At 45.0% G+C, this 129,306-nt stretch overlaps 2 protein-coding genes across 11 annotated transcripts; one reads left to right on the forward strand and one right to left on the reverse strand.

The window, feature by feature from the left end:
• The first annotated feature begins 926 nt into the window (after nt 1-926).
• On the forward strand, nt 927-99,237 carry TNRC6C (trinucleotide repeat containing adaptor 6C). Of its 10 annotated transcripts, XM_032706417.1 has the most exons (23): nt 927-1,854; nt 21,137-21,236; nt 21,827-21,848; nt 44,235-44,549; nt 61,877-64,468; nt 71,654-71,860; nt 73,075-73,241; nt 74,447-74,527; nt 75,156-75,213; nt 75,429-75,574; nt 80,759-80,932; nt 82,195-82,341; nt 82,746-82,868; nt 84,035-84,118; nt 84,408-84,639; nt 86,328-86,495; nt 87,618-87,809; nt 87,951-88,094; nt 90,887-91,003; nt 93,360-93,554; nt 94,930-95,000; nt 95,726-95,865; nt 97,209-99,200. In XM_032706417.1, exons 2-23 carry the CDS (start codon nt 21,174-21,176, stop codon nt 97,567-97,569), a joined length of 5,799 nt encoding a protein of 1,932 aa, XP_032562308.1. In that variant the 5' UTR covers nt 927-1,854; nt 21,137-21,173; the 3' UTR covers nt 97,570-99,200. The 10 variants fall into 10 exon arrangements, with proteins under 10 accessions (XP_032562308.1, XP_032562317.1, XP_032562318.1 ...); XM_032706426.1 differs by lacking the exons at nt 927-1,854; nt 21,137-21,236; nt 21,827-21,848 and having other exon boundaries at nt 71,651-71,860; nt 97,209-99,237; XM_032706420.1 differs by lacking the exons at nt 927-1,854; nt 21,137-21,236; nt 21,827-21,848; nt 44,235-44,549 and adding an exon at nt 55,869-56,120 and having other exon boundaries at nt 71,651-71,860; nt 97,209-99,237.
• A 13,308-nt stretch (nt 99,238-112,545) lies between these two features.
• LOC116796276 (GTP-binding protein Rhes-like) lies at nt 112,546-113,435 on the reverse strand. Its single transcript, XM_032706769.1, has one exon. It carries the CDS (start codon nt 113,184-113,186, stop codon nt 112,560-112,562), a length of 627 nt encoding a protein of 208 aa, XP_032562660.1. The 5' UTR covers nt 113,187-113,435; the 3' UTR covers nt 112,546-112,559.
• Nucleotides 113,436-129,306: the final 15,871 nt, after the last annotated feature.

The raw sequence follows: 129,306 nt of genomic DNA on the forward strand, positions 1-129,306 counted from the left end.
GGTGTCACAGCTTCCCCCCTCCTCCCCCATTCCCCCCCCCAATCCTCCTGCGGGCGCGCGCGCGCGGGGCAGTGGCGGGAGGGCGCGCGCCCGCGGTAGGCGTGGCCTCGCCGCTGTTTGGCTGCGGCCGCCGCGCTCATTTGCATGTCGGGGAAGGGCGGGGCCTCCCCCGCTCCCCTCCGCGTCACGTGGCCCGCACGGCTGGGCGGGGAGGGAGGGGGGGGGCGGTGAGCGCGGCACTTCCTGTTCGCGGGCAGCGCGGGAGGGGGCGCGCGCGCGGAGCCGCCCCGCGGTCTCGCGCTGCCTGGCGGGGCTCTGTCAGTCAGCGACAAAATGGCCGCGGCGGCGGCGGCAGCGGCGGCAGCGGCTCCTCTGCTCCCCAGGGCGGCACCGGCACCGGCGGCGGCGGCGGCGGCGGCGCGGAGGAGCGGGGGACCGGCCCGCCAGCACTGAGCACCCCTACAACCCGCGTCCCCGGCACCGCCTTGCCCTGCGAGCCGACGGAGGCGAGAGCGAGCGCGGGAGGAGACGGCGAAGAGGCGCTGCGCCCCCCGCCCCCAACGCCCCGGCGGACCGACCGACCGACCCTGCCCGAGGCGCTGCTGCGGCTCCCCGGGGACGCGCCGCCGCCTCCCCGCCGACCCACCCCGCGGGTCCCAGCTGCTCCCGCCGCCCACCCGGATCCCCGCCGGATCCCTGCGGAGGACACGGAGAGAGCCGCGGGATCCCCCGCCCCGCGCCCGCCCGCGGATCCCGCTGCGAGCACAGACTGTCGGGTTTCCCCCGCTCCCTCCTCCCTCCGTGAAAGACTTTTTGCTGGATCCTCCTCCCCGGATCCCCCTCCCCGCGCTCGCTCCTTCCTGCGGGAGCGGCCGCCGGATCCTCCTCCCGGCCCGGATCGCCCGCGGGGTCCCTGCGGAGCCGCGGACCCTCCTCCCCCGGCAGAGACACCGCTGGATCCTCCGCCCCCCCGGAGCTCCCGGCGGGATCCTCCTCCCGCCCGCAGCCCCATGTGAGACTCCGCGTCCCCCCCGGTGGCTCCGCCGTGGTGTTTTATTTTTCTCTCTCCCCCTCCTCTCCCTCTTTTATTTTGAAGGGGGGATCCATCTTAAAACTCTCTCTCTGTCTCTCTCTTTTTTTTTTTTTTTTTTCCGCTGGATCCCGGTTTCTCTTTTTTGATTTGCACTTTTTGAAAAAGCCCTCAGATGCTCCTCCATGTGGACTGAGAACCCATCAAGGCACACACAACACGAGAACTCATCCCGATCAACTCCAGATCCTGGCTTTTCGTGGGTTTTGCTGCAACACATAAAAGCAAACTTGTATTTAAGACACACTCGTGCAAAAATTTAGCTGGGGACTTGAACGTGTATTTTGTCTTGGTTTCTTGGTCTTGGTTATATATATTTTTTTGTTTGTTTTGTTTTTATTTTTGCTTCACTGGAAGTCAAAAGCTTGTTTTGGAATTGGACCTGCTTTTGCTGCACTTCTCCTCTGGGCTGGATAACACTGAAGCTCTTTGCTTTTCTACTTGGATAGTGTTTTCCTGTTGATCTGTTGGTGTTTTTTTTTTTCATCTCCTGTGTGGCAGACTTTTTTTTTTTTTGTGAGGGGGGTAAACAAACGACAACAACAAAAAAAACTTAGTTTTTTTGGCCGTGTGAGATTTTTTTCGTATTCAGATTCGTGAAATTACGGGTACACTTACAAAAAAATTTAAAAAAGAAGCATTAAAAATAAGAAAGGAACACGTCAGAAAAGACCCCTACACGGTAGACAAAATACTCACTTGTTTCCTTACAGCAAGACTGAATCGAAAGCTGCCAAAGAGCCCCATAAAGAAAAGACTAAAAGGTAAGAAGGGGTAAGAGCCTCTCTGAATCCGGGCATGGTAGAAGTTAGCAGGGAAGAGACCTGCTAAACTACTGCATTCCTCCTTTTCTCAGAAGTGTAAACCAGATTATTATATTTTTGTAAACTGCTTATTAGTCAGTGAAGCAAGTAACACCCGGAAACACTTCACAATGCATTTGTTTTTATACTTTTTTTTTTTCCTGTGAACTACTTGCGGATTGTTAAAATAATGCTAGAATTAATTCTGTATCTTTTTCTCTGTCCCTTTTCCCAGTTGCAGTCGCTGTTTTTCACCAAACAGCGGTTTGAAAAATACCATTTGTAAGCGTGTTGTGCCACTCAGACACGACACGGTAGCAGGTTCTGCTGCAAGGCATGACCGTGTGCTCTTGGTTTAGAACTTACACGTGTGAAAATCATCGCAGAGCGTGTTGGAAACGATCCCAGGGCTGAAAAATTGAGGGCATGGCCAGCGGTGCTGCTCTGTGGGCGAGCAGATGAGCTCCAGCTTTGTCCTTCGTGGCAGCTTTCTCTTAAAAGTTAGAATATCTGGATTACGGTTTTTGTTTTTTTTTTCCTCTTTCCCCCCAAGGAATGAGGCTGTGGGGGTCCGCAGTAATTTTCTCCTGAGTATTCAGAGAGATGTTCCTCTAAACCTGAAACGTCCAGGGGCAGAGAGAATATGAAACAGAGTTTATTCCTTTAACTGCGACGCAGAATGGGAGGAAAACGGGGAGGGCTCAGTTGTTAACCTGAGAAATCTTGAAACACTGGAAGTTTATTAATTGTTTGAGGCTTCTTTGTTTGTATCACAAGTTTGTGTCAAAGGTTAATCTTCTTAATATGTAATTAGTTGAAGGTTCAATTATGGGATTTATTGAACTCAGTTGGGTTTTTTCTCCCTGTTTTTCCATTAAATGTAATGCTGCTGGTCTTTGTGGCTAGTTTATTTTCTGCTACAACTCCACCGTAAGTGCGAGAAGAGATTTATTCAATTATTCTAACAGCCAGTTTAATTTTAGAAATAATCTTCAATACGTCATACCCATGTCTGTTGCATATTTTCCCTCTCGTTTGCATATGGATGTATCTGGCGAATTATGCTAATTTATATACAGAAATTTGCTTTGGACATTAGGCCGGTTAAGGTAATTAAAATTCCAATAAATCCCGCTGTTAGTGGGCTGGTCGATGGTGCAGAGCTTTAAATCAGGTGGGTGTCGGTGGTGCCGTGGACCTGAGGACAATGCCAGAGTGGAGGAGCAGGAGAACATCTGCACTGCTGCTGGATGCACTGGGGGAGGAAGGCATGGCTTCCAAATCCTGCCCTAATCCCATGCGGTGGGTGGGTTTTTTTTTTCGGCTTCACCTACGGCTGAGAATTTAAACGCAGTTTCCTCTCGGATATTACATTTCTTTATAATAATTTTCAAGAAAGTGGTGGGAAGGTACACGCAGATTCTCCCTGCTTCCCCCCTGTGTTTTCCAAGGAAACAGTAGGTGACTTGCAGCGGGTGCAGCCTGTGCTTAAAGCACATCACACAGTTTTCCACCACCTCAAATTCAGAAATCCCTGGGATGTCGGTCTGGCCGCTCCAGTGTGTTATTTGTGAGCTCAAAATGGTGTGCTGAGGAACCAGCCCCCGGATGCTCTGGCGTTCCTGCTCTGGCTTCTGGAATCCTTTCCAGAACATGAAAGCATCAGTGTCAGCCCTGCGTACGCCAGTGAGAAAACTGCTCCAGCCTGTGGGAGGCTCGGTCTGTCATTGGTAACACTGATGCTGCTTTTTGGGTGAGATTGTTGCTTTTTGGGTGAGATACAGAAGCTGTGTTATCCTCGGGTGTTGGGTAACCTTTGCTGCTTCCGAGCCCGGTGACTCAGTCTGTGAAGAAAGCTGTAGTAAATCAGATTATTTTGAACTTTTTTTAGGGAAAATGAGTGCTGAAGGGCAGCAGCAGTACTGTAAAAATGCCTTGCGTCGCTTTGTCCTTATCTTCAAAGGAGGAACGGATCATTTCTGACTTAAAGGGATCCGCCTGGCACGGAGCTGGTGAGATGAGGAAGGTTCATTTCAGTCCAGCCCCTGGAGAGCAGGTGCTGGCATCGGGAAAACTGTGCTGGAGCCAGGACTTGCTCCAGGGCAGGAGGGGATGCGTGTTGGTAGGGGCTGTTATTTTAGGCAATATTTTGTAGTTGTGTCTAAAGGTTTTGTTTGTAGTAGTGAAAGAAACAGGGCAGGCAAACCTTTTTAGTGGGAGCTCGTCTGGATTGCGGTAGGATATATACAGGAAATATTTATGTTGTTGTTCTCTGGGTGGATTGCCTTGTTGACAAATTTAGGGATCGGTATCCACCAGACTAAGAGCTGACTGGACCCGAGCAGTGTGTTACATACGAGTGGTTTACGTGTGCTCGTACGTGTGTTTTACAGCACTGGGATTATTTGGTAACTCGGCTGTCGGTGGTGCAGGGCATGATTCCCAGTGCCCGGGAATGTCCCTGTGGGCAGCCTTGGGCCGTGCCGTTCCCGTGCTGGTACAGAGGACAGTGGAGTTTGCTCTGGGACACTGCCCTTGGCTGAAGAACCACTTGGGGACCTGGAGGTTCACCTTCAGACCTGGCATCTCCCAAAATCTGATCCCCTGCGAGTGGCTAAGGTTTGCCTTCCCTGCCATTGCAAAGCCTGATGGACCTTGCTGGGATCCATGAAAACCCCCCACCTGTCTGGCTTAATTTCTTTTTTGTTATTCCAGGGTTTGTCTTTCATGTTAAAATAACAAGCTGTGCTTTTTGGTAGAGTTGTGATCTTTCACTGATGTTTAAGGGAAGGAAGGTAATTCTATACTTTTTCCTTTCAATGAGCTTTTTAAGACTTTGAAAATCATAGAACAAAATTCCCTCAATATGAGAAATAACATACTACTTTTAACCTGAAGATTCTTTGTTGAAGATCTCAAAGCCCTCACATTCCATACCTCTGCTGAGCTGGAGCAACTATAAAACAAGATAAAGGCTTTGTCAAGCAGGGGCTTATAATCACCTTGTGTCTTGGAGCAAACTGTTGCTGAGTGGCAACCTTATAGAAAGCTTAGCTTTAAATTAGTCTAGTAATAAAACCTTCTGTTTTTCATTCAGAAAGGCCATGAAATTTATTTACAGATTAACTGCCTGCTGTTAATTCAAAATAACCTACACTTCTCCAGCCCGTTCAGGTGCTCCATGCCATGGAGACTCCTTTTCTCTTTCGTGTTCGGGTTATTAAAAGCCCAAGGGCAGCGTTTACTTTCAGTTTTAGCTGTGAAGACTTAACCAAGAGCAGTGTATGTGGGAACGGGTAATATGTTAACTTAGCAGCTGGCCTCGCCGAGATAAACATGCGCTTTTCCAAATGCTGTCATCTGGCCCCTTTCCAAAACAAGCTGAAGGAGGAGGTCAGGGGTGGAGCCATCCTTTGCTTCAGTAAAAAGAGGCTTTCATTTGGAAAGAATTGCCAGAGCGTATTGACTACACGAGAAGTGCAGATTTAGAATGAAATGGCCAAACCTCCCTTAAGTAAAGCAAATAGTCTCTGGTGATGACTTAAATCTCAGTGCCTTGTTACACTGCTGCTTCTCTTTGAAGGTTCAGCAGCTTAAATGCAGGGTGCATTTAAAAAAAAAAAAATCAGTGCTTTATGGAGGACTTTGAACATGAGAACTGATGGAAAATGTATCATCTTTGGTTACAGCAGAGACCTGCAACACAAAAGTGCTATTGTTTTAATTGTTTAAAATTCAGATTACAAGATAACGGTAATACCATTAGAAGGTTTCCCTTTGGCCTGGAAGCTGCAGGTAGGAGTGTGTCGATCCCTCAGTATTAAAGATGAATGATAAGGAAACCTCTTAAATGCCTGTGACGCTGCAGTCTAGCCAATTTAGGATCAGCTGATGCCTTCTAGTGATAATGGCTTGAGGTTTTCAGCTGTATTATGAAGATATCAGCCAGGGCAAATAGTGTTTAGAGGAGAAGTATACTTTATTGAATGGGGAGATGATCTAGGAGTGACAGTAAATTGCATTACTAAATGATCTATGTGCTCTGTGCAGTCTCTTCACTGGCAAATGCTATTGGTGAAATGAAAGATGGTTATTCTTAATGTATGAAAGCAGAGGAATCAAAGTATTATTTGATCTTCCTTTGGGAATCTGTGCTGTTTTTGAAAACTGTCTGCCAAAAGCATGGCTTAGTTGTACACCCTAAATTCCCAAAGTAGATGTACTTACAGTTATTTTATCATTCCTTAATGATAGTTAACTTCTAAAATTACTTAATCATGGTTAACTTCACTGTGGCTTCACTCACACAGTTACAACTGTGTTTTCTGAAACTTTATTTCTGCAGCTTCCTGCCCTGTCACTAATATGTTTTAAAATCTCCCGCAACAAGATAAAAATATCTGAATTTGATCATAACAAAACTGCCTGTTCTTGCACAGAATAGCCACAGTGCTCCTTGAGGTTGTATCAAAGATGGTATCACTCGCAGAAAACACAGCAGTACTTGAAAACATGCATCTGATTCCTTTGTCTTTTTTTTTAAAGTGTAACATATCTCCCTCTTCATCCCAATGAAAAGGCTTCTGTCACTGCAGACAGCTGTAAAATAACGGGCTGTTCTTCCATCTCATGGCTCGGGGTACCAAGCAAATCCGAGTGAGTTTTGGTCTCAGCCCTGGGTGTGAATCAGCGCTGTAATTTTTCAGCACTGAGGTCTTGAACGTGGTTGTAATTCAAGCTCATAAAATATTCGAAGCCCTGACGGTCCCGAGCTCTGCTTTCTGGAGCTCTTCCCCGTGGGTTTGCAGCCAAGGATGGCTGAGAGCGAGAGCAGTTATCTGTGCTGCAGCAGTGATGGTTTATGGCTGGGTGCCCAGATTGTCTGGCTTTGCACACAGCTTTATAGTTTGCCTTTGAGGGCTGTGGAGGAGGTGGAAGTCATTTGTAATAAACAGCTATCTGCAGCCTGCTTTTTCTGGGGTTTGAAATGTACAGCCATTTAAAAAAAATTGTAAGGTAGATATGCATTTACTTAGATTTCGGTCAGGAAATTCTATGTTTATAAGCTCAATTATGAGAAATGTTAACAATTGCTTATTGGTTTATATTAAAAAATAGGTAATATTTATGCCTTGGATGTTTGGGCTGCTTTTAAGCTCTGAATTGCTAGAGAATGAGGTTGGGTTTTTTGGGTATTTTTTTATTTGAGAGAAAAATTGACTTGTCAAATCGGTTGGCATCCTTTGTGGTAATTAAGCCCCAGAGAAAAATATGTTTATACGTCTCAAAATAGTTATCATGCAGCTACCAGCTATAGGCTCATTTAGGAAAAGATAACACCCACCCCCCTTCCACCCAAGGAAAACAGCCACCCTGGGCTGTGAAGTGTTCACTGGCTGCTCATGGGTGTTTTCCAGAGGCAGATCCAGTCTTCCCCCCCCACCTGCCTCTCCCCAGCTTCTTGTTCATGAGGTCTGTGCGTGTTTTCCTGTGGCTTCCCAAAGGGATGGTGGATGCTGCCTTTGTTATGGTCTTGGCCAAGAGGAATCTCCTAGATTGGCATTAGCTGGTTTTTTTGGGTTTTTTGGTTTTTTGTTTTTTTTTTAACTGTGCTGTTTTCTTTCCTACTCCTTTTTTCCCTTACTGTGTTCTGTCTGCATGAAGTTTACAGTTTTGTCTCTCATACTACATTTCCAAGACTTCCCGTTGGGAAATGGGAGAGGTTTTTGTTTTGGTTGAGGGATAAGGGAGCACTGGCAGTGGCTTGGATACGTTCTGGGTGGTCAGTACGTTCACAGATCGATTGTTAGTCCAGGATGATTTCTGCCAAGTCTATTTTAGGCTCAGCCAGATATCTGTGTTGTGTCACTCCAATTTCAGTGCTGCTCTAGCCCTGGACTCTCAGGTCTTTTAGCTCTTCAGAATTCCAAAGTGTTTTGATGGCTGATGCTCCCGTCATTCATTGGTGCTGACAATGGAGAGCCTTGTTTTTAAACAGTAGCTGGTTACTGGTAAACAAAAGAGCATCAGCCCAATGCTTTAACACAAACCATTCTAGGAAAAAAAAAAAAAAAAAGGCAGTTCAGGGAGAATGCCAAGGAAAAAAAAAATCAGCTGTCCAGATGCATAATGTGTGACTGCCATTTTCCTGTGTTCCTACAAGGTCACTGACAGACCACAGAAGGTGGTCTTTGACGTGTTTTGTGATGTTTTTGCTTGAACTCAGTGTATGTTCACAGTAGCCTTGAGGATGATATTGTATATGAAATGTGAAGTTAAAAACTGTAGGAGCACTTGCAGGCATAGCCTAATGGGGTGTGTGTAAATCAAGTAAGACTCTTTACACAAGTGTATTACCAAAGCCAGTCCAGAGCAGGATTCCTCGTTATCCCTCTGCTGTCTGTCTTTATGTTTCAATTTTCTTCTTCTCAATATTTTTAATCAGTTGCACTTAACAACTGCACAAGCTTACTTAACACAGCAGAATTGCTTCTAGTGTTTGAGTTGTCTTGAATTTTCTCCACGTTGTCAGCCTTGAAATGGATGCTACACTTGAAAGCGTGTCTCTTACAAAAGATACTCCATCTCTGCAAATCTAATCATCCTTATCTCCTTATGGGGTCACGGCTGGAATGCTGTAAGTGCCCAGTTCTGTACCTCCTTCCTGTTCTGTGATGCTGAAAAAAACCTGCAGTTAGTTAAAAATAACCTGTAGGCATAAGAGTGCTGATCACATCTGCTCGTAACGTACCTCTCCATCTTCCTGCCTGTGAAATTATTTGTTTTCTCTTTGCTGATGTGAACTATAATGAGGTGTATGTTTATCTTCAGCCTTTTGAAAATAAATTAATGTGGAAGATGCAGCATCTTCTGATAAGGAAGGAGGAGAGCATGGTGGTAGCAAACTAAATGCTATTTAATGTGTTCTAGTATGATCACAGTAAAATATAACTGTCTGATCTGGGTGTGGAACTCGAATTTGGTCTGTCACAATAATAGAATTGCTGCTGCTGAGGAGCAGAGTCTCTGTATAAAGAGGTGAAAGATTTATTGTATGGGACTTACTGGAGCTTGGTGAATGTGTAATTTTTACTATTTCTGTTCTTCTAATCAAACAGAAGTCCCTCACTTTAGAAGAGCATGGTCCAATTAAGTGTTATTACACACCAGCAGTACATTATCTAGAGATGTCAGTCTTTATACTCTGGTACCACACTTACGTGTAGTAATTGAATAAAGCAATAGTTGGGTTAGTGGAGGGATGTTTATGTAATGATTTGCTTGAAAAAAGACCCTCAACTTTAATTTTTTCTTACGTTTGTGAAAATGAAATGTTCTTCACAGATTTCTGGAGGAAATACTGCAGTGATAACAAACCCCATTACTTTTGAAGCAAATAACCCAGACTTGATAGATATAGTCTGTTTTATCTGGGTGATATTGGAACTCTCTGATAGTCAACTGCACTGAAACTGTGATTCCATCTTCCCCCCATCCCCAATCCCTCCATCAGCATCTAGACTGATGCTCTTCTAGCAAGAGCTGCTCTTTCTGGAATTCTGTCTGCATCTCCCGATCAGATAACATACTTGGAGACATACTGGATATATTTCTGAGAATATTTGCTCCCCTGGGCATTTCATGCACTAAATGAAGGCATAAAATAGTTATTACTAAGATCGTAATTGACCATAAATTGATTTCCAAAGTGGTATTTACTGCAACTAGTTTTCCTGTCCTGGAAGATCATTTACAGCTATTTCCTCTCCCCATCTCTTCCCTGACCCTGTCTCTCCTCCCCCGTGGAGCTGCTATTCATTTGCTAAGTTGAAAAATGGATGAGGGCCCATTCTGATGGTGGATCTGATATTCTAATTTATACTCTTACTATTGAAAGCCAAGTAGAGGAACAGAGAGGTTTATTTCCATCAAGTTTTAAGGGTTACCTTTTCAGCACTGCAGAGCTACTCTTTTAAACTCTGATAGGTTTGTGGAGGGGAAAGGTGCTGCCTTGGATCGTGCTGTTTCCTTAACTTTGGATGATAAATCCTTTTCTGAATTTTGTGGACCCGGTTTCCAGCCTAAAGATAGGTACAGAGTAATGTAAGGGTTTCTTATCTCTTGAGTTATGTTGCTTTAGTAATTTTCAAAACAGCATTGCAGCTGAAGAGACAGTGGAACAAAAACTAAATAGCTTCAGAATGTGTTGAGTTTAAGTTGAATGAAATGATCATGGTGAGCAGTGCATTGATTTTTGTGGTTAAACACTAAATGTGTAAAAAGTGCACAAACAAGTAGATTTTCTTCGTTTGTGTTTAAACTTTCACGTTTTTGCAGTGCACGACTTTTAGTACAGTTTATTAGTCTATGGTGTGTTTTGTCTTCCTTGACTCGGATCAAATTTGGTGTTAACCTCCTGCAGAGAATTCCAGGACCCCTGACATTTTATTGTGACTCTTGATTAGCTCACCAGGGTTCCTGCTAAGAATTCTTCTTTCATTCATTTGATAAATTGAATTCCCTATTCACAGTGCCTTTAAATAGAATGGTATTTGGAAAACTTGAAGACAACAGCTTGAATGTTCAATGAGCTCACTCAGCAAATTTAAAAATGCAGAAGAAGGAAATTATGGGTTTGTGTATAAAACTTTTAAAAGAATGAATGTTTTATAAAAACTAAAGATTTGCATCTTCATATTCACTTTAAATGTATTTCCCTTTTGGTTTCTAAGACAAGGGAGTTATATTAACATCAGTTTTCCCTTTTTCATCCTATTTTTCCTTGTTATGTCAGGAGCTGTGCATTTGCCCATCATGTCTTTGTGGGAGCAGGTACAATGAGGTGACACACCCATGTAGTGGAACTTCAGCTTCCCAAGGCAAGGATGGTTGTGGGGTGGAGAGAGAGCATCTATCTTGTTCTTCATCTGGATTATGCCACTCACCACTTTCACTGTGCTGCACTGTGCAGTGCTCCATTCTGGGCTCTACAGCATGGCCTCATTCTTTTCTAATTCTGTATCTTGAGACACCTTCCCTGTGAGGCTGCTGTCCTTTGTCCTTTGATACCCCCATCCAGGACTGCAGCAGTGTCCTGCCCCTCCCACCACTTGTGCTTTCTGAGGTGACACTTGGGAGATCTCAGTGGTGGGATAGCAGAGGCCCATTCCCTGTATGGGATTCAGTCTTCCTAGAGACTGGTTTCTGCAGGCTTCTGCCACACGTCCATGAAATGACTTTAATATCATGGTAAACTGGCTGGAGGGGACTCAGGAGGTCACCTCAGATGGGCAGATCAGTGTTTAAGTCGAGTGACACGTGTGTGTCTGGTATCTGCTGCTCCTCACTGTGGTGTTGGTGTGTGCTGGTGTTATTCTTAGACTTGCCTGGTGCAGCTTCCCTGCCTGTGGGTAGGAATCAGGGAAGTGTCGATGCATTTTTCTGCTGTGCCCGTGGCAGGAATTCTGCCTAAAGGAGAGGTTTTGCTTCCAGACCTCATCTTCCTGGGCTTGTTTAATGACACTGGAGCCACTCATGAATGTGGACACACAGTGGATGTGTGTGCCTTTAGCTGAAGGTGTGTCAGCACCACCTTATTCCCAGAACAAGCACAAGAGTAGCACCATAAACATACCTGTCAGCAGTGTAAATTCTGTTTCCTGCTTTTTGATGCTCTAGGTTGTGTTGTCCAGCCCCTACTTGTGTGAGAGCACCAACCTCATCTTTAGCTCTGGCACTGTGCTTTCACCTCCTGCTGCTACCAAGGTGATTGGGCTCAGAAATATATATACATCACATGTCACTGTGAGGGAAGGGGGAAAGGAGAACTAGGGCTGTTAAATCCTTACAGGCCAAAAAGTGCATGATTTTAGTTGTGCAGACTTGCCATTTTTTTAACGAAGAATGGTGAAGGTGTAGCTGTGTTTGCTGGAGGGCTGTGAAGGTTTGGTGCTCCTGCCCTGCTGGCCTGCAGCACATGTTGTCCCTCCTGAGCCCATTACTGCTGGACAGGGGATGGGACAGGGGATGCTCCAACCAGCTCCACCAGCCTCTGGCCCTGGGAGTGGTCAGCTCTCAGAGCCCAGTGGCTGTGCTGCTGTGGCAAAACACCCTGTGGAGCTGCTGCTCCTGTTCCTATTTCCCAGCCTCCTACATTGCAATATCCCCATGTAGCTGCCCCATGAAGCAGTGCTCCTCTGACATCTCCTTCGAGTTCATCCAAATAATTTGGGACAGAAACTTGTCCATAGGTTGCTTCTGGGTCAGTTAATGGGCGATAACTCAGTTGGGCAGTCGGTCAGGGTGTGTTTGCCTCTGTTGGCACAGGGCTCTCATCTACTGAAGTATTTGCAGAAACCAAAATAGCAAACAGTATCTGGAGAGACAAATGCTGTGCTCTTGCTGAGCTGCTGGATTCCAAAGCTGTTTTCCTTTGTGCATTATGTCCCAGGAAGATTGGGGACGAGCTCTGGAGCAGATGCCAGATCAACTGCTGGTAACTATCATCAGGCCAGGGAGGGAGGCAGTGCTAGGAAAGTAAATCTGGTTATCTGCACTCTTCACAATATGTAGCTTAATTTTCCAATTGGTCTGTGTTTGCTGGGGGAGTAGAGTTATTTTTCATAGCACGTTTTGTGTTGTTTGTAGCCTGCTTTGAGTGGTGAATTTAATGGAAGCTTTTTTTGGGGGGGTGTGGGTTTTTTTCTCTTGGATCTTGCATAGCCTGAGTGGTGCACACAATGGGATACTTAAAGTCTGCTGGGGTGTTGTCAGCAGGCTGAGGGAGCAAATTCTGACGTGGTTCATGTCTGACATGTATACAAGGGTGAGAGGGTGAGGTTTGGTGAAGAGTGTTTTAGCCCATGCCCAGATTTACCTACTAACTCCTTAAGTTGCCCTAGACTGGAGGTTGCATGGGCACTAATAGTCCTGCACTGTGGAGCAAAACCTTCCCAGGAGAGGGGATGTACCTGTGTGATGGCAGCTTTGCACCCTGTAGGATCATCTACTACCTGAACCTGTTGGTTTGGATGGGGAGTTCCATGTTTGATTGGCATCATGTGTCTTGGAGTGCAGCTATTAGATTCCTTTTAAGTGTAATGGCATTGGATGATGAGTTCCAAGGGTGCAGTTAATGCTTTCCTGCTGCAAGTGAGTGTGGTGAATGTGGGAGCAGGCTGGAGCTGTTCTCCACCTGAAACAGGGATAGTGTGGCAGTGAAATCCTCTGCACCGGTAGTTTTGCTCTGCAGATCCACTCCTGTGGTCTGCAGTACTTAGCCATGAAGATGTAACATACTTCATCTTAAACATTCCTGTTTGTACTCCAGTACTCTCATTAGTACACTGTCCCTCTGCTGCAGTCCAGGAGAAACTGGAGTGTTAAACAAAAGGAAACCTGTAGGTGAAAAACAAAAACTCCAAACCCAACAAACATTCACTGGGACTTGGGCAAGTGCTTAAACATGGACTCTTCAAACTCCTGACTCATAGTTCATCTGCATCCTTAGTTTATAAAGACTGTGTTTCTACTCTGGGATTTCCCCCAGCTCTAGTGACTGGTAGTCAACCAGCAGAAGCTGAAATACAGCCAGGTCAGTGTGCCTTGAATTGCATGATAATAACTACCCTAGTCTGCTTTATTTTTGTTCTAATCTAATCTACTGCAGTGGTTGTTTACCCTACATGTACATGAAGTAGGGTCACAATAAGTTAACAGTGGGTGAACTTCCAGGGGGAGCCCAGGTCCTGCAGGCAAACAGTGCCTGGCACTCTGCTCTGCTCGGAGCCCTGCCAGGATTTTACTGCTCTTCAACCAGCAATCCAAAATGGAATGTTAGAAACTCCATGTGCTGCTGCTGGAGATGCAGCCTGGAGACAGGGTGTGGAACACAGGTGCTCTTTTTTCTTCTGATCGTGGAATTTGTATTTTACAGGTTGTGAGAGCAGGATTATTAATTCAGTCTTTTGGGCAACCTAAAACCTGCCTGTAGTTTTAGTAAGATATTTTAATTGAATATGTTGGTTTTCACACCACGTTCTCAACTGATGCTGTGTTTATTGAGTGTTCTTTGAATGGCATCTACACTGTGCTCCTGCACAAATTCCACATTTGGTGGAATTTCTGAGTGACTACAGGAATCAGGCTGCTGTCCTTGTTTAGGAGATCAGTTTTATGTTACATTCTTCGAGATAAGTTGACAAGAAACTGGGGACACCAAAGTCCCAGGTCCACAGCTGTTGGCAGTGGGTGATATTCTGATGTTTCAGAGGAAGGAATCCCCTGTTAAAGCAAATCATGTATTAAGGAGGGACAAGTGCAGGACAGGGACATAATTCGACAGTGAAAGGCTCCAAAATGCGGGATTACTAAATCATAAATTGAGGTCAAACAAAAACCCTTGTCAAACTTCATTTAGGACTCCCCATAGGAACTAATTTTGCACCCAGACTTTGAAATTAGAGGGTTTAGTTTGAAGCTCTGTGATCACACCTGTACATGTAAGTCCTCCACAGACTTATCTTCTCCACAGTGGTGTGACTGAGGGCTTTCCCCCATTAATTCCCTTGAAGGGATATTGTAGGATTTTACCTTGTGAATGGGTAGAGGCCTCCAGTTTCCAGACTGATTGTCTTTGTGTCCAGGACACGGTGTGGCCTTGTATCAGTGTTACTTCATAAAAACAAATCTTCCTTTCTTTTTGTGGTTTTCCTCTTTTCTCCTCCAACTGTATATTTATAAAGATTTGGTATCTCTTATAATGTTGGGGGTTTTTAAATGCTTCAGTGAGGAGGATTTTTCTTTGTGCCTAATCCAAATCTTCTTTGTTGCAGTTTAAATTCGGTGCTACTTACCACAGCTAAAGTAGAAAGATTTTACTCTGTGCTCCTCTACCTCTGTCTTTAACACCTATTTGGATAACGGGGTTGCCATCTCTTTAGATTAATTGAATCCAAGTCTGAAGTCTTTTCCAAGAGCCTGTGCTTTTTTGATCTCTGATCCTTGGTGCTGTTTTATTGACTCTCCAGCTGACCTGTATTTCTGTTGCTGGAGATAGACCCAAACTGGACACAGCACAGCAGCTGATAAATTTCTGACCATCTGTGACATTGTTGCTTTGCCTTTGCAGTGAGATCCGCTCTAACACCTGCTTTTTTTCCTCCCCAAAACTGGTGTTCAGCCAGTTGTTCCCTGTGCTTTATTTATTTAAGATTATTCCTACCAAACATGGTACCCTGCACTTTTTCTCACTGAATTACTCTGCTTTTTTTCTGCATCTTGAGTTTATCAGGTTGTTCTCCATACTGTCCCTCCTTAATTGTTTGGCAGCCCCATGACTTGATATATTCTGGAAACTAAGTGCACACATTTTTCCAGCAGCAAAGTGGTTAGTAAAAATTTTGCTGCTGGCCATGTGTCATACTGCAACAAAAATCCATTGATTCCCTGCCTTGTTGGAGGGCTTTTGTGGGTGTTTTATTGTAAGTTTACGTACCTTGTTCTTAAAACTATTAAATTATAAAGGAACCATGTTCTTACTAACAAAACTTTGCACATTGGTTGAAAAGTCAGTAAATTAGTTTTATTGCCTCCCTTTCATCCTTTTCAAAAATACCTGTGATTGTGCCACAGGAAAAAAATCACCCTCCCCCCTTTCCCTAAAATTCTTGATGATGTTTTTCTCTCTTCCCCTGTAAATTATATGCTGTCTTTGTCTTTTGCTGCTCTTCCACAGTGTTACCCACCTTCTGCTCATGCTTTAATGACTTAGACACAGTTGTTCCTGTGGTAAATGACAGCAGGCCCAGCCAGTGGAGGAACATCCCATTTCTCTCGGGACTTTTTAAGCTGTTCTTATTTTTGCTGGTCTGATTTCCTATTTGGAGTGGTGGCAAAATGTTTAGCTCCATCTCCTTTTCTTCCCTGCTGGTTCATGAAGTTTTCCAGAGAAGCCAGATCATTCCTTCTTCCCGAATTTTAGGAGAAGGGACTTAAATACATCTTGAGCGCTTCTTGCTCGGAGCCGTGTTCACCAGCCCTTTTTGGGGAGGGAGCCAGAATGGAACGTGGCAGTGGTGGAGATGCTGGGGGCAGGAGCAGCTTGGTTGTTGGTGCTTTTTGCTGCCCCTGGAGCAAAGCTTCCCTCCTCAGGGAAGAGCCCCACGAAATCCCTGGGAGAGGAGAAGTGAGAGAAGTGCCATCATCTGGGGGCTCAGCACCAGCGCCGGCGGTTGTTGGCCATCTGTTCCCAGCTGACCTCTTTAGAGAGGGCTAAAGCAGAAAGAAAAGTACTGTCACTTTAGCCCTCGTAGGGTCATCTGTCACTAGTCCCCCTTTCCCACTGAGAATCAAAACTAATATTTCTTCTTGCTTATTAATGAAGCACTTAAAGGTTGATTTATTGTTGCTTTTTATATGCACGGTGCTAATATTTTGTTGGCCGTCCTCAATTTGTCCCCATGTGTTTGTGCTGGGGTTTTTTTTTTCATATTCCTTCTTATTTATTTGACCTAGTTTTGCATGCTGCTTTCTTTTTGAGGTGATTGGAGAGCTTGTAATTAGGGACCAGCTTGACTCTCCTTGATTAATGACTGAGCCTGGCTATCAAGGGAACAAAGCTGGCACTTCAACGTCACTCCAGCTCCTTGCCTTCACCAGTATTTACTCTAGAAAGGTCACAGAGCTGGGCTGTGTAAAGATGAGACAAAACCAGCAATAGGGAAATGTGGAGTTTTAGTTTATCCATTCTAGAAGTCATGAAAACAAGGAGTGCTGCTGCTGTCGTGACTTCTTGCTTTATGTAGTATTCCTCCTATACATGTGGAGATCTGCATTGTTTAGATTCTTGGTGATTTCCAGGAAACAGCACCTGCCTCTTCCTGTGGGACAGTATTTTTCAGTTGCCCTGAATGAATTGAAACCTGCCTTTCCAGAGTTTGCTGCTCTTTTTTTTTTTTTCCAATTTCACACCCCTTTTCATCACCACTCTTCAAGCTGTTTTCTCCCTTTGTTATCTCAGCCACTTCTTTCTTACCATTTAGAATCAGATCCTGAAGAACTTTCTAAATACTAATTTTCTTCGTCTCTGTTTGAAAAATGTGTGATACCAGATTTTGAGAACTTCTGATTGCTTTGTGTTTCTTGTCTGTGCTGTCCAGACCCTTTTGCATGGATCTATTAATTCCTTCCAAAAAGCCTCCACTGGTAGCTGCCTTTGGATGATTATTTGCCAGTTCCTTACAATTCTACTTTAAAGATCTTCTTTTTTTTTTTTTTTTCATTTCTTTTTTTCTCCCATCCTCACTGCTAGGAAAAACACCTTCACAGGAATGCAGGAGGGCCTGTTTTACGGTGAGGGAAGTCAAAATGAGAACACTACTTGAGCAGTTTGTAGGATTTCTGTCAGTAATAGCAAGTTTCACAACTGTCAAGAGACGTTATTCCAGCAGGATATGAATTTAAGGTACAAAAGGTATTCTGGAATTAAGATATGGGGGTTAAACCAGACAAAGGCATCTGTAGACCAAGATTAATAATTCTGTGCTGAAGAGGTAGCTTTTCTATGTTGTTAAATAAACCTTCAGCATCTTACAGATACAACCAAATTCATTAGGCTGTTGGGGTTTGGAGCAGTGTCACATGGAACAGGAGAGGCAGGTCTCTGTTTTGTCCTCAATTACTGCAGGAACTTTTGAACTCCAAAACACTGTATGGGTAATAATACAAATACACTCTACTTGAAGTTTGTTTAAGAACACAATATTCCCTACAGGTGTACTGCAAAATGCTGTCAGAACATCACATTAGCTCTAATTCAAAATAGCAGCTGTGGAAGCAATCCAATGCCTGATACCAACTAGAAAACTCAAGTTCTTACTTAATCTAAGAAATAAATCAGCTGAGAGTTGTTATTTTTTTAAAGGGGATTAATAAGCCTTTCTGCAACAGGCACTGACAGACCAGAGCCACAGTCCTCAGGTTGTTCTCACCCTGACCTGCAGTTCCTCCTGTTTTCCTGTTCTGAGAGCTCTTAAGCACGTGCACTTTAAAGATAACCTCGGTTTAGGCTTGGATTTAATAAGCTGTTTGCAACCTGTGAAAACAACACTTGATTCTGTAGTAAAACCCTTTGCTCGTGAAAATCCCCCACGCTTCTGATACATCCAATCCATATATATTAAAAAGGCAAACTCCTGCAAGGATATTCTGAGACACTCCTGGTTTAAAACACGAGCTTTGTGTTCATAAATGTTTTAGCGTATTTCCTGTAATAAAGATTAAACTGTCTCTCAGGAAGTAAAGCTGCAACACGTGCCTCTGACAACGTAATCCAACTTTATATAGCAATGTTTTTATTGTTTTCCTTTTTGTTTTGCTCTTAGATGACTAATTTCTGACTAGTGACAGCAAGAGTTGCCATCTGAGGGGCCGCTTGGAGCTTCATTTCTATTTTAAGCAGATTTAAAGCACATGTATTCAGAAGTGTCATTATGTAAATCAGTTTTGAAAATTGAACTCCATTAAAAATTATGGTATCATTTTCTGAGCTAATCTGAGGCTATTTTAATATCAGAAGTGACAAACCCCAACAACCAAAACCCAGGGTTTGGGGCAGAGTGGCACTTCTGCCTCAGATGTTGTAATTGATGTGATAATATGGTTATAAAATGTGTTGTATTTTTAAAGGAGCAAAATGTTTGCTCTTCTTTGATTTGGAAGATCCACTGAGGTGTTGTATTACCTGGAAACCAAAGTTCATAGTGGAGTCCAGTGTGAGGAATGAGACTTTGGCAGTGATGAAAGTTGATCCCCAGTGTTGGACACTTAAGGTTTGGCTGGACAAGGTGCTTGGGCTGAGAAAGGTGGGACCAGATGATCACTGAGATTCCTTCCAACCTGATGTTCTATGGAAGGAACTTGATATTAAAAAAAGAGGCCTAGCAAGAAAATAGATACTTTCATAGCTTAAAGAAGACTCTGCATATAAAGCAAAGTGGTGGTGGTTTGTTTTTGTGGGGGCTTTTTTGGTTTTGTTTTTAAATACTACCTTGAGTATTGAGGGGGCTTTAAGTGTAATTGGTGGTGTAGTGGAATTGCTGTAATGCTGTGGGTTTTCTCAAGTACTAACAAGAGGAAGCCAAAAAGTTTCTCATTTTGCACTGACTTGTCTCATTCACCTGCTTTAAAAAAAAAAACCAAAAAAGGCTTGAACTTCCCCTGGCAATAGTCTGACAGTTGGGGAGAGTTCACTGGAACACAGGCTTTGTAGAGTCTGGTGTGACTTGGGTAGGGAGCACTGAAAATGAAGGGACTGGATGTTGTTTCTTTGTAGTTCCTGGGATCCTGGGGACTTCAGTTCTCCTCTGGAGCTTAAAGGAATAAAGGCAAATCTATTACGGTTTCAACTCACTTTCTTTTGGCAATGTAAGTTATCACTTTTTGCAGAGCCCTAGAAGAAGCCATTTAAAAGTACAGTTTTAAGTACCTTTTTCTTAAGTGCAATTTAACATGAGTTGCAAACACCCACCTGCAGCTCCTGTGAGCAAACATTTCTCAAACCTTGATTTACAGTGTGAGCTCTGAAAGGTGGCCCTTTGGAACTGGAATAAAGCTGAGCAGTCATGCGGGTGATGAAATTTTGGCCCTGACAGGAAGTGATTCAATATTTGAAGTACAGATATCTAATGCCATTTCAGATGTCCTGACCTCCAGTGGTGCACCAGGCACTCCCAGGTGTGCCTGACCTCCAGCTGCTATTCCAGACCCTGGATCTTGCCCATTTATCTCACTTCTGCACATAATTTGGGTGCAGTGAAGTGTCTAAAAGGGCACTGTCATCTAAGTTTAGACCTGTGAAATGCTGAGTGTAGTGTTTACTGTTTTGGGTAACACAAGGAAAGGGGGGAATCTGCTTTGATTTAGTCTGGAGCTCCATGCAGGATCTGTGTAAGCATTGAAGCATCTTCAGTGGCCAAAATCAGTATTTTCAGGCAAACAAAAAAGCCAAAAACCAGAACACCTTTCAGCAGCTGAAATCTTAAATTTATTACAATGTTCCATTTTTATAAGAAGCCAAACTGTGTAGGAATAGGCAAATTTGTTAAAAGGGAAATGAAAGAAATAAATTCAAAACGTTTCAGGGGGAATGTTTGAAAACACGATGTGCGAAATGTCCTTCAGCCAAAGGGCTGAGACACACACAGACCTGTTGTGATTAAAAATTTAAGCAGAGAGTTTTGTTACTAAAAAAACCCTTTTTTAACAACAACAGAAAAAAATCTAAACAAAAAAAAGGGGGGGGGGCTGTAGGCTTTGGCAAGTTAAGTGTAGAGCAGTAGTGAATTAGGCTAAAGGTGGTCTTGGGGAGTAATTGGAAGACATTGAATCTAATAATAGTGATAGTAATGGCCTCAACCCATCAGAATCAGCCTTCTCAGAAGATCTGTAAGGCTGATAAATGACCAGGACCTGAAGAGCTGTCAAGGATGATAAAATAGTTATAGAGAAGTAAATGAATTATTTGCATTGGTATTTATTGGGAAGGATGTTAGGGAGGGTCACTGCTATAACCATTTATTACAGTGATGGACATAGCAGAGATAAGAAGCTTTCAAATAGGTTTTCTTCTCGATTTGGGACAGTTCAGGTTAAATTTTAATCAAGATGCTACTGGAACAGTCCTGTTTTGTATTAGTGCAAATGATTCAGCTACAGTTTATAGGATGAACACAAAATAGGATGATTGGATTTCTTCCGGATCTTAGTGTACAAGTCTAGAGAACAAAATTGATGTGTATGAGAAATTAATACAGCACGTGTTTGATCAAAAAAAGAAAAGTAATTCAAAAATAATGTACTCATTCATGATCTTTAAAGTATATTGTGAATCACAGCTGTTGAAAGCCAGCAAAACTTGCACTAATTACCTAGGGTTATTCCTTTTTTGCAGTTTTAAACTTTCTTTCCCTAGAATACGCTTAATATTAAATAGTACTTGTGAGTGATTGTGGAAAGAGGTTCCAAATACGATCTATCCTTTCTGAATTTTCATTACCTACTGGTTTATTTGTTGCTAGTTTCAATTTTGGAACAGCTCTTTTTTTTAGTACTATTATTGCAGCATTAGAAGCAGCCTTTATTAGACACGAGATGTAGAAAGTTGGCAATACAAGTATGGATTGTTTACTTTTCTAGATAAACTTGGTCTTATTGTAAATCTCTTCCCAACCTTTGTTCTTATCAGGGAGAAAGAACAAGAAACACAAGAAGAGGAACATTTGATGGAAGAAAAGAAAAAGAAAAAGCAGGAAGAAAAGAAAAAGAAGGAAGGTGCTCAGAAAAAGGTTTGTTCATGTTCCTGTTGTAAATGAGCCCTTTACTCCTAGGAGTAACATGCAAGTGTTGATGGATTACACTGTTTATTTTGGTTTTAAAAAGGAATCGATCACTGTCTTTTCCAGTATAAAAATTAGGCATCATAAAAAGAGTGAGTAGGTTCCAAACAGATAAAAACTTCACAGGTTTTGTGTCTAAGCCAACAGTGTGTGTGGATTCAAAGGGGTAGTGGACAAGTTCCCAGAAGTTACTTCTGCTGAGTGTTAAAAAGTTCACAAACATAATGTTTGGTTCAGAAAGCCTCTTGTTTCTCAAGAGAGAGAACACTAGATGGGTAGATGGGGTCAGTGCCATTTCCCTTGCCATACTTTATACTGCCTCTTTGGCATCTGCTTTTGGCATCAATCAGACAGAGGTAGCCATTCTTACATTTCTAATACGTGGAGTTGAATTAACATTCTCCAGTTCTTAACTGGAACTAATGCCTGATATGTGTAAGGACTTCCTGCACAAAGTTAGGCCTGCAGCCCTATAATTATTAGGTATAATTTTGAGTATTGACCACTAGTTGATTTGTTTTGTTCTTTTCTTCTTTCAGGCTGCTGAACAAAAAACCAAAGGTAAATTCATGTTTATTCTTTGTGAACCGTTTGATATTTTTATGGGCTTGTTTAAAAAAGAAGTGCTTCTGCTTTTCATCCTTTGTGTCTGTTTATTGGGGAGAGTATATCTTACTAGGATAGTTCTGTTCCTAAAGCTTTGTTGGAGGATCTGACTATATGTTGGGTTTCTCAGCTTTTGCTTATATTGCTGTGTATCCTATCCAGCTTTTTGACAAGAATATATGGATTAATTTTCTGTGAAATGTGACACAGCATTTGTCCTCTTTTTTTCTCTGGTCTCAGGACAGATGTAGTTCTCCATTTAGTTGTTAGTTATTTATCTGTTTCAAAGACAACTAATGGCCACACTGCTTCTGCATGCACAATACTCAATTTTGTGGGCAAACTCAGTTCATTGAACTTACTAAAAACTATTCCCCCCACTTGCACCACTGCCTATTTTTCTTCTTGGGTGGGTTTTCTGCTTGGGAAGAGACTGGGGCTGGTTTGCAGCACAGTCCAGGAAGCAGCAGAGGGAAGGACTGGATCCCCCTTTGTGGGCACTGAGCTCCCAGGTGCCCTGGGAGAAATCTTTTTGTCTGGTCTGTCCTTTGGGTTACGTGGCAGCACACAAAACTCAGGCTGTGGAACAGTTCTGAACCAGTTAATATGCACTGTTATTTATTGCTGGGTAATTAGGTGACAGGCAAGTGGAGCTTCCCAGATTCCCAAAGACTGGGAATTAGAGAAGAGCCAAGCCTAACATAAGGGATCGACTAAACAACTTGTGTTTCAGACACTTTTCATGTGTTTATACAGCAGAAATTAAGCATTGCCTCAGTAATACTGAATTCAGAAAAATAAAGACCTGACTATGATGAAGACAGTGTAACAAGTAATTTATTGAAACTCTATCCTTTTCTTTCCAAGTTGTTCCTATGTAGAAAGTGTGAATTCAGGAGGTTTAAGTTTGAATTCTGTTGCATCTGCCCCGTGAGATCTCATGCAGCTTATAACAGTGGATTTTGCTTTCAGAAGGCAGCAAAAGTAGCTAAATCCCACCAAGTCTTAGGCACATAAAAAAACTTTGGAATGAAGATGCATGAGAGCGATTTCCAGCTAAATATAATGTTTCTGTTTCCTGCAGTATTGCGTGTTTTGTTCTCTGTATCAGCTCATTTCTGCGCGAAAAGATTTCTCTGTTCTATAATGGATTATAATGACTTTTTAATATCACAATTCAGTGGCAGATGTTTTTGCTGTCAGAGTAACTGCATTCATTTTCACGTGCTAATGCAGTGGCTCTTCATTTCTGTTACTAGTGAGACTCAGCGCCTTCTGCTTTGCCTCTGTGGGATGTTACTATTTCTGTCTCTTGTTGTGACAGCTTTGCTTTTAATTGCTCGAAACTGCCAAGTTCAAGTTTTTAGATAATAACTTCAGTTTTTCAGGTATGCTTGGGAGTTCATTTCTTTCAAGTATTTTTGGTCTGCTCTCCTCATATTTAATCATCCTGTGCTACTGCTGTAAAATATGAATTGGGAAGAAGACAACAGTGAATAAAGGTAGTTATCTTAGAGATTAAGTAGTTTTGGCATTTATTGCTTCATCTGTCAGAAGCAGCGATGCACCTTTTTGTAGTTCAGCCCTTGGAAGGAGTTGATCTGTCCTGCAGAGAAACAAAACCTCCTGTTCATCCTCAGGGCAATGGCCAGGGGTTATTTACAGTCCTTTAAGTGACCCTTCTTTGAATTTCCTTTGTCTGGCAACTACTCATTTCTTTTAAGGTTGCTCTGTGGGAATGCTTTTCCACTTCGTGGTAGAGTTCCTTACATTTATCTGTAGGAGGGATGTGCATAAGCTTATGATAGGTAGCAGGAATTTCCTAAAATATGGAAAATATTAATACAGAATTAAAGAGAGGAAAAAGTTGACTGAACCTTTTTTCCTCAGATATTCAAAGTTGACTGTAAACTTTATTGCAGTGCTGCACCAGCTATTTTATTTGGATACATTTTCGAGGCTGAGTGACAAATGCTGCTACAACTAAAAGGCAACCACAGGGATTATCACTGAATTTAATTAATTTATTTCCTATCTGGGACACAGTAATTAAATTAGTTGTAAAGACAGGATGACACAGTAACACTGAGTGGACTGCATCAGGTATCACATGCCAGTGGGCAGAATGTATTAAATCAGAGATTAAAACTGGGCTGAAACTGATCGTTTTGCAAAATGTAGATTTTGGTAGGTGAGATATAAATATGACTTAATGTAGCTGCTTGTGGTAACTTAAAAGAAAATTGCTTCATTTTATGCATGTGTCATTCAGTTCTGCAACTGGGTTGCCATAGCAGTGAGAAATGCTTGCACCAGTTGGAGAAAATAAACCACACAACTGGAAATGGGATTTGAAGGGTTTTTCAGTTTGTTTTTCGTCTGATTGGAGACAGTGTGTTTATGCTGTTCCTTGTTTGCTCTCAGCAGTGTTTGGGAAGGAAAAGACACTTTGTTGAAGTGGATTGGAAGGGCTGAGTTTGGGAGTTGATAGCGAGGGAGGGTTTACCCTTTGGGGGTGTGCTGGAAAGCTGGGCTCTTATCAAGGTCCTTTTTAATTCTTCTTAATTAGTAATAAGATTAATAATTAAGAGCAAGTAATAGTAAAGTTTTCATTTATTTGTCCAGCACAAAGGCAGATGTGGAGATGTGTCCCGTCTGATAATGAGCTCGTTTGCTTTGTACACGAGCTCTGATCTCTGTGAGCTCAGATGGGGCTGTTGCATGTTCAGTCTCTGGTGAGGCCTCAGGAAAGAGAAACTGGTAAGGAGGAAGGAGGTTTCCTGTGGGGGTGTGTGTGTGGTGTGTTGTCAGTTCAGTATTGCCCTGAGGCCTCAGCCCGAGCTGAATGTTTCCATTTGTGATGTGGAGCACAAACCCCTTCCAAAATAAACACACGCACTTCCACCCACAGAGGAAAGGTATGTGGCTGCTGCTGGAGTTACTGGTCCAGGGGTAGGAAGTGCTCCCTCACACAGCCCTTGCATCTATTTAAACAACTTACATTATTTTTTGCTGTTTAAACAACGATCCAACCCTTTAAATCTTCTCTACATAACGACTCCTTTATTTCCTATTTTTTTTTCCTGCAACATTGTTTGCCAAAGTATTTTTGTGAGGCTGAATCTTTTATAAATACCCCTTTGGCAACAATTCTAGGGAACGTGTGAAAGGAAGAAAGATTGAAGAGCTGATAAGTAGCTGAAATGTTTCTCAATTACTTGAGAACAAATGAAAGTAGTCTTCCTGTTCAGCTGAAGAGGAGAGCTGCAGAATTAGATGAGGTGAAATGAGCAGGTTTTTATTGCACATCCACCTTACTGTTCTTTTATGGTAATTTTTTGAGAACAGGACTATTGAGCACTGGCTATTAGTGTTTATTTTACATGTGTAAACTCGTGCCAGTTTATATGCACTTGATAAAGAAACTTGGTGCATAAAGGCTTTTGTAATGAAAACATTCAGCTGTAAGTACCAATAAGAGTTCTGTTCTGTATTGTACATAGTCACTAGTATGGGAAATGGCTGTTATTTAATAACTACAGGGGACTTTAGGGGAGCTGTGCTCCTGATAAATAGTATGAGGTCAGCTTGTTTTGCTGCCTGCTTCTCTTCCAGCCATCCTGCTGCAGGTGCACAGGCACACAGGTGATCAGTTCCTTGGCTGCTGTACTCACACCCCAGCTGAATACACTTTGTCTAAAGCAAAGTTGAAGTGCTGGTATAAAATAGTTTAGGTGGGTTGTTACTCAAACATCCACCATGGTAATTGAAAGGCAAAGTATCCATCCAGGTCTCCAGCATTACCTCTAATGAAGGCAAGTATTAAATCTGCAAACAGAGAGTTAAGTCTATACCACTTTTAGTTTAAAGTAGGAAACAAATATTTGATTAGAAATCTTAATCTGGACAATATTTCTGTAAGGCAGAGATGGCCAGTCTGCCTCTTGGACCTTCATGATCCTTGTAGGTCAGTCTTTGGCATGTTCATGGCATGGGACCAGGAAGAGAGATGTGGGCTTTCCAAGGGGAAAATGGGAACTTCAGCTCACTGCTTGTGAAGCAGGATTGCAGAAGCTGGAGTAGCTGCAATAATCCTGGGATTCAGCAGCTCATCCAGTGCTGCCCACCCTCTGTTAAAGGGGTACAGTGAATCCTGAGCATTGTTCCTTTCCACCCATGGTCTGTTCTGGAGTTTTCCCCTCCCCTGGGCTGTCTGGGCTTTGTATCTTGAGACTCTTTACCATGTCATGATTTTAATCAGGAAGGTTGTCTGCAGACTGGGAGGTTATTTTACCAAGGTTTAGGCTTTAATATGTTTGATTTTGAGAGACTTACAAGAACAGAAAGCACTTAGCAGTATGTGGTTGCTTAGTAAACCATTGTGATGTTGCAAATGTTGGTATACTTTCTTCAGGTTAGTTTTAAAATTTGCATAGCATTTTTTATCCCACAAGCTGTACTGTCTGTATATTTTACCTGGAGCACCATGGTCAACTGTATTATAAAGGGGAGTTAAAGGGAAAAAAGAATGGGTGAATATATCTGAAATACCATCCCCTGCTCTGGCATTTCTATTTAAATGACAGGAATAGTGGCATACCTGTCTTAAAAGCCAGGCATTTCCATTTCCAAATTAGCCATGTAGATGGTTGCATAGTTTTAAATTGATTCTTTACTTACCCTCCCCAAATGGGCTGTTAGAATGTTCTCTGTTGGGCTCATTTGGATGTGAATCACCTTCCTGTAACCTCCATTCTCCTCATACAGAAATGCAGTTTGTGTACACTGATAATGTGCTCTTTCTGGCTGTGGTAGATGTGACTGATGTTTAATGGTAGTTCCATAGAAAATAGGGGAAAATGAAACTTTTTAGAGAATTTCATTGGTATTTTAAGTGGAATTATGTGTGTAACACAATTAGTCTTTTTTAAAAAGTAAAGTCTTGAGTTTTTCTGGTTTGTGTCGTATTATTGTAGGAACCAGCAGAGGCTTTTTCCATAAGATTAGAAAATGTGTTCCAGCCTACAAATCAGGTATGATTTTCAACAGATTTACAACCTCTGACTCATTTGAGTATTTATAGCTTATGCTTGAATATCTGCCTCTGCCATCTTGTTAGTTAAGTGCTGTGTTTGTACTGAACTGCTGCACATTGTAGTGACAAAATGTGCCATAAATCATCATTTCAGAAGGAGGGGGAGCACTGCAGTAAGTTCTTCAATTAGATCTTAATATGCAGTCACTTGATAACTTAATGATAACCTGTGGCCATACATTAAGGCTTAATAACACAAAAATGTTTTCTTTTTGATAAACGTTATCATGGTGATGTTTTGCTATTATAAGTATCTTTAAACAAACATGAGTTTGTTCATAAAACCGACTGAGATATCAACTTCTCTGATAGAGGGGTAATTACCGTTTTATAGCCTGCAAAGAACTGAGTATGGAGGTAATTTGTGAGTCTGTGCCATAATACTGGGTGAAAAGGAGTAGAAAATGCAAAAGATTAGAGCAGACAGGAGGAGCAATTTGCATAGTCAAGGAGACAAAGCAAGAAGGATGAGCTGGGAGGCTGGGAGTTAACTAGTACAGGAAAAAACTTTGGTTTCCTGCTTATCTTTTTCAGTTGGGATGGCTGTGACAAGCCATTGAGTTCTCGTGGTGGCAGTAGTTCAGTGGTATTTAATAGGGTTTTATTCTCACAGGTGTAAGCAGCATTATGAGTATCTTCAGCATTGCCATTATGAAGTAAAGGAAAAAAAATTAAGGTAGTGAGAGTAAGTGTATGGATAACCTGTGGTAAACTATATTTGTAGCACTTTCTGTGTTGGTCTTCAAAGGTGTCCAGCTAGAGATCTGCTTTGAGAATTGGTGTCTTTTTGCAGGAGAGGGATTTGTCAGGGCTGGACACTCAGAGCCCTGTAACCAAGTACTGGCAGCTCAGAAGGTTTAAATCTTCTGTAGCTCCTGTGGAGCTTCAGACTCTTTAGCTTTCAAATAAATCCTCTCTTCAGACAACAAGGCACCAAAGCAATTAGTTCAGGTTTTTAGGAAAAAAAGAAAAACAAGCAAACACAAAATTCTCCAGGGTTGTTTGAAAATAAGGATAACCCAAGAGATACATTCTTCCTAATGTGTTCCTGTCCTGAGCTGGATTTACAGGACACCTGCCCCAAAGAGGTGCTTCCAAGTCTTTTCCTGGAGTTGCTGCTGCTTCCTTCCTGCTGGTCCAGTAAAGCACCTCCAGTCCTTGTTGCCTTGTGAGCTTTGCACATTCCTCATCAGGGAATACAAACTTTTATTTTCCTTAGAGATGGTCTGTGGTAGTTTGCCATCATGCAAATGTAGGGATGTTCTTATAATATAAATACAGGCAGAATATTGCTCTGGTCTTCCACGTGCTTTGCCTTTTCTCAGTTTCCTCAATTAGGAAATGATCTGGGCTTATCAGATTGAGGATGGCAGCAGCCTGACCTGTATATAGTTAGTTTTAAAACTAGATGAAAATGAGAGCTTTCCAACACTAGACACAGTTAATTAAAAGCATTTTTCAAATGCTTTAAATGTTGTAAGGGTTGATAACCTAGGCAGTAGGACTAACATGCTTTCATCAGGTTTCCCTTTACATTGTCCATTGTCAAATACATTTCAAGCCTGGGATATTATCTCTGCACGAATACTCTGTGAACAGAGAGTAAGCACAGATTAGGTAACACCAGTTTGGCTTTTCTCATCTAGACCTAATTGTCAGGGTGCCCTTTGGTGGGAAGCGTTCCCAGGTAAATCCCTACTTTGCTTTCTGAACAACAAAACCACCAATACAATTGTTGACAACTGGATATTCTAGAATTTAAATTCTAACACAGCTACACAATGCTAACAGTGGTGGTTAGGGTCAGACTGCACGCTGGGTTATGGTTATTTATCTGCCCACAGTGGGTTCTTTCATCCCCAGTGCTGTGCTGCTTTTGCAGTGCTGGGCATTCCCCCAGTGCACTGTGTTTGTGAAACATCAAACTGTTGCACTTCTGGCATCACAGCAGCTCAGGCATTGGCATATTCTGTTCTTCTGTCAGTCTGCTTATAACTGTTTTCCAATTGTAAATAGAGTGTTGTCTGACACTTACTGTCCATCAGAGCATATATGCCCCAGTACTAGAGACCAGATGTATTTTTCCATTTTAACATGCCACTTCTGTATTTGCTGATCACAACAGACACCCACCCCACATCTCTTCACTTTCTTACCCACCCAAAAAAGTCTGAGATTTGTTTTCTTGGGAGTGGCTTTATAACACAGCTTATGTGTTTATCAGTGTGCTCCTCCCTTTGATTTCTAAACTGAAGTCTTGTTCACTTTTATTTTAAAGAAATATGCCCATGAAGGTAATTTCTTGTCTGCCTTGAGGCCTGGCTCACTTAGGTTTTCCTGGAGAAGGCAGCTCACAGTTTCCCATGAAAAAATGACCTATGAGCTTTGATTTATCTGCAGTGTGCTGACCACTTTCCATTATTAGATTATCATCTTGCTATGTGGAGGAGGCTTGTAACGCATATAAATATAATATTGATAAGATCTGCAAACTGTGAGCTGGAGGAGGGGTTCATCAGGGAATGTATTAGCTCGCTTTGGTGATGATTGCTTTGAGATCTGTGCTGGGTTTCTAACGTTTCTCAATCCCTTCCTTGAGGAGGATGAAATCAGCTTTGAACTGTAACTCTAGTACATGCTCTTGGGGGGTAGTTACTGTACAAATGCTGAAGAGGGTTATCTTGGGAAAACAAAGGGAACAAAACCATGAGTTTGATTCTTTTACTCTGTGTGTGAAGCCTTTGGCCTGAGGGACCTTGTATTCTGGTGTTGACATTCCTCTACTCTGAGAACCCAGACTTCCCTGTGTTTTGCTAGATAATTTTAATGTTTTTCTCAAGTTCTTACAGATCATAGCCCATACTTTACAAATCCTACAGGACTACTTAAATGTGTGTTTAAGCAGCTCACACTCTTGGTCAGGTGTGTGCTGTGCAGGTGATCCTTCAGGTTGTTCCTGACCTGGCTCAGGCAGTGCAGTGTGCATCAGCATCCAGAGAGGTGGTTTGCTCATGAGGTTGATTGTAGGTCCAAGATCACCACGAGATGAGGTGATTTTCCCTTTAGGCATCCTGCCCTGGCGTTGTGGGATGGCAGCAGTGGCTCATGCTAAGCTGTCTTGTGGGACTGCATTTAACACCAGCACTGAATGCTTCAGATGCTCCTCAGCTGCCCTGAGCGTGGCAACTGTTCTTACTGTTTGCCCAAGGGGAACAGCTGAACTTGAGGCCAGATTCAAGCTCTCAGTTGCCTCTTCCCATGTTAACAGAAGTGGTTCTCTGTTGTCCTAGTCTCCTGGAGATCTGTCCTCCTGTTTTCAGGATGCCCTTAATGTTTCTGGCATCATTCCTGATTTGGCTGCTGTTGCTGTCTTTTTTTCAACAGTCTATGGAGCCAGACTTTTCACCTTTCCAAGGCCAGACAGGCTCTCATGAACTTCTGCTCTAAAGCACGAGTTACTAAGCTGCAGAACTGACTCCTCAAGTCTGTTTAAAATTCAAATGCCACACATTCAAATGTCTTATCATCATAGTACTATATATATCCCTTTAGATGAACAGGAAGGGATTATCTTAACCCTCTCCCCATTCTGACAGGCCCAGTAAAAGTTCTTGAAAGATGTATTGATTATTATCATTGGAAAGTCATCTTTGTACAGGCCTGAACAGTTTTTCCTGTAACTTCAGCCCCTTCTTTCTTGGCTGCTTTGCCCAATGTGTGGAGGGCAGATTTCCCCTCCTCTGCAGGGACCTTTTTTGTGTTTTTCACTTAACAGCCCATTCAGTTTTTCGTTGTGCTAGTGTTTTCAAGCTGTTTTTCAAACCATAATAATTTACATTTCTCTTCTTTGGAAGGCCTTCCAGTTGGTCCAGAGTTATTTTTTAAATGCAATATCTGTATGTTGTGGTTTAACCCCAGCAGCAGCTCAGCCCCAAGCAGCCGCTTGCTCACCCTCCCCCAGTGGGATGTGGAGAGAACTGGAAGAGTAAAAGTGAGAAAACTCGTGGGTTGAAATAAAGACAGTTTAAGTAGAGCAAAAGTCACACACACAGGCAAAGCAAAACAAGGAATTCATTCCCCCACTTGCCATGGCAGGCAGGTGTTCAGCCATCCCCAGGACAGCAGGGCTCCATCACACGTAACAGTGACTTGGGAAAACAAACAGCACTGCTGCAAATGTCCCCCTGTGTCGTCTTCTTCCCCAGCTTTGTATGCTGAGCACGATGCCATCTGATCTGGAATGTCCCTCGGGTCAGTTGGGGTCAGCTGTCCTGGCTGTGTCCCCTCCAGCTCCTTGTGTCCCCCCTTTCTCCTCCCTGTCGCTGTGGGGTGAGGAGCAGGAAAGACCTTGGCTGTCTGTGAGCCCTTCTCAGCAATAGTGAAAACACCTGGGTTATCAGCCCTGCTGCCAGCACAAACCCAAACCACAGCCCCATGCCAGCTACTGTTAAAAAAATTAACTCTATCCCAGCCAAAAATTAACTGTCCCAGCCAAAACTAGCATGCTAATTGAAGGATTATTAAATAATGTTGAGTTTACTGTGTAAGGATAATCTGGTGCTTTTCACAAGTAAAACCAAAGGTTGTTTTCTGTGCCTTTCAAGCTCACCCCATTGCACAGCTCTGTAGTCTGGGCTGTTCCAAAGCAGTGCTGCTTATTCTCCTTCAGTTACCTGTCCCTGAACTGGGCTTGCTTTAAGGAGCTCCCAAGTTTTAGATACCTTCTCTAATTCTGTGAGGATGTAGATTTAATAATACGGAGTTTCTTCTTCTCACTCTCCCTGTTTCTCCTCTTTGCTCACTAACCTTTTTCCCTCTGCAAGCTGTCCTTTGAAGTATACATTTAACTGTATTACTTGCTTTAGTTTCCCGACAGTTTCCACTGCAGTTGTTTAGGTCTGGTTGACAAACCATGAGAGCACTTCCTGCAGTGCTGGAGGTGACAGGCTGTCCTGTGCTGCTCACTGTCAGGTCTTTTCAGGTGTACCTGTGAACATCAGGCATCCGAGGAGTGACTTTCTTCTCAAAAGGAAAAAGTCTCCAGAAAGAAACAGGAAGAAAATAATGTGTTCAGTGCCACATTTCTGATAGGCTTCATCATAATTCCTATCTTGCTATAACTTCCATATCTTGCTGCCAGCTTCCAAGAGTAATAATTATATTTTTTGTTTGTTGTATAGTTATTTCTAATCTTGTCCAGTGGTCACTGTGGGAATTGAAATAGGAGGTCATCTTCAACCTCCTCAGTTGTTTTGCTCTTCCTTCCCAGAAAAGATCACTTCACGATTTGGTACCTTATTGTGTCTACTAAGACCCTAAAAAAACCCTAATTCTAACTTAAAATCTCTGGGTAATAACTTAGATGCACAGCAACAACGAACACTTAAATCCATAATCCCATTTTACCTGGGATGTATTTGGGATGTTGAAGCTCAGCTTGTTCCACCCCCGGGGTTGTCGCTGTGTTAATGCACCCTTGCTTTTCACATTTGCTTGAGATGTTTTAATCCTTATTTGCTGTATTATTTTGATGGAAGTGCTGCCTTTCCTCTGGGTGTTCACAGCACTGACGTCATTGTGGCCGGTGGCAGCTGTGACAGTGCCGTGTGCTCCCTCTGCTGTCACCAGCTCCCTTCTCAGCACAGACGGAGTTTCTTTCTGGAAACTAAAGAAGTAATGTGGGCTGTATTTCTGAAAAGTGATTAATGGTAGATAGGGCCCATTTTTGCCTGAAGTGTCTTGATGAGTCTGTAATACAAGTTAAAGTCAGGGTGGTGGGGACAGCATTAACACCATCAGCTGGCAGCTACAATAACTTTTTATTTATGTGAGGAACTGGGAGCATCTTGGATTTGCCTCCCCTGGCTATCCTACTCCCAACGTGCAAGAAACTACTTTAAAAAAATCAAACTTACTGATGCTTTTTTTAGTAGATCTGTAAAGCCACTAAAGAGCTCTTATTTTTGTACCCTGCCTAGACAGACATGGTGTTTTCCTCTTTGTTTGCAGTTGGACTTACTGTAAAACATTTTCCTTTCTTTCTGCAAAAAGCAGAAATAAAACTCTTTGTAAGCTGGACACAGTCATTGAAGATGTGGGAATTTACCCAAAGTATTTGTAAAGAAAGAATTTTAGGATGACACATATTAAGCCAAGCTGTATTTCTCCTTAAAATGCTGGTGTTACTTCTTTTAGCTCAGTCTAGGCTCATTTCTATGAAGTAACTGTGTGTAATGCATGTGGAGTAATTAGGTATTCCTTCCTAGTGAGGGGAAGACATGTGTCTAAAATAAACTGAGCAGAATTTTTGAATTAAAATGAAGTAATAATATTAAGTTATTATTAGTAATCTTTATTAAAACATCTTTAATTTCTTTTAACATTCATGTAATAGAATCTGATTTACTGGGAGTGGCATTTAATTAATTTAATTCAATTTAGAGAGTTAACTCTATTACATATTAGTACAGAAAATTACCTCTGAACAGTCATTTCTCACTGGTGACATGCAATAAGTTAATTTAGCTCGGAGTTCGTTTGGGTGCATTGTGAGTTCTTGGTGAAAGTTGCTATGGTGACAGATCACCAGAGCTGTCACTGCGACAACAACCCCGCCTGACGCCCTCCTGGAAACATGGGCAGGTGTTGGAATCCTGGGAAGAGCTTCCTCGGGAATGCCCCGGCACTGCCAGCCCTGTGCAGCTCTGCCCCGCTCACCGAAGGGGTGGGGTCAGAACGGGCAAAACAAACCGAACTCCCTTCGGTGTTTGGTCTTTCTTGGCTTCATCTCAGCTGCAGTGAACTGATTGCTAAACCCCCGTTGAATTTTAGTTCGGTTCCATTAAGGAAATTTTCCTGAAGAATCAGGATAGGAGAAGCTCTCTAAACTGCTAGGTCTGCTTTTCTTCGTGTTTCTGAATAACTTAATGCCACATACGAAAACCAGGATTTAATGCACGATAGCACTGGAGACGTAAAAAGTCTGTTCAGCTTTAGCTGAATTAATGAAGAGTTTGCTTCAGATTCGGTGTTGAATCTGAAATGAAGGCTTTGCTTCAGATTCTGCAGGTTTGGCTGTCAGGTAGACAAACTCTCAGTTCAAAAGAAAAACCTTCCAATAAATAGGCCGTTCATTGAGAAGCTCATTCAGAAAAACACTATTGCATATGACATGTCATGCTTAGATTTAAGAGCAAGCATTAAAAGAATTGAAATAGAATTTTTAAGTTCAGTGTTCTTCCACCAACTCCCCCCAAGATATATATGCAGACTTAAAAACTTGTTTGTTTGTTTGTTTGTTTTTTAATCTCTAGAGCACAACTTTAATTTAATTGGGTTTACCCGAGTAAGGGATTGTTCTTCAGTTTGAGCTTCAGGTTTTTCACAGCTGCTCATTTCTGAGGCAGAAGAGTGACATTTCCATGGGACTGCTTGTCTTTGCAGTAGTGGGAACTGCATCCAGAGTAGGATGTAGAACCCCAAACAGGTTTTTATGATTGAAAATCTGTGAATTTTTTTTTTAAGTACAGCCTCCTAAATTGATAACGATGTCCCTCTGGTTTTTTACATGTTTTTAAGAACCTACCTTGCTCAAAGCATCGATTCTCAGAATAATTTTGTGAAATACAAATGATCTTTAATTATCCCAATAAGGATTCAGACTTTGACATCTAAGGCCAAAATATTTCAGGTTTAACTTTCATGGAGTTGGCTCCATGCGTGGTTTCTTGGGGTGATGCTACCTGAATCTTGGAATATATCCACACTGCCCAGGAGTGGGGAAGCTGGTCCATGCTGGGCACTGTGTTGGCTCTGCTTCAGTTTTTCATGCTGACTGATTTAAAATGATTGCTGAGATCACTGTCTTTAGAGCTGTAGTGTAAACATATTAAGTCTTCTTTTGAGATACAATGTGAAAACTGGAAGGGTTATGCCAAAACTACAGAGGCCTTTCAGTGGCTGCCCACAAAATCGTTACTATTTTAGGATTCCACCTCAAACATTCGTTTGGTACCATAAATGTACACGACAGGAGAGCCGAGGCTTTGTGTTTACACAGGGCTGGAGTCAATGTGACATGTGTGCCCAGTGCCATGATTCCAGCAGCACAGCCAGTGTCAGTAAACATTACACTTCATGCCCCACCAGCAGACTCGTCGTCTGCGAGCGGTCGACACCGCGCTTTCACAGGCACGTCTGAGAGGAGTTAAATAACAGCCTGCTCGCCCTGCATCCACCCCAGAACATAAACCCAATGCCTGGAGAAGCTGTATTTCTGGTTTCCAGAAGGAAAATGTGCGTGTGTATAGCGACTGCAGTGTGTCTGGGCTGCTGGACCCAGCGTGGTGCAGTGGTGTGTATCCACTCTCCAGGCCTGAGGCGTTCCCGGGGCATTGATCTCGGGCACACGGGCCAGCTGCCTGCACACCCAGTAGGTCAGATGTGTCCTGGACACATTGATCCCTCTGTCCACATGTTAAGACATTGATCCATAAACACACAGTGGCAATTTCCAGGCATTCAAAAAAAAAAAAAAAAAAAAAAAAACAACTGGAGTCTTTACCTTTTTCGTGGCTCAAATGTCAAAATGGAAAAAGAGTTTGTACCTGAGGCAGCACGAGTGCTTGGTATTCCCAGTTATCCTGGGTGGGATGCCAGTGCTGACTGTACCCTGGGAGACCCTGCAACTCCTTGGGTGCAGAGACCACGGGTACAGCACATATTCCAGGTGTGATACAATCGGTGTGCTGCTGAACAGATTTCCTTAGAAACAATCCAGGATGGAAATGGTGGATATATGAGGGATCTCTTTACGTTACCCAACCACGTATGTTTATGGAAGTGGAAGCATTTACACTGTGATTAACTCTCCTCGAGCCCCAGCTGAAGAGTGGGCTGTTTCCTGTAGATCCATCAGTGTTTAAGGTTTGAAGGAAATTTCAGGCTCTTGTATACAGTGAACCAATGGATACTGAGATTATCACAGTTTTCAATTACTTATGAATTTACTCTGAATTTTCGTATTTATCTGTTGGTGTGAATGGTTTAATGACTGGGTTTCTGTTGTGAAGAATATTTACTGTTCAGTCCATGCCTGGAACTGATCTGTGGAAGGAAGAAAAAGGAGCATATCCACTGTGATGGCTGCACCATTTGTAAATTTGTGTTTTTTTAAAAATTCTTTTTCATATGAAAACTGTGTGTAAAACATTATCTAATGAGATTAAATGCACACAGTCAGCTTAAAATTGAAGGATTCAGTTCCTGGTTCTGCCCAGACCTCTTCTGTGACTCTGTATGAAGTTATTTAATCTGTTATTATATGCTTGAATTTTCCCACTAGTACTTGCAGTGATGGTAGTGTTGGGTTTGGATAATTTAACTTTAAGCTGTTTCCTGTCTTCTCTGACTCCTTTATTGTGTAGATACTGATGGGATTCATTGCCTGGAGCAACACTGAGGAAGGGTTTGGAGGGTGAGAGTAGAGGTGAAGGAGGGAGCACATGCCCGTGACTGGCTCCTGACATGTAAATGCTGTGATCCTTTGCTGTGTGACTGAACTGTTGGCATTGTGTTTGTGGGGTTCTCATGTCCTGTTGGTGGGACAGAACTTAATATTTTTCCCTAGTGGGTCTCTGTAAAATTAGTGGAGTTCAGATATTTCTAAATACTCTGGGAGGGAACACAAGATGTGAATTCTCTCTCTCTCTCTGAAGAGGCCTGAGCACTCTTTATAGGAAAGTCTTATATCAGAAACCTGAAAAGACTCTGCAGACATTTCTAAGTGCTTGCTGAGAATCCCTGTCTTCATTCAGAGCTGCCCTCTCACTTAAATTTTACAGTAGTAATTTCCTGCACAAGCTCATTTGTCTCAGCAGTGACTCTTATCTCCCTCCCGTCCTTCTTACACAGTTCTTAGTGCTGTTGTTTCTTAATGTTATTAATACGAGTGATTAAAAACTTCTAATAGCTTCATTATTTTCCTTTTATAATAGACAAGGTGGCTTTCTAATGTCAATGCATTGTCATGCTCTGGGGGTGGGAATTGAGTTTACAGGGAGCCTTGAGTTCAAAGTTAAACATGTGATGACACGTTAAAGGAAATACGCCTGCGCTGAGATGTCAGAGGCTTCAGGACAGATGTAGTTTAGGGAGCAGCTTTTAGCTGGATGTATTCATTTATTTATTTGTTGCTTTACAAGGGGTGAGTATTTGGACGAGCCTGTGTGTGGAGAGATGTACATTATTAATGCTGGTATTCGAGTTACATGAATTCATAAAGGCGCCTTCACATCCCTTCACGTTGGGGAACGATCGCTTGAAAGAAAACAGATGAATTGTTAAGTCTTGAAAGTTACCATCTGTTATCAGTTCACGTCCTGAAGGAATGCAGCTATGCTAATCTAACTGTTCCATTACCCAGAATCCTGATTCCTAGCTTGGACTGCCGAGTTTGAGGCCTGATGTATATGATCCAATTCCTGTTCATCAATTAGATGACGGCAAACCCCATGTGTGTGCACTCAGAGCCTTCAATAAACATGAGAGAGCTTGGCTTGCAGTGGAAGAGCATCATATTTGCTTTGGATTATCAATCTATTGTTGATGACAACCTATCAACCTAATTAGCTGTACCATTTTTAATGGCACAGCTAATTAATTGTGAATTTGAAATTAAAATTATAATCAGCGCTAACATGGAGGAAAGCAGCGAGGAAAATATTAAAGCTGTTAAAAGTGTAAATATTCGTCACAAGACTGGTGCATGTGAAACCAACCTGAATAATGTAGAATGGGATTGAAGAAAACTTTTAAAAATACGTGTTGAGTCACCCAAAACAGGTTTTGTATCTTTCTCTCAAAAGAAGTATTTGTCACCCTCTCTGCTGACAGATTTGAAACAAAAAAATGTAGATGCTGTTCCAGAAAGGGAAACGAAATCTCGTGTCTGAGCTCTGAAGCATGCAAGGATCTGTGTTTTTATTAGGAGCTTCTCCACCTCTTAAGTTAAATTTGTGAATACAGAGTTGTGTCAGTAGAGTTGGGCTCTGACTCTTTGCTGCTCAGAAGTTCTGCTGCAGGGTGGGCTGTGCTGGGCTTGCACAGAGGAATCGCTGTTGTGGTGAAGGGATAAAATGTCACTCAGGATTGATACAATTCCAACTTGACATTAATCAAGAATGAGATGGGGAGGGTCTGGACAAGTGGGGCTGGTGAAGAAAGACCACATCTGAAACTTATTTAAAAACCAGCTGAAGCTGGAGGGAGTGCTGGGACTATCAACCTGGGAGAAAAATGATCTCTTTGTCACGGCTTAGGGAAGGAGAACTGAGTAAGATGGATTTGGAGCTCCATTTGACATGTAGGGTGGTAGAAAATGATGCTATTAAGGTTCTTGAGAGGTCATCTACTCCATCCTCTTGCCCTGAGACAAGATCATCAAACCTGTATCATGTCTACAGATAATCCCTAATCGTCCTTATTGTTAGAAATGTAAATCTAAATCTCCCTGACTGCTGTTTAAACCCAGCAAGTCCTGTCTTATTCACTATGGCATGGAGCAAATTATTTCCTCCTTTTCCTTTGTGGTTTTTTTTTCTCTTTTTTTCTTGCTTTGTGTACCCAGTGTCTTCTAGACTGAACATCTTCCTTGTCCCTGTCTGCTGTGGTAGTTCTCATTTCCAGATTCCTGTGTCCTTTGTACTCTTTCCAGGTAGTCCAGCTCTTCCTTGAAGAGAGATGGGTACAGACAGTGCTGTAGGGAAGGCTTTATGATACCAGGCTGAAGCAGATGGGTTACTCTGAGCCTCAGAGCTGGGTATTTATCCCATTACAACACTTGGCTTCTTACAGTCCTTTTGATTGATCTTTTACTTCTCTTTGGATTGTGATCTGCTAAAGCATTGCTTCTTTTTCTGCAGAACTGCTGTGGGGTGAGTTTGCTGTTCTGCATTTAATTCTTCGTGCCTGATAATGTGACTTCTCTTATTCAGTTGCAGTGTTTTGTCACATCACTTCTCCAGCTCATCGTTGCTCAGTTCTGATCCCATCACACAGTGATTTGACCACCCCCATCTTCTTTCCCCCCTCTTGGTGTCATTTGCAGGTTTAATAAGGATATTCTCCAATCCCTCATCCACTTGTTAACAAAAATATTGAACAGTGTAGGCTCGGCTCCAGTCCCCATGGAATCTGTTCTGAAACACACTGCTGTTTGACAGCAAACCATTGATTCTCCCAGGGAACATTTCAACCAATTCTACATTTTGCTCACATTTCCCCAATTTGCTTATGACAATATCAAGTAAAAATGTCATTTCAGAAACCATTGCATAGTTAAGTTTATATAGAGAGAGCTTTCAGTGGTGGGACAGGGGTGGGAAACGTGAGAAAAGAGGCAGAACTTGTTTGAACTGAAGCAGATGATGGGGTCTGAGGGGAGAGAGGAACAAATGAGTGTCAGGGTAGGAGTCAGGGTCAGCTGGATTTGTGGATATATGGCTCTGGAGTCAAAACAGAGGTGGGTGGTGGATGAAGTCCTCAGTGTTTCTCTATTTCAGACCTTTGCATAAAGCCAACAGTTAAGAAGGTAAAACCTCTTGTTGAAGGTAGTTGAGAAATCCTAATAAGTGATTTAGAGGTTTTCCATGAACTTCGCAGCTTCCTGTTAATTCCTAGTCTGACTTCAAATTTCCTGGCAAAATAAAATTCAGGTTCTGAGTAGAAGGTACAACTTGGTAGAAGTGAGAAGTCTGTCAGGAGAGGTGGGTTATAGAGGAGGTTTTAGAACTGTGATGATGAAAGGCTAAGGAAGGAGGAAGGAAACGTTGCAAAAGTCAAGAGAAGGAAGTGGAGAGGAAACCTGTGGAAGAGAAAGCAGGAGAAGATGCACTGTGGTCAGCTGGGAGGTCAAAGTAAGGGGGAAATGAAGGTAAATCAGGTAAAGACTTTATTTGTTCTGACTGTACCAATTCCTGACAATATCATTTATCCAATAAAACGGAGTAATTTCTTTACATAAATGGTGATAAAGTTCTAAAGCCACAGTAACATGGGTATTTTTACTTTTATCCCTGAAAGTGGGCTTTGATGTCGAACAGCAGCTTCTGGTTACATTATAAAAGCCATTCTGAGTACTGTGGAAAACGAGTTTTTGGGTTTCTCTTGGCTTTAGACTGTAAATTTTCTGCAGGTACTTTTCAGGAGAAGTTTGTGAGCTTGGGGGAAGGGATGATCCAGACAGAAAATTACCAATTATTGTGTAAAAACATTAAAGTCAGCTTTTATGCCGTAGTTTCTGAGCACCTTTGCTGTTACCAGTAGATGTCACTGTGGATAACAAATCCCAGCGCTTAGGAGACAAAGGAGGTAATTTGTTAAATGAAAATTCAGCCTTTGAAAGTAGGTTGGAGGGGGGTGGGGGGGGCAACAATTTTTTTTCCGAAAGAGACTTTTGTCAGCAAATAAAAACTGGTTTCTTGCTAATGAGGATGTCTATTTTTGGCCACTATAATCCTGTGTTTCGTGGCTGCCTTCGCCCGACTTGGGTAAGTTCCTGGCGCTCGGTGTGACCTCAGAGGGGGTGTCTGTGTGAGTCTGTGCTCCTGTTCAGCTTTATTTTGAAAGCCTTTAGTGTTTGGAGGGTGCTTCAAGCAGCAGCCGTTGTCGCTGCAGTGTGTATGTGCAGGGAATTGGCCATGGAGGAAGTGGCTTCATTAAGGTTGATTTGGAGGGGGGAGCAAGATGAGGAAAAAAAATTGCCCATATGATTGGCTGGGAGAATAGCTCTGAATTATGGGATCCATCTGTTTCCTGTAATGAATTCATAAACCCATCAAACAATGACCTGAACGAATTGCTGAAGGAAAAAAAAAAAAATACACTGGCATGATATGTTTAACGCAGTGAGGCATTGGCATTGTATAATCAAAAATTCTCCTCACATCCAGCACTTTGTAATGGAGCTGCTGTGTTTAATAGAAGCTGTAAATAAATCCTGTCACAGTAGCAGCCAAGAATGCATTTCTGGGTTTAACTGTTTCTCTTCTGGAATGTCTGGTACTCGAAGGCTTTAGAAATGCAAGTTTTATAGGGCTGGAGTGGGGGATTCTGAAATATAGAGAAATGTTAATGAGGTGAATGAAAGGAAAAAGCTGCCATAAATCAGTATTATGTGGCTTAACCAGTTTCTTTCATTTATGCATGTTCTTTCCTTATGTCATAGAAATGTACTTAAAAGCTATTGTTGTAATTGAAATCTGTTAGACTGATCCTATTCATTATATTAATAAAATCCACCTACAATTGCTCGTAACACTTTTTTATGCAGTTGGGATTCCCGAGATTGTAATCATCAAAAAGCATATGGAGTAATTATTGGATTTGTTTGGGTGAAATTGGATTAAGAAGTTTAGATACCATTAAGTACTGATAATTATTACAGGCAAGCTCATTGTTTAGTGTATGTACAGCTCGGAATGGAGAGTAAGCAGATACCCATCACAAACATCTTAAGAGAGAGCAATCTCAAGGCTTTTATTTTACGCCTTTAATTGTATTTTTGCAAGAGGCTTTCTGCTTAAATGTTTTTGCTTCAGCTCTTAAATCACTCAGTATCAAATCCATTCCCCCATACATTTTAAACAACAGTTTTAGCATTCAAGCAAATTTAGCTGTAAAGGCTCCGTGTTAATTCCTGGGTTCCCCACAGCTGCCCACATGCCATTAGCTGTGACAGTGGATTACTTTCAGGTGAAAGGGTGGACAGGCTGCTCCTCCGGGGCTGGAAAGGGCTCTCCATGGATTGGCAGGTTGGCCCTTGGGGCTGATTAACCACGGAGCTCACGGAGCATCAGTGCTGGGGCAGCTCTGCTGACTGAGGCACTGCCTGGGAGAGGCTCCCTCTGCTCTGCTTTTGTGCCCTGCAGTGAGCTGAAATGTGTCTTTGTGCACTGTGTGTTCTGCCAGGGACAGCCCTCGTCTTGGAATGTAGCCTTTTGGGAAGGAGAGTGGCCAAAGGGTTTATAAAGGTGTTGTTGGAGCAAATATCATGAGACGTGCAGGGCAGACACTTCGAACAGTTGGTATTTCTCACAGTGCATATCAACTGAAAATTGCTGTTTAAACATTGCTGAGGATGACTATAGAATACAGTCATATTGTCTTTGTAACATATATTTGCCAAATGTTATTGCTGTATTTGAAGTCTAAATTCTAGCCCGGTACGAAGGTGGAATTTGGAGCTCAAGCCCATTACTGTGATGTTGTTCACTCTTTTTGCTTTATTCCCTGTCAGTGGTGTAATTAAATGGTTATTTGCCAGCTGCCATGATTTGTAGACACACTATTCTTGCAAGAGCTTTCATTTAACTACTCTTTTAAAAAGATTTTTGATGTACAAAATAAAATATACTTTTCTCTGTTGATTTGAGAAAAACATATACACAGAAATATTTTTTATTCTAAAATACAGTGATATTTTGATTTTCTTTGTTCTTTTCTCTCATCTGGGATTCAGATATACAGAGGGAAACATTGTCTCTAACACTGAAATTGGGTTTCTCTGGCCACACCTTTTTGATCAAACAGCTTTGTGAATTTACATTAAAGTGGAAAATGTGTATTCTATGACTTGCATTAGTGATGGGTTTTATATATATCTGTATATGCACACCTATTTGGAAGTATCAGATGTGATTTATATATACACAGTACGGAGAGGATAATGCTTTTTAAAAAGCAGCCTGCCTTGCTCTCTGAAATATGTTTCCAATTAATTGTTATTCCTTATGAAATCTCAGGGCCAGACAAATCCCGACTCCGCTGGCATCGTGCCAGTTAGTGGCTTCCATTCTCTTGTCCTTTCCCTCCTCTTCCCTGGCATTCCTTCTCATCTGTTGGCACAAGGGTTTGTGTTCCTGGTCTGTCAGCCAGCTTGGAGAGCCTTCCTTGCTGGAAGGGTGCATTATTTTTGGTCCATCAGCTGCATCTGGAATGCTCTTGGTGAATCCTGTGGTAAAGGAGTCACAGCTTCATCCTTTGCAGAAGGACTGAGTATTTCAGGTCTCTGTGTTTCTAAATGTTTGCATCTTTGTGATAATGATGATTTTAGTAGGTAAATGCTTACATTTCTGTAACAGTAATAGCAATAGGAGGAGGAGTTTAAAAGCACTCATTAAAATTAAGTCATATTTTCTGTCATGTGGACAACAGATTTATTTATATTGTGGAAACAGAATAGTTTTCACGTGCATGTTGAATATGCAAATTTGATATTTGAAAATAATTACTCTGCATTCCATCACACTTTTAAACTACTTTTTTAATTGTCAGAGTATGGATGAACTGTTTCCAAAGCTGGTGATACATTTTGAAAAGGGAGTGAAGGTTTAATCTCTGCTTTTCAGGTATTACTGGTGCTTCAATTTTTTTTTTTTTTTTTTTTTATATTCAGAGTTCCTTTTTTGTCACAGACATAAGCATAGCTGAAATTGTTTAGGCTTCCAAAATAAACAATTTGGAGAAGCAGAATGTTGATGGTTCTGTCAAACTTGGCATATTTTTGCTTGGCCGAGTCCCTGCTTGCTTTGACCACCCTCAGCATTCCCCTGGTGCCTGCTCACTGCTGCTGCTGTGCAAGTTGATCAGTTTTCCAGGGTGGCCTGGCTGGTTTATTGCAGGCAGGGGTCAGCGTGGGGCATATCAGATGTACACCTGGGGTGTCCTGAAGTGCTTGATGTGAAGGTTTGTATAAAGACCACAGGAAAATTAAAGTTTGTGCGAGCGTTGAATAAGCTGGTGTATCAGGTATTTTAACTTGGTTTTGGGAGCTCATTAGAAACCTGAAAATGTTTGTTTTCGTGGCTGTAGGCCGTGGGGTTTGATGTTAATATTGGCAAGCTCGCATCCAAACCTGCAAAACTGCTGAACTGAAAAGGCAGCGGGGGCTTTAGGTGGGTGCAGCTTAACTGACCCTCCTGTTCAATGCTGAATTGTCACAGCTCTCTCTTGTCCTCTGTGTGGTTTAAAACAGGAGGGAGGATGTGCTGCAGTAAGGAATAAAAGGTTCAAATACTGTCCTGGGCCACGTTTTGCTTAAGGAGAAAACACGTTTTGCCAACTGCGGGACTAAGAAATGTTATCCATTTGCTCATTTACAGTAAAAAAACCCCCAACCCCTCTGATACTAAAACAATTAATTTTTTTTTTTTTAAATTTTTTTTTTTTATTGTTTTTTTTAAATGCAGTGCCAGAACCTATTAAGACCAGTTTAAGCCAGCCCCAACCTGCCGGTACCGGTACCAGTACTTCCACCAGCACTATTCCCAACAGCAGCAATGGCAAGCGCGCGTCTGCCAACGGGCAGCAGCCGGCTGCGTCCCGATACCTGCCCCGAGAGGTGCCTCCACGCTTCCGCCAGCAAGAACAGAAGCAGCTCCTAAAGCGGGGGCAGCCACTGCCCGCCGGGACTCTGAGCGGCACCAGCCCCGCGCCGGCGGGGGCCAGTCCTCCCCCGCAGCAGGGAGCGGGTGGACAGCATCATCCCAGTAAGACCCAACCAGGTAAGGCTCTCCAAACCCGGCTCGTGGCCTCTGGCTGCCGGCACAGGTGGCGTGAAAACGAACGTGAAGGATGTTAAGGGTCGTCTTAAACCCGCAGGTTTTGAAGCAAAGCGTGTGCCTGCCGCTCGTCTTCTTACGGGATGCGTCATTTCTGGCATCCGCTTCGAATGCTTATTCCCGTGCTCAGAGCTGTGGGGTCTTTCTTCAGTTTGTTTGTTTTTTCCCTCCTCCCCCCTTTCTCTGATACGAATCTAAATATTTACCTAAATGTTTATTTAGTGGTCATTCTTACAGAAGCGTTGTTAAGTCAGGTGTTTCCAGGTTTTCATCTGTAATTTTGACGGTTTTAATGCTCTTTAAAGTGTGTTTTGCATGTTTGTAAATAAGGAATAGGAACTTTGCTTATGTCCTGTTATGTTGCTTTTTTGCCTTTATTAACTTACTTATTCTCTCAATTGTTATTTTCACATTAGGAAAATAATACTTAGTGTCTTAGGCCTTTCTACCACTTCATTGTGTCCTTTGCAGATCAGAGAGTCACAGAATGGTTTAGGTTGGGAGGGACCTTTGGGAACATCTAATTCCAACCTCCTGCCATGGGCAGGGACACCTTCCACTAGCCCAGGTTGCTCCAAGCCCCATCCAACCTGGCCTTGGACACTTCCAGGGATGGGGCATCCACAGCTTCTCTGGGCAACCTGTGCCAGGGCCCCACCACCCTCACAGTGGAAAATTTCTTCCTTATATCTCATATAAACCTACCCTCCTTCAGTTTAAAGCCATTCTCCCTTGTCCTGTCACTCCAGGCCCTTGACCACAGTCCCTCTCCAGCTCTCTTGGAGCCCCTTTAGGCACCAGAAGGGGCTCTGAGGTCTCCTTGGAGCCTTCTCTTCTCCGAACTGAACACCCCCAACTCTCCCAGCCTGGCTTCAGAGCAGGGGGGCTCCAGCCCTTGTAGCATCTCTGTGGCCTCCTGGATCTGCTCCAGCAGCTCCACATCCTTGTTAGTTTGGAGGCCCAGAGCTGGAGGCAGCTTTGCAGGTGGAGTATCAGACACACCAACCTTCCTTTGGCTATTGGAAACAGGATATGGAGGAGTAAGTCTCTTAACTGCCTTTATTTTCCTGAAGCTGCCAATGAATGAGGAAATAAGGAGCTCTCTTCTTACTTGCCTTTCTTACATGCTAGAGATCACATAAGTTTTCCAGTGGAGATGAACTCAGTCGGTAAATGGTGCACATCCCCTTTTCCATCACTGCTCTGTGTGTGTGTGTGTGGTGTTAGGGAAGGCAGAGAGTGTTCTGATATAGTTATTTGGGCTTAAAAAAAGTTATCTGGACTAAGTCATAAGAAGGTTTTTGATATCTTGAATATTAGTGGTTTCCGTATGATCTGAAGTGTTGCTCATTATCACTCATTAAATGCTGTCAAACATCACATACTTCAGATCTGAACTGTCTGCAGTTTTTCCCTTTGGGCATTACTGAATCTTTCACTATTTTTGCTGCTGAGCTGAACTGCAACAGATCAAATTCTTTGGTGGTGTCCTTAGAAGTTTTAGTTAGATAAGAAAATAATCTCTCAGAAATTACAGCTTCTGTGGTTATCAAGATGGATTTGAATATATTATTCAGCTTCTCCCCAGGAACACAAAACTGAATAGACAAAATAAAACAATTGTTTATTTACTCAAAATGGTCCTGTTTTAGGGAGGGAAGAGGTTCTACTTCTGCATTCTCAAGTATTTGGCTTTAGTGGAATGGAAAGCAATCACTTCCCACCAGTTAGAGCAGCATCCTCATCTTCCTTGCAAATCCCGGTTCAGCAGGGATGGTTCTGACATATTTGGCTTCTTTTGCTTTTGGAGATGTTTATTAACTGTCAGATTGATGTTCTGTGTTGTATATGTTTATTATTTTATTTTCGGAACTTTAGAATCATAGCATATCCTGAGTTGGAACAGACCCACAGGGATTATCGAGTCCAACTCTTGGCCCTGCATGGGACACCCCAACAGCCCCACCCTGTCCCTGAGAGCATTGTCCAAACACTCCTGGAGCTCTGGCAGCCTTGGTGCTGTGCCCACTGCCCTGGGGAGCCTGTTCAGTGGCCAACCAGCCTCTGGGGGAAGAACCTTTTCCTGATATCCAGCCTAACCCTGCCCTGACACAGCTCCAGCCATTCCCTTGGGTCCTGTCCCTGGTCACAGAGAGCAGAGATCGGAGCTGCCCCTCTGGTCATTATTTATGTGGTAGAGACAGACTGACCAACTCAAGTGGCTCAGGCTGCCTGAGGGTCAGTGTGAGATTTCTTCCAAGCATCATTATAAATGTATCTGAAGCATCTGTGTTTGAGTTTAAAGAAACACACTGTAAATCATGAAACAAAGTCCAGTGTAAATCATAACATAATTCATAAAGGAACTTCACTTGTAAGAGTGTGGTACGAGCTGTCTGACTTTGATCTTGCCAGATGCATTTTTACCTTGAGGCTTTAGACTTCTTTTCCTGATTCCTGTTTTAACCTGCTGTAGGTGTAGTTTGTCAGCCTGGCAATCTTCAGCAGATGTTTTGCACTGCTGAATTCGTTTGGTTTTTTTTATTCTTTTGCTACTTTTCTGTTACCATTGGAAAAAATTAGAGTGCAGTAAAAGCTGAGAGGAAGAGGAGTGCAGCACCTTTTCAGCTTCATATTATATTCCATATTGTACCAAACAAATTAACCAAGATCAGACTCTTAGCAAAAGTGTTACTTATAATCACAGAATGGTTTGGGTTGGAAGGGATCTTAAAGCTCATCTTGTTCCACTCCCTGCCACGGGCAGGAGCACCTTCCTCTATCCCAGGTTACTCCAAGCCCTGGATAACCTGGCCTTGAACATTTCCAGGAATAGGACAGCCACAGCTCCTCTGGGCAACGTGTGCCAGTGCTTTAACCCCCACAGGGAAGAATTTCTTTCTAACATCTAATCTAAACCTGCAGTTTTAATCTAAAGCAATTTGTGCACACAGTCACAGTTGTCTGGTGGTTGTTTATTCTGTAAAGGCAAAAGCTTTCAAAGGCATCAGAAGATCTGCACAAAGTTCTTAGTTCAGGGAATAGAATCTTAGACAAGCTAAATCCTTGGCTAATTTTTTGTCTGCTGACTAAAGAGATGGTTTTTTTGAGTCTTAAAGGATTGCATCTTCCCCATAGGAAGAACTCTCTGAATTCTGGAACTCGTGTAGTTCTTTCCAGCAGGTGGAGCATCAGTTCATTTACTGACTGCAGATGGCTACAGGAGGAAAAAATAAATGTCCAACTCAGTTTATGGTGATGACAGCTGTGTGCCTGGCTTCTTTGGGAGGCTGGGAGAGAAGTATCTCACTCCTGAGAGACCTCTGTAGCCATGAGATACATATATCAACAGTCTCGCCCAGTCTCTCATATGGGCTTTGTCTTCACCTTGATGAGCATAAAGAGGAAAGAAGTAGGAAGAGTATCAAGGGAAGGCCAAAGCCTTTTCTTCTCAGCTGTTAGGATCTGAGTGATTGTTAGCATTAGAAAAAATTTGGGGATTCTATATGCTGTAAACATACAGAATTTAAGTGAATTTTCATGAATTTTCCATTAAATTTAATTTAAACTAATTTTTGTGAATATGAAAATAAATTTTAAACAGGAGGATTCCAACTGAGCAATGCTTTATCAGAAGGAAGATTTTTGCCTTCCTCCTCTTAGCATCAGTAGGAACTGTTTTCCTTTAAATGTCTGTTTCTGGTTCCCTGGGTATTTCATTTACTGAAGAGACTTTTCAGGTAAAGGTTCTCTGGGGGAAGTGAAGGGAAGGAACAAAATAAATTTAACTTTCCCAGAAGACTCAGTGTAGGTACCTGATCCACATCTAAACAAGACTTTGTCTGCCTGAAGAGCACCTTCAAGTGGGAGAGTGGACATTATTCCTGGCCATTATTAGACGTCTCAAAGACTAAAGGCAGTCAGTAAAGAATCCATGCCCAGGGCTCCTTCCCTCTCTGGTGCCCTGATTGCCTGACCAGAGCCCCTTAGGCTGGATTCTGCCCAAGGAAGGCTCCCTGTGAGGCTTCTATATGCTCATCATGGACAATAATAACTTCTTTCTGTGGATGAGCTGGTGTAAATCAAAGAGCCAGGATCCAGAAGATGCTTGATGTAAATTCATGTCTGTAGCATTTCTTTTTATAGGCTCATATTCCCTCATAGTTAATTTGTAATTGTGCAACCATGTTCCTTCCAGGCCCTATTTATAACTACCTGGGTACAAGGAAGGCTGTTAGAGAGGCATTGCCAGCCTCCTCACTCTAAAAATCACAGTATTTTATCTCTTTATTCTCTTATCAGCACAGTCTCTGTTATCTACTATCCAAAACACTGATCAGAACTTAACTGCAGTGAATTAAAAAGGATGTTCTGCCAGTGTAAGGCAAGTGGGAATTGATGGCCACTAATATATTCTTTGTCAGGTTTATCACCTGGAAATATCAGTGAAGTGGGTGAGAGTAGGGATTTTTTGTTTCTCTCTTAAGGTAATGTCTAAAACATTAACTAGATAAACTGTTAAGAGAAGAAATTAAAGCATTTTAAATTGCATGGAACACTTTAGAAATCTTATCCCTTGAAAACAGTCTTTTCTGCTCGTTGTTAAATATTGTGAAACTGTTTTCTGAGTACTTTAGAGTAGAATAGTTACTTGTCTGGAGCTTCTGCCTTGAGCTACAAAGCTTGTTCTTGACATTCCCCCTCTGTAATCCTTTTCAGGATTACACCGAAGGGAAGCTGTATCTCTAATTTATGAGCAGCATTCTAGTATCTAGTCAAGTTTGTTATTTTTAAAAATGGGGCTTTTTTGCTCTTCCCACTTTGTCACTAACTCCAAAAAACATGGTGAATGGTTAACTCCCCTTATTGTGAAGCATTAATTGAATCAATGGAATGGATCTTTTGCCACGTGATCTAAAAGAATTAAAAAGGTAATTTCTGGAAGCTGCCATGGGAGATTAAAAACAACAAGTAAATACAGGCTTCTTTGTTTCTTTACAAATCAAGAAGTTTGTATAGAAGTCTCCAGGCAACCACTGTGTGTTTGATAATTGTAAGAACAGAGATCAAAAGAAGTCATCAGTTCTTCTCCAAGATGCCTTTGATTTTCCTGCAATTCAGTGATGTGGAACCACCATCCATCAACTCCAAACCAATGTACCATGTCCTGCAGGAATTGGGAAGGAACTTCTGTCCTTCCTTTTTATTGGCAACTAGTGTGTTTTGTGGAGCAGATCCATATCATAAGTTTTCAAAGTCTAAAAAGAAACGAGAGCAAGTAATTCCTGCAGTAATTGGAAGGAGAAAACACACCAGCATTGTGGAAATTCAAGAGTTAGGCTCTTAATTTGTTCTGTCTTTGCTTTCTGGGAAGTGAGAATTGGACAGCAGTTACAGAGATTTATTTTCCTCTTGTGTGCTGATGCCAGATTCTGTGCTGAGCTAAATATTCTTCTTTTCTGTGGAGCTGGAAGTTTTATTTCATGTTTGAAGATTTCTTTAGCTGAAGTTTGCATATTCCTGCTCATGGCATGATATGTGCACATAAGTGGTTGTTGGGGGCTGGAAGTTGCTTTGTGCAGTTGTGTATCAGGATAACTCCTATAATATGTTTGTATTAATTCTGGTTTTGATAACTGTTTTAGGAAGCAAGATTAAAAAGTCCTGCTTACTGTTAAATTCATGTCTGGCAATACTCATTCCAGACATCCAGTCCTTTAACTGTGGGTTACTTCAGAATTCCTTCTGATAGGACAATTTTATATGGTTGTAAAGTCAAAATTGGAGAAAGGTTTTAGGGTGAAATATCATTTCTTCTAAACCCAGTCAATATAGTTGGAAAACACTGATAAGCTTTGGCATACAGTTGTTTCATCAGATCCAGCAAAGTCGTAGGACCTTCCTGCTAAACTCGTGTTTGAACAATTCAGCTTGAACAGTTCTGCTTACTGTGATTTGTGATGGCTGTAGGTAAGGCAGGTACATGCAAGAGCAGTTCTGAAATACATTAATAAAGTTTAATTTCAGAAGTCTGAAATAAGATTTAGCTTGCTCTCCTGGAGGCATTGCAAACAGGCTGAGCCTTGACAAACAAAGCACGTGAGAACACCCTTTATGGAAATGATTTGCTGAACTTCATCTCTTCGAGCCCATATTCTGTAATTCCATTAGCAGCATATCTTTGTTGGCAAAACAATACTGCCTTTTTGCTTTTAGTTTGGAAAGTTACACAATTAAAACCAGAAAATATAGAAATTGATTTATTCTGGATCTCCCATAAGCAGAGCTTTTCACGTGTAATAGTTAAAACACTAAACACTATAAAGTAGAAACCAGGGATTAGATAATATTTATTCATCTTGTTTGCACACTTTCTGTGTGTATAATTTCACACTTTCTATAGAAAATACACTTTAAAAAAAAGTGTATTTTTTTAATACCATAATACCTGATGTGCCTCATTGTGCCCCATGGCTGCTGGTGTCGGATGAACAAGCGTGGTGATGTTTGTTTGGAAACACAGGAATTGGCTGTTTATGCTGCTTCCATGGAAGGTGGCTGTGTGAAGCAAACACACTGTGCCATTCTGCACTGAAGCTCCTCACAGCTTGCAGTTCTTACACCACTTGTCGAGGTGTTGGCCGTGATTTGCAGAGCAGGTCCCTCTACAGCTCTTCACTACACACACATTTCTGCTGAGTGGCTGTGTGAAAGTTTTCCTACTAGTGGGATTTGTTTAAAAACATGGGGAGATTTTTTTTTTGCCAATACTTAGTGCTGTAAAGGGATGTTCAGGTGTAAGAGGTGATTATGTTTCTGTCTTCTTATGGTGTTTAGCTTTGTTTAGCTTTTGGTAGTGCTTGTTGTCTGGTTCATGCCCCTGGAAATCAGGCAGTGTTCCCAAAGGTCACTAGAGCCAGGTATATATTTAGACAAAAGGAAATGAAAACATCAGACAAGGACGTAAATGTAGAAGTTTATGTGGAAATGGGATCTAGCCCATGGTTCTGTCTGGATGTGTTCCTGAGTGATGAACATTTCCTGAAATGCAGTGATGGGAAAGTTGTGGAATGTGATTCTCAGCTCGTGGAGGGTTTTGTCTCCCATCTAAATTTTCAAAGATTCTATACAATACCTTGAATATAGAGAAGAGGCAAGCTCTGTGTAGCCCAAATACGGGCATTATGAATGAAAAATAATGGTAAAAACTCATCAGTAAGCTAATCTCTGGAATGAGTTTTTCTGTATTGTGTGTGTTATCTGACATCAGGCAGCAGAGCATGCAAAATAAATCTGCTGCTTCAAATCTCTTTGACAGTGATTAGAGTTTTTCACCGGGAGAAGGAAAAATAGAAATGGGTGAAAGGATAAATAACTGAGGTGCCTTTGTAGTTTTGCTGTCCTCCCTTTCAAAGAGTGGGGCTGTGCAAAAGCCTGATGACTCAAAGGGGGCTGCTTTTGGTTTAGAAGGTCCAGAGCTGCATCCCTCCTCCAGCTTCACTGTGGATGGGCAGTGCTGCAGTGATAGCCAGGGACAGGAACTGCCCAGGTGTCTGTGAGGAAAGAAAGACCAGGACAGAACCTGGCAAGGTGTTAAAATGTGCAGGTGGCAATTTTCTGACAAAGCATGTGAAGGGACCAAGTAACAGGACATGCCTCTGATGGTGGAGAAGGAAAAGGCAGAAAGCAACTACCTTTCCAGGGAATAATAATTGAACAGGGAATAAAAAGCGTTTGGCCCTTGGGAAGAGCAGAAAGGGTGTAAGGTCATGTGGAAATTATTGGAAAGCTGAACTTGTACAGCTCAGGGAACAGGTATGATACTACAAGAAACAAAGAGAACCCCAAATTCGTAGCCGTTAGGAAAAAAACAAACAAAGAATGAATGAAAAGGTAACCATTTCACAAGTCAGTTCAGTAAAGGGAAGGCCACTGAAACTGGCTGGATGTTCAGCAGAGAGAACCACTGATGGATGGCATCAAGAATATTTTAAATGCCTTTTCCCTTCATCTGTAAACTGATTGGTTGACTTAGAACTAAGGCTCAAGCAAGTTAAAAGTACTTAAAGAAATAAAGTTTCCAGTTATCTGAAATAACAACATTCATAGTAGACTACATAGAGGATGGGTTGGAGCAATGTGATCACTTTCAGAATATGAGAACTAGAAAACAGAAAATAAAACAACCGATGTTTAAAGGTGAGAAATGAGGAACTGAAAGATCAGTCAGAGTAATTGCTAGAGCGATCCTAGAAAAATAACCAAAGCGTTTTTTCTGTGCATTTAGAACTTTGCAAGAGAGACTTTGCAGAGTCAACATGGGTGTGTGGAGAGCAGGTTGTGCCTAAGGAGGGTACTTCCCTGTCAGCAGTGCAAAATGTCCTGGAAGCCAACTTGGTGCAGCCTTTGATAGTGGCTCAGAAGACTTTGTTGTGCTGGATGTGTGGTGGCGTAAAAATTGGGAAGTATAAGATGAAGCTGTTGTAAGAAGTGTCACAGCTGCTCAGGAAGGTGTAGACAGGGAGTAGCTGTTGGTCCTTACTGGCAGAATGAGAACATTTTGAGCAAGAGTGCAAATTTGTGCTCTCTGATGTTTGAGTCAGGCTTTCAGCTGTAAACAACAGCCTGCATTAAATTTTTGATTGATTCCAGCTGGAGAAGAGCGCAAGAAGGACAAACAGTATGGAACAGTGGTGACACAATTGTGTAATTGGATAAGAAATAAAGAAAAGAAAAAGGCTCTTTTTTTGGGCCAGAACAACTCTGTACCCAAATACAGGTATGTGAATATCATGCTGCAGAAATGGATCTGGTCACAGGGTAAACTAGACTGAGGTGTCACACTGTTGAAAAGAGGACAGACACACTGAGGGATATGGACAGTGCTTCCCATGGGGCACATGGGATAAGGCCTCTGAATATTGAGTCCAGTTTGGGGTACTGTGCCTTCAGTAGGATGTGAACCAGCTGGAAGAAGCAGAGGAATGGAACAGGAATGAGTAGAGATCTTGGAAAAAAAAGCCTTGCAAAGCGTAAAGGAGTTGGAGCTCCTGAGCCAAAGGAAGACTGGAATTATAAATGCAGAGATACCTAAATGACTGCTGCAGGGAAGAAAATGATATGTTCTGTACGTCTGTGATGGATCAGATAAGAAATAATAGGCTTAAATTTCAACAAGGAAGATTAAGGGTAGACATTAGGGAAAACACGCTGGTATGAAAACTGTCTTGAGAAGTGAGATAGGGCACTTGGGAATGTGCAGACTCCATTGCTGGAGGCCTTCTGTGGTGAGTTGTCTAATGTCACCTAGTGTGTCTCAGGAATAATTCCTTAGACCAGGTGAGTGGGCTGCATCACCTCTGAAATCCCCTTTCTTTAGTCTGCAGGCATCAGTAATTATGAATTTCAAATTTATCAGGCATAAGCCCCATCAGAGTTGCTCCAAGATGGGACACATAGAAGGGAACAGACGTTGCTCTGCCAGCACGACTGGAGTGGAAGCTGTGCTTCATTTTGCTCCCAGACTTTTTAGTAGGCTCTGACCTTTCTTGGGGTTCTTCGTTGCCTTTCTGCCTACTCGTGACTGGTAAAAACAGTCCCCTTCAATAGGTGCCCGTTACAAGTACCTACCTCCATAAATTGAAGTTGATTACAGGAAGTTTGTATTATTAATAAGAAGAATACAAGGAACATGGGAGTGTATCCGATGTTCTCATCCAGTTTTGACATATTTTAACTAACGGAAATTTCAATGTGTATAGTTGGTGTCAAAGGACTGTAATAAACCACAACAATAGTTTCGCTCCAAAAAGTTACTGCAGAATTGACTCTCAGGCTTAGTTCCTTAATGCATTTGAGATAGTTTTCTGAAGAGAAACAAAACCAAGCAGATTTGGTTTTCATTCATCTGTTGTTTCTCAAATGAGGTTGAACCCGACCAGTATTCAGAGACTAATGCAAAGAAACAGAGAATAAAATGTCTTCAGAAGGAAACCCAACTATTTTCAGGAGTACTTCAGTGGAGCAGTTCTCGAGCCAAGAATAGCAGCAGTGATTGTGCTTTGCTGGTGAAGTGGCAGCGACCCTGAGAACGCAGCCAAACCCTTAAAGAGCCATGGGCTGTGAGATCCAGCACAGAGGGGCCAAACCGCTCCCATGGGCACCTGACACACACTGAAACAGCAAATTTAAAACGTGCTCCACTTACTGCACCATTGATATGTGTTTGGGGCAGGTAGGAGGGGGAATAACCATAAAAGAGTGTTTGGGACATACTAGAAGTTCGTGTAAATCAGCCTTTGCAGTTTGTGTGTGTGCACCGATCCAAGTTCTCCATGCGTGATCTGAGAATTTGTGATGATCCTTAGTCCCTTAAAAACGTTAGGCTTGACCCCCTTTGTGCTCACCCTGCGTGTTCCTGTGCCTTGAAGAGCTCCGGGGCTCCCACTGCGGGTGTTCCAAGATGGTTGGTCCCGGCTGTGCAGGCGCAGCCAGCGCCCGGCTCCTGCCGCATTGTTCGGGCAGCTCTTCCCTTCCCTGCCTCTATAAACAACCACGCCGCTGATTAATGCGCTCGCGTTTGCCACTTAGAGCTGGTTTAGATAGAGGCAGGGAAGTCATTAAGGGCTTGGCAGCGATCCAGCGTACATCTGGGACTTGGGAGCTGCTGCTGGGGCAGGGAGGAGGGCGGCGCGGGCAGGAGCTGGGGCAGGGAGGAGGATGGTGGGTGGGAGGAAGGAGCTGCCATTGGGGCAGGAAGGAGGACACTGGGCAAGGAGGCAGGAGCTGGAGAAGGGAGGAGGGCAGCGGGAAGGAGGCAGGGGATGTGGCTGGGACAGGGAGGAAGATGATGGGCAGGAGCTGCCATTGGGGCAGGGAGGAGCATGCCAGGCGGGAGCTGGGGCAGGAGGAGGACTCCAGACAGGAGGAGGACTCCAGGCAAGACCTGGGGCAGAAGGCAGGAGCTGGGACAGGAGGAGGACTCCAGACAGGAGCTGGGGCAGGAGGAGGACTCCAGGAAGGAGCTGGGGCAGGCGTTCGGCAGCACCCGCATCTTCTCTTGGCTGACTTTCAAAAGCGTCAGAGAAGCAGCTACGGGCGCTAATTGTAGCTGGGTCCTGAAGTGAAAATGTTTTGTGACAGTTGAAAGAATTTAAAGAGGAAGGAAGATCGGTTTAGTGTCAGCTGCAATTAGATAATCAAAGCTTAAAAATCCTGCTCTGTTGATACCTTCACCTAGAGCTCAGGAGCGGAGCGAGGGGAAGGGGGAGGAGGGCTGTGCGTGGAAAGGGCATTTCCATAGCCAGTGCAGCCGAGGCCCGGCCGAGCTCGCAGGTTGTCTGGGCGCACGCTTGCACAGAGAGATTTTCTTGGCAGCTCTACAGGATGAGGCTTACACTGTACACAGCCGACATATTGAAGCCGGGAGCCCTGGAGAACGTAGAGGCAGGAGTAGGAACAGCTCTGCACACAATGTAGCGTCTCCTAGGATGGTTGGGCGGCTCCTTTCTTCAGGTATTTTATTACCCATCGGCCCTTTTTAGAGCCAAAAAAAGAGGGGAAAGTAACCCTAACCCTGAGAAAATAGCATCTGCTTCTGTTAAATCAATTTATTACATAACATTTCAGCGAGAGAGCAGCAGCACAGCGTCCTGAGCTTTTGGCTGCGTTTCAGGTTTGATAAAATGGCGTCTTCGCAGCAAACTGCTTGTAAAGATATGTTGCACTGAGCAGAAAAATGCAATGATTTTGGTGTTTTCTACTGCTGCTTTTGTGCTGGAGAGGTAGCATTTAGTGGAATCTCTACTAATAACGGGAAATGCTGTTTATTTTTGCTTGTTTTCTTAATGCATTTGAAAGCTTTCAGCACCAGAGGAAAGCAACTACGTTTGAATGTCGTAGTGCAGAAAATGAAAAGGGGATAACAGGCTTCCCCCGTGTGGGCTTAGCTATGGTTTAGTTTTAAAATAAATAAAGCTGCTTTATTCAATGCCTCCATCTCTTCTCTGTCTTGCCACGTTATGTACGCTGTGCAAGATTTCAGCTTCCTCAGTCCATGAGACTTGTTGTGAGTGAGCTTTGTAGGGGCTTCACATAGATGCCAGTTTTCAAATCTCTCTCTGTGCCTACAGCTGGATGCAGCAGCTAACCTGAAATATTAGCACTACAATGCCCAGGTTTTCTACTTTATTGTGTTTTGTACTTCAGAATAGATGCTTATGTCATATTTTCTTTATGAAATTAGGCTACGTTTGGTTTAGCACTTAAAATGTTCCCAGTGATTCCTATTTAATTTAGATTTAAAAAACTGAGTTATAGTTTTTTGAAGATTTGCTCATGTTGAATTGAAAACTATTTCTTTTTGGGGGGAGAAAGTAATTTGCCCTTTTTTCCTCATCTGCCTACTCAAAATCACTAACCTTTGTGTGCCAAGGAAAATCCCCAGTGGGACTATCACTGGCCTTTGGGATTTTATTCTGTTCTGCATGTCAGAGCAGGGGACATCGTCTGTCATCTGTCCTTTGGGCTGCACAGGGCGAGCCAATGGGTCTGGTTGTTGTTACGTGACTAACATGGGCTGAAAAATAAAACTAGTAATAAGAGAGGGAGCCACTGTTAGTTCTGATTTAAAATTGGGTGAGCAAAATGTATTAATAATATTCCATTAAAAGTTCATCCTGGGTTTTGCCATTTAACACCCTCCCCCTGCTTTGGTTCCAAAATCAGCTGAATGTTGTGTTCTAGTCGGGGATGCAGGGTTTTACTGTGCAGCATTTGAACTAATTACTGTGGTGGAAGTTACAAAGATACAGTTACTTCTAATTCAGCTGAATAAAAAATTGAAAGAAATATTAATCTAAACAACATTTTCAGGAGAGGATGGAAGTTTTAGGTGAATTGTTTGTGCAGGCAAAGTATTTTGCTTTTCTAAGAAATGCATGCAACAGCTTCTCCTATTTCACTCATATTTTGCATTTGTAATCTATGTAAACACTAAACTGATTTTGCAACTAATTATTCGTTATCAAACACAGCCAAAAATGTTTTCTGTTTTAATAACTACTAAATTGAAGTTGGTCAGATATGTTGGCTACAGTATGTAATAACACCAGCAAACTCCTCCCATGCCATTAAGGATATTATTTAAGGAAAACCAACCCAAAACAACCCCCTCATGCTTATTGGTAATAGTGATCAAAGCTGTACGTTTTTCAGGTCGCATCTATGATTGTTGCTGTACAGAATTTATATACTTGTTAAAAACAAATTTGACCCGTTATCCTCAAACTAATATTTCCTTTCTGATTGCCGAAGCAATGTTGTTAATCAAGGAAGCTGTATTATATAAAAGATACATAAATACGATTTTAAAACACAAAGTATGAATTTAAAAATCAGTTTCACTTTGTGGTGTACCTGCACTGGGATTTGCTAACACAGAATACCTGTGGTTCCTGTTCCTCGTGCCTTGTTTACAATCTTTGCTCAGCTCACAGAGGAGGGATAGAAATGCTTCTGGTGGACTCAGTGTTTTTATTCCAGATCTTTGCATAAATAAAGAGGAACTGATTCTTAAAAATTTTCAAAATGGGTTTCCTGTTTCAGTTTTAACAACTTAAAAAAATGAAAGAAAATACTGGGAATTTCTACGAAGAGTTGGTTTCCTAGAAAGTTGAAAGGAAATCTTTGTGTTAAAAAAAGAAAACTCCAAGCAAGCAAAAAAAGTCTCTAGATTTAATCATATAAAATATTTTGCTTTCGTTGTTTTTCCCAAATGTTTAAAGTCCTTCTGTATTAAGCAGGACTGTGCTGTCAGTTGTTTGATTCACAGGAGCGAATTCCTTTCAGTGTAAAGAAAATGGAGAAGCGTCTTTTGGCTATCTGCTTCTAGAGACAAGAATATAAAAACTGCTCTCTTCAGGATCTGTGCTCAAACTCTTCTGTTTGTCTGGCAGCAAAGTCACAGTTTTTGCAGCTTTCTGTTTACTTTGTGAATATTTTTTTTTCATTCTCTTCATCTGTCCCGTTTTTGACAAGCTTTGTAGCAGCAGCCTTTGCTGTTAAAACCAGTTGCTCCAGTAAATATTTGGACACTGTGAGTCTATTGCATGTTTTTGCTCTGTTTTGTGAATCAGTGACCTGTGGAAGGTACCAGAGTGATCCCCCTGCCCCTGGAGCAGGGAAGGCCCAGCACAGGTATCTGCTGCTCCAGAGAGGGATTGCTGATTTCATGTCCCCTGCATGGAATTATTGTAATCCCTGTCAAAGTCACCACTTTCAGATTAGTCTGTGGTTATTGTTGAGGGCATAATCTGAACCTCAGGAAGAGCAACTACGCTGATGGTGCAGGAAAGGGAGTAACTATGGATTTGCAAACCCTTGGGAAGCAGAGGGGTTTGAGCTGCGCGTGTGCTGCTTCCCAGCCGAGCGCTCTTGGTGGGATGCTGTCTGGAGCAGGTGTGCTTGGCCATTTCCTACTCTTAATATGGACATCTCTTGCTTTTTATAATAGTTCTTCCCCCTCATAATTTTCTTTTCATCTTGTTTCTCATACAGCTCCTCAAAATCTGGTCTCTTATTTAATGAATTATTTTGCTCCCAACTCTCAGCCATCTTTCTAAGGTGTTTTGTCATCTTCCTCTTCCATCCCACCTCTTCCCTTTATTTTCAGTCTCTTTAGCGCTCTCAAACTCGAGCATTGCTTTAACCACCATCTTTGAGGGAGAGGAGAAAGGAAACTATTAAAGAAGCAGCTCCCTTTTATCTCCTCTTCTCGGTCGTGGTGCCATTTTTGTGAGTATGGAGACGTCTTGCTCGGTGCTCTTGATCCTCCCTCCCAGGCCTGCCCTGCACAGCTCTCCTTGGGCAGCGCCAGCCTTCTCCCAGCACTGGCATGTGGAGCTCAGGTTTTGGCTTTTACAAGACCTTTTATTGGAACAATGTATTTCAAGCCACTTTTAAATCCTTCTGTCGTGTCTCAAACGCAGCGTTGAATCGCACCACCCACAGGGTTGAAAAAAATCTCCCATAACTCCTCTTATCTGATTCCTTGGTTGGCTCAACTTCTTATCTTCTGGCCTGGCCTGCCACTGCTTTTTTCCCTTTGTTCATTCCTGCTCTGCTAAGAGCGTTCCTCGGCTCATTTCTCTGACCCTGCTGACCCTTTTTAAGTCATTTCACAGACTGCCTTCCTCTTCCATGTCTTATCTGGGATTCTGGTCTTCATTTAACACCTGTGTAGCAAATCTAGATTATCAGGTAAGTGTTCAACCTGCTCCCTTAGCTCTGTGCTGTAACCAGTTGGCTGTATCCAGGAATACCAGCATGCTTCCTTGCTTTCCAGCCATTGCATGTAGGGGAGGGAATCCAGGTAAATCCGAGTGGCTCCTTTCACATTCTCTTTTGGATTTGTCATACACTTGTCAATTATTATGAAAGAAGTTTATCACCCTGGGAGGGTGGGGAGGCCCTGGCACAGGTTGCCCAGAGAAGCTGTGGCTGCCCCATCCCTGGAAGTGTCCAAGGCCAGATTGGACAGGGCTTGGAGCAACCTGGGCTAGTGGAAGGTGTCCCTGCCCGTGGCAGGGGGTGGAACTAATGATCTTTAAGGTCTATTCCAACCCAAACCATTCTATATTCTATGATTATTTAGCTCTTTCTGTGAAATGTTAGGCTTTTCCTGGCATCATGAGTAGAAGGGCGAAGAGCTGAGACTGTTTTCCCTTCTTTTCTCTAAAATGCTTTCTTTTGCTTCAGTTTATTTAAGTTTTTTTAAAAAAGCAGCAACATGACTTGGTTTAGCGTGTTATTTCTTCATCTTGCTGAATCTTTGTAAGACTACCAAATTATCACCCCCCCCTCTTGAAAAGCTACAGGTGAAATGTGTGAATAAGACTTTGTCAAAGAGAGAGAGAACTTCTTCTAAACTTGGAACAATTTTTCGCAGTATCAGAACACCTTTAATTGGAAGAGCTAATCACACCAAAATATTTGTGATTTAATACATATTAGGTATCTCCTGGTAACAGCTTGTTTGGGAGATTTACTATGTCCATCTTCCCCACAAAAATATGCATTTAATTCAAATAACAAAGAATGAAAGTCAGGTTTTGGCAGATATACAGCAAGTAAAAACAATTGACTTCCAAAATTTGTTACTTTGGTATATGCAACCAGTTGAGAGGAACTCTTCTGGAGATTGTCTCCAGTATGGATCCCTGGATCAGACTGAATTACTTGCTATCAAACTTCCATCGAAAGAAACTAAGAAGAATAATCTTGTAGAGAGCAATGGGGATGGAAAGTAAATGCAAAAACTTGACCAAAGCTTGAGGTCTTAGCATGAGATGTGTTGTGCCTCCCAGTTTAGCTTCATACCCTAGTGAGCAAGTAGATACTCAAAAGCTTTTGTTTAATTTTTTGGATTAGCATCTATGAGGATGTGACAGTGCTGAAAATGCTTTTCTGGGTGTCTGTCCAGCACAGCATCGCTTTTCACTGGGCTGGGGAGAAAAAGGACTATGTGTACAAGTGCATAGGAATGTTTAAACCACATGTAAAACCTTTGAGAGGTAAGTTTCTTGACAAAACTGTCTCTTATTTAGAAATGCCCAAGTTCTCTGCTAAAATATGAAATAGTGGTGTAAAATAGTGGTATAAAATATAAAATAATTGGCACCTAACAATAAAGGTTATTGTCTGTATTTGTTCTTTATTTACAGGAAGGGTGGAAAACCTAAATGCAGTATGAATTTAGTGTGTTAAATGTGATGTGGGTGTGTGTGTATGTAATAACAGCTCATGACAGGCAGACATTTTTACATTTTTTGATTGGATGCTTTTTCTTTGTGTTTCCCTAAAGAATGAGAATTGAGTCAAAATAAATGGCAAGAGTCTGCTAGATACTTGTCTGTGTTTTTTCCAAATTTCCTTTTTGAATTCTTCACATGGATTAGTGTATTTGCTCGCCTTATTTTCTTGCCTGCTTATTATTTTTACTGGTACACCGAGGGCTATGAAACACTTCCTCTGTTCTAAAATGGGATTGTTTCATTATTTTAATTGAGAGTTTTTCCAGATTAAAAAGAGAAACATATTAATGTGAGCATCATGCTCTATTGTGGTGGGGAAAATCTCTGCATTGTGTTAGAGAATGTTCTCTAGATTTCAGCAGAATGTAGTGTTGTAACTAGTGATGTAAGACAGTACTTAATAGAGGGGTTTTGCAGGGCTTGAACACTGGACTCATTTTTAACCTTGGATCCTTTCAGATCTCAGCCACAGTGGATTGGGAGACCATTATGAGAATTCCCACTGGGGACAGCAGCCCGCTTTCAGGAGTGAAGGCAACTGCAGCTGGGATAAAGTGATAATAGACAGGACTGACAAGGAAGCGTGGCCTTCCATAACCGGAGCTGAGACTGAGTCTGCCTCAGAATGTACTACAGACACTGACTCTGCCTCCAACTGTGGCTCAGAGAACAGTAGCATGGCTACAGGGAGTGCCCAAGGCAACTTCACTGGACATACAAAGAAAACTAATGGCAATAATGGCACCAACGGAGCACTCGTCCAAAGCACTTCTAACCAGAGTGCCCTTGGAGCTGGTGGAGCAAACGGCAACGGCAGCTCGGCCAGGGTGTGGGGGGTGGCTGCGGGCTCCAGCTCTGGCCTAGCTCACTGCTCTGCCAGTGGTGGGGATGGAAAGATGGACAACATGATGGGAGACGGTAGAAGTCAGAACTGCTGGGGTGCTTCCAACTCGAATGCTGGCATTAATCTTAACCTTAACCCTAATGCCAATCCAGCTGCCTGGCCTGTACTTGGACATGAAGGAACTGTGGGAGCAGGCAACCCTTCCAGTATTTGCAGTCCAGTCAGTGCCATAGGTCAGAATATGGGCAACCAGAATGGGAACCCAACAGGCACCTTGGGTGCTTGGGGAAACTTGCTGCCGCAAGAGAGCACAGAACCACAAACGTCCACTTCTCAGAATGTGTCTTTCAGCGTACAACCTCAGAACCTTAACACTGATGGACCAAATAACACTAACCCCATGAACTCTTCACCAAACCCTATCAATGCAATGCAGACAAACGGACTGCCGAACTGGGGGATGGCTGTTGGCATGGGGGCCATCATCCCGCCCCACCTGCAAGGCCTTCCTGGTGCTAACGGAACATCGGTTTCTCAAGTCAGCGGGGGCAGTGGTGAAGGAATGGGCAGTTCAGTGTGGGGGATGTCCCCAGGTAATCCTGCCACAGGAAACAGCAATTCTGGGTTCAGTCAGGGGAATGGAGACACTGTGAACTCAGCATTAAGTGCTAAACAAAACGGATCCAGCAGTGCTGTGCAAAAGGAAGGAAACGGAGCGAACGCGTGGGATTCGGGGCCTCCGTCCGGTCCCGGGGTCCTGGCGTGGGGCAGGGGCGGTGGCAGCAGCGGTGTTGGTGGTGTGCATTCTGGAGCTTGGGGCCACCCCAACCGTAACACCAGCAACGGTGTCAACGGGGAGTGGGGCAAGCCCCCAAACCAGCATTCCAATAGCGACATCAATGGGAAAGGATCAACAGGGTGGGATAGCTCTAGTGTTACCAGTCCGAACCCTGCCATGCAGCAGGGCAATGAACAAATGAACTCTTGGGCCAAAGCTGCAGCATCTGGCACCACGGCTAGTGAAGGAAGCAACGACAGCGGTGGGAGTCAAAATGAAGGCAGTACTGGGAGGGAGGGGGCTGGAGAGGGCAGGAGGAGAGACAAAGGGATGATAGACCAAGGGCAAGTTCAGTTGCCAAGAAATGACCTTGACCCCAGGGTCCTGTCCAATACGGGGTGGGGACAGACCCCTGTAAAGCAAAACACTGCCTGGGAATTTGAAGAGTCCCCAAGGTCTGAACGGAAGAATGACAATGGAACAGAGGCCTGGGGTTGTGCAGCTACTCAATCTTCAAACTCAGGGGGGAAGAACGATGGGTCCATCATGAACAGTACAAATACCTCTTCAGTATCTGGGTGGGTCAACTCTCCACCGGCAGCTGTTCCAACAAACACAGGTTGGGGAGACAATAACAACAAAGCACCAAATGGCCCGGGGGGGTGGGGAGAGTCAGCAAGCTCTACTACTGTTAATAATGCTGCTGCTGCCAAAAGCGGCCACGCTTGGAGTGGGACCGCAAATCAGGAGGACAAATCACCTACCTGGGGTGAACCTCAGAAACCCAAATCTCAAAACTGGGGAGATGGACAGAAATCAAATCCAAGCTGGACTTCAGGAGGTGGAGACTGGACAGATTCATCATCTGTTCCTGGACACTTGGGTGATGGGAAGAAGAATGGATCTGGATGGGATTCTGACAATAGATCGGGGTCTGGCTGGAATGATTCCGCAAGGTCTGGGACCAGTGGGTGGGGAAATGGCACAAACAGCAAGGCTAATACAGGTACAAGTTGGGGGGAATCTTTAAAGCCAGGCCCCCAACAAAATTGGGCTAATAAACCCCAGGACAACAATGTGAGTAACTGGGGAGGAGCTGCTTCTGTAAAACAGACGGGGTCAGGGTGGGTTGGTGGGCCAGTGCCAGCCAAACAAAAAGAGAACTGTGAGGCAACTGGCTGGGAAGAGCCATCACCACCGTCCATTCGCCGCAAGATGGAAATCGATGACGGTACCTCAGCTTGGGGCGACCCAAATTACAACAACAACAAGACTGTAAACATGTGGGATAGAAATAATCCTATAATTCAGAGCAGTACCACAACCAACACCACCACCACTAGCACCATTATCAACACCAACATGGTTGAACCTCAGCCATCGCACCAGCCAAGTGCCCAGCCGAACCGGTCCCCGCTGCTTGGCCCAGGTATGAAAATAGTTTTATAAGTGATTTTATAGTTTTACCAAGTACTTTATACCAGTACCACTTAACTGAATGCTGTCTGTCCTATCAGTGCGAGGTTGGCGCATTAAAGGTAGAAATCCTGTATTTATGTCATAGAATATGTTTATTTCTTTACTCTGAAGCTGTTTTAACGTCTCATCTCGAGGACAGAACTTACAGGACCCGACACAAATTTCCATAGTCCAAGTTGAATGTAAGAAAGGCTTGAAACAGTGCCTGGTCAATAACCTGGAAGGTTCTTAGATGGTGGACCCATATTTATTTTGGCATCTCTTCCCCAGTTACTTTTAATTTGAGAGTTTGGGGTCTTTTGGCAAACCTTTCTTCTCTTATTTGTCTCCTGTTCCTGTTGGACGGGCTCTGTTCATGTTTAGATAGTCTGCATCTGTTTCTTTGCTGCAAACCATATCTCTTGGCAACACGTTTGTTAACAGTTGCACGAATTCAGGCTTTTGCTGTTTCTCTTCTTTTATGAAGGAATAGTTCTCCTCCCTACCTCAGGGCATGGGCGGTACCCTGGATTTTGTGTGATTCTCGTAAAGCAGGATTGGCTAAACGTGTTAATATTCAGGGTGGCTGGGAAAAGTTATTCTAACTTTGGCTGTGCTCCAAAGACAAGTTTTTAGACATCTAGGAATTTTTCTAATCAAAGACAGGGTGCTCTTGTGGACAATCAGCAAGGAATAAAAATGCATGAAAATGAGAAAAATCCTTAAGAAGGAGGTTTTTAAATAAAAGTTAACACCAGCAGCCCTGATCTGTATCGTGACCACAGACCTCTCCAGGATTAATCTAATCTTGCAATGCTGTTATAAATTCTTCATCTGATTTTTGTTTCCAGGTTTTTGTTCCGTCTTGGTCATGACTAAGTACTCTCTTTTTAACCACATTTTTTTCCAAGTGGGATTTGTTCTCTCATTTCCAACAGTTTTCTCTTTGATGTTGTGAAATAATTCAGATTTACTCTAATGACTGTGTAAAAATAGTCTTGTGTTCCCCACTCTGGTCAAATATTTCATGCACATGAAATATTGAAGCACATGTTATTGGAACACATGTTATTTTAATAAAAAATTTAATAAAATAATATGTGCTCCCAAAGGAGAAGTCTTTAAATAGCTTTGTACTTGGTCAGTTCAACATACATGATTGATAATTAATTTACTTTAAACTTATTTCATCCATATTTAAAACTTTACCCATGGAACAAGAATTCAGATTTCTGAATTGTAGTGGAGCTATCATGGAGGTGAATTTTTGATTGGTTTAAGTGAGGGTTTGTTTTTCATTAAGGTGATTTTTGGAGGATTACCTCGGTGCATGTAAAACAATTCATACACAGCAATGCATTGTTAATGCTGTTAAATAATCTAACACCTTGCAGAGGAAATCTTACAGTTCTGAGTCTTTCAGATTTTGAAAGGGGAGTTTAAAATTTGGTGTTAATCTGCAGTGATTCCTCTGGAGAATGGACAGTAGCAAAGGAAGGGTTTCATTGAAGCAAGATGTTTATACACTTGGAGAACTGCTTATGAATCTGTAACCTCCTGCTCAAGTTGCCTCATGACCACATTAAAGTTCCAGTGTTGGGCATCTTGTAAAATGTGAATTAGAAAGATTCTAAGAAAAATATTTCTTTTTTTTTTAATGTTTTAAGATAAGCAAAGCCAGCTCTCAGAATACACTGAAGTCAGCATGCAAGGAAGTATAAAATGAGCAGTAGTGAGAACAATTCAAAATACAGTTCTGATATTAAAATTGAGGTCAAGCTGCTCCAGGCATAAATTAGGCCTTTTGTTGTGTGTTTTTTGTTCCATATACTTAGAACTGTGTACAGAGGTACAGGTATAAAGGCCAAACAAGGGAATATTTTGAAGGATTATTATCTAATCTGCAAATGGAAGCGAGGAGCAGTCCCCTGAGCCTCGATGTGTTCTGCCCATGTTTGCTGGTGGCTGTGCCCAAGAAGGACCAGCCTTGTGCTTATCTTAACTCAGAGAGCAAAAATTGCGGTTTCAAGTGATCCCATTAACTTCCCGTCCGGAGTGCAGGGGGCCCAGTTTCCCCAGTGGCAGGGCAGCTGCAGAGCAATATCCTCTTGGTCTGTGTGGAAATTACACAGACTTAAAACATCTACAAATCATCTCCCATCTGGGACAGCGAAAAGATGGGAAGCAAGTAGTTGAGTGTCTTCCCTCCCACACAGACGGGGACCTGCAGCTTGGAGTCGTGCTGTTTAACCGTAGTTTTTCCTACTCCAGTTCCCTCCCCACTTGGCTTTGCTTTTCCAGCCTCTGCAGTAAGGAAGACAGGAATCCTGTAACCAGCAGACTTCAGTAATCCACAACCAAATTTCATCCAGCAACGGTTTTTTTCCATGTACAGTATTTCCATGCAAAACACGATCGTGCCATGAGAGGCTGTGCCATAGGGCACAGTTAAGTGCTTGTCTAAAATCTTGCAGCACTTGGACTGTGTAGTTACCCTGGGCATTTTCTCATCTGCATGGGTCATGAAGTGCTTTGCCAATCACATTCAGGGAGTAGAGTGAATAAGGAATCGTGGATTCTGTTCCTCTGTAAGTAGGGAAGGTAGTGCAGCTGTAAGATGTCACAGTCATACATCCTGAAAGCAAAAAAGTGGATTTTAATTTTGCTGTACAGCACTAGTTAGGGGTTCACAAAGGATTAGCAGTCCTCTTTAGGGTTGAAGTTTATGCTTTTTTAGTTTAGATGTAGAGACCAAGTTACAGCCTTGTTATTCAAGTTGTCACCCATCCCCAGAAGTTCTCCAGATTCTTTGAACACAGAACTTAAAAGCTATTGATGGGAAGCAGATGTTGGTACATACTTGATGAAAATGCAGAATGCTCTAAGGATTTTCTTCTTCTATTAGAAAAGAAGAAATAAAAAGAGGGGGAAGGGGATAGATGATGTGATAGATGTAGTCCTTTCTGATTCTAGGAGCTTGGTCCCAAACCTCCAGTGAGTTACTTAGGAAGATGAGCAGGAAGCTGGTGGGTTTGAGTTAGAGTTGATTTTAATCTAAATTACTTGTGCATAATTCTTCCCAGCACTTTTATTTCGTGCGGCTTTGATACGAGGGGAATAAGAAGCGAGAAGAGGTTTTTCAAACAGGAATGATTAAAAGAGATTTTTGGATCCCAAACAGCACCAGATCCTTCCTCCAAGTGCTGAGGAGTGGGCTCGATGCTTTCCTGTCCCCATTAGGCTGTGAGAGCCTGGCAGGGTTCCAACCACCCGTCCTCCAGCTGAGGAAAGAAAAAGCAAAAGATGATATAGGCTTCCCTGTGGGGGGTTTAGGTAAAAAATTAAGGTCTTTGTGATTCCTAGACAGCAATAAGCTTAAGTTTTAAAAATCTTAACCCAGGCCTATGATCTGAAAGCTCCAGACATCCCTCTGTTCCTTTTGTAATCCTGTGCCACTGTCTCAGTGGTAACTCGTGACAGCCATTGCCTGTGATTGATGTGAAATGCGGGGTGCAAGTGATGTGTTTTCCTTACTTTGAACTTCCATCAGAATGCATTTGAAACCAGCTCACCTTTGGGCTCAGTTAGGATGCTCGTGAAAACCTGAAACCCTGTTGTAGGAGCTCAGCCCATGAACAGCCAGGTTTTTGGGGAGCAGCCAGGTGATGATGAGAGACCTTGCCCTTGATTTTCACACAAAAATGATCTCACTGCTGAAACCCAAATTAAAGCTTCCTGAATGCTGAGAGGTACAAGAAATCATGGAGTTCCACTGCATGAACTGGAATCCCTTCAAGAAAATGAAGATTTTAAAAGTTAAGGGTTATAAGTGGCTCTTAAATATATATGTTTATTTATTTTTTTATATATGAACCCCTCTCTTGTACATGCACACCTTATAGCTTAATTTCTTCTGTTAACAGACTAGTGTCTATTTAGTAAACAGTCTCTTTTCTACCTGATTTCTTCTTTTTTTCTCTGCATAAGGTTCTAATATTTTGGTTTGCCTGTATTGTAGTCATGTATCTGCTGTTTATCACGGACCAACAACTTCAAGGAAAACAATTTCTGCCATCCAAATGGCTATAGGGTTATTTTGAGGGAAAACAACTGCATCCTGCCACAGCTTAGTTAACATTTCACTTTCCCTTGAGGATTTCCTGTTGGCTGTGGCCCAATGTTAATTATGTTTTTATTTCTATAAAACAAAGCTCTGCCAATGTGTCCATGTTTATTACTCACTGTGATCTTTTTGTTTCTTGCAATTCTGTTTAAAAACTTCAGTACTAAAACCTCCCTTTCTTGCCAAAGAAGCCTTTAATGGAGCTCATTCTGTTGCAAAACAACACTCGTGCAGATCTGGGTTGGTTTTAAGGAGCTTTTTCCCGAGAAAGCCTAAAGCATATTATTTTCATAAAGAAGTTATTAAGTTTTCTCCAAGCAGAATTGTTGGAAAATGTTAGCCAGGTTCAGGTTTTGAGGCCATGTAGAGTTTTGCATCATTCATTCAAAAATGTAACTACATTCGCCTTCAGAGTTTCTAAAACAGAATCATATGGAGTCATAAAAAGGTAGCACAGAGATAGTAATGTTGGGACAGCAGAGAGGAAACAGGTTTGCAGTTCAGAATTACATACAGGTTAATTCTTGCAGTGTGCACAGGTGGTTTCTCCAGCAGCCTTCACGTTTTATTTACTAATTTCCTCCACTTAATTTGATCTGGTAAGATAGTTCTGAAACCTTTTTGTTGGTTTGTTTTGTTTGCTTTTATGTATTTGCATTACCCTCATTTAGTAAGGGCTGGTTCCTCCATTAGTTGTAATCCTGTATTATTTACTGCTCAGTGAATTCAAAAGCACTTAAAATAACTTGGACGTTACACATCTGTGGCCTTTAATCGATATTGTTGAATTTATAGTAAAAAGCACCAGCAGGAACGGTTCTTTTGAGGCTTTTATTCTATAATGTAGCACACTTTGGCTTTTTAATATATGAATTGTGTTTTAAGGTTGATTTCATAAATGAATTAGGTAACTTTCCAGTATAGTTTGCGTGAACTCAAGGAAATATTAGTATTCTGCACTGTCTCTGCTTGTAGTCTGGTTGGTGCTGTAGAGATGTTTTGTTTCTATTTCATTTGCCTGCAGTTAATCTTTTTCAGCTGCCAATATGATTAAATACACGCAGTTGTCTTCCAGTTGCCTCCTGAGTAGCGAGGCAGAAATTCAAATAAAGCTTCCCTTAAATAAAGTTGGCTTGAAGATACAAGCAGAAACCTTGAAATGAGTATTTCAGGTGCAGCACCAAGGAAGCTGTGGTGTTAAGCAGAGGTTCATTTAGATACATCTGTGGATCTGCCAGTTTATCTTCTTTACACACCTTAAAATAACATTGATAGAGCCTAAACCACAGTATTTTTTGTTTCAAATGGAAATCACTTTAATGAAACAGTGACATTTTGGGTTGTTTCAGGAGTATGCTTTAAAACAGAGTGAATCTTGCTGGTAGTGAAGGAGTTTTATTAAGCTGTTTGTTCCTGAACGTGTCGCCGTGGTTTGTGCCATCTGCACTTTGATCAGTGTCTGAGAGAGCTGCAGTGGCTTCAAGAAATAGAACCTAAAATAAATATCTAATATGGGAACACTGGAGCCATGGACAGATCCGAGCACATCTATTTGAAAGGAATTTTTTTTTCTCTGCTGGCCAACATTTGAGTTGTTATTGGCAGTGAGTGAATGTTGCTCCAGTTTCTGGTAACAGAAATTCTGTGGAAATCAGTGAGTTCTGCAAAGACTTGTTGCTTAGTGAAATGGTTAGTTCAAATTATTTTTGAGGTATTCTTAGATATAGTTCTTTTGTGGTGACATCCTTGCCATTGTCTACCTATTCTAAGTTTCAGTTTGTGGAGAAAATGTTGTTCCTGCTCTCTGAAACCTTTCCAGAGTATTTTTATAGAGCACTGGAGAGCAAAAAAGGAATACTGCCGAGGCAAAGTAGGCATTTAGTTCTTCAGTTATAAAATACCTGTCTTAATAATATTTGTCTCCAGTTAAAAGAGAACAAGTTCCTGAATTAGCAGCCTAATTACCAGGGGAAGTTTTAAGCAGACTGAATTCTGCCATACTTGTTGAGACCTCAGTTGTCATGTAATGGGATGCAATTTTTTCTAATTGTGGAAAAATAGTTTAATATCAGGTATCTATTCTTGTTTTCTTGCTTGTTATGCATCTCTTTTGTACATATTTAGAAAGTACCTCGAACTCCATCTGTGATCCAAGTTCTCTCTTCAGAAAAAGCTCTGGTAATGATAGCTGTAAATTCAGTTTACCCTTTTGCTGTGTTGGTCAGGGTTGCTCTGTAGGCCTCAGAAGCTCCCTGGCTGTCGCTGCCACATTCAACTTCAGGGCTGAAATCGTGTCATATGGATGTAAGCGCATTACAGTCAAGCCAAGCCAGACTAAGGCTGTTTCTGCATAGTAGCTTACGTCTTTCACTGAGTTAATGCAATACTCCTTAGGAAAACAGTGGCTTCTACCTGCTGTTCCTCATGGTTTGACTGTGGATCCTGATTGCAGTCTTGTCTAGTTCCCCTAAAAAATTATATTTATTATAAAGTAGAGGCTCAGTGTTGAAGGGGTACACGTAGGGAGCACAGTCAACCATGAGCATATAACAAACAAATAGCATCTTACAGGGCACAAGAAAAGAGATTTTATAATTTGTAAATAGTTAAAAGGCATTAAAATAGGTTAAAATCTTTCAGTGAATCAAGGCCTGACTCGGGTTGGGTCTCCTGGACTCTGGCCCTGCTGCCTGTGCTCCCTGAGCCCTGTTTAAGCCGCTCTGAGAAGTCACGTTTGAAGCAGCTGCTCTTTGGGATCAGGTGTGCTGCTCACCTGGCTGCTCCTGGCTGTGGAAAAAACCACTTTCTGCCCTGGCCACTTGGTGTTACTATTCAATTAAGAAAAACACTTTTGGGACCACATCTAAGGGATTTTTTTTTTTTTTTTTTTAATACTCTTAATTAGAATCACTACGTGTGCTTACTGGTTCACGTCCTTTGCAGAGAAACTCTTTAGTGAAATGTCCACCTTTGGAATGAGTGACAGAAGAAGCCTTTCCTCTCATCAGTGTTCTCCTTCCCTTGCTCCAGCAGGCTGGGGAGAGATGCCTGCTGTCCACACAAAGACCGAAGCTTCTTGGGGAGAGCCCTCGTCCCCTTCTGCTGCAGTTGATAATGGCACTTCGGCGTGGGGGAAACCCCCCAGCAGTGGGACCGGGTGGGGAGAGAATCCTGCCGAGCCAGCAGGGACATATGGAAGAACAAACACTCCAGCTGCTGCCCCAGCACTGTGCAAACCAGGTACACACGTGGGTGTCACACCCTTAGAGGCTGGGGGAGAGGACGGGGAAGGTGGGTTTGTTCCTGCCAGCAGTTTTTAGACAGAGCTTCTGGTTTTCTGTGCATTGAAATCAGAGACTGTCTTAATTTCTCAGAGCTGCACTAGCTGCCTCTAACTGTTGATACTCCAGGTTCCAAATTAATCCAAAAATATGAATATAGTGCATCAATGCAGTATATTTAAAGGAGAGTAATTTTGTGTACTTGGAAAGCAGTATGGTAGAGAGGCAGGAATTGTAGAGATGCAGAAGAACGTGACTAGGTGCCTAAAGAAACCTATAATTGGGATGAGAAGCAGCAGAGTTCAGCCAAAGTAGGACTGATTCTGGTAGGAAAAGCAACACCTGAGAACAGCTAGTCATAACCTCACTGTTGGGTCATACTTGAGGGAGTGGGTATTTTCTTCAGCTGTTACAATTGTTCACAGGTTCAGGAACATCCCGAACTACTTCCTGCTTCATGATTCCTAACTCATGTTACTTGATAAAAATCCTTTATTTCTGAATGCCCTGAAGGCTAGAGTGATTGTTTTTGGCTTCTGTTTTGGCTGTGGGAGTTGCCTGAAGTTCACTCCTGCAAAATACCATATTGAGAGATAGCTAGAAGGCTCAGAAAATATAAAAGGGAGAAGCGAGAGGTCTTAAAATGAGTAATCCCAGCTTTAAACAGAGTAAACAGAATAAAATGGACTAAGGGGACACAACCTCATCACTGAATAGGAAGTGTTCCCTGCAGCCCAAGAGCTCATTTCAGACTCCATTCTTCCGAGATGGGAATGAGTTTCTGACCGTTAATGACTTTGAAATTTGGGGTTGTTCGTCGGAAGAATGTGGCAGCTAAAATGGTGAGATTCGTTGAAAGCAAAATAGCACTTAACAAGTGTGTGGTCATAGTTTGGTTCCCTGTTCCTAGGAGACTGGAGTGGCCATGACCACAGATCTGGCTTGTTCTGGGGAAAGCAGGACTTGTGGTTGCTGGATTTTTTTCTTCTCTGAGTATTTAGAGAACTTTTCTTTTTTGCTAGCTTCAGAGAAGGCGTCCTTATCATTTAATGCCAGTTAAACTATTTAATAAACCTCTGTGTCTCTTGGAAATACTCATGTTAGCACACTGAATATGGCACAAAAGGATATTTCTGCAAAATTAAGATTTTTCTTCTCCCTCTTTCCCTCCAGCTTCAAAATCTATGCAAGAAGGCTGGGGCAGTGGTGGGGATGAAGTGAATCTCAGTACTAGTCAGTGGGAAGATGAAGAAGGAGATATGTGGAATAATACTGCTTCACAAGAGAGCAGCTCCTCCTGTAATTCCTGGGGGAATGCCCCGAAGAAAGGACTTCAAAAGGTAAAACAAAAATAAAGACACTCTCTAGGAAGAGTGGATTTAGTTATTAACATTTGTAGAATAAGTTGTCACAAGTTTGCTGTTGCATTACACCTGAAATTAGATCTCTGACACCTGAACCCAAGCACAGCTTGCCACTACAGTGGTTCAAGTACAGCCTACCTTGTTTCCAGGGGAAAATGGGAGATCTTTGAATTTAAGCATGTCAGATGCTTTGGGAGTTTTGTTGCTGTTGCCTTTGTTTTTTTAAGTTATCTAAGCTTCTATGTATTCTAAAATGAAAATGTATTAACAGAAAGAAAAAAGGTGTTAAGGGGGCTTTCAGTCACTTCCCATGGTGGTGGGAAAGCAGTAGTTTGTGATGGATTTGTTTAACAAAACCAGCTGTTTTCTGTTTGTGAGGAACCAACAGATAACTGTACGGGGTGTGTGTGTGTGTGAGAGAGCAAAGCGAACTTGTATTAATGCTGCACTCAACCGAGAACGTAGAAAATTGTGTGAGGAAGTTTCCCATTGCACAATCTTTATTTCAGGACAAGGCCAGGCTGTAACTTAAAGGAATTGGGAATGCATTTAGCCACTTTGTTTGTTGTTCCATTAGCCAACAGTTAGGCCGGTGATTTGATCAAGTATGGTTGTTTCTTGTACTGTCCGCAGCCCAAAACAAATCCGCGCTTGTCCCTTGGTACTTTCTGGAGAACTGAAAGGAAGAGACTTCTTAAGGATTTTGTGATAGAAAAGCTGCACAGAGATCTTTTAAAGGTGTTTATCTAGACGCTCTTGTTTGTTTTTAAGAAAATACACTGAGTAACATTCTTAACTTCAAGGTCGCAAACTTGTTTTTGGGAATGTTTTTCAGGAAGTGTTGTACTATTTCGGCTTTATTTCATTACGTTTTTCTGCCAAGGATTAAAATGAAATATGTAAATTCAAAGGTGGCTTTAATTCAGTGGTCGACAAATCAAATATTAAATAGTACACTGAACTTTATTCAGCTGAGATAAAATTTGTTACACTTTTGGGGGAAGAGAATCGTAGTCGCGTTGCTCGGAGGGTTCTTCAATACTTTCTGAATTAATGTACTAATACATCTTTCAGTAGCATGTGTTATTAATAAAAAACACTTACCATTTCTTTTATGTACATCTCACTAGTATGAAGGTGGAAACCAGCCCATTAATGCAGTCTCCCATTTATTTACTAAGGGCATGAAGACATCTAGCAAGCAGGATGAGGCCTGGATCATGAACCGTCTGATAAAACAGCTCACAGACATGGGCTTCCCTGTGAGTAGTGCTCAGACAGACACTTCTGACTTAGCCTTGGTAGCTTATAGTTCTGGCTTGATTTGTTTCAGACTGTAGGTACAAAAAGGTCTTCAGTCTTTTCTTCAGGTCAGGAAGCAGCTCTGTTACCTGCACTTAGACTGTCATTTCAGAAATCTGCTGTAAACTAGTAGAGTGCTCTGAAATCAACTGGAGGAGACACTTTGTGTGATGGCATTTATAATATTTTGATGTTCAGAGTTTTATGACAACAGGTGTTGCTTTGAACTGCAGTAATAATTCCACTCCTGTTCCCCTTTTCTTATTAAACAGGTAAAATCAGAGTATAGCTGGATTATTTTTTTTTTTTTTAGAGAAAAATCATTGTGATATTTAAGTTGTCCATAGGAAACAGGAAGAGTTTAAACAGTGTGGTTTGACCTTGTAGAGCTGGTACTTGGCAAACTGAAACAACTGAGTTGTGAGAATTGCCCAAAGGAGGAAAAAAAAAATACACGCAGACATTATTTAGGCTGCAGAGTAAATATCAGATCCAGTATTTAAGAGATTTATCTGTTTCCTCAGGTTGCTTAGAAATCCTATGAGTGTGATTACCTTTTTTCTTAACATAGTTCATATTTTTTGACAGAGAGAGCCAGCGGAAGAGGCCTTGAAGAGCAACAGTATGAATCTCGATCAGGCCATGAGTAAGTATCTGTGTAAGTAACTTTTTTTTTGTCTTTAAAGCAACAGAGGAACCCTTCATGATTCCGAGAGTTTTATTATGTCCAGATCAGTTGGGTAATATTTTTTTTCTTGCTTTTGCCTTTGCAAGCAAGATGTATTTCTCAGAACTGCTGTTGGGGCAGCTTTATACTGTCTCTGTGTCACCTTTTCCAATATAATTTCCTCTTCTGTGCAGGTGCTCTGCTGGAAAAGAAGGTGGAAATGGACAAGCGTGGAATGGGAGTGACCGACTATAATGGAATGGTCACCAAACCCCTTGGCTGCCGCCCACCACCAATCTCCAAAGAGTCTTCCATGGACCGCCCCACCTTCCTCGACAAGGTGAGCTCACAAACAGGAATGTGATACACAAGTCCAGGTGTGCACTGTGTAGAAATACCAATGATTTCCACTATCTGTTTAGAAGGCATAGAGAGAAGTGTGATGGATATGGCTTTATTCCTCTTCTGGTCTTTATTTAATCTCGTGGGGAATTCGGTCCTTGTGCGAACACCAGTGATTTGATTCCCACGGAGAAATAAGCAATGGTCATCACCGATTTTACACTTGAAAACTTATCAAGGAATCAGTAATACAATGAAACTAGAAGTAGAAAACACCAAAGAAATGAAGCACAGAAGTCCTTTCACTCTGTGAGGGTCCAGACAGTCAGTGACCACTGCCCACATTAACAATCAGGCAGGACTAAGGCCAAAATCTTCACGAATTAGGCTCCTAATTCCTCTTTCAGTTTTGAGCTTCTTATAGATTTCAGTGAAAGTTCAGTACCTAAATAGGAAAGAGAAGCTGAGGTATTTTTGTTAAGTCTCAGAGCAGACACGCACAGTCAAAAATAGCTTCTCCAATGAGCTTCCCTTTCTCTGGTCACATATGACAAATTTCACAGCACCATTTAATGACTGAAGGGAAGGCTCCACAAGTTTGTGGTGTCCAAAATTCAAAGTGACTAAAGAAAAGAATACGGGGAAAAAGTGCTGCCAGATGTTCAGTACGAAATGAGATTTACAATCTGATGCAAAGTCCCACCAAATCACCTCAGAACTCCCCTGAAAATTATTGATAAGGAAAGAACAATCCCACATGCCAGGTCTGTGTGTCACAGGTTATCTAAAGGTTCATACAGATGGGTGGTGGTAGATTCTGAACACAGAAATTGGTGCTTTTCACAAACTGTGCTGAAACCAATTCATTTTGCATAAGCTGTGTACAGGATGTGAGGCAGAAATGATACCTAGTCATATAAAGTTAATTCTTAGCTATGGAAAACTTTAATGAATATGTTAATTGAAGGCCACAAGATTGATGCATGCATGCCAGTTAACCTTCTCTTTTCTTGGATAACAATATCTTCAGCACTAAAATTATTGCCAGAGAGAGAGGTGCATTATGTGCAGCATGATGCATAATTATGGAAACATATGTTAAACACAACTATTGAGAAGGGAGTACTAAAATCATTAATATTCATACAGCAAGTAAAATCTATCAGTCTAGGCATAATCTGTCACAGTGACTTTGCTATAACAAAAGGAAATAATCCCACACTGTATTTGTTAGCTATCACAGTGTTGAGCAACTTGTTAAGTGAATTAAATAAATATAGTTCCTACTTGAAGAACAGATTTTTTTTCTCCAAAGAAATTCTTTATAGTTTTGCAGCTCATGCTAATAGAGGAACTCCTCTTCCCCAAAGGCTTTCTGCCCTTTGTGGTACTATTCCAGAGCATGAGTCTGGAGCTTTTTCCTTTTCTGCTCAGATCATCCTTGTGAGGAACAAGCTCTCAGCACAGCTGGACAGAGCATTCCAGCCAATTCCCTGTTTTACTTACTGCCTTAGCAAGTCATTATCCTTTTATTGGCTCTACCATATCTTCAGTGACTTCTGCAAGGTTCCTCTTCATGAAATTTTAGGTTGGGTTTGTGTGCTCACTGCTACCACTCTCACTGATTCTCTCATCTCACCTGCATTGAGACTCCATCATTTTTCTCCTGCATTTTCTCTGACAGGTAAAGCCAGCACTTAACTTTTTTTTACCCTTATGCATTGGAGGAGGGAGAATTTCCAGCCCTGACATTTGCTTCTGGACCCTCTGAACTCCCTCTTCTCTCTGAATCAGTAGTGATCTGTACAACTCACCATCACCTTTGAATGTTTGCTTTCTCTTGTTCCTTAGTGCTTGCTGCAGGTGCTCTTTATTCTGTGTCACAATGAGTCAATCTTTGGCACTTGGTGCTTTGTTAATTGTTTTATTTCTCAGGGTGTTATCTTGACCTGTAGGAGCATAACATGAGAAGGGAGAAAATCCAGTGGCTTGGAGGAAATAAAGATGCAGCCCTGATGCATGACCTCAACCACATTATCTTATACTTGGCCCTGATGCTGCTTCCAAACTTTCTCCCAAATTCTTGAGCACACAGGAGACTCTGAAATTCTCACCTTACAAATGAAGTCTCCTTTTCTCTTCTGTCTTATTCATTGATGAGCTCTTCCTTTCTACTACTGAGAGATCCAGGTCTACAAGCCTTGATGCCTCTTAACTGCAAAAGTCTTATGAGCAGACGTTTTTCTTGTTTCTAATTGAAACATCATATTTGTTGGTTTTTTCCAACCTCGTCCTTCACATTCCGATCCCAGTAATCTCTGGTGACTGTGACTGTTTTTTGTCATTGGGGCAATAAACAGGATATTTTATTATTATGCAGAAACACTTTTTAAGGCCTGGCAATTAGATAATAATTGCCAGAATTTTAAGCTTGACTTAAAATTCTTCTTTCCTTCATCTCTGCTTCCTATAATTTGATGACTGTTCCTTTTTTGAACTTGCAGACTTTGAAACCACTTTCATCTTCCCATGTATAATGAGTATTTATTTCTTTGAGTATTGCATTTCCTCCAAGTTTCTTTTGGCTCTACTTAACTCCTGTCTGATTTGAAGAGAACTTATTTTGAGATGAGATTTTATTAATTTACCTTCCTCTTTTAGAAAAGAGGGTTTTTTAGACTTTTTTTTTTTTTTAAGAAGTCAGTGTGTATTTTCTACCAGCTATTTCTGTTACTGACTTTGCATAAAGACCTCTGACAAAATTCATGAGCCTTGCTCTCTGTTTGGGGCATTTTGATTCATGAAGTGACAATTGTTGGGAGGTGACTGTCAAAGTGTCCAGGAATCCTCTGCTAAATAATCCATATCTCAGAGGGCTGAAAAAACCTTAGAGTAACACCACTTGCATTCTGTCACATTTAGTACTTGAGAGTATTGTGAGAGACTTCCCAAAGTCCTAAAAAGCACCAGTGTGGTGTTTTGTGTTGGATTACTGTAGTAGCAAACCCTGCAGCAGGATTTTACAGGTGTCCCTCCAAAAAAGTTAAAAGCAGTGCTGGATTGAGCATAATGTGATGATTCAAATGTGGAGGATTTGCTTAATTGATTAGCCTGAGGGAGAAATGTAACATAAATTTGTAAGTAAATCGCTGAAGAGGAAAAGTTAGGTAGAAAAGATTGCTCTTCAGGAAACAAGTATTATGTAAAGGAGCCTGAAAATGGATTGCAAACCACTGTGAGCAGTAAAGGTGTCCCCTGGTCTGGGCTGGGAATGATTTTAAGTTGACCAGTTAAAATACTTTATGTTAAATGAATTGATTTCAGTTCAGTTACAGAGCACAGATTTGTGCAGCAGTTTAAATAAAAGAGAACCAAATGAATGTGAACAGAGTGTCATAAACCTGAACAAAAGCCATTTGCTGCAAAAGGAACACCCTTGTGAAGGAGTCTGCCTGGTCTAGAAATTAAATGCCTGAGTCTCCAGTGTGGCTTGTCCTCCACCATCCCTGGCACTGCCTGTTTCAAAATTGAGAAAAAATAACGTCAGTGAGACAAGACTTGAATAAATTTGGGGGGCAGGGAGGGATTGCATTTCTCTTTCATGGTCAGTAGGTTCTGTTCACATAGGAAACAATGGCATCTGAAGGAGAGAGCACACACCAAGCTTGAAATTATTTTCACTTTAAAGGGGGAAGGGTAGAATTGTAAACATATGTCTGTGATCTGAAGAGAAATCCTTGAACCTGTTACTGTCATGCAAGCTGCAGTTGTTTGTGGAGTGTGACTGATGTCCAGTAGAATGTAAAATATCTCGAGCTGAAAGGCCTTGGGGATATCATTAGAAAATGTCAGTGTCCCCCTCAGGATAGTCAGATAACATGTCAAGTGTCACTTTGCCTCATAGTAAAGAAACTTTTCCTTTGCATCAAAAGAGAGCTGTTGAAAATGCATTTTTCAGCATTAACTTAGAACATAAAATTCACTGAGCATGCTTGCTGCATTAGGTCATTTATTTGGGTATCTGGTTCACAGACGGGACTGCTTTTTGAACAAAGGAGGTTTATCAATACCTCACAATCTTCTGGGGCACTGAATTTATAGGTTGAAATAACCAGGCTCCTCACCTGTTCAAAAAGCCTTTCCTTGCAATGAACATATTGCCTGAAAAACCCCAGTCCAGCGCATTGCAAATTAGAGATTTTTCACTCTGCCTGTTTTTTCGGAGCCCTACTTTGTACACAGTGTTATTTGATCATGCTTGCCGCAGGCTCCCCAGACATCAAAGCACAGTTTGAGATAGAACTCGGTGCCCCACTGTAATATGAGTGAGATATCTACCTGTTTGATTGGGGATTCTGTAATTTATTTTATTTTCTGCCTTGCTGTTTGCCCCCCATGGGGGCTGCCTCCTGTGCATCATAGCCACGCTCAGCCGTGGTTCCTTGCCAGCCCAGTTATCAGAGGGGGCTCCTCCTGCCTTGCTAAAATCTGCCTCCTCCTGGGGATGTTCAGGAAGGCTGCACAGACGATATTGTCATTATTGGGTTTAAGTGGTTTGTGTTCATTGGGTGCAGTGTAATGTTTCATAGTGGGTATTAATAACTCAGCGCTATGTGAATATTAAAAGAGGCTCATGTGTCTCAGTTAGGAAAGGGGATTAGTGCAAAAATGCTTTTTTAAGAGCAGAGCTATGATGTGGAACCAAATCCAGACTGATGTTAAATAAGCTGATCTGGCCTCTCCCAAGTTTTGGGTTGGCTAAAGCAGTATGTCTGATGTCTGCACTCCGCTGCTGAGAGTTTTCCAAACCAGACAGAGGACTTCCCTGAAATGTGCTGGCTCTCTTCCCTTTGCACCTTTCAATCTGGTGGAGAAAAGAGGAGATAATCCAAGTGGGGAGAAGGCAATGGCCACATGATAGCTCTGCAGTTGGCTGCTAGAATCCCTCCTTTCCTCTGGAGAGGTGGGTGAGGGTGATTGTGCATTTGGGGATTAAGAGCAACCGAGTTAAGAAAAACAGTACCTTAATGCTGTTTCTCTCTTTCTTCTCCCTTCACTCCATGCTTCTCATTCCCTGTTATTCATACCTTTTTTTTCTATATATATTTTTATTCATCCATGCCCTTTTCTGTCTCCATGGGACACTGTTTTGTGCGCTGTCGGCTCCTGGCACCGCACACAGCTCACCCTTTCTTTCTCCAATCAGGATGGCGGCCTAGTGGAAGAGCCCACTACTTCACCATTTTTGCCTTCACCAAGCCTGAAGCTCCCCCTTTCAAACAGTGCACTCCCTAATCAGACCCTGGGCGGGATTGCCTCAGGGCTGGGCATGCAAAACTTGAATTCTTCTAGACAGGTAAGGCTGTCAGGGGAGATCCAAGGTGAATTTCAGCTCTCTTGGATTAGCTGCTAGAGCCCGTCCATCACTTCCCCAGGGAAAACGGGTTTTAACTGAAAGTGCAACATCTTTGTTCACGTGAAATATCAGTGGAGGAACTACCTGCTGTGTAAACGTTTCACCTTATAGGACATAAAACAACTGCTTAGCTGTAATTAGCCTGTTAATGACACACTTCCATTAAGAAGAGTCTGTAGTGTTGTGAATTTATATCCCTGAACCCTGGTGTGGCTCTGCTTTGATTGATGGAAATCCTTTTTTTTGAGGCATTGCAAATTGTCACACTCGGAGGCAGAGACATCGCTCGAGTTCATTTTTCCTGGCAGACTTAATTATTCAGTGATGAGATGGGGAGAAGTGAGGGGGGCTTTTTTATTCCTGCTTTAAGTGTCAGTGTAGCTCATAGTTTTGCAGGTGGCAAGAAAGAAGCTGGACTTCCAGCACCCAGGTCAGATGGAGCATTGAGGCAAGGGGGGTGTTTTGGCCCCTGGGTAGAATGTGCTGAAAGGGAAAGAAAAGGAAAGGAGATGGGGTGGAAGACTGATAAACACCATAAGACTGAGAGGCTATAAAGGCTGTTGATTATGAAAAGGTTATTTTTGCCATCAAATTGAAGTTCTAGCAAAATAAAAACAACACAGAAAAACGCTGTCTGTCATTCTAGGGGGGCTCTTCTTATGTATATTCTTTTAAAGTTAGTTTTTTAAAGGCAGTGCTTGTCCAGCACTTCCAACCCATTAAGCCTATCTTTCTGAAAGAGAGCCTGCACTAACAGCATGTCCATTTTCAGGAGCTTTGTAAAATGATCAAGTATAAAAACTGCTTACCTAACTCGAGGTTGGGGTTGCTGTGAGTTTAATGCCTCCATTCTCCCTTGCTACACAAATACAAACATTTTGGGCAGGTACTTTGCATTGTTCATCTCTCGACCCTCCAGGGCTATGCATCTTTATAAAAGCCGTGTTCAACTTCAGCTGCCTTTTGGGTTAGGGTTAGGGTTAGGCATCTGTACAAAGTTCTGGGGGTTTGGGATGTTGGGTAGGTGGCAATCCTTGCCATGCCCGATTCTAAACCCGGTTGTCGACACAGTCTGTACGTGCTGCTTTCTTTATTCGTGCCTGTCGTAACCACTGAGAATAGAGACTGCACAGACAAGTAACATCCAGGTTATGTGTTGAGTGATGTCTTTACATGCCAGTGCCATTCTTGTCCTGCTGCAGATACCGAGTGGCAATCTGGGTATGTTTGGCAATAGCGGAGCAGCACAAGCCAGGACCATGCAACAGCCGCAGCAACCGCCAGTGCAACCTCTTAATTCATCCCAGCCTAGTCTTCGTGCTCAAGTGCCTCAGTTTCTATCCCCTCAGGTTAGATTTCCACTCCTAAGTTTTCCCTTTCCCTAGAACTCTTCCATACTCTCCTCTCCTGAGGTTTGCAGCCACTGCTGCCTGGCTGTGTCCCTGTTATCTATTTACATGTTGCATGGCTGAGATGGTCTCACATTATGTACATTACTTGTGAGGGCACATCATTGAGTTCCTTTTTGCAAACAGTGGGTGTTTCTGAGCAGTTTGTTCTCATCTCTTTTTCTGTAAATGAACTTCTGAGTATGGTTATTAAGATAACCTTGCTAATTTTTGGATAGTTCACAGTACCACTTCGGGTAACAGTAATATTTTCCAGCTGAAGTTTTGTGGCTCTTATGAATGGCTCACGCAGTTGTCACTGTTAAAAGAGAACATACAATGTTTAATACACTGCTCTTCCTTAGGTTCAAGCACAGCTTTTGCAGTTTGCAGCAAAAAACATTGGTCTCAGCCCTGCACAGTTAACCTCGCCAATTAATAATCCTCAGCATATGACGATGTTGAACCAGCTCTATCAGCTGCAGCTGGTAAGTTAAAAGACATGGCAAATAAGCTCTAAATCAGAATTGAAGGCATGAAGATAAAATGAGGAACTGCTATCTACATTTTTAAATGACATGACAGATCTTCAAAACAATCAGATCCTGATTTCTTTGGTAGAGTTTCTTTTTAAAGAAACAGAATCATATTTTTTGCCTCAGGCTTTATAAATAGTCATTTGTGGAATAATTATCCTTTACAGCTGATCAGTGGAACTAAAAGTCGGTTGTCTTCCTACTGCTGTGAGTAACAGTGTATTCTAAAACAGCACTGATGTGTGTGCTACATGTCAATATAGACCACTGACTGACCAGCTGAGAGGTGTGTCACAACAGAACCAGAGAAGTGGTGGCAGTGCTGGTCACCTGAGTTACCTGCAGAACTTCCTTCATTTACCTCATTAAAACATAAAGCCTAGGGCAAATTTCCTTTAATTAATGGAATTAGTGGTATATTAAAAATACCATATGATAAGAACTACTTATTTTTTGCAAAAGTGCTTTTGTCGTTGTGTGCAAATTTTGTATATATATGTGTGTGTGCATATGAAAATGTTGAATTGGATTTTAAGATTATTTTAAAAAGAGATACTGCAAAGTCAGTATTTGCCAGAGTTAAACATAGAATTGAGGATGACAAACTAGCTTAGTTGCTGCTCTCAGTGTGCTAGAGAAACTGTTCTGTTAGTAACAGTGTTTGATACTATTATTCATTTCTTGTTACGTTTTGAGGAGCACAGCATTATTGTCATAATAATTTAACAGTACCCAGCTACTTGAAAAATATCTGCACAGAATTTCCTTTGGATTTTCAGTCATGTCTTTCAGAGAAACACCTTGCAGATCAGTTTGCTGCCAAGCTAACCATTTTAAAATCGTGAATTTTTTTCAGGAATAAAGCAGCAAAAGCGATTTAACTACAGTGTTGTCAGAACTGAAAAAAAAAAAAAACAACCCACAAAAATGCACACTGGACTAAAATAAATATATTATAAAATACATTTGTGGCAAGGTTGTTACTTTAGCTTCATTGACTGTTTTCAGAGAACTCCAGTGTTTGTCTTTTCTATTTCATGGTGTCCCAGAGCAGCTCTAGCCAGCATGTTCAGCCTGTTGTGTGTGTTGGGGCTCTGACCTCTCCCTTGTCTCTCCAGGCGTACCAACGTTTACAAATCCAGCAGCAGATGTTACAGGCTCAGCGTAATGTTTCCGGACCCATGAGACAACAGGAGCAGCAAGTATGTTTGCCTGCCAGCCCAATCTCTGCATTACTTTGGTTTCAATAGCTTAAAAAGACCGAATGACATTATACCAAAGCAGCTAAAGCATCCTTAAAACAGGAATGTGTGACAGCAGAGGGTGCTGAGTGTTAAAGCTGCTTCACAGCGTTGTTGGAGGAAAGCTCTTCACCCCTTAATACAGTCAATTCTTATTTGTAAAGAGATCTATTGTGTTATTTCACTGCAGAGAAAGAAATCTGGTGTCTTTTTTGTTCCACTGAGCGTTTATTGATTCTCTCTCCTGCAGGTTGCACGTACAATCAATAACATGCAGCAGCAGATCCAGCAGCACCAGCGCCAGCTGGCCCAGGCCCTGCTTATGAAGCAGCAGCCTCCCCCTCCACATCTATCTTTGCACCCCTCTGCAGGCAAATCAGCCATGGATAGCTTTTCACCCCATCCCCAGGCTCCCGGCCTACCTGACCTGCAGACCAAAGAGCAACAGTCTTCACCGAACACCTTTGCTCCTTACCCTCTTGGTGAGTGTCCTCCCTGCAGCAGGTCCACCTGGAAAACACCCAGGGAGTCTATTTCCTTAACTCAGCATCTAAATATTTTGCTCCACGGTGTAACAAACATAAACACATAAATATATATGTTTATTAAATAACCCTGAAATGCCAAAACAAAATCATGGCACTACATGCCTGTGGTTTGGCTGTGTTTGAGGTTTGTGGTAGCTGTATTTGCTCACCTGTGTTCTGCCCACAAATAACCAGAACACAAAATTTGCCTGATTAACTGTTCACTTATGTTGCTGTTTATGAACTAAGTGTAAATTAACGGCATCATGATGTAAAATGCACAAATGTCATATTGATAAACAGGAATATCATCTGGGAAAGTCGTGGAAAGTCATCTTTCCGCTGTAATCAGCACTGGTAAGGCATCAGTTTTGGTCAGTGTATTCCAAGAAATAAATGGATCAGAGTGTAGGGGAGGTGATTAGATGTTTCAAAAACACAACTGCTAAGGAAAAAATGAAATCCTCTGCTCTCTATAGTCTAAAGAGGATTTAAGAGACATGCAGGAATCTTCAAAAATGTAAAAGAGAGCTGTGAATAAGTTTTCTTGCATGTGGCTAATGCAAGAGGTAATAAACTTTTGTTGCCTAAAAGGAGAACTAGCTAAACATTAAGGATCACTTGGTTGCTTTAAGCAAAGTATTGGAATGAATTATCTGGGAAGTTCCTAAAATCTTCTTCAGCAGCCATTCTCTGGTAGATTAGACATAGATCTGTCAAATATGATTGATGTCAAAATAATCGATTGGGCCTGGAGACAGGCAGAACAGAGCAACCTTTCAGACCTGTGTGATTGTTTGATGTATGCTACAGACTTCCTTTATGACATAAAGGAATTAATTTAATCTCTTTGTGACTCTCTTTATGCTGGGTACAATAGAATTGCCAAGCTTTATCTGCCATGCAGCAGTTAAGAAGGTAATTCTGACTGCTATGGTGAGCTGTTATGGCAGGGAGCATCAGAAGGCAAAAGAATTTGTGAATTAAAGGTCTAAGTCTAAGAGGTTCTTATGATTTCTCAGCTTCCTGTGATCTGCTAACATTCAGGATTATATATGAAAAAAGACCCAGATTCATGTCACAGGAGCACGTCAGAATTATTCCCTAAATAACAGTCTGAGTGAGTCTGTTCTGTGTATACAAAATACAAGCCCAACTAGTAAAATACCTGCTCTGATGAACAGCCACTGTTTGGCCTTTAATTGGTTGCTTTGTTTGGGATTTTTAAAATGCTGTTAGCAAAATGAAGTGGCAGACATCATGGGGGTGTGCTGGGGAGACACTGGGAATATTTTGGCGTAGCCATGGAATGCTGCAAACTCTTCACTGGTTTAAACATAACATTCCAGTGCATTCTTCCAGAATGCCTTTCCTGAGACAAGTGAGGAGACTGTAAGTAGAAACACGAAAGACAGCTTTAATATATTATCCCTACATCTTTTTTTCCACCCCTTCTTAGCAAAGTTTTACCATTTTCTGAATTCATGGGAGATGTTTGGGTGTTCCCATAAAATCAAAAGTTCTTGACAGCAGGTTGTAAGTGACACATATACACACATGGGTGTTCAGTAATTCCTGTAGCTGGGTTTTTAAACACATCTTTTAATTATGTGATGGATATCTAATGACCTGTTTCCCCTCAGCTGGACTGAACCCGAACATGAATGTAAATAACATGGACATTACTGGTGGTTTGTCAGTGAAGGACACTTCTCAGTCCCAGTCTCGCCTTCCTCAGTGGACACACCCCAACTCAATGGATAATCTGTCTAGTGCTGCTTCTTCTCTTGACCAGAACTCCAGCAAGCACGGTATGTCCCCTCTAATCCCTGTGTCAGTCTGGTTTTTTGGGATTTGAGCCATGGTGTAATTGTAATAATTTTTCTCATGTTACTTTCCTGTGTAAGTGCTCGTAAATGGTTGGTACCGAAAGCCTTTTGAGCCCGTGAGATTTTATAGATGATTTCTGCAGTTACATTCAGCAGTGCACTGAAGTGCCTGCAGCTCTCACTTCCTACATGCAGTGTAGAAATGGTTTTTTCATTTGTTGAATTTTGTTGTTGAGCACATGGAGTTCAAATAAAACAACCCTTTAGTGTCGGCAAAACAAGTCCCACAAACTTCCCCTTTTTCCAGACCTGTATACCTTCAATCCTAAAAAACTTTACATGGGCTTTCTCCCACAACTTTTCCAATATCATCAACCTTTCCCAGCCAGTACTGTACAAAGGCATGATGGATTGCCTTTGGATTCCACCCACCCTGGAATCAGGAGCACAGACAGTTGCTAATCTGTTTGAACACCTTTATCCCTAACACCTCCAGTATCCTGAGTCACTTATTCCTTTATTTCCTGTACCGAGTTTATTCTGTTGGAACATGGGGCTCTGTTAACTTTAATGTATCCTGGATTTTATTATGAGCAGCATGAATTATTCCTTCTATGACAAGTTTTTTATTGTGAAAGTAGCTGCACTGCTTATGCCAAATTGTTGTTTGATAGTTTGTAGGAACACGAGAACAATTTCAAGTCATCCATCCCATCAGCAATGAATGCCTTGGGAAGGATGAGATAAGGGGTTGCCTGCAGTGCTATTCCTCAGTATGCCGTCGCAGCAAGTTCCTATTTACCATCAGTGTAATGATTTGAATTACTTAAGTCTCTTTTTGGCAGGAATTTAATGCAAACTTCTTTAACTTGAGTCTAGATTGTACCAGCAGCTCATCTCACAGCTGTAGTCCCTAGTAAGGCTTCAGAGGCTCTTAAGCCTGGCTTACTGTGTTTGTATTTTAGCTTTCTTTTTACCTTTGTAATACCAAAAATAATAATTATAAAAAAAGAAATTAATAACAAAATACAGGGACTTGATGAAATTCCATACCCCAAATTAGTCCTGCTCCTAAACGAAGCCTTTCCATCTCATTCCTTGCAGGTGCTATACCTGGAGGTTTAAGTATTGGTCCTCCAGGAAAGTCCTCCATTGATGACTCCTATGGCCGGTATGATCTGATTCAGAACAGTGAGTCTCCTGCCAGCCCACCTGTAGCTGTTCCTCACAGCTGGTCACGTGCCAAATCCGATAGTGATAAGATTTCCAATGGCTCCAGCATAAACTGGCCACCAGGTAACAAAACACAAAGCCTTGGTGTTGAACTGATGTCCTTAAAATGTACTGTTGGGTTGATTTATTGCATCCTTCTGATGCACGGGGGCTGCAGAGAATCGTGACCTTACACCCTTCTCTTTTCTGTTGTATTTGGAACAGAGTTTCATCCAGGAGTGCCATGGAAAGGACTGCAGAATATTGATCCTGAAAATGACCCCGATGTTACTCCTGGAAGTGTTCCAACTGGGCCTACCATAAACACCACGATACAGGATGTTAATCGCTATCTCCTCAAGAGTGGAGGTAAACACACAAGTTACTTTCACATCTGTGCATTCTTCCTTCTTCTCTCAAAAAATGTTGACCTCATTTGTTACAGATACAGCATATTTTTGCATGTACTCCTAATCTAATAATGCTTCTGCTCAGAACTTTCACTGAATATCCAGAAATACTTGTTTTAAATATGGGATTAAGAAGTTTCTTGTTTTCCGTGGGAACGTAAATATTTTTCTATTGGAAAAGGCTGTGAGATGTAATTTAAACTTCTGTGGTCACTGGAAGTTTTTCCTAACCTGTAACACTTGGTTTTGAACAAGATTTTGCTCTCCACACTGCCCACCCTCCTACTTACACTGTGAAATGCTAAGAAGACACAGTACAAAAGTTCCACAGTTGTTGCTGAGGCAGCAGGCTTCTGGCACACTAATTAATTGTAGCTTTGTTAGAAGATCAATCAGCAAAATAAATTAGAGCTGTTTTATCCCCAAAACCATAAAAGAAAAGAAAAAATTAGGGGAATTGACTAGTAAACTACTATTTCCCAGTGTCATTTCCATTCCTTTTGTCTTGGCAGTGCTTACTTCAGAATAAAAAGAGAATTCTATAAAACAATCAAGCATTGGGACTTGTTAGCTGGATGTACTGGAAGTGGATCAAAAGGAAAGGTGGCTTGGTTTAATTGTGATCAGGGTGCTGAAATAGCCAAGTCATCTGCACTCTATTAGAGCACTGTAATAGGCACAGAAATAGCACAATCAGGTTGTCCAGAAGGATCTGTCAGGATTAAAAATGTGGATTTTGTTCTAATAGTTACATCTGTGGTATCAGCACAGATTGTAAATCAGAACTATCCTTGAAATGAGTGTCCAGCTCTGGGCTTGTTAATTCAGCGAGGGATGTGAAACATGAGGGAAAGGAGGCAGAGGTTTCATTGCCTCCAGCCCTTTGAGTGCTCTCTTGCCAGGAAGCAATCTTTATTTATGCTGAAGGACAGAGTATTTGTGTGCATGAATAATGTTGAATTAACTTTCAATGACCCAAGTGTGCTTCAAGGGGCAGGCAAGTTTGAAGTTATAAGAAGTATAAAGATGTAATTCAGTGACAACTCAAATACAAGGCACCCAAGAAATACTCTCTTCAGGCCAAAAGCCTAAACCTACAGAGCTGTACCTGTAAGTCAGATGATACCTAATACAGGCCTTCCTGTTTTAGAGAAGGAACACTGGCTCTGCTGGTGTATAATCTGCTGGTAGAATGAAGAAATAATTTGCTTCTTGGAGAGGGTCAGCAGAGATGGTCTTTGCAGAAGTAAAGAGGCTCTAAGGAACTCAAGCCTTCTGCAGAGCAGGGACTGTTGGGGCCCACCTGTGCTTCCTTTCCTCATTAGCTTTTTCATTTGGTCATATAATCCTAATAAAAATATAGTTCAGAATCTGTTTCTTTATGCTCATATAACCCAGGGGTTTGCTCTTAGGTAAAATTGCTTGTTGCTGTCAGTACCCATCCATATGAGACTGTGGCTTTCATGGGAAGAGCCTGTCTTTGAACAGTGCAGCCTAAAGCACACAGATTGTATTGACAGATCTGATCCCCATTTAGAGGGTTAGGCTGTGGTGTGCCCTTGGAAACAGGCAAAACCCAAGCTTTTGGGTTGGTTTTTGCTTTGCCCTGTTTGCTAATGAAGCTTTGCAGGGTCAGCTACTATGAGCTGAGAGACGTAGCCACAAGGAATCAGGACCAGTGCCAGCTCTGTAGGTTTTTGAATCTGCTATAATTCCATCACTCCTGCCTAGGGAATAGATTATTTCCAGAGAAGACCTGATAACAGAGTTATTTTGCTTGAAACTTGATGTCTGTATTGGTGTCCTATGGAGTGCAGGGAGTGTGGTGAAGGGGAAGTTTGGTGGGTTGCTGTTCCAGTTGAACAGCCAGCCTTTGTTTTTTATTGAGCTGTGAGGGATGAGTTTGTCCTTTAAATTCCTCCCTTCTCCCTCAGTACAGTGCTCTTTTCTAAAGAACTCACCTATTTTTATTAGTCAGTTAAAGATGTTTCAGTATCACAGTCCATCTACGTGTGACAGGAATGATAAGTCACCCGGGATACACATTTGATTTTGTTGGTGGCTGGAGAGAATACTTCCAGCTCTTCTGGTCTTTGTAATGAAGATTTTTTTATTTTATGTTCAGTTTCTTTCATTTGCTGCCAGCAAGGAAATGTATTCTTAGATAGTTCCTCAGATTGTAAATGATTTACTGAGGTAGTTTCAGGCTATTTCATTTATGTTATCAGTTGAAGAAGAGATTGCTAAAATATATCCTTACTTTACTGAAAGTCTGCAAAAATTTAAAGATGTTTGTGGGCATTAGGATGTAGGGGAAGTACTTACCTTGAGTAATTTAGGACAGATCACCCATGGTAAGAGGTTAGTTTATCATATGCATCTCTGCTCATCTACAGTTGCCATTACCTAAGTCAGCTGGCAGAGGACCTTGATAAATGAAGCCTGTTCCTTGAGACTAAACAGTTTAACACTAATTTTTTTGAGTCACATATCTTAAAGGAAACGCAGAATTTGCCTCCCTCACAGGCACTGCTCTAACTGCTACTGTGCCAGCTTTCTTCTCTTTTCTACCAAAGACTTCTGCTTCACTGTAACACACCTTCAGTAACATTTCATAGCCTTCAGAGACCAGGCTGATTAAGGAGAAAAATGCCTTTGCATGGTTTGTATTTGCACATAACAGACTTGCTTATGTCACACCAAACATCATTATGCCCATCTTTCTTAGTTGCTTCTCTGCTGGTTCTGCAGGGTCATCCCCAACATCATCTCAGAATGCCACGCTGCCTTCATCGAGTGCCTGGCCGCTTAGTGCCTCCGGCTACAGTAGCTCTTTCAGCAGCATTGCATCTGCACCTAGCATTGCAGGTACGGAACTGGCCTTTCTACTTCCACATCCTTCTGCATTCTCAGCAAAAGGCCCTAGGAGGTGCTTTCCCAGTGGTTACAGCACTGCTGCCAGAGACAGGAGTGCGTTCTCAGCGCTGGGCTCGGTGGGCAGCTCTCCCGGCAGCCCTTCAGCGGGGAGTGTTGGAGGGTGTGCCTGGAACTGTGCTCAGGAAAAATGTGGTTTATTCCATTTGGTGCCATGGGCTGTCGCTCTGTATTGGCATCGAGATCTCTGAGGAGGATTGTTGTCTAGGACCTCAGCAGGAACACCCCTGCCAGACACTTCCAGTAAGAGCTGATGTGAAAATTTTGTTACTAAACTCACTCTTAAAAGTGAAACATCTTCAGCTCAGGAAAAGCTTTAGTAGTACCTCCAGGACTTGACTTAAGTCTGCATGGCTCTGGAGGGGTTGGGTTTCTTGGGGCTCTTAAATGTCTTTTAATAGCCAAGCCAAAGCCTGATGCTGCCCTGTATGACTGAGCTTGTAAGTGGACTAAATAACTGCCCCGTTCTTTTTAATGAGCTCTGAATGCTGGAGTGTATCTCTGCAAAACATGGCAACTTTGCTTGCAAACTATCTACCTAAATATCCAGTTTGTCCCATTGTAAAAATGTGTTGGGGCTGTTGTGTGGATTGGATTAGCATTTTCACATCTAACCACTGAAAAACCTCCACTTCTCTGGATGAAGGAAGGTGCAGCCTCCAGGTCATACTGCAGAATGCAGAACAAAAAGGGGTTGTTTGGAATGTTTTCCTCCAGTGAAAGGAAAAGAAAGGAATGGCTTGCTTTTCTTTATCTGCCATGCATTTCTGCTTTATTTGCTTCTTATATTTTTGCAGTGTCATCTAATGTTTGTGTTACCCCCATGAGCAGTAGTGACATAGCAACATCTGGTCTGTGGTGATGTGCATGTGTCGTGTGCCACATCACAGGCTGGGCTACTCTGAGTTCTCCAACTCAGACTTGCTCCCTTCCCTCACACCATTTTACACTCATTAATGTCCTCATCATCATTGTCAAATTGTTTTTGTTGCTCCAGTTTGCAAGAAGATGGGAGAGTGGTTGCCCTTTTACTTGAATTGTGATTCAATATAAAATCATTGTGTTAAACGATTTAGATAAATGGAGGCAATCTGGGGAGAGTGTGTGTGTGTATATAACTGAGGCTGTGACCTGGCAACTGGTAAATTTGGCTTTAGCATTGATAAAAAAACCCTCAGTGGCTGCCTTGATGCAAAGCACTGATCCAGTATAAACTCAGATCTGCCAGTTCAAACCTAGTCTTGTAAAAACTCACAAGATTTTTGCATCTTAGACTTTGTCAGACCAAGTAAGTATTTTCTTATTCTCTGCAATCAGCATTAAAGCATTAAAGCAGCACATTCACAACATCATTTGCTGTGGCAGAAGATGCAGGATGTGTCCCTTTCAGTCCATTCCAGTCCAACACGTGCTGCCAGTGTTGGTGACAGCAGGATTGTGCTGTGACAAGGAAATTGGGCTCTAATTGCACAACATGTGTTGGTACAAGGAGGAAAGGCAGGGAGGTGTAAGTCTAAAGGTGAATAAAGAGGTTTATTTTGGTACTCATATTTTAAATCAATTTTGTCTGCCTCTCTAAATGCCAAACTGTATTTACTGTTGTTGGTTTTGTGGTTTTTTATTGAACTCTGATTTGGCAGGAACAGTAGTCAGAGTTTAAAAACTGATTAGGGAAATAACAAACTGAACAGCAAAAAGTTACTAAGAGTGACAGGTTGTGATATGATTTGAACTTCTGCAGACTTCATTTTCCTCAAAGATACTTGGAAAAAAGAGTATCAGTTACTTTGAATATTAAGAAATAAAGTTTTTATTGGTCTTTGATCTTTAGAATTTTAATAATATGTCAGAAGAACATATGGATATACTGGTTTCTTCGTTAGATAAAAGGAGTTGTTAAAAAAAAAAAGTTTAAATCCTATTAAACCTTTGAGAGAGACAATCTTGAAGTGTTTCATTATAATTTTGGTGCAATTAGATTTCAAATACCTAAGTCCATTTTCTGGCCTTTTTTTTTTCATGTATCATCTTTAAAAAGAAAGAGAAGTAGTAGGAGATTTTAAAGAGGGAACTGTGCACATAGCAGGTGTTGTGAGGTTCATTAAATACAAAATTGTTTGAAAATGTAAACACTGGTAGGTTCAAAGGATATAGGATTGATAGCACTGGATGGTACAGAAGGTTGTTGTTGTCTTCCTCCTGAAAAATTGGAGGAATGTACTCAGTGATACCCTTCCTACTGGGGGTTTAAAATTAAGACTACACAAATGTATTTTTTTTCCTGTTGCAGGTAAACTGTCAGACATCAAGTCCACGTGGTCCTCTGGCCCGATCTCTCACACACAAGCCTCTCTGTCCCACGAACTGTGGAAGGTACCCAGAAACACTACGGCTCCGACGAGACCCCCTCCAGGCTTAACCAACACCAAGCCATCATCCACGTGGGGAGCCAGTCCCCTGGGCTGGACCAGCTCTTACTCCTCTGGTACCCACAGCTTCTCTGCTTTACAACACCTGCTTTTATTCTGTGTGTTGGGCTCCAGAATCTGGAGGTTCAGTGCAAGCGGAGTCGTGTCTCTTTTGGGGATTAATCTCATGTCTATTTATTTCACTTTGGCTAAGTTGTGAATGAAGCTGCTGTCTTTCAGGTGGTCACATGAGTAATTCTATACAGGAATTGCCAAATTATTTACTCTCCAACTGGGATTTTTTTTCCCATTTCCTTATTTTCTAAAAATGCCTTTCTAGTTTTGTGGTACGATTGATATTGAAGCTCTACGAGGCTTCAATATCAGCTCAGGGAATTAATATGGGATACATATTTGGAGCATGGATGTGAAGCATTTAGGACCTGATGGCATTGCAGGGCCCTCAGGGAATGCCTTAATTTTTCTCACACAGACTCTTTTTTTAGATGTTGTTTGCTTAAATGCAAATATGGGAAATCATGGCTGTATACACATATATATATATATGTGTGTGTGTATGTATGTATATATATATATATATATGTATATTTGGCTCTCTGTATAGAGATATCTGTATAAATATAGATATATATGCAAGTATTACACCTATTTTATAAAGCTGACTATTTTATTAATCTGCTTTCACTAAGCTGAGAATTAAATGGTTTTCCCTTTTTTTTGGTATTAATTTTGGATCTGTTTCCTTCACCAAAGCCCCACCTGTGGGGGCAGATATTGCTGCTGCCCAGATTCTCTCCAGCCTGACTGTGGTCACATGTGTGACCACAGGATCCACTGTGGTTTCTCAAATGCCACTCGTAAATACCAAGCTTGGACAGTTTCTTAATGCAAAACTCCAAGCTGTAAAACACCAGGCTGAGGTTGGAAGAGCAGGTTTTGTTGGTTATGTCCTTGTATCTTCAATCAGGACATTGTCAGTGCAGAAATACCTGTTTTGAATAAGTCATACACATTAATCTGTCATTGGCAAGATAGCAGAGTGCTGCAGTGCTATAAAATCTTTAATAGCAGGCAGCAGCCTGAGCTTGGACATCAGAATTGCTTTTAAAATGTGCCTTCCAGATTAATTCTAATGTATCCTGGAGATCCAGTTTGCTGCAGTGTCATACCTGCATCTGCCAGTTTCCTCATAGTTACTCTGGGAGTGTGGAAAAAGCCACAGACCTTTTAAATGTAACAAGAGCAGGTTTTCCTTCAACAACCTTTCATTCCAGAGGAGACAGTAAATCAAGGTGTGAGGAAACAGCCATAGGATTTGTTTTCAGTAGCAGTAAGGCTTGCTAGTGTGTTGTGATTCCAGATAAATTTGCTTGTAAAATGCTCTCCAAACCATGATCAGTGCTTTTTTTTTTTTGTGGAATTTTATTGCAGGTTCTGCATGGAGTACTGACAGCTCAGGGAGAACAAGCAGCTGGCTGGTTCTTCGGAACCTCACCCCCCAGGTAACTGGAATTGTGCTTAACTGGTCAGGGAAAAAGACCTGGTACATTTAAGGGATTATAAGAACAACATTTAGCAGCCTTGGTTATTTGAATTATTTGAAGGAAGGATAATTACTCTGCATTTATTACAGGTGTCTTCTTCAGGGAATTTATTAGGTTTTCAAAGTGCTGTCAAATCAAGTATAAACTTTTAAGGCTGTAATTAGTCATTCAGTGGGCACCATTTGTTTATGTGTAAGTTTGGAGGTGAATGGTGCTTTAAAGCAGGCACAGAAATGTAAAATCTGCTTTTCCTGTGGGTTTTTTTGGTTCTTCTCACGAGTCTGTTAAATCCTCTACTTGTCCTTCACACAGTGTCATTGAGAAGGAAGAATATAAACCACAAAGCCTTGAATGCAAACATCCAAACTGATCTTGGGGAAAATTAAGTTATATTTATGAACAGTGTGTTTTTCCTTTGACTTCTTTCTCAACTTCTATGGACTTTCAATGATAAATATAATTTATATGACCTAAACTGGGAAATTTTGTGCGCTGGACTTAAAGGAAATCTTAAGAAAAGACAGGATGTCTCCCTCAGTGCAGAGAGTACTAAGTCTGTAATTAAATTCTTCTTTTTTTTCCTTTCACTTGTACTCACTCTTTAGCTTTTAAAACTTGCTTAACAAGCATTTTAAAGTAACATCACAGCAGCACAGACAACCTTTGCCCCCTTCTCCCCCCAGATTGATGGTTCCACACTGCGGACACTGTGTTTGCAACACGGCCCTCTCATAACATTCCACTTGAACCTGACCCAAGGGAATGCTGTGGTCCGATACAGTTCCAAGGAGGAAGCAGCCAAGGCCCAAAAGTCTCTGCACATGTATGTTTCTGCTCTCTTTTTCTTTGGTTATTAAGCCAGCTTTATCTCAGAAACTAATTTCTTAGGCATTTTATTTGCCAGGAGTCAGAACTCAGATCACTAGTTACTTTAATCTGATTTTCAAAATTACCTGAATGAGATAGAGAAAAATTACGTGGGGGATAGATACTCATGTACCACTGAATAAGAGGTCATTACAAAACTTTATTCACCATTAATAATGTTTCCAGTTAGGATTTGTCACCTGTAAGGCTGCAAAGAGTTTGTAAGATGTGATAAGGATTCCAAAAGAAGCTCGGAGGGAGGGACAAGGTTTTAGCTTTAGAGAGCAGCAGAAAAGACATAACAATGATAAATTAAAAATGTGTTCATGGTGGTCACCTTTCCTAAAGGAGTTATGAGAGAAGTGTATGACAACAAAATGTGGGTTTTAGGAATTTTAAAACCCATGGGATTAATTGGCATAAAAGCAGGAGGGGAGAATCTGAGTGATGAAATCAGTGGATCAGGGAGGATGAAGAATGCAGATACTGATGTTTCAGGAGAATACTCGGGTGCTTAGTGTTGGAAAGTAGTTCTCTTTATGAACAGGTTATAGCATGAGTATAATGAAAGTATTGAGGTAGCAGAAACAGCAGTTGGCTGTGGGCTTTTATCCTTATACCTAAAGAGAGTCTGGGCTCCCAGGATGTGTCAGTTGAAGGAGGTGATCTCCACACATATGGCTTTGGGTGTTTGGCTGTTGATGCAGAAAGGTGGATAGAAAACAGGACAGAGAAGGCTTTGTCAAAGAGGCAGGGACTGGTCAAAATGAGTGGGTGTGGTATAAATCTACACCTCAATTTCAACTTGGAGTTAGATGGATCTGTGTCACAGAATCATAGAATTGCCTGGGTTGGAAGGGACCTTAAAGACCATCTTGTTCCACCCCCTAGCATGGGCAGGGACACCTTCCACTAGGCCAGGTTGCTTCAAGCCCCATCCAAGCTGGCCTTGGACACTTCCAGGGATGGGGCAACCTGTGCCAAGTGCTTTATCCGTCGCAGGGAAGAATTTTTCCCTGACATCTAATCTGTGAGACAGAAAAAGCCATTCCCCTCTTCCTGTCACTCCAGGCCCTTGTAAATAGCCTCTCTCCATGTTTCTTTTAGCTACTTCAGGTACTGGAAGGCAGCAATTAGGGTCACCCCAAAGCCTTCTCTTCTCCAGGCTGAGCAACCCCAATTCTCCCAGCCTTTCCTCACAGGACATCCATCCACCTCGGGTGTGTGTTCCCAGAAGTGCCCTTTGCACCCCTCGCCTCACACCGTTCGTTCCACCTTTTTTTTTGTTTGTGCCCTCAGGTGTGTCCTGGGAAACACTACCATCCTGGCCGAGTTTGCTGGTGAGGAAGAAGTGAACCGTTTCCTGGCGCAGGGCCAGGCGCTGCCGCCCACCTCCAGCTGGCAGTCCAACACTGGATCCACCCAGACCCGCCTGGGCTCCTCCGGCAGCTCCCACGGCCTGGTGCGCCCCGACACCGGCCACTGGAACCCCCCCTGCCTGGGGGGCAAGGGCAGCAGCGACCTGCTGTGGGGGGGGGTCCCCCAGTACTCCAGCAGCCTTTGGGGACCCCCCAGCGCCGACGACGGCAGAGTCATCGGGAGCCCCACACCCCTGAACACTCTTCTCCCGGGGGATCTTCTCAGCGGGGAGTCCATCTAGGAAACGAGAGAGAAAACAAAATGGAAATAACAATCATCAGCACTAAAGGAAAAAAGAAAAAAATTTAAAAAAAAAAAAAATTAAAAAAAAAAAAAATAATTGTAACCCTTTCCAGTCCCGGGCTCGATGAAGAATCCAGCTTTAACCCATGAGACTGGCAGCCCTCCTTAGTACCTCTGTCCAATATCGAATCCGAAACTGCAGAAGTCCTTGTGAACTGTTCCTGAAACAGTATGGGCTCCTTTTGGTCAGTGTCACATGCTAATGACAGGTTTTATTGTTTGTTTTGTTTGGTTTTTTTTTTTTTCATGGCTTTTTTGTTTTATGTTGTCTTTTTATGTTTGTATGGTGATTTTTTTTTTTTTTTTTTTCAAAACCAAGTATAAAAGCTGCTTAGGATAGGTCTATCATGAAGGGCACTTTTCAGAATTTGGGCTGGAAAGGGTTATTTTATCAACTTGGGGGGGGGGTGGGAAGGGGAAATGAAAGCCTATTTAAATGAGCCTGTGACTATATTATGCACATTACAGAGGCGGACCCAATAATCAGAAAGGGTGAAGTGTGATATTTACCATTGGTACAGAAAAGTGACGAATCCAAGTGGGAACTATGGACTGTACAGGTTGAGTTGGGGGGGAGGGAGGGCAGGGCTGGGGTATCTCTGTGTCCACTACTCCCATGGATCTGCCTATGCACATTGCCCTTGTTTCATTACTTTTTCATGTCATTTTTTTTAATCCCAAAAATATATAAAAAAAAAAAGTGAAAAAAAAAAATCAACAAAGTAACAAAAAAAAAAATTTAAAAAAAAAAAAAAAAAAAGACAACAAACCATATCAACATGCAAATACTTGAATCCAGCAGGCCAATAACAAAATGTGAACACTTTCTGAGTTGAATTATTACACTTCCAGGTCAGCATCAGTACACAAAAAAACAGGCTCTAAGAATTTTTTTTTTTTTTTAAAAAGTTCAGACTCTATGTTTTTGTTGGGACAGATGTGAGTGTGCCTGTGTGAGTGTGTGTGTGTGAGTGTGTGTGTGCCCACGTGTGGTTTAACTCAACGTGTGAAGTTTTTTTCCTTTTGATTCAGTATATGCTTTTTATTTGCTCATTGGTCAAATGTTTAATTGTTATTAGCTTCTAACTTTGCACTGAGTGTCCGCAGCCCTTCTTGTAGCTAATCCTGTAATGGTAAAAAAAAAAAAAAAAAAAAAAAAAAAAAAAGGACAAAAAAAAGGAAAAAAAAAAAAAAAAAAAAAAAAAGGAAAGAAACTGATAGAAGGGGCCGGCGACAATTCACGTGTAAATGTTTACTCAAGGACTCTTATTGCATTTTAAAAATTACAGTGTGTATCTCTGGAGAATAATATGTATATCTACCTTTAGCGGCTTTTTATTGTGGACTAATGCAAGAAAATTATTACCGGAGTATTGCACCATTTTTCCATTCGGAATATAAAGTTTAAAAAAAAAAAAAAATACTCTTGTTGAACTGTGGCCATAGATAATTGTAAAGAGTTGATAGTTCCCTTGCAAGCAGGAACAGAAACAAGCACTTGGACATAAGTTTTGACTGCTTTTGGAGGAGCCAGGAGTTTTGGCTCCCACCTGTTTACAGACCTTTTTTTTCTCTCCTTCAAACTTTAAAATAAAAAAAGGAATTAAAAAAAAAAAAAAAAAAAAAAAAAAAAAACCACAAAAAAAAAAAAAAAAAAAAAAGGAAAAAAAAAAAAGACTTCCATCGTAAAGAAAACTATTTTCAGAATGAAGATATGCTACTTCAGAGCTCTGGGATTGAACAGTGTTGTTGTATTATCCTTTTCTTTGGCCATTGCTGTGTACTATTTTTGTTGTTGTTTTCCTCCTCTTCGTCGAAGTGGCGAAAACTTTGTGATCACTATCTTGCACATGGTGGAAGATGTCTCAGGAAAGCCGGGTTTCCCGAGGAGCAACTCCACACCATTTCATGTATTTTTAAAAACCCAACTCCTAGCACTGAAGATATTATTAAAAAACAAAATAAAATAAAAAAAAAGACAGTAAGAAAGAAGAAAATACCTAATCTAATGTGTAGCAGTTACATATTTACCAAATAATGGACTCAAAAGAAATAGATGTTTGAAGAGTGCTTTATATATTAAAAAAATCGCTTTATGTTTAAAAAAAAAGATCAATGTTTTTGATTGTTTTGAAAGGAAGAAAGACAATGGAATAACATACACTTCAAGTATGTTTTAAAAATTATATGAACATTGTGCTCCCTGCCTGCTTGGATCAGGAAACTTGTGCATTACATTTTTTTTTTTTTTTTGGAAGATTAGCTTTTTAATGGTTTTATCAGATTTAAAAGGGTCCTGCAAGATTGCAAATTAACAAAAGCTGGTTTTATAGAGGATCATGAACTATGCACAAACTGGGTTCAAGACTTGTTTTTTTTTTTTCCTCAAGTTTTAGTAGTGTATTTAGCTGAATAACCTTTCCTCAGAGTAATTGCATCTCATTGCCATTACACGCCTGTTACATATATATTTTATATATATATATACACACACACACTTATATAAAATATGTATGTGTGTATGTGCGTGTTTACATACAATTTTCCATGCTGAAGTTTAGCATTGAGTTGTAGAAAAACTCTTGATATTTTCAAATTGGGAATGAAAATTTCTGTTGGCGGGTTCGGGGTGGGTGGGTTTTGTTTTGGGGTTTCTTTTTTTTTTTTCTTCTTTTTTTTTTTGCCTTTTCCTTTTGAATTAAAGATGTCTGTAACTCTGAGATTAAAAAGAAAACCAACAATTGTGGCTTTTAATGTTTATTCTCCTCATAGAATGTGATTGTTAAAGAACATGCACCGAAAGTTGCTTTCAAGAGTACGAAGATTCTTTGAAACTTAATAAATTGCAGTTTTTTCTTGGCTGTTGAAATAATGTGTATTTTTCTTTTATGCAGGGGATACTAAAAGTATATCTATTGTTAAATCTGTTAAGGTATTTCATGAAGAAGTTTAACTCTTTCACTTTGAACGAGGATGACGTGTAAGCCAGGAAAACCCCTCCTGTGGTCGCTCCCTCTGCTTGTTGGTGACACACTCATGAGCTTGTTCCATGAACGCTTTGCACATCACATCCAAAAGCACTGCAGAACCAGCAGTAACCATTTTTATGTTAAAATTCTGTTTTTATCATTTTTCCATGTCTTCAGTAACGTAGGTGACTCGTCAGCCCTGTGAAGGCCGCGAGGCTGGAGATGACTCCCCTGCTCCGTCATCCCAGAGCCTCCCAGTTTCTGGGATGTCTCTAAATTGCCAGTAAAATTTTTGAGCTGAGCAATAGGGTAGGAACACCAAAACCTTTTCCTGTTTGGCCTTTCAGGGTTTGATTTGAGGAAGGTGTTTGCAGTGGGTAACCACTCCAAGGTCCCGTTACCCCCACCATGCCAACCTGAGGCACGGGAGATGAAGGGATGAGGATTCCTGGGGAGATCCCAACCTTGCTCCACCTCCCTCATCTGAACTTTATGGTCTCCTCCCACCTCCACCAAACCAGTTCCTGACCCTTGGTGGCACTGGGGCAACTGGTGCTGAATGTGCTGTACAGCAGGGCTGGCCCTGGGTCTCGGTGGGTGTGAGTTTGTACTGGTGAAACTCATTCCCCCAGTCCATTTGAGAAGGAAAAAACTAAAATGGACAGCTGGATTAATAAGAAAATGGTTCCCAGTCCTGAACAACCACCTGTGCTGTCACTGGGATTGTCCATAAACCATAATTCCATAAGGAAGACCCGTGGGGCAGGGGGGGTCCCAAGCAACTTCGGAGTTGCAGTTTGGTGGTGGGTATGATACTGTTCAAAATACCCAAATTCAGCTTTGGGGGTAACTTCTGTTATTGAAACAGGTGAAAAACCCTGTCTGCAGCCTGTTCTGCCAATTTTATTGATCTGGCCCCAAAGTTGCACAGCTCTTTTTTTCTGTTCTCCTTCCCACCTCCCTATTTTTTACCTCTTCCAGTCATTTCTAATGTAACTCATGGAAGAGAGTTTCCTTCTCTTTTCCTTCCTTGGTTCTTTGTTTGGTTTGCATTTCATTGAGCATTTTTTCCTTGGCAGGGAAGGCTTTCGGTTCTGGTGTCTTTAGGTTTTGTTGCCAAGACATCAAAGTCCTTTATGAGTTGGATGTTTCAGTCTTCCATGGGGTTGGCAGTGCTGGCTTTTTGTAAATCAAATGCACTCTTAATATTTAGCATCCCCCTGGTATATTAAAGGGAATACAGCTTTTGACCAAAATCAAATATTTTACTGTTGGCATAACTCTTTATTTTCAGTGTCATTCTCCTGCTTCAGTGCTATTCAGTATTTCTCAAATTGTAAAGAAAGCTCCTGATGATCAGGATTCACCCCGTGGCTCCAGCATCTTTACAAGAAAACATTTTTAACAATTTGTGTTTTTTCTGTATATTGCATTTGCTGTACCCTCCATGGCACCTTCACTGCATGGCTCCCTGTCTTAAGGCCGAGAGAATTTCTGTTTCCTAAGTGATCTGAAACTGTCAAACTTCTTCTTAGTTCCTTGTCTAGTTTGTGGGTGGCACTGGCAGAGCAGATGTTTTCGCTTTTTCTGCTCCAGAAATATATTATTGTTCTTGCTAATTCAATATATGATTGTGTATGTGAAGGAGCTTTTTAATTAAAAAAAAAAAAATTGTATATGGATATCTGTATATGTTAAGAATTATTGGAGTTGGAAGAGTCTGGAAATGGAATTGGAAAACCCTTTTAGGATTTGGGTTGTGGGCAGCTACAGTGTGGAGCAGATCCAAGCAGATCCAAGGCTGCCGTGGTGACGGATCCTCTGACGCTGTCCACGAACTGCTGCCGAGTCCCCGCTGTCCGGTGCCAGCTGTGCCCCTGTGTCACTGTATTGATGCTGAATGTACAATCTCAAGTCCTGCATAGCCAGTTTCAGGGAAGGGGAGTTCTGGAAAAAAGGGATGTGGAGCTCAAAGGAACTCTTGGTGGGAACTGCACGGATGCCTGGCGTCCGCCGCCTTCCGCAGCGCCCCGAGGGAAACGGCAGCTCCCCAAACGTCTGGAAGGGTCTGTGGCTCACTTAGCAGGATCAGAAGGAGATGCCCAGGACGTGTCAGCTCCCTGCAGGTCTCCTGGACTGTCTCACCCAGGTCCTTGTGCCGCTCCCGAGGCGGCGACGTGCCCGTGAAACCTTAACGGCCGCGGGAGCAGCCCGGCTTCTGTCCTCTCACATCCCCCCTCCTTCCCGAGGGGTCTCTTCCAGAAATGTGCTCTTGGAATTCGGGAGAGGCGCCTCCAACACTCATCCACACTGTAGCTTTCCTGAGGGAGGACGGACTAACGTGCCCATGTTCTAGTGGGGTCTAGGTGTCTTCCTCCAGCGGATACACCAATCGCTCAGGTTAACTATTGCTGCAAGTTGCCAGACTCCATCCTCCAGCACCAGTCCAGCCTCTGCAGAGACAGTCCAGCTGACCATCAGATGACCATTTTAACCCCTCATGCTCCCACTGTTTCCTTCTCTCTAATGAAGGTGTTTCATTAGACGTGAATATGACACTTTGTCCTCTGTGTGCGTGCCCCTGGTGTTTGGTTTTTACTGTCCCATGCATTGGAAACGAGTTGCTTGTAAATTTTGTCTTGATGAAAACGTGGTCCCAGTGCGAGTCATGATTTCAGGGTTATTAAAACAATGTTATAAAACACAAAAAGCTGGAAGATTGCTTTGCTTTCAATAAATATGGTTATTGGTAAAGGTGGTTTGCCTTGCCCTACCTGTGAGGTGCTCACTCCTGGGGAAGAGTGTGTGGGTGTCCCCATCAGTGCCTCTGTCCTGAGTTAATATTTATTGCTTTAAATGTTCATTTTGTTCAGGGAATGGTTGTGATAATATTCAAAACCGTGGCAGATTACTCTGTAATTTTTCTGTTGTTCTGTCTCCTGGATCCTTTGCCCATTTCATAATTTTTCTGGATTTCTTAATTTATACCAAAAACATGTATTCAAGCAGGCTGCAGACCTCTCTGTGTTACTGATGGTGGTGGAAAGGAGCAGATTCTCTTTCCATTTTTGCAGTAGGTTGTTTTGGCTGCAGTATTCAGGAAGTATGTTTTACTGTCTGTAACTCACACGGGCAGAAAAAACATCTTTTCATTATTTTATCTGATTTCAAGAGGGACCCACTTTTTCTGCCTTTTCCTGTCACTTGTCTGTCTCCTTCCCACCTCTTCCCTCCCTACAGATGACAGGAAACTTCTGATAAAGGCAGAGGAGATGATTATTCTGCAGGTGAAGAATGGCAGCTTCTGCCTGTGTGAAGTCTGTAAGTTGCCTAATTAGAACTATAATCCCAGTGGGATATTTGAGCACGAGCACAAAATATCTGAAAGACATAGGAGGGGACAGGCATTAGTCCCCACAGCTAAGCACAGCCTCTCTTTTCTGGGAGAATCATGAATTCAGAAGGAAAAGCTCATAGGAAGATAACTGATTACCTTGAGATTCTTTTATAGCTGAACAGTTTCCAAAAAACTACCACGATGGGGAGACCTGCAGCATCCAAGGTGGGATGTGGCTGGTGTGAGGAGGGTGGAGAGCCCAGGGACAGGGCTGGAAGTGTACAGGGATCTCTCTGATTCGTAGGGGATTTCTGAAATAGCTAAAAATGGCTCAAAACAAAAACAAGCAAAAACAAAACAAAACCAAACAAAAAAAACTGCCAAATCAACAAATGGGTTTCCCCACTGGCTCTGGCTCAGTGATGGATTTGGATTTTTCTGCAGCATCACTATGCAAACTTAAGCATGGAGGGAGGTGGTCCTGAAGCTGTGTCCAACTTACTGGGTTGCTCTAATATCCTTTATTTCTTGCTCACCAGCAGTCACTGCATGTTCTGCTGCTGTCACCCTGAACTGCTTTTTAAGCTTTTGCTGCCTCTTGGTTTGTGAATTGTGGGTCACACAATAACCTGGCACAGGTGGGAGCAGTTTCAAGATTTCCCCAGTATCTTTCTTTGAAAAAATACCTTTTCCTGGGACTTTTCTGAAACACAAGACATGAAATTGGGCACTCAGAACCAGCAATTCCAGCCCAGGAAGGGGCCTCAGACACCCCTTGGTGCTGTTTTTAGTCACAGACCATTAAAGATTAAAACTGGGATTGACACACAATAAAGCTTAAAACTTTTTCTGCAGCAGGACACTGTTTGTTATTTAGTGGAGGTTAAGCACAAAACACTAAACCCTCAAAAGATGAAATTTAAGACAATGTAAGGAATTTTTGCTTCTGTCCCTAAATAAGGGGGCAGAAGGAAGAGGGGAGTATCCAAACATAACAGGACCCAGTACATAGGTGAGGGATTGAGTCATCCTCTAGTACAGACATCTCCCAGTAAAGACAGTGATCTTTATCCCCTTATAGTTCAAACACTGATTTTTTTTTTTTAATCTGTTTTATAGACTCCAGGTGTTCCAGGACATTGGAGCCCACTCTGGGCACTGTCTTTAGATGAGAAAGGGAAATTTCTGAAGCGAGTCTGGAGGGAATTGACTGAAGTCTCCTTTTACCTGGACCTTCAACAAGGCTAGGAGGCCAAATACCATGTTTTCCAGATGGGGTTATTCCTAGTGTTCTTGTCATTTCCCCCTGGCATAACAAGGATTGGTGCATTCTTAAAAGTGCTTTGCTGGTTTCACAGCCAGTGGTGGGACCAACTGCTGTCCTGTGTGGGACCTGAGAGAGCAGAAATACCAAGTCAGAGGATTTATCCAGCCTTTTACCTTTTTTCTTCCTTTTCTTTTATCTATTTATCATGGCCAAGTCTGGAAGTTCACGGTCTGCAAAACAAGCAAAGGCTTATCAGCACCTTGGCTTCTCCCCATGGGTTACAAGGCTGTAACAAAGGGACATTGGGGCTCCTACAGCACAGGCAACACTGGATTCTGGTGCCCTGTGATTAAGGCCAGAGCCCTGATGGGGATGATCAGAGCTGTGGTGAAAAGCTGGGAAAACACTCATAGAGTGGAGATTCCTGCTGTTTTGGAGATGCTGCCAGGCTTGGCCCAGCCCCAGAAGCCAATCTGCTCTCCAAGGCTCAGGGGGGCACTGCCCTTCCATGGCTTGTGGCACAACTTCGTGTCAGGGGAACAAACCCCCCTTTTCCTCTCTTTGCATGGACAAGCAGCCCTGTTTTATTAAGGCACTGCCATGTACATTTGTGGTCTTTCCTGAAGGCCACCTGGATACTCAGCCCTGGGAGGACACAGGGCATGAACTCAGGTGTTTACAGAGTAGTTGAGGCTCCTCCCTGGAACCTCCTGATTTGGAAAGGCCTTTGTATCAGGCTAAGCTCAGGTCGCTGCTCTCCGTGCACTGAGCTGTCAACTGAAAGGCAAAGGACTGGAAATCCTCTTCAGAAATGGTCAGAGTCCTGCAGCCTGTGGACCCCTGAGCTCCTGCAACCTGCTCTGTCCAGGGAACGAATCTGAGCTTGCTGCAGGGTGGGCTGGTGGTCACAGGGGCTGGTGGTCAAAGGGGTCGGAGGGTCAGTGGTCACAGGGGTCGGTGGTCACAGGGGTCAGTGGTCAGAGAGTCAGTTTTCACAGGGGTCAGTGGTCACAGGGATCAGTGGGTCAGTGGTTTGGTGGTCACAGGGTCAGTGGTCACAGGGGTCAGTGGTCAGAGGGGTTGGTGGTCACAGGAGTCAGTGGGTCGGTGGTCAGTGGGTCGGTGGTCGGTTGTCACAGGGTCAGTGGTCAGTGGGTTGGTGGTCACAGGGTCAGTGGTCAGAGGGGTCAGTGGTCAGAGAGTCAGTTTTCACAGGGGTCAGTGGTCACAGGGGTCGGTGGTCACAGGGGTCAGTGGGTCAGTGGTCACAGGGTCGGTGGTCACAGGGTTGGTGGTCGGTGGTCACAGGGTCAGTGGTCACAGGGTCGGTGGTCAGTGTCAGAGGGTCAGTGGTCAGAGGGTCAGCAGTCAGTGGTCAGAGGGTCAGTGGTTGCAGGGTCAGCGGTCAGTGGTCAGAGGGTCAGTGGTCAGAGGGTCAGCGGTCAGTGGTCAGAGGGTCAGTGGTCAGAGGGTCAGCGGTCAGTGGTCAGAGGGTCAGTGGTCGCAGGGTCAGCGGTCAGTGGTCAGAGGGTCAGTGGTCAGAGGGTCAGCGGTCACCGCGTCCCCGGGGCTCAGCCCTGGCCCTGCCCGTGCCCGCGGCTGCAGTTCCCCGTGTCCCCACACGGTGGAGCCGGGGAGCCGCTCCGAGCCCCCGGCGCGGGGGGTTGGGGGGGATCCTTTAAAAACTTCCCTTCTTGGAAGCAATTCCAGACAGGGTTTGTGTCCCCGAGGATTTCTGGGTGCTGGTGGCTGCTCTGCCCTAGGGGTGCAAACCGGCAGCGGGGGTGCTGTGGGGCCGCACTGCAGGGATCCATCGCGAACAGAGAGTGAATTGTAGGTGAGTGAGGCGAGCCGGGAGCCCACGCTCCCGGGGCCGGTGCATGGGCTCAGTCATGGAATCACTAAGGTTGGAAAAAACCTCTAAAATGGTTGAGTCCAACTGTCAACCCAGCACTGCCGAGCCCACCACTAACCCATGGCCCCAGGTGCCACATCTACACAGCTTTTAAATCCTTCCAGTGATGGTGACTCCACCACTGCCCTGGGCAGCTGTGCCGGGGCTTGGCAACCCTTTGGGAGAAGAAATTTTAGCCGATATCCATCCTAAACCTCCCTGGCACGACTTGGGGCCGTTTCCTCTTGTCCTGTCGCTTGTTACCTGGGAGACCAAACCCCACCTGGCTCCAACCTCCTTTCCTGCATTGAAAAGCACTGAAAGCTGAGAGGGGGGAACTCGGTGACCTCCCAGGTCTTTCCCAGCCCAAACAGTTCCACGATTCCCTGAATGCCAACCCCCTGGGAGAGCCCTAATGGGGCTCATGTGATGCGGGGGCCGCAGGTTTGCTCTTCCCAGAGCACTTAGCCCGCCTCGTTTCCCCGGTGCTTCGCCAAAAAGGCCCTAAAGACAAATACCCTTAATTATCCCCTCAACGAGTAAGTGCCGCTTCCTCGGTTTAAAATGTTTTGCTTTCTCGTTTGGGTGTCCTTGGCGCGAGTGTCCGTGTGCCGGGGCCGAGCATCAATCAGGGCTGAGCAAACTGCGGCAGCCAGCGCCAATTAGGCACAGCCCGGGCGGCAGCTGCTCCCTCCCCGCGGCCGCGCCTGTCACTGGTGCGGCGGCAGCTTCGCTCTCCCTGATTGTTTGTGTACACAAATTAAGCGGGAGCGTCTCGCGGCGGTTTGATGGGATGTGCTACGTGATGTGGAACAGAACGGGAGGGATCACACGGAGCTCTCTCTCTCTCTCTCCCGGGGGGTGACACGGGTGAGCGTGGGGACAGGGGCTCTTGTCTGCGCTGGAGGCGAGTCTGGAGTGAAACGGGTCCAGCTGGGGGAAGGGGGAGGCAGAGGGAAGGGAAAGAAGTTAGAATGAGATGATGTTCCAGATCTTTCTGCTGTTTTGAGAATGGAAAAAGCAGCCCTTGGTTCTGCAAGTTCACTGTGATGGGGTTTTTTTGTGGAAAAACAGCACCAGAGACCTCGGCACCAGCCAGGGCAGCTCTGTGTGTCCTGGCACAGCCCTCACTGCTTCGGAGGGGCTGGGATTTCCAGTGCAGGGAGAGCAACTGGCCCACAGTGACCCCACGGGGGCAGGGCCCTGTGTCCTTGTCCCATTCTCATGCCCTGCAGAACATCTCCCTTCCCCGGTACCAGGCCCTCTGCACACGGATGTGACAGCCCACCTATGGAAAACCAACTCCACCCTAAACCACAACTGAGAGGGCCAGGTGAGGAAACCCCTTCAGCCCCAGAAACGGGATCAGAAGAGCAACCACTGCTGCTGCCCGGGATGCCACACTGGGGACAGCCAGGTTGTGCCTGGGGACTGAGGGACTGAGGCTTTTCCCTGGATCCTGTGCCTCGGACATTGCATCAGCCAATGGAGACAACAGCCCCAGCAGCCCTGACTGCCCTGGGCCACCATCACAGGCACCCTCCCCTCCACACTCTGGGTCTCCTGTGTGCTGGAGGCTTTGAGCAGCTGCTCGGGAGGCCAGAGGACTTTCATCTGCTGCTCCCCTGACCCACAGGGGCTGTAGGAACCCGGGGATACAGTCAGCTCCTCTGGACAACCAAGTGCTTCAGGGCAGAGCTGAGCTGGGGGAAACCTGGACGGGTGTTCAAATGGATCCTGCTCTTCCCCTGAAGCCCCAGCACGAAGCACCTGCCCCAGCTGCCCTCTCCTCCTGGCAGGGGAAGCAGAAGGAAGGGCAAATTTTGCTCATGTCATGTGCCTGGGTGATGTTTGCAGGGACAGCTGTAGCCAGCCTGTGTGTGCAGGCTCCAGACTGGGCTGCAGCTGCGCCGTGTTCTGTACCTGTGACTGCTGTCTGGGGAGGAAAAGCCATTTCACCTGTTGCCGTTTGTTGGAAGAAAATGAGCTGCAGGTGTTTAGCCCTTCACCACCCCACGTTGTACAGAGACACACCCGCCAGACACACTGGCTCCAGCCCTCAGCGAGGCTTTACCACCCCTGTGTGAAGCAGACACCCCCGGACCACCCTCACCTGCATTTTGCTGCTTCAGCAGAGGCTGAACACAGTTTACAGCCCCCCCCCCCCCCCCCTCAGGCCATGAGACATCAGACCTGCCTGTTTTTAACCCCACTTGGCACATTAGCCTTGGAGTCACCTCTTGCCCTGCTCTGGGTGAGGGAAGTGCTGCTGGAGCCCCAGCACAGTGATAGGCACGGGTGGAGACTGGGACAGGGCTCCAAGAACGCTGTGCCTGGCACAGATCACTCCTCTGGGACGGGCACCAGGCATTGCTTTGGGTGCATTTCGATGTTGCAGCTGTTCCACAGCCTTCCTGCAGCACAGCACCGCTGCCTCTCTGGCAGGGCTGAGGCTCCCGCCTGCCCTCCCCTGCCCTGCCTCCTGCACAGAGCCGTGGGGAGAAGGCATCCAAAGGCTCTTGTCCTGCCAGAGCCCCTGCACGGCAAACGCTTGCCAACCCCAGCTCCATTCCGTGTCCCTGCACAGCCACAGCTGGCTGATCCCAAAGTCCCAGCGAGGCGATTGTTTGCAACCCCGGCACAGCTGTCCCTGCCACAGCATTTCATGGGAGTGATGCAAAACAATCCCAAACATGCAGTGCCCAGAGAGGGGCTCTGCAGGTGGGGGCTGAAGGGCTGTGGAGCACTGCCCTGCACCCCCACTGCATCCCTGTCCTGCATCCCTGTCCTGCACCCCCACTGCATCCCTGTCCCGCATCCCTGTCCTGCACCCCCACTGCATCCCTGTCCTGCATCCCCACGGCATCCTGAGCCCCTGCCCTGCTTGGCCATGGGGAGCGGGGCTGGGGGCGGCCCTGGGAGGGGACCCCGCCGCTGGCAGGGCCGGGAGCCAGGGGGAGGGGGCTGTACAAGGCTGGCGGGCATTGGGCGAGGGGCAAGTGCTGCTGGAGAGCTCCTCCAATGGCTCCGCTCTTTGCTGGAGCCCAGGACTGTGGGGGCAGGAGTTGGGCCCGTGGAGAGGGTCCAGCATCTGCGTCGGAAGCTCCTGCACCTCCAGCGTTTCCCTCTGCACCTCCTGCACCTCCCTCTGCACCTCCTGCACCTCCCTCTGCAGCTCCAGCATCTTCTGCACCTCCAGCATCTTGGTTTCTGCATCCGTTGCAGCTGCAGCATCTCGGTCAGGTCTTGGGCCCGAACTGGCTGGGAGTGGGGGGTCCTGGAGCCCCCCGGGGTTACTGGTCTGCCCAGAGAAGGCAGCAGTGGGACTCAGGGGAGCCTGTCCCTATGGAAACTCTGCCAGCCTGAGCCTGGGGAGGGTGCTGAGCTCCCCCAGATGTCAGGAGGTGTTTCCAGTCCATATCATGGATCTGCAGAGGAGGGGGCTGGCAGCCAGCCTTGCTCAGCCCAGCGTCCTCATTTTACACTGCAAAGAGGTTTTCTTCTGCTTTTAGCATAGTACTGTAATCCAAAGGGCCTGGTCCTCCTGATTCTGCATAACCCAATCCAAACACAAACCCTCTCTGGAAGGTGTGGGACTCCTGGGGCCAGCTGGTTAGTGAGAGAGTTAGTCTGAGGCATCCCTGGCCAGGACTGAGTGTGGTCAGGGCTGGCAGGACAGTTCTGTCCCTGTCCAGCTCTGCTAGATGTCCTGGCTGGTGGGTACCACCACGGTGCAGCATCCCTGTGGCTGCATCTTTCACACCCATCCCTGCTGTGGGCACCACGTTGGGTCAGCTGCCCAAAGTGAACTGCCTTTATATTCCATTCCCTGCAGGCAGGAGCCCCATTTTCCCCAGGAAGGGGCTCTATCCTGAGCAGCTCTGTGTGTCCCCAGGGTGCTGGACCAGGGATGGCCACACACCCTCACAGAGCGTGGCAGTGGCAGCATGAAGTATGTGGCAGAGAGACAGAGAGAGGTGAGGGCAACCTGAACCCCCAGCAGCCACCTGCCTGTGCCCTCTGCTACCTGCCCCCCACCACTGCCTGCCCCCCATCCTCATCCCACATCAGACTCCAGACTGCAGGAGAAGGATTTTGGCTGCCTGGAGGTCACTGTCATTGCAGCAGTGCCCAGGGAGGATGTGGTAGCAGGGTGCCCCAGCAAGTGATGCCCGTGGAAAGGCTGGGCTTTCCCTGCTGGCACCTTCTCCTCTGGGAGCATTGGGTACCCCTGCTCAACTGAACAGGGACACAATGTCCTGTAGGGCTGGGCTTCTGAGAGCTGAGGACCCCGAATTGTCCATTTCCTTGGGGTCTGGACTAAAGGGTTGACTCTTTAATCCACTGAGTTTTAATATCTCTATAAAAACGTGTGTGTGTGGCTGCTGGGCAGGTTAAGTGCTCATTACAGCAAAGATGGGCTGTGTGAGGGGAGAGTAAATCGGTGCAGCACACACTCAAGCACAGCAAACAGGGCCCTTCTGTGCCTTCCCCTGCACCATTTATTATCTCCTTTTAACGTGTTTGTGTTTTTATTCCAGTGGATCAGCTGTCCTTTAATGGCTGGTTGTTTTCTGTACTCGGAGGTGAGAAGGTGTTCTGTTGTTAGTTTCTCCTGCTTGGTGAAAAATTGAAGTGTGGTTCAGTTAGCAGCAAAATCATAACACTGAATGTCCTGACACTGTCAGGGGAGGCTGGAGAGCTGGGGAGGCTCCTCCAGTGCCAGGACACTCCAGATAGGGATGGAGCATGGAGGAGGGAAAGCAAAATGCAGTGATAAGGGCATAAAACTGATATCGGGCACTGCAGCACTTGAAAGACAGGAGAAAGAAACCGAGACAATTTCCAGCTCCACTTCGCAACAAAGTGTTTATTGGGAATGCTTAAAAAACAAACAAATGAAAAGAGATGAGAAAACCAAACTGATGCACAGACTGCCCTATCTCATGCTCTACGCCAGGTACAAACTCAGAACTACTTTGGACACTGGGTCTGCCGTGGTTGCCGTGGCCGTGCCGGGACCTTGGAGGTGCAAGTGCTTGGGCTGAGGTGACCCAGGGCCTGAGGGCTCCCCGGGAGAGCAGCACTGGTGGGGGTGATGCAGCTGCAGGTGCCCAGATCTACCTTCCAATCCCATGGCAGGAGCCCCGCTGTTTGTGCCTGTCTGCTCCCACCCAGCACTCTGGCTGCTGATGGCCGTTCCCCAGGTAAGCCTCCTGCCTTTTTTGGGAATTCACCCTCTCCCCGCACTGTCCCGGCAACCAGCATCCCTTCCAGCTCCCTCCTCATCACTTCCAACCCTCTCTGCTCCCGGTGGGCTGGGTGGGGAAGAGGGAGGAAGGGGTGGGAGGCAGCAGGGTTAGTTTTGGCCGAGGCAGCGCCTCTCCCCACCCAGCCCACCTGAGTTTCCAGCCGGTGCCGCTGCTGCCACCGCCTTCCTCCCGGCCCCGGGGCAGCCGGCTCAGCACACGGAGCAGCTGTTGGTCTTGTTCATGGGCGGCCTGAGCGCCTGCTCCTTGGGCAGGGTCTCCCTCCTCTTGCAGAGCGCAGGGCTGAGCCGGCTGGGCAGGTTGGCTTGCTGCAGCAGCTCCCTGAACACCTCCAGGACGTTCTCGTTGTCCTTGGCCGACGTCTCCACAAAGCGGCTGTTCCAGTCCAGCTCCACCAGCGACAGGGCGTCCTCCACCGGCACCTGCCGCTCGCCGCCGCTCTCCGCCTTGTTGCCGACCACCACGATGGGGGGGAACTTGTCCTCCTTCACCTCCAGGATCTCCTCCCGCAGGCTCTTCACGCTCTCGAAGGACTCGGCGTCATCCACGGCGTAGACCAGGGCGAAGGCGTCGCTGTTCTGGATCGAGAGCTTCCTCATGGCCGGGAAGGAGTAGCTGCCGCTGGTGTCCAGGATTTCCACCTTGACCGTGGCCCCACACACCTCGTACTCCTTGCTGTGCAGCTCCTCCACCGTGCGCCGGTGCTTGGGCTCGAAGGTGTCCATCAGGAAGCGGCGGATGAGGGATGTCTTGCCCACGCCGGCAGCTCCCAAGAAGACCAACCGGACGTGGTTTTTCTCCTTCACCACCAGGGACATGGCTGGTGCAGAGGGGACAGGATGCTCCGCAGCTGGCGCTCACCCCACAGGTGTCCCTGGGTGGCTGCAGCCCCGGTGTCCCTCCGTCTGTCCGTCCTCCCCTGCAGCGACTCAGTGCAGCCAGAGGAGCTTGGTGTCACCGCTCCGCAAACTTCTCCCCGGCTGTTTCGCCGCGCGCTCTACAATCCACAAGTCCGGCTCATTTTTTTTTTATCCTGGTTCCTCTCTGCCATGTGGCACCAAGCTGTCCAATCTCCAGTGGGTTGTGGGTGCTGGAGGAGGGAGGGCAGGGAGGGAGGAGAGCGGGGTGCTCCGGGCCAATCCGCGGAGTTCAGCCCTGGAAAGCCACTCCAGCCCTGGAGCTGAACGCGCTGCATTGCTCCGCCGCCGCTGCCGGGAGCGCCGGGAGCCGCAGCACCGCAGCCATCCAGCACTGCTGTCCTGCCTGGAGATTAACGGGTGCTCCTTGGCATTCCTGGGCTTGCTGGCAGCAGGGACAATCAGTGGCTGATCCCTACCCATTGGGTGGCTCAAGGCCAGGCATGTCAGGGGCTGGACAGCGGCACCCACAGCGTTTCTTGCGCTTACCTGGGGCTGGGGACTCGTTTGCAGACGGCGTTGCTGCAAATGTGCCCAAGCCTTCAGTGAAGCAATGAAATATTTGACTTGAGGGGGATAAATAAGCTCTCCCGTCCGTCATAACCTCCACACTCAGCTGTCAGTTATCCCCCGATTTTTATGAAATATTTAACCAGAGGGGAAAATAAAATCTCCCTGAGAACGATGCACCGCGGTCTCCAGGAGCGGATGCCGGCAGACGTGGGGAGGGATGCTGGCCCTGACTCAGCAGTGGGGTTGCTTTAGAGGTGCAGGCTGCCCCACCTGGGTGTTTTTCCTCAGCAGCCACCTTCCATTCCGTGCTTGAGTTGTTTCAGAAGCTGATTTATGCAAAGTGCAAATACAAAGGGAGCTCGCTCAAAAGTTAAAATAAGTTCTTATCATAAATTTGGGGGGGGTGGTTTCTTGTAGCTTTAATGCAGCTGGTCTCCTTTCCATATCCAAGTCCCAGTTCCAGCATTTAGTTCTGGCTGAATGTATTGGTTATGATTTATTGATCTGGCTGAAATTTGTTGATTTCAAAACCTTTTTTCACAAGAATTATTCCTCTCTCTTAATCCCCGAATTATTGTTACATTTCAGCCATGTTTAGCTTTCCTTAGCTGGTCTTACTCTTAGGAGAGCCAAGATTGTATCAAGGTGAGCAGAGTCCTGTCCTGGTCTCAGCCTGTCCTTGGAGAAGGGAAAGGTTGGTCCCTAACAGGACTGGCAAAGGATTGGTCTCCAGTACCCCGTGGTGTCATCTGGTGATGCACCTTTGCTTGCCAACATGAAGCTCTTTCTGGTAAGATTTCCTGAGCCATGGGGGGAGCCCAAAGGTGATTCCAAGGGCTGAGCCATGGGAAGGAGCTGAGGATGCAGGAGATGTGATGGCACAGCTGTAGGACCTCGACAGGCTGAAAACCAGGAGAAGGGTTGGATGAGCAGAGGTGCTGGGTATAAGCCCACGAACAAAGGAGTGGTCACACTTTGTTGCCTGGTTGTGCCATTGGCATCAGTGGAAATGACCCAAACGTGCTGAGGAAGTAGGGCAGGACAAGTAATCTTACCCCAGCTTTTGGAAGCTGTTTGAAGCCAAAACCCTTTTTGTTTTTTTAAATAGAAAAGAATTTGGTCAATGCTTCTTTGTGCTTAGATAGACGCAGTGACAGGGGTTTTCAAGGGAGGAGATGAAAGGGTTTTCCCATGGTTCCTCCCAGCTGCTATAGCAAAACTCCACATGCTCTCAGGATGTGCTGGGGGACTTTGTGATGCCCTTGCTGCTGCTCCTTTTCCCACCATTTCATTCCAAAGGGCCTCAAAACATGGATCTGTCCAACCTCACAACACGCAGCATCTCTCTCACAGGTGCAGAAGTGATGCTGAGGGTGAAGGAGGATCCTGTAGCAGGAGGGATTTGGGCACCCCAGGCTCCAAACACCCCATCCTGGCTCTAAACCCTCCACCAGCACCCCACAGTGAAGGAGCCATGAGCTGCTGGACATGCTGGCAAATGCCAAGCAGCGATGCCATCCATGGAGGGTTTCCCAAACTCCAGGCTCTGGCTGGGAAGGTGACCCTGGTGCTGTGGGAGCCAAGACTGGGTCATGTCACGAGCACTGTCCTTGGTCTGGGTCATTTCTACAAAGAGTGGAAGTGTCCTGTGTGGTGTGGGCAGGACAAAGGGCCAGCCCAGGCTGTGTGAGACAAAGAGATGTGGCACTGCAGTCACACACAGTCACACAGAGCCAGTCTCTGCATCCCCAATGATTTTTCACATCACTTGTCTCCCCTCAGTTCTCACATCTGTGCTGCTATGGTTACCGAGAGCCTGAAAGGTTTTAAATCTCCCTCAGAGCAGTGGAGGATTTCAGGATAATCTTGTTAGGAGATGAGCAATGAATATTTCCAAAGGCCTTTTGCATGGATAGCTCGTTCCCCATGAGCTTATGGCCCCTGACAGCAGAGAAAGCAAAGGGTGGGGGGACTGTGTGCAGGGAAGGGAAGAGACAGGGAAGGATGAACACAGCAACTTGTTTTCCACTGCAGCCCTTTGTGCCCAGAGTGATGTCCCTAAATGCTGTATTTTTCAAGGCTGACCAGCTTGGGTCAGGTATTATTAAAAAAATAATTATTTCAGTCAGTGTTTCCCCCAGGGAAAGACTCACAGAGCCTTTATGGGCGCTTGGAGATGGGGACAGCCATGGATGAGTCCTACAGAAGAACTCTGCATCCTGTGAGATGAACAGTGGGACCCATTGGGATGGCCAGTGGAGCTGAGGTGGCTCGTGGCTCTTGCAGTGCTGCAGGAGGGAGCAGCATCCCTGTGGGATTTCGTAATCCAGGTGCACTGTTGGATCCTGCTACTGAGGGCACACACTGCTCCCCTGGGGACTGGAGCATGTCAGGGGCAAAGCCTCTGCCAGCTCTGTGCCCGTGGGAGAGGGGACCATGACGCCCCAGGGAGGGAGGGAATGAGGGAGGGAGGGAAAAGAGCCCTGAGCAGGGCAGGGAGGAGGGCAGGCAGTGGAGAAAGGATGAGAGGAATCAGCAGTGATGGGCAGGAGTTGAGATGGAGCACAAGTGAGCCAGGGGATGGGTTTGGGGCAGGTGGAGTCACAGCCTGTGAACATCCAGTATTCACAGGCACGTCTGGAGCAAAGGGTGCGTCAGGACATAAAGTGCTCATCCTTCCCCAAAGCCAACCCTGTGCAGGGCCAACAGCCACAGAGCACTGGGACACCCTGGGGGAAGGTGAGGGATGGTCCCCAGGGTCCCAGTCAGTGTCAAAGCTAAGGCACAGCCATAAGCCAAGCTTGGAACACCAGCCAGTCCCTGCCTGAGCAAAGCCCTGGCAGGTTGGGTAGCCCTTGGCCGTCAGGAGAGGGCAGTTTGGGTCAGAACGATGGAAAATGGCATGTGGGCTGCTGCTTCCCACCATGTGCTGGCAGGGGAGAACTGGGGGGAAGCTGCAGATGAAGGGACCAGGGAGGCACAGGGGCAAGGACAAAGGAGGGGGCTGGACCCCTGCTCCTGGACAAAGCCAACAGCACTTAATACAGAAGAAACCCTGGGCTCTGCTCCCCTCACGCTGCTGATTGCAAGCAGGAATGTGGGACACTGTGGAGTCTCTTCTGTCCCTGAACCAGCCCACGGAGCTCCTCTGATGGAGGGATGGGAGTGGAGTTCTGCCAAAAAAGGCCCCAGTGTCCTGACAAGGTTTGCAGCATCTTTAGAAAACATTCATTTGTATTTCAAACATTCATTTGTATTTCACTCTCAAGCTTATGTTTGGTGTCTGACAGTGACTGTGTGAGGGGGAAGCCAAAAAAGCACAACAGACCCTTTCCACTGCCCGAGTGCTGCTCAGCTCCACTGCCAGGCACGGCTCTGCTGCAGCTCCAAGATGTGAGCAAGACAATTTGCACACTGCAGGAACAGCCTGTGCTGTGTCTGGAGGTGGTTTTGGGGAGCTCAGATCTCAGTGCTCGGCTGTCACGGGTCAGAGGGAGCGGTGGCTCCAACGTTCCCAGGCACAGTGCAGGAGCAGCTGGTGCTGGGCACTGCTCCAGCCCTGGACACGGTGCCCCAGATCAGCACCACGGGTCACACACGGGGTAAATGGGAGCCCTGGGCCTTGCCCATTGCTCACAGGCAGTGAAGCATCATTATAAATGTGGTGGTGAGCAGTTTGCAGCAGGGTGACACATTCCCATGACTCTGGGCCAGCTTCTGGAAGCTGTTGGAGCTGATACAGCACTGACTCCTGCGATGGGGTGCCCGCTGCCCCAGCACCCTGTGCCTTTGCACCCCGTGCCTTTGCACCCCACTGCAGGACACAGTGGCAGTGAGGGCAGCCTGTGCCTGCAGGATGCTCCCACCCCATGCCACCTGCTTGTGCCCCTGCCTCCTGTTTCTGCCCATGGATAAATTCATGGTGGACGTGAGAGCGGCTGCGTTTCCAGCAGGGTTTTCTGGTGTTCCAGCTGAGGTGGTGAGAAGGAAGTGGGCAGTAATGAGGAGCCCCAGTGACATCATCTGCACTGCCTGGTGTGTCCCCAGCTACTGCCCATCACCACAGGCAGTGGGGGGTGTGACTCATTGCTTCTCCCACCCGGAATGAGCCCTGGGTGGGAGACCAGTCGAAAGCAGGAGAGGGGAAGAGCGGGCTGGCAGTGAGCTGCCTGTCTGCCCCTGCTGCCTGTACCAGGGTCAGGGAGGCAGGTCCTCACCCCGGCGTGGGGACGCCCAGCTGCACCAGAGAGGGTTAAACCTGCCTCTCTCAGAGATTAAATCCAAATGGCCTTTGATTTAGCGACAGGTGAGAGGAGAAACCTGAACCGCTGTGGCTTCCGCCCCCACTTTAAAGGGGAGCTGCAGCCCTCCCGGATGCATAGATGGATCAGCCATACGTGGGGCTCTGTGCCTGTCTGGAACAGCCTGTCACCATATGGATCCTGTTCCCGGAGCTGGTGGGGCCACCATGGGGAACGTGCCATCCAAGGGGGGACAGCGTGTGGCTCAGCCCTGTTTGGGGGCCATATGGAGGTGACAGGCCCTGGAGAGGGTCACACCCACCCTGGCTCCTGCCCTGCTGCCTGGTGACCCTCAGTGCCAGATGGGGGTAAAGGCAGGAGTTGGTGAGGGCTGGGTGTCAGTGGGGAGAGAGGAGGAGAGTGGTGCTGGATTTGGGATCCTCCAGTGCCAGCGAAGGAGGTATGGGAGGAGATCCCTGCTGGCACCACCAATCACTTCAGGGGAACAGAGGGCATCCTCATGGCATGTCCTGCTGATCCAAGTCACAGCCAGGCTCATGGAAACCAGTGTCACCTGTGCTGCCATCAGCAAGGAAGCTCAGCCCTGGGGTCACGGCTGTGGCACCCAGTTTAGGCACAGGGGCACTGGAAGCCGACTCTGGCACAGGCACTCCCCACCTCATCCCTGCTCCACACAACCGACCTCTTCCAGGTCAAAGAGGTCATCTGGGGTCTCAAAACCCACCTTGGCCCCAGTCCCATTTCCTGCCACAGCCCCTGTTCCCCCCTGGCCGAGGGGGCCGAGGGACCCGTGCTGGTGCTGCGGGGGGTGGGCAGGGAGCCACGGACAGCCTGTACCAGACACCCTCGGGTAACAGAACCCAGCCTGCCCGTAAACAAATGTCTTGCTGAGGACTAAAGGGATTTAGTGCAGCTGTTCTCAGGCTCAGAGGAGTTTCTGTAATATCTCTTATCTTGCCCTGGCTGGGATTATTGGCTGGAGCAAAGAGCTCGTGTCTCTTTGGGCCACCGACACGGCGTTTCCTTGGGTGACACGGGGTGACACAGCAGAGCTCTCAGGTCATCAGGAGATGAAATATGTGATGCCGAGGTCTCAGATGTGTGTCCCACAGCCCTGAGGTGCAATGGGGGAGCAGGGCTCCAGCCCAGCCCTCTGCAGCAGGCTGCAGTGGTCCTGGTGGTACAAAGTGTAGTAGCATTAACCAGGGCAGGACTGCAGGGGTGCACCTGGCAGTGCATCTCTGCATGAGTGATACATGTCCTAGCAGGCACAGGCAAGGGATTTCCAGGAGAAAAATGGCAAATTAGGTAAGAACACCCCTGAAGTACAGCATAGGGTCCTGCCATTGTCTAAGAAATTTAAATGTGAAGAGCTACTCTAAATTCAGAGAGAGCCTGGCATCCTTGAGGGATGCCTGAAGGGGTTTGTGGGGCTGGGAGTGGATATGTGGCTTCTCATGACAGTGTCAGAAGGAGATGGAATCTTCAGTGGATCCACAGTGTTAGCACAAGGTCTGGTGCAGCAGGGTCTGGTGCTGGCAGGAGATGCCCAAGACCTCAGACTGAGGACACAGGACCACAGAAGGGGGTCTTCACCCACCCAGCCTGGGCTCAGCCATGGCTCCTCTCTCCCAGGCTGTCACTGAGGCTGCCAGGGGACACTGCAGCCATCCTCACATCTCTGCTCCCAGCAGCCAGGCTGAGCTCCTGCCCAGAGCAGAGCTGGCAGCCAAGGCTCCCCTGACCCGTGTCCTGCTGGGAGCAGTGCTCCGTGCCATGCCTGGTGCAAAGGCAGGCAGACGTGACACTCTTGCCCTGAAAACCAACTGGGGTGGGTTTTTTTTCTTTCCAGAGTGCATGAAAATGTCATGCTGTAAACATCCCCCAGTGCTCTGCCTGCCTGGGGCCACCTGTCACTGCCCATGAGGAGCCCTTCCCCGCTCACTGCATGGCCTTGACTCCTTGGGCTTTCATGCCACGGTCCCCTACCCTTTCCCCAGTGACTCCTTATCCTTAAATAACCAAATTAACCTTCACATCTTGGGGCAGAAGTGACCTCAGCGTTGTCCTGGGTCTGAGCTGATTATTGCTGTAGACATGTCCATGGTCAAAATGCTCCTTCTTTTTCAGGGCAGGAGCAAAGGACGGATCTAGCCAAAAGCAAGGTCAAAAAAAATGAGCTTTTCATTCATTTTACAAGGGAGCCTGATGTTCCCTCTGAATGTGCCAGGTCCCACAGTGTGGGCTGCATGTCCCCTGCCCTGGGGGACGGGTGACCCGGGCTGGCAGCTCCTTGGCTGCAGCCTTCAGCTGCGGAGCCTCAGCATTTTGGTCTGGCTTGCCCCAAAAACCTCTCCCCCTGCCCCTCCTGGTTTCAGAGGAGGAAGCACTGTCCCCATGCCCCATCACCCCCTCTCCAAAGGCACTGTCACCATAAGAGCTCCTGACAGCACAGCTCGGGCAGCCGCTGTCTCGGCTCCGCAGACTCTGCCGGGGGCTCCGGCGCAGCCGACGCCTGTCAGGGCATCTCCTGCTCGTGACATATTTCCTGTCGGGGACTATCAGCAGCAGCCAGCCCTGGCCGTGCCCAGGGGCACCATCCTGCTGAGCCCCCGTGTGCCCAGCTCTGTGCTGTGTCCTGGCTCTCTTGGTGTTCCCAGCACAGCCCTTCAGCTCTCCTGGTTTCCCCAGATTTTTGCTTGGAAGGAATCAAAGTGGTGTTGGTGAGCCATGAAGAGGCACCTTCCCTGGCTGCCTGTGGATGGAGCCTGCTGTCATGGGACCCTCCCTGCCCTGAAGGATGAGCAGTGCCACGTCTCTGGTTTGCAGAACACTCAAGGCACCTGTAAACCAGCTGCAAACAAGGAAAGTCCCCTCTCATGGTGGGTAAGCAGGCAAGAGCATGTTCTGTGAGCAGGGACACTGGGGACTATCCCCAGGAGGACAGGCTGCCAACTGAGCCAGGAGGAGGGGTCATGGAATCATGGAATCATAGAATGATTTCGGCTGGAAGGGGCTTAAGAGATCATCTTGTCCCAACCCCCTGCCATGGGCAGGGATGCCACCCACTGACCAGGTTGTGGTGAGGTGATGCTCTGGGACTAAAAGATGAAGAACCCCAAATCACATTTGTCAGAGGGGAGTGGAAGGCAGGGGACATTGCAGACCTGGGGGCTTGGTGGGGGAATGGGGGGCTCTGGGCTTCCCTCCCTGCAGGGCTCTGAGCTGTGGTGTCTCCTGGCATCAGAGCTGTTCCCAAGTGCCTGAGCAGTGCTTTGTGGCTCTTCCATGGCTCTGAAGATGGGAAATGATGTGCACTTCCATCAGCCTCCTCTGGCATTAGTGTGAAGCAGAGAGGAGCTGGCAGTGATAAGATAACCCATGTAGCTGCTTTATGCTCAAATTCGGGTCTCATTTCTATCAAGGCCAGTGTGGCTCCAGTGGCATCAGGAGGGGAGGGGATGTTGATCTGACACCAGGACCTGAGCACCTCTTCACGTCTCCCAGACAGGGCTGTGCTCGCCCTGTGGGTCAGCCAGGCCCTCCCACTGCCTCCATTTTCCTTGTGCAATGACCTGTGTGGGTGCTCATGTGCTTCCCTCCTCTCCCTTCCAGCAGCACTCCAAACAATCGTCTGTATTTACCCAGAGCTGATGGATGTGGCTCCTTGTGCTGACCCTGGCCAAGTTCCTCCTGGTCTCACAGCAGGGATGTGGGAAGGGAAATGTCCCAGCCTTCAGCCCACACCTCCAGCTCCTTGCCTCCATCCCTCTGGCCAAGGGCTGCTAAACCCTCTGCAGGAGCTGCTGCAAAGGGGACAGAGGTGAGATTTGTTTCTATGAGATAAACTGAGGCAAGGAGGGCAAAGCACTGCTGCATTCCTGGCTCGTGGAGCAGCTTCTCTGAAGGTGGAAATAGAAGTGCAAAGCTGCAAATGGCCAGCTGTCCCCTGGACTGCAGCAGATGTCCCCAGGGGCTGCCAGCTGGGGTCGGACCCCATTGCTCCCCAACATTCCCCCTGCCCCTCATTGACACTCCCCAGTGCCTCTCAGCATCCCCACTGCCTCAGCCTGCTGGGGACAGCAGGGGTGGGCTGCTGGAGCAGCACTGCACTGGTCCCCTGGTCTGATCCCCACTCAGCACTGGCACCACTGGGAAACCTGCTCTGGCTCAGAGAGGATCAGAGAGGCGAATGGCAGGAGTAACCTCGAGTAACCTGGTCCCTCCGAGCAACCCGGTCTAGTGGAAGCTTCCTTGCCCATGGCAGGGGGTTGGAACAAGGTGAGGTTTAAGCTCCCTTCCAGCTCAAACCATCCTGTGATTCTACGAAGAGGGGCTGTGGCAGGGGCTGTCGGTTTCTGCGGGCAGGCTCACACTGCCGAAGGATTTTCCTGGTATGGATGGGGAGAAGGACCCTCATGAGTGCACTGACAACAGGCAGAAACCCCCCCCGGTTTCCTTTCCCAAAGCTGACTCTGCCATTCCAGCCTGCCCATTGCACAGACAGCAGCAACCCAGTTCCCTCCAGTACCGCCCCATTTCCCAGGGCGATGTGCTGTGACTCACCGGAGCCCGGGGGGCGGGCAGGCAGCATCTCGGCTCCGACACAGAGCTGTGACAGCCCCGGCCTTGCTTTTGGATTCGGGAGCACCTCCCAGTGACCGAGGCTGTTCCAGCACAGCTCACAAAGTGTCCCCACCACCACGGACACCCCTGGCCCCTGCAGAGTGGTCACCCTGACTGACTGGCTCAGCCCAGCCCAGCTCACACTTGTTTGTCAGAGAGGAGCCGTCCAGACCGAGCCCTTCCTTCGAGGGTGCTGCTGCTTGTCACTCTGTCACATCCATGAAGCGCCAAGGCAGCGCCATGAAGCAGAAATGACACGTTCTGGCAGCTGACATCTCCAGGAAGGGTTTAGCATGAAGACAAACTCACCCTACGGTGAGCTAATGCTCCCGAGCTGCCATCCTGCAGTGCCCAGGACGCTCCTGATGCCCAAACAGGAGCAAACAAAGACGGGGGTTTGTCCTGGATCCATATGACGAGCGCCAGCAGTGCGGGCTGACCTGACAAAGCCAGATGTGTTTGGCAATCCTCTGGCTCATAAATTGGATTTGCTGCCACCGTGTCACGCTCCAGATGGCACAGTATGTGTGCCCTGGTGGTGGGGAGGGGCACAGATGCGTGGTGAGCCGCGGACAAGGGCTGGCATCTGCTCCTGCCTTCAGGTGGACTCGGAAAAAAGGGTCTTTCAGGGCTGTGCTCACCTGTGAATGAGGGGGGGTGTGGTTTGCACACATGTGGGTGTGTTTGTGCCCAGTGTTTGCACACACATGGGTGTGTTGGTGCACACTTGGCAAAATAAAGCAGCGATTGCAAAGCGACGGTGCCAGTGCTGAGCAGAGGCAGGACAAGGCTCCCTGCTGAGGGTGGGATGCAGGGATGTCCTGCAAGCTTCCAGCCACATCTCACTGCTGCCTGCACCATCCTGGCTTGTTTAAAGCCCCCCTTTCCTCCCCCCATATATGTATTTTTTTTATGTGGGGCAGATATAGGCACTTTGTAAACTTACCTTCTCCCCTCCCAGCACAGGGAAGGCAGTGTGGGATGCAGGGCTGGAGGGGGGTGCTCTGCCCAGGGAGGGATGCTGCTCTGAGGCTGACAGAGCTGCCTGAGCCCCTGGGACCCTGCACTTTAAAGGCATTAAGAAACCCTTCAGAGAGGGGCTGCAGGAAAAGCACTCTCATTTTCAGGGGGGTTAAACTCGCCCCACAAGCACCCCTGCTGCAGCCTGGCACTGGTTCAGCTCTGGTGTCCCTCTGCTCTCAGCTGCAGGGCTGAAAACACTTTCTTTTGGCAGCACTTTCTATGGAGCTGCAAACCACTGAGAGCTGAAATTTATGACTTTGCCCTCCCTAAACCAGGACCCTGAAACTCGTGGGATGAAGGCGGCAGCTCTGCTCCTTGCTCTGCCTTCCCTGGCTGGTTCTGAGCTCTCCAGGTCCCTGCCAGAGGCTGTCCCCCACCCTCTCCCAGTGAGCACTGACCCAGCAGCATCTCTGGCTTGCTGTGGGGGCTCTCAGGGGCTGCCAAGCACTTCGGGGGCCATCAGCTTGTGACGTCTGTGGCCTGACTCAGAGCTCTGAGGCCCTGCCTGCTCCATCCCCAGGGTTTTCACATTCTCCTGGGGGAGGCTGGTTTTGTGTGTGCCACACGTCACTCCAGGTCCTCACAGCCTTTCTCTTCATCCCCAGTGGGCTCCTTGGACTGGTTTCTTATACAAGGGGTCCATCCCTGGGGATGGGTTGGTGCTGCTGTTTGGGCTGGAGGAGCAGATGATGGTGTCTCCTGGCTGTTCTCCACCGAGAGCTCTGGGGCAGCTGCAGACACCACCAGCTCCCCAACATGACACAGAGATACCAAAAACCTGGTGCTCTGTGTTATCCACTGGTCTGATTCATGCCCTGTCTCCCAACCCTTCACTAATTAACACTCATCCTCCTTCTCCAGCAGCTCCACACCAGGTCCTGTACCAGGCTCTGTGCAAGTCCCAGCAGCTGGTCCCCATCCCCTGTCAGCCCCTGGCCCCCAGGGCAGAGCCCTGCTCCTTCTAGGAGTGATCCAGCACCGTTCCCAGGGATGTTATTTCAGATCCACAGCTCTAACTCACAGGTGCCTCTAATCCACAGGTGCCTCTCTGCCCCCAGCCAGAGCATCTCAAAGGGCAAAGCAAAGCAAACGTGGAACAGCATCACAGTCTTTGAGCCTGAACACATTTGTTCTTCTGTTTCAGGAGGCAAAGACCCAGCACTGCTGGTGTCATGTCCTCTGGGATCCAGTGGCATGCTCTGGGACCCCCTCCATGGCTCCCAGCAGCAGTGTGTCCCATATGGGGTTGTGCTGTGGTTCAGTGGGGTTTTGGATATCTGTTTGCACAGACTGATGCCACTGCTCTGTGTCCCCCAGGGGAAGGACCTGGAGATGTGACTGCTGAGTGTCCCCCTGTGGGAGATCCTGCAGGACAATCAGCACAGTGCCAGGAGGGGTGACTGGGCCAGTCTGGTGTATCTGCCTTCACACCAGTGCTCCACTGGTCCCAGTGTGGGATGGGTCTGTGTGGTGCCCTCTGCTCTCACTGAGTGCCAGCCACGGGGCCACCACTTGGGCTGTGTCTGGGGGCTGGAGCTCCAGCCCCAACATCCCACTAAGTCCTGGGCAGCCACCCCTTGCCAAGATCCTGCCCCATTCCAGCTGCTCCTTAGATCCAGAGAGCTCTCCTTGTCCCAGGGGATGGACTTTGCTGTTCCCCCTTCTCAGTCCTTTTCAGTTCCTCCCAGCAGCATCCAGGGCCCAGGAGGGTCGGAGAGGCAGGTGGAGAGCAGGTTCCCTCCTCTCTGCAGCAGCAGAGCATCAAATGTCTTCAAAGAGAATTGCTCAGACAGCCTCAGCCCTCGGATACTGAGGGTCCTGCAGGGCCCTGGGTGCTGCAGCTCTGTTGGGGTGAGCAGAGCAGAGTTGCTGGGTGGACTGCAAGGGCCCAGCGACCTTGCCCTGGGTGATGTCCCTGCCAGTGCTGGGCAGCTCCAGCCCTCCCTGGGGAGAGCTCACATCATGCTTTCCTGCTTCTTTTCCTGTTTAATTCTTGTGAAGGATGAACAAACACCCGGGTCTGTGGCTGCCCAGGGCTGGCTCAGAGCATCAGTGTCATCGTGCAAGTGTGTCCTGCCTGCTCTTGGGGGAGGGATGCAGACAAGGCTGCTGCAGAGGGGCTGATGGAATGGGCAGTGGAGAGACAGGCCCTTCCCTTGCTCAGGAAATAGTGTTTTTAGGGACAACTGTGTGGAGGAGGTTGCCCTGCAGAGGCCCCCAACTGCAGTTGGCCCCTCTGTGAGGCCAGAGCTGCCTAGGAAGTTTCACCCCTGAAGTGCCCCATGTCCAGCAAGAAAAACCTTTTGTCTGCTTTGCTTGGCTCTGCTCTGGGTGTCCACGGGTGCTGGGATCCTGCAGGGTCACCCACCCCCAGCTGTGCCAGCCCCATACAGGGAGGGGTGCTGAGCCCAGGGTGGGCACATGGGGTTGGGCTGATGATGGTGGCCAGATGGCATTGCCACAGCCTGGCCTGGGAGCCCTGTCCTGGTGTGTCCCTGGGCAGCCCTCACCCCTGGGCAAGGAACTGCCAGCTTTGGGAGTGCAGGTGCAGCCTGGCAGGGGCTGCACACATAGCTGGGGTGTGAACCAGCCTTGGTGCTCTGCTGGCACAAGCCGTGATGGGAGAAGGTTTCTGGGAGCTGTTATGAAATATCCATCACCAACTCATGAGGAATTTCGGGGAAATCCCCTGGAGCAGGAGCAATCCATGAACAGGCTGTATTTGCAGCAGCCCATGTCCTGCACACCACGGCAGGTGGGCTCTGGGATCCAGTGGGGATGTGGCTGGAGCTGTTTGGTCTCTCCAGGCTGGAGGGAATGGCAGAAGCTTTAAGGAGGGATGCACTGCCCGTCACTCCCCAGGGCTGGAAAAACCCCTGCCACGACCTGGCAGTGCCAGTGCCAGCCATGGGGAGAGGGGCAAGTCCTGCCCTCCCTGCTCTGGCACACACATTTTGGACCTGAGGGTCCTCCAGCCACTTTGCTGCTATTTCATCACCTCCAAGAAGAGGCACCATGTTATAATAATATAAATAACTATGCAAAGGCAAAAATACGTGAGAAAAAGTTTGGTTTGCCATCCCTTCAAGGCTCTTTTTTGGGGGGGACTTGCATTTTCAGTTTCCATCTTTTTCACCAGGCTGTTCCTCTCTCCACCTCCCTTTCCCTGGTGGAATCCTGGCCATAATTAAACTTCAGTGTTTGGATACAGCCCATTGCAGCTCATGGGCTGATTCTTACCGGGGCCAAGAACTAAGCAGGATATTTTTTCACTTCTGCAGGGTTTCTCCCAGCAGCTCCTCAAGGGTCGTCTCCGGTGTTGATTAACTTTCTCAGGACTCCTGGGAGATGGTGACTGTTTAGGAAGATTCTCATTAGGGGAAGAGCAATCCAAGAAGCAGAATAATCGCTGGAGGACGGGGGAAGCATCCTCTTGGATGGGGCTCAGGGTGAGGGTCTGGGGGGACCCGGGGGTGACCCAGCTCGGCTGCCCCATGGGTTTAGGAGCTGGAGAGGCGGCTGCTCCCTTCTGGGGGGCCACACGGGGCTCCCCTGCCCTATTGGCAGCTCCCAGTATGGACCAGTGCCGTGGAGCAGCGGAGCAGGGGAGGGACGGGGCAGCCCCAGCCCCGCGCCGAGCCCCGGCAGTGGGAGCAGTGGGAGCAGTGGGAGCAGTAGGGACGGGCACAGTGGGATGAGTGTCCCCCCTTCCCTGGTAGCAGGAACAGTGTCCCACCCCCGGGCCGAGCGCGGGCCGCTGGCACCATCTAGTGGGGTTTGTGCGGGGACCGGCGGTGCCGCCGCCACCCGTGTCCCTGCCCTGTCCCCGGGCACCAGCGCGGCCCCGGACCCCCCACTCCAGGGGTCTCCCCCAGCCCTGTGCCCCCAGTCCGTTGGTTCTACAGCCCAGGCTTGGCGGGGTGGGTTTGTGCCTGACCCCCCCGCCGGTGCCCCCACAGTGGCAGAGGTGACAGAGGGGGTGTCTGGGGGTACAAGGGGCTGCCTGCAGGGCTGGGTCCCCCCTACACGGGCTCAGCATCACCCTGCTCACCCCTGGGCCGGCAGCCGTGGGGGTCTGGTGATCCCCATGGGTGGTCCAAGGGGTCACAGGGGGACGCTGGGCTGGGGGGTGATGGCAGGGCGAGCCCTGGACTCTGCACAGGGCAGGGTTTGGGGTCTGGCAACCCAGAGACCCTCATCCTGGCTGCGGATCTTCCCAGCACAGCCCAGACTGGGGGGTCACACAGAGCCCCCCTGCTCTTGCTCTTCAACAACCAGCTGGATGTTTCCTGCACAACAGCCCTTTAGGAAGTGGGGGGGTATAAACCTAAACCATGGGGTGGGAGGCAAAGCTGGTGGCTGGGGCTGCCCTGCAACTTTTTTGGTGCTGGGTAGTGACAGGGTGAAGTGTATCATTAACTCCTTTTTCCTTTTCTTCTTTCCCTTTTTCTTCTCCTCCTCTTTCCCCTTCTCCTCTTCCTTCATTCTCCCTTTTGTTTTCAAACAATTCAAAGCACAGCCCTCAGGTGTGGGGCAGTGCTGGGGGGCAGCAGCATCCCACAATACTTGTGGGGTGTTGGGAGCCAGGACTCCCCTCAGGCTGCCCATGCCAGGGGGAGCTGCCCCATTCAGCTTCCCCTTCAGGGAAGACTCCATCAGCACCAGAAAAGCCTGAGATCTATGTATTTGTGGGTTTATTAGGCCAGGAGGAAGGTTGGGGGAGGCCCATCTCTGCCCCTCTTACCCCTGTTTCTGTAGCCCACCCTGGGCATGGGGGAAAGGGCTGAACCAGACCTGGCTCAAGCCCCAAAATGAGGGTCCCTCCCCTGCTCCCCTTGGCAGCTGCCTCGTGCCCCCCAGGGCACCAAGGCTGATGGCATGAAATGGGATGAATTCAGACACGTCCACAGGGGAGGGAATAAAAGAGAGACAACAAGCTGCAAAATTCTGACATTATTCCCCAGCGTCCAAACTCCTCACGCCAGCATGAGTTTGCAAAATAAAATAAGTGCTTTCCTCCCCTTCAGAAAAAAAATGGTGAATTTCTTTTAGAGCCTGAATTGTGCTGGGTGATGGTGACTGGCAAGACAAACAAAACCTAGGGCTTCAGGCTGAGCATTTGTCTCTCCTCGTGGATTTAAGCAGCCCCTGCCCTGGGAAGCAGCTTTCCAGGGTGCTGTGCTGGCCTTGCACCTTCCCCTGATGTAGGATGGTGCCAGCACACCCTGGGCACTCGTGGCACAGGCAAGGGCTCCACGTGCATCCTGCACTGCCTGCAATGACAGGAGCCTTTTTTCCAGCATCACTTTAACTTGCCTGCCTACACCACGCACAGAATTAGCCAACCCTGGAAGGCAATGGAAGAGAAAACAGTCCTGGCTGCTCCTGCATGAGCTGCTGTTTGGGCAGTGCCACTGGACAGTGAGCCACCACCAGCTCCTGCTCTGCCAGGAGGGATGCACAGGGAGACTTGGAAATGACAGATCAGGACCCTTTGCTTTGGGTGGCTGAGAATTTATGGGTGCATTGGCAAGCTGGGTTTGAAAGTGGAAGGACAACAGGGTCTTACACCTGGAGAACAGGGAGCCCTTGGCTTT

The sequence above is a fragment of the Chiroxiphia lanceolata genome, chromosome 19, assembly GCF_009829145.1.
Source record: "Chiroxiphia lanceolata isolate bChiLan1 chromosome 19, bChiLan1.pri, whole genome shotgun sequence".
Taxonomy (NCBI): Eukaryota; Metazoa; Chordata; class Aves; order Passeriformes; family Pipridae; genus Chiroxiphia; species Chiroxiphia lanceolata.

Bases quoted from the DNA above. Each gene is read 5' to 3' on its own strand.
- TNRC6C (XM_032706417.1), top strand. From the start codon at position 21,174: ATGGAAGAAAAGAAAAAGAAAAAGCAGGAAGAAAAGAAAAAGAAGGAA. The intron at 21,849-44,234 runs GTAAATTCATGT...TTTTAAATGCAG, and splicing joins TGCTGAACAAAAAACCAAAG to TGCCAGAACCTATTAAGACC. The intron at 84,119-84,407 runs GTATGTTTGCCT...TCTCTCCTGCAG, and splicing joins TGAGACAACAGGAGCAGCAA to GTTGCACGTACAATCAATAA.
- LOC116796276 (XM_032706769.1), bottom strand. From the start codon at position 113,186: ATGTCCCTGGTGGTGAAGGAGAAAAACCACGTCCGGTTGGTCTTCTTG.